Below are 126,458 nucleotides of genomic sequence, written 5' to 3' on the forward strand. Positions count from 1 at the left end.
AGGAAGGAAGGAAGGAAGGAAGGAAGGAAGGAAGGAAGGAAGGAAGGAAGGAAGGAGAGAGACATGGTCAGCTTACAAAAGAAGAAATGAAATGATAAATGAAAAAATGCTGCATGTCAGTATTAATTTTTAAAAATACAAATTAATACAACATTGAAATCCCATTTTCACCCCTCAGGTTGACAAAGGTATTTTAAAAGAGCACGTTGGAAGTGTTCTTAGGGTTATGAGTAAATAGGTGCTCTCATACAGAGTAGGTGGGAGCAAAATTAGTGAAAGCTTCCTAGAAAGTTAATATCAATGTCATCAAAATGTGTGCATCTGTCAGGATAGGTTAGGTTATGCTGCAATAATGAATAACCCCCAAATCTCCATGGCTTTCAATAAGAAAATGTATTTCTCATTCACACTACCTGTCCATCATGGCTCGACTGTACCTCTGCCCACATCATTTTCATTCAGCCTTTGTCAAGAACATTGTCAGTCTTCTGGCAGAGGGAAATGAAACATGGCAAAAGATGGACTGAGTCCTAAAGCTGCTGCCTAGAGGTTTTACCATGTCCACTCACATTTCATTGGACAAAGCAAATCATGTGATCACTCAGTAGGGCAGGAAGAAAAAATCTTCCCACAGGGAGGTGCACCACTGGGAATGAACTGGAAAATTTGGTGAGGAATCGTACAACACACATTTCCCTTGGACTAATGATTCCAGCGTCTAGGACTTTATCCCTCAGAAATAATCAGAAAGTTTATACACATGACATAATTTATAATTGCAAAAATGTTCAAACATGAGTTGTTTGAACTGCAAATGTAGGGGATTAGTTAAATAAATTATGTTACACTTCTATGATTGAAAAGTTTAGGATTCTTCTACAGGTAGAAAAAGAATCACACGGGAATATGTTTAAGATGTTCATTAATGGAAAAAAACTCTGTGAATAATGTGATTCCAGTTTTGTAAAAACTGAGTAATAATGTGTCAAAGTACTCAATAAATATTTGTTAAATTAATAAATTAAAAAATACTGGAAGGATGTTTGCCAAAATATTATCATATCTCAAGATATGAGGGTTATGGGGAATTTTCTTTTTCTTCTTTGTGTTTCTCAATATTTTTCCTTTTTTGCAATCAGCATGTTTTATTTCCATACTATGGTAATATATGCCATAAAATATATACATTATATTTTCTAAAATCATTGTAATAAATTTAAACAAAAACAAAAGAAGTATGGCGGGAAGTGGCTATCATCTTTGCAAGAAACCACAATGACGAGGCCTTCCTGTCTTTTAGGGTCTATGGTGGCCAAGTTTCTAAGTGCCATTTTCTGGGCTGTTCATATTTTGTAGTCTGTAAATTATTTAGGAGCATCTAACTTACCACTCTGTTTCCATCTTTCACTTCTCTCTTTCTCTGGATCTCAGCCACAACTATGTTCGTGGGTCCATTACACTTTTTATCATCAACTTGCATCGATCAAGAAAGAAAATCAAGCTGGCTGGGACTCTCAGAGACAAGCTCGTTCACCAGTACCTGCTGCAGCCCTATGGGCAGGAGGGCCTAAAGTCCAAGTACGTGCCAACCTGAAAATAGCTCGGGAGTAAGTGCAGCAGGAGCTGAGGGGGGGGGGGGAGCTGAAGACACCAAGATTGCTACTAATTCTTTCAAGGGCTCAGTGGGATGGAGTAGGACAAAGAGTGGTCTGGGGTTAGGTGACTGCTGACTCCTTTTGGAAACCTGCTCAAGCCCCTCCCTATCTTAGATCCCTCAATTGTAAAGTCAAATGGTGGAGAAAGTATTTCTCAACAAGGGTGCTCTTGGTATTTGAGCGAGATAACTCTTCTTTATACACGACTATCACATTGTAAGCTGTTTAGCATCCTTGGCTGCTGCTCACCAAATGCCAATAGTGCCCCATGGTCATGTAGCAACCAAACATCCTGGTAGTTGAGAACCATGTCCCTCACAGCTGTAACATTCTGTAATGCTATGACTCCCTTGTTGTTACCATCTATTAACCTCACAGGGCTTACAGGAAGGAGCACTAAGCAGAGAGTTTAGTGCTCGAAAGTTCAGAGGTAAAGAGTCTGTCCTACCCCAAACTTTATAACTTGAACACACCACTGCTCCATCTCAGCTTCTTCATCTGAATAATAAGACAGAGATTTTAGTTTGAGGGCTCTGTGGCCCCTTCTAAACTCTACAAATGTATGATTCTGTGACACTCCCTGCCTCTGTCAGTCTCTATTAGAGACTATTGACACATGGATCTCTACGAACAGAAAAACTCTAGGACAGTGAGCAGGGCCTGGTCAAGGGCAAGGCCACCCCAGCTCCCCCAGTAAGGCCTCTCAGGAAGGGTATGGGATGCTGCACAGACTGGAAGCATTCCTATTCCATTTTTAATGTTTACCAAGTTTAACGAAGCTGTAAACTTGGAGCAGGTGGCTTGCACTCCAACAGCTGCCCACAAATATTTGTGCTATAATTATTCACTGTTTCACTGCAACCTTGGTGGCTTGCATTTGGCTTCCAATTGTATTTGCAATGGGAGCAAAAAACAATCTGGGAAGTCACTTATTGAGTCTCTTTAGCCCACCCTAGATCTTCATTTTCAGTCTCGGTTCACATGCTGGCTCTTTTTTCTGGCTACATGTACATTGCGTCTGCTTTTCTTTCTTCCCAGTCCTACCTATGTCAGCAGGACTCTACTGAGTATTTTATCCCCTTTCTCTCCACTTCTGAGTAGTTCATGATGAGTGTGCTGAATTCCTGGCCTTCATCCTAGGCAGGAGACCTGCTTCTGGTCCCAGCTTTGCCAGTAAATAATCATATGACCTGGGAAAATTATTTTATCCTAATCCTTTGGCCTCAGTTTCCTAATATTCAGATTTCAAGGGTTGTTGTATATTTGGTAAGGTCCTGTGCAGCTTGAAAACTCTCATCCTGGGTGTGATTTTCTGAGGACCATGAGTGCATTAAATCTCCTGCTGCCATTAAATAATGATCTGCAAAGCCATTTCTGACAGAAGGGCTGACTCTGCAGCAATGATTAGGGTCCTCTCATTAGGGTCCTCTGGAACCGAAGAGCTTAGGAGCTGAGCCTGCCCAGTGTCAGGAAGACTGTGTGCACTGTGTGGAGGGGACTGGCCAAATGCTATAGTCTAACAAGCCAAGGTGTCCATCCCTGCTCTGTTACTTGCTGGATGTGGGTCTTTAGGCAAGTTATGTCATCTCTGTGAGCATCAGTTTCCTCATCTGTGAAACCTCTTTTGTGGAGCAAAGTAAATGAGGTAATCTGTGTAAAGTTCCTGACACATAGTAAATGCTCAATGAATGTCCATTACCTTCTTTTTCCTCAACTCAGAAATCTAGCTGGTTGAGAAAGAGGAAGGATACAATTGCTTTCCCTAAGAATGTTCTTCCAAAGAGGAATGTTTTCAGACTTTTAAGATAATGTGTTAACAAGACATGTGTTAGGATTATGGTAAAAAATCATGCTAAGAATTACAAAAAGGCAAAAGGATGAAACAGAAGATGATAGTCAAGGGTAGCACTTTTTTATGAGCTTGTTTTCCCTCCAACCAAGCATGCAGGCAGGCCTCTAAACCTATTTACCCCTCCCCTATGTCCCTGCTTCCAAGATGATTCCCCTGCTGTTTGGAGCTGGCCACACCTTAACCTCTGTCTTTCTATACCTATCCTGAAGAGTGACTGAAGGGACTGACTCCCACTGGCCAGCGATATGCCGTATGTTCAACTTTTGCCATCACCACACTAGTGAGGAGCTGTGTTACAACTTTGTTAAGAATGTAGGAGACCAGCCAGGCACAGTGGCTCACACCTGTAATCCCAACACTTTGGGAGGCTGAGGTGGGGGATTACTTGAGGTCAGGAGTTTGAGACGAGCCTGGCCAACATGGTGAAACCCTTTCTGTACAAAAAAAAATACAAAAATTAGCCAGGTATGGTGGTGAGCACCTGTAATCCCAGCTACTTGGGAGCCCAAGGCAGGAGAATTGCTTGAACCTGGGAGGCAGAGGTTGCAGTGAGCTGAGATCACACCATTGCACTCTAGCCTGGGCAACAGAGCAAGACTCTTGTCTCAAAAAAAAAAATGTAGGAGAGGGACAAGGACAAAGAGAATTTCATTCTACAGGGATCCTTAAGAAAGATTTGGTAATGCCCACTGAGCTCAAATAATAATGTGAGGTAATTGGAAGAACATTGGAACTGGAATTAGAAGGTAAGGGTCTGAATTCAGATGCTACCATTTATCTTTGTGATCAAACCTGAGCTTCCTTAACTGTCAAATGGGATTATTGTGAGACTCAATTTGGAAAATATGGTTGAAATAAAGCCTTCCACAAATCCATGCATATGCATACATCTGTAAATATAAATACAGATACACACATAACGATTTTACATATGTTGGATTAGAGAGTTTTGGATTGGAATTCAAGGGAACTGGATTCCAGCCCCGATCCTGCCACTAATTCACTGTGAAATGTTGGGGCCTTCATTCTTCTGAGTCTGTTCTGCCTATAAATTACTGCCAGTTTAACACCTCTCCTGTTCTGGACCTCATTGGCTCGACCCTGGGCTGTGCCATGGTGGACTGTAAGCTGCCAGACAGGGACTGTCATGTATATGTTCAAGACCACATCTAGTGCTCTGCTTAGCAGCTACTAAAGAGCTGAGAGGTCTGGGATGGGGGTCTCACAGGAAGGGTGTGGTTTCAGTGAAGCAGACTGTGCAGAAAGGGATGAAAGGAAATGCTAGGAAGTGATTTCAGCCTTTGGTGTCTCTTTCTGTCTTTTATAAGCCTCTGGGGCCAGACTCTGTGTTCTATGTCTGCTAGTTCTTGCTACAGCTTGAAGCCGTATTAGCTCAGAAGGGGCTAGAAAGTTCTGGGAGCAGAGGAATGTGTAATTGCTCCTGTCTGGAGGAACCAGGAAGAGGATATAGAGGAAGTCAGTGCCCTCCACCCCAATTCAAGCCACCAGTTGGGTGTTCTGGTCTCGTGTTTCAGGACAGGGAAAGGCCAGGAGACTTCTTTGATTGCTGGAGGACTTGGGGTAATTCTCATTCTCTTAGAATTGCCACTGGGCCTGGGAAGATTTAAAATCTCTGAAAGGGCCTCTCTATGTGAACTCAGAGCTAAGGTATGTCAAGTATCACACAGGAAGCACCCTTGGAGTCACTATTTAGGTATGGTCTAGGCAGCCACATTCACAAGAAGGTTCTTGTTTCCCATCTCAGTGAATGAACCAATTTTAAGACCCCCTACTCCAGTCCCAACTCTTATATAAGAGACTGTTCTTATTCTAGGAACCAGACAAAAAGTGGGTGCTCTCTAGCCCATAGGACAGAAGTTTTAGAAAATTGCAGTGTATACAAATAAGAGTATTCTGCATCTGGAATACACATTCTTCAGGGAATAGCTGAAGGAAATGGGGAAATTTAGTTCAGAGGAGAAAAGTAAGGTAAGTCATGAGGACTTTCTTCAGAGGACTGCCAAGTGAAATTAAACAGTTTTGGCCTAGAACACTCCAAAATGACAGAACACCAAGGAGTGCAATTTAAAAGAGATAGATTTCACTTCAAAATGAGCTCGTTTTCCAAAGGCTTGCCTGGTCTGACCGAGGTCAGGATAGGCTTTCTCAGGAGGTAGCCTATTAATCAGAGTGTGAGCAGCCATCTCAGAGGTGCTCTAGGATTCCTTCCTCAGTTGGGGGTTGGACAAGGGATTATAGCTTCCCTTTGAGCTCTGAAATTCTATTCTTTTCTGGTCCCCATTCCCCCTGCTTCCTCTTCACTTTTGGAGCCTGTGTTCTCAGTGGTCACCGGCAAAGTCAAGCCACTAAAAGGCCACACAAAGAGGCTCTATGACTAGAGGAAGTGGTGGCAGTATCTGGCTAGTTTTCTTTTCCAGAAAAAATCCAGCTGTGGGTCCCTCCCTCGTCATGTTCCCTGGTTTCTCACCTTTCTCGGAAGAAGATGGCCCCATTCACATCCAGAACAATAGTTCCCATTCTGGATAAGTCAGAGGAGACTTTGAGGGCATCTGCAAAACACAGAATCTACCCATTGCCTTGTGTGATCACAAAGCAATAACCACTGTCCTCTAGGGCAGCGGTCCCCAACCTTTTTAGCACCAGGGAGTGGTTTCACGGAAGACAGTTTTTCCACAGACTGTAGGGGTTGGGGGTGATTTGGGGATGAAACTGCTCCACCTCAGATCATTAGGCATTAGATTCTCATAAGGAGTGTGCAACCTAGATCCCTTGCATGTGCAGTTCACAATATGGTTTGCACTCCTATGAGAATCTAGTGATGCTGCTGATCTGACAGGAGTGGAGGTCAGGTGGTAATACTCACCCACCACTCACCTTCTGCTGTGCAGCCCAGTTCCTAACAGGATTGGTCCATGGCCCAGGGGTTAGGAAGCCTTGCTCTAGGGAATCATTTGCACCTGATAAATATCTCCAGTGTCTCTCAACAAACAGAGAAGCAACATGAAGTTTGGCCTTACAAGCCAGCTGACATCTAAAATTAAAAGGACTTACCTTTCCAGAGAAAAAGCAAACCAAGAACAGGTGTTAGGTCAGATCCCAGTGTTCTCCCTTATGTGCCTTGTTCAATTCCATTTGGAGGGAAAATATTCCAAAAATTAGGAAAGAGGGAAGCAACTTTCATCACATTGGCTGTTCTGTTCTGACACATTGACCTGAGGGAACCAGCAGATGCTGAGAATCCTGAGATAGAGTGACACTGGGAGGTGACCTGGCTCTCTCCCCCAGCCTTCAGTCTGTGGCCAAGCCATCTGGACTAGAAGACGCCCCACATTTAAAGACCTCTCAGAAAGGGGTGACCACAATTTCAATCCTGTCTGAACACTTAATTTTGTAAGAGCGCTGGGGGCCACTGTACCTATGGCTGTAACTTTATAGATAATGAAAAACTTTAATAGCCATTATCTCATTTAACCTTCTGACAGAACCATGAAGCATAGAGAATAATTCTTGCCTGCCTTCCATTTTAGAGTTGAAGACACTGAGTCTTAAAGCATTAAGTGACTTATTCAAGAGTCACACAACTAGTAAGTGAAAAAGCTAGAAGTCCCTAGGATCCAGTTCCCCTGACCCTTACTCTAGTGCACTTTTTTCAACAATGTGCTACAACAACAGTCTGGTACTATAAAATTACAATTACATAGGACAAATATACATATGGATAACTGGACTCTGTCATGATATTATCTGGGTTCATTTCATCATAGGCTCCTTATAGAATGAATATATTTGAAGAGTATTAGGTTACCCAGAAGTTTTCTCCTTCAGGCTAATTCACACCAGTTTCATTAACTTTTCTTCACAAGTCCAGAATTCAGACACCCCCCCCTTTTTTTTTTAGACAGATTCCCACCCTGTCACCCAGGCTGGAGTGCAGTGGTGTGATCTCAGCTCACTGCAACCTCTGCCCCCCAAATTCAAGCTATTCTCCCATCTCATCCTCCTGAGCAGCTGAGACTAAGGCATGCACCACCACGCCTGGCTAATTTTTGTATTTTTAGTAGAGATGAGGTTCCACCATGTTAGCCAGGCTGGTCTCAAACTTCTGACCTCAGGTGATCCACCTGCCGCAGCCTCCCAAAGTGCTGGATTACAAGCATGAGCCACCATGCCCGGCCTCAGACCCTTTTAAAAGTTCTTCTCTGAGCTACTTATAAGACTGTCTCCCAATTAGAATTCTAGTAAAAGCACATTTTTTTCTCCAGCAAAACTGGGGAATTCCCTTCTATTTTTATTATGCTGTTCTCAAACAAAGGGATTATTAAAAACCAGCAATGACTCCAGATTTGTTTAATTTGAGGTATACAAAAATCCATATCAATAGATTATATTCCAACCCCCTATACACAGGCATCTCCAACTGCCTCACACCTAATGGAGCCCATTCTCAGAGGTATATTTCTGAGGGAAAGATGCCAACAAGGGAGGCCTCTGAAGGAAACTGGAAAGTATATATCTTCATCTATTCATCAATTTTTATTGATCCTACTTTGTGTCAGACAAAAATTCTTCCTCTTCGGTGATCTAATTTGCAATGACTAACTAAAATTTTAAAAGATTTGCGGTCCCATAGCTATAAGTACTCAAGAGTTCCAAGTAGACAAATTAGGGGGAAATTCTGAATGTAAAGTTCAATGTGAATGTTTCCGATCAGAATGTCCCTTGATCTTTCTGTTGCTAGGCCATATCCTCACCTGGCTTTCAAGAGCTATTTAATATGGGGTGTTTGGGGTTGTTGGGGAGAGGATTCTGAGATGAGTCTCAGAATCTCCTAAAGGAGCTCATCTCTGTTACTAGAAACAAACAACTAACAGGAAGCAGCCTGTGGGTGGTGCCATAAATAGACATGTAAAGTATTTCTGCTTTGGGGCTAATAGGTTCCATATTAATGTTTAAATTTCAGATCTGCATGAGCCTCTCCTTCAACTGAAAAAAATCTCAAGGCTCCTATGAACCAAAAATCTTATTGCCTATTCTGTGAAGAAATGAACATCTTTTTTTTCCTTTTCCACATACTGCTCATTTTTTCCATCTCTCTGGGATATAACTTTTGCTTTGATTTCACCCTCATTAAATCCTATATCAAAGAAAAACATTGGCATCTAACTGCATGCCTTTAGAGAGGTGTCATTTGATGTTAACCAAACAGAATGGTTCTGAAAATACTCAAGTAACTCCCAGGTGCTAAGACTTTAAAAATATCTTCATGTCCCTGTTGGAACAGACCAGATCATATTATGATATTTCATCTCTGGATTCAGAGCTTGGCTAATGTGAAAAATCCTGAGGGGTGAACTGGCCACCACCTGACCTGCCACAATCTCTCACTAATGATACCTGGAAGCACCATGTTTAGTTTCTGGACACAGAGCAGGTAAAAGAAGCTTTCGGAAAAACCTTAACCCCATTAATTCAATACCAAGACTCAGACACTCAAAAACAAAACATGAAGACTTGTTTCTGGGACCAGTAGGCCATTTGTCCATTTATCCCAGCAGATTCGAGACATCTAAGTATTTTAGTTCTGCACTGCTGACATTAGTTGGTACCTAGACTTTTTGAACTCTGGTCAACCAGATGTACTCCCTGCAGGTTTCCATTATCTTCTCTTGTCTGGGATCATTTAAATTAGTTTCTTTTAAAAATAAACCGTTCTATGAAAGTTCTGTAGTTAGTAAAAGATGACTTTATAAAGGAAAAATTTCAAAGAACTCATATGGGTCAAGAGGTTTCTTCTATAATATCCCCGACATAAAGCTTTTCAGCTTCTGTTTGATGGGATGGCTCGTCTCAGGAACTGGCTCATGCTAGGACTAGACAGCTCTGATTGTAGGAAAGAACCTCCATGTATTAGGCCAAAGGTGCTTTCTTGCCCTTTCTACTCTTGCTTTGGAAAAAATAAGAAGAGAAAATCTATACCTTCTTCTTTATCAATTTTTCTATATATCTAACCTAAAAACTCTAGTCTGCAAGTTACACACTCTCAGATCCTTCAACCATTCCTCAAATGACCTGGTGTTCAGATTGCCCACCTTGGAATCCATTGAGTTTTAGAATTTTATCTCACAGGATGAACCTTTTCGATTTTCTTTCTCTATTTCTTTCTTTCTTTCTTTCTTTTTTTCTTTAGACAGTTTCACTCTGTCACCCAGGCTGGAGTGCAGTGGTACAATCTTGGCTCACTGCAACCTCGGCCTCCCTGGTTCAAGGGATTCTCCTGCCTCAGCCTCCTGAGTAGCTGGGATTACAGGTGCATGCCACCACGCCCCCGGCTAATTTTTGTATTTTCAGTAGAGATGGGGTTCCACCATGTTAGCCAGGCTGGTCTCAAACTCCTGATCTCAGGTGATCTGCCCGCCTTGGCCTCCCACAGTGCTCGGACTATAGGCATGAGCCACCGTGCCTGGCCACCTTTCAAATTTCTTACCTCATCCAAACTTAGTTGAAGAGGTCTGAGATGAAGGAGGAAATATGAACATTTTGTTATTACAATTCATCTCACCAACACAATATAGTAACATTTTTTACATCTTTGAAAACTTCATAATAAAAAAATAGTATTGTTATGTTAGTTTCTATTCTTTGAGCATTAATGATCCCGAAGATTTTTCATATGTTAGTATTGTATTGCTTTTATGAACTTTCTACGTCTTTTGCTATTTTTATATTGGGGTGTTAGTCTGTTTTATTAAGTTTGCTCTAATACAGATATAAGGCAACTTCCCCCATTGAAATATTTTCTCTACTATTTTATTTGCTATTTTTCTAACTATATAATATTAGGGTATTATCTTGACATACAGAAGTATTCCCTTTTGTATAGTTAAATATGCTTACCTTGTGCTTTTTTCCATTCTACTTATATGTGTATGAATTTATATTCTTGAAATCAGATCAATATGCATCTTTATTTTCTTCCAGATTCTTTTTTGTTTCACTTGTATTCATTTCTTTGATTCACTTGGAATCTGTTTTGATGCATGGTAAAAGGTAAGGAGCCTCAGTGCCTGTAATGTTCAGGCTGAGAGCATGTGAGGAAAGCCGTTAACCCCTGCAGGGCTTCAGATGTTAAAATATCAGGAAAAAATAGGATAATTTTTTACAAAGCAAGACTTAGAGTGGACATCTTTGACCTGGAGCAAAAGGCCCCACTGGTGCAGATCAACCACATCAGCTGCAGCCCTTTTGAAAGGCCATTCAGAGCCCCTCAGCAGGAAAGACAAGCTGCAAAGGCTGAGAGCACCGAATGGCAAGAAAGTGCCTGGGATCAGGGAGATTTACGAGCTGGCTGTGAGTGAGCAGGAAAGTGGTACTTACTCTAAACACTGACATTTAGGTTACTGCCCCGGTTCAGAAAGGCCGAAATAGACACTGTAAAAAGCAGAAATTTAAATATATATATATGATTTTATATATTTTTATATATATATATTTATAAAAATACTTATACTTAAGGTTCTGAGGCAGTATATAGAAAAAAAGAAAGAAAAGTAAGTAAGTAGAGAAATGAGCCTCACCAATCTTGTTAATGCAAGCTTACTCATTGAAACCCAGAGGAGTTTGGATTCTTTTAGCCCTTGTGCTAATTTGTGGGTGTTTTGTGGCTCATAAAGAGATAGTAGCTATAACCAATGTTAGCTACATAGGTAAGTATATGCATATCTGAAAACTACAGTGAAGATACTGAATGACACATTCTTCATTCCCTAGTTCCTCTTGCCTGAAGAGAACTTGAACCACTCTCTGTCTATAAGGAGCTCTCTGTGACACAGTCCAGAACTTGAGAGAAATCTAAATGATTTTATAGAAACTGACTTTCAAGAAAAGAAAAAAGTTTTTCTTTTCAGTGTTCAAGAAACACAGCGTTGGTTATCAGTGCTGATGCTTCATCTGATATGTTTCCTAAGTCATCCTGTAAAGTGCTACACATGAACCTCCCTGGTACACACCGAGGAGCAGAATCATCCCACCAAGGTACAAGTGGGAGGGGGCAAGACATTCAGTGAAGCCGTTCCACTGAAATAGCAAAAATGCTCCCTTCTGTCTATGAAGCAAAAAACTTGTCTTTGGAAAGTTCACATCTTCCTTTTAGGTTAAAAAAAAGTGTAGCCTCCTGACATGGCACTCAAAAAGTAAGAAAATCTCTTTTTATTCAAAATAAATTCAGAATGTAATGGTTAGAAAGATATCTGAGTCCCCTCCACCCCCACCTACAAACATATCCCCGCCCCTTCGTCTACCCAGGGTGTTCAACCTTGGCTGCACTTCCAATTACCTGGGGAGCTTTAAAAACCCCAATGCCCAAGCCACACCCCAAGCCAATTAAACCAAAATCCTTGGGCTGGGACCCAGGCACCAGTATTTGTTAAAGCTCCCCAGGTGATTCAAATATGTGGTCAAGGTTGAGAACCACTATCCCTCTATAAACTGCTAGAACAAGATCCCAGATGATCTGTATCTTCAGTTTTTCCCAGATTATATTCTTCATTCAGGCGCTATGCCATTTTGCCAAAGGTGTGAACATGCCATGAGCCCCTGGGAGTTCTCTGTGACTGAGTGGAAGGAGGAGTGCTGGCTCCCCAAAGGTTTTATTGTTTGTTTTGTTTTAACTCCCAGATTACTAATGTGGCGATCACTGTGCCGATTAGAGGATTATAAAATGCTTTTATATTTTACAGCAACTTGACATCTTAAACCAAGATGTTTAGGAATCTAGGCTTTTCACTGTTATTTTTTGAGAGTTTTTTGTTTGTTCTCAGATCCAGAATATATTTTCCTCCAGGTCACTCCCAGCAGCTGGAAACTCTCTGCATAGCTGTCCATGAAGGCTGTGGTCTCCCCTCTTCACCTTCACTCACTTAGGGACCCTCATTGTAGGCAGGGATTTCCATTCTGTCCCAGGTGACCTAGACGAAACACCTATAAATGGGCAAGTTAGGGTAGAGCTAACATATTTCTAAACAGTTGATTCTAAAGTGAGAGAGCAGCAGAATATGTGGGCAGTTCTGGCAGACTGAGAAGAAATGGCCCTTGTCGTCTTCTTCCCCTGCACCTTCCAGAGGCTGTGATTTGGTGATGAACAAATGTAAGCCTTGAGGAACTGAAAGTTCTAATCCAGCTTATCCCTACAGTGGGGCCTGGGCCCCAAACTGGTGTTTCTTTGGCTGCTAAGCATCAGGAAGCCCAGGGCACGATGTGGCTCATTCCAGACAAGGGGCCTGGAGCATTAAACTGTGGACCCACTGCCAAAACCAGCAATACCGGTGCAGACTAGCCCTTCCCTGCTTACCCTTGCAACAATGATTCAGAGTCGCCCCACACTTTGCACTTGGATATCTGTGGGATCTGGAACAGAGCCTGTACCACCTGAGACATCTTTTTTTCCCTTTTGAGATTATACCAGTACCCCTGATGTCATGAGGAATACTTTCTCAAAAGTATTCCTAATAAAACAGGTATTTATCTCTTTAACATGTGTGTTAAACATAACTAAGCATGTTATGTTTAAAACATGTTAACATGTATGCACACACACACACACACCTGCCTTCCTACCTGTCTTCACTCCACCTGTAGACTACTATAAAGGGAATACTTTGCACCCCCATATTGTCTCCTCCAGCTCCACACAGTTAAGTCTGGGGAAACCTGGTCCCTCTCCACAGAGGATACCTTAACTCGGAGACAAAACAGACCACATAAGGGTAAAGATAGGAGATGGGATTATGAGAAAGAGAGAGATGAATTCTGACTTGGGACTCTGAAAAGTCCCAGGGCTGAAGGCCATGGAGCTGGAGCTGGAAGGATGTGCCATACTTCTAGGAAACGCTGTAGGAAAGGCAATTTCCAGCACCAGGATGAGCTCACTAAAGGTTTGGAAGTACACAAGTTCAAGGCTCATTTTGTTTGGGAGGTGGCAAATCATCTCATGTGACTGGAATACCGGATGCTTTGTGGGGCAAAGGGAAAGCCCACGAACACATCATCAGGCCAGACTGCAGAAGGCCTTGAAATCCAGACTCAGTCTGATTTTCCTTCCTTCCTGCTCTTTGTGTAATATGTTTATTATGGTGTGTCTGCTCAGGCATTTGCATATTTCAGTGTTTTCTGACTTAGAGGACAAGGAGTAAGTCTGTTGTAATTTAATTGGTACAATGAAAAGAACGATGGAACTACGAATAATGCCCCTTAAACACTACTTGTAAATGTTGATGATGATGGCACCAATTCTTTACGATGGGAGGGGGACATAGTTAACCACATCCTGAAGTCTCCACGGTTTTTACAGCGGGTTCCTATTGCGTCCTGTGGTTTGAGTGTGATATGCCTGTGATATGGAGCTTTGAGATGGTTGCAGGATCAAATTTTCTTTCCAAACTTCCCCCAGATGATTCCCTCATCTGCTGGGAGTTAACAATATCATTATAAATCCAGGTTCCTTAGTCAGGCTCTCATCTTGTCTGCCAAGTGTGCTAAGTTATTTTAAGCCATTAGAAGCACATGGTAGAATCCATTATGGTTTGGATCACTATTACACAGACTTGGATAGAATACAGATCAAATCCTGACCCCCAAACCACACTACATCCAGGAACAGCCTATATCCCTAACAACTTGCCTATAAAACCTCCAGCTCTGCTTGTACAAAGGGGTCCTAGTATTTTCTCTGGTCAGTGATGCAGAAGCTAGATTAAAACTGCTCACCATTTCAATGTGTCCCTCAGAGGGTAGGATGGAGGGCAAATAATCTTCTCAGCCTCAAAATGTCTTAGGGACCAGAAACTTCAAATAGGGTATGGGCTGTTGGAAGGGCAAGGGAACAGGACACTATTTTCCCCACTTTCTCTCTCTATCCCTTACAGTCCTCTCTGTTAACAACAGTAGAGGAAGAGATTGGAACATACAACCAGGCATGACTCCTAGAGCGGTTGATTGCGCAGAACTCAACAAGTATTAACTAAACAGCTATCATGGACAAGAAGGCACTGAGCCGCATACTATTGAAACTTAAGAAATGAAAATAAGTCAGTAGCGGACAAAATGACCCAAGCACACAGATAAAATGAGGCTGAGAGGGACACTAAAAGGGAGATGCAGATAATGTGCCGCCCTCCCTTCCAGCTTGTTAGCAGGCAAGGTCCCAAGCAGGAGGCTACCTCTGACGGGGCCTGGAGGGAAGAACAGGCTTTTGAGAGATTCCACCGGATTCCAGGTAGAGCAAAAAGCACATAGAAGAAAAGTTCAGGACACACTTGAAAGGAAGTAATCCTCCCCGTGACTCCTGAGGAGTGGGAGCAGCCCAGAGAGGGTCATGACGGTCTTAGAGCCTTTCCTCGAGCCGTGCATGGGGAACCAGGCGACACTACCTGCAGGGGCCCCTTCTGAGCAGCCTTTCTCAGCGTGGTAGCCATCACTCAAGGTAATTTCAGAGGAACCTCCTGTCCAAGCTGCCCCAGATGCACCGTCTCCCCACCGAGCAGGAAAGGGAAGCAAAGCCCCTCTATCCTCAAACCTGACTGGGCCTCCTCCGGGCTCTAACCTGCCCCTGACCTGGAGAAGGGCAGGGCAGCTGCACATACCAGCTTCCTCACTCAGCGAGGGGGCCTGGGAGCCTGCAAAGCACAAACAGGTGCAGGGCCGACCCGACTGGCGGCCGGGGACCCGGAGCCCGGGAGAGCCCGGCGCCGAGTCGTGCAGGCGCCGCAGACCCCGCACCTGCGCCGGGACCCCCCTCTTGCACGCTGGCCGGGAGGCCGGCACCCCTGCAGGAATTGCAGCCCGGTTTCGCACGTTTCCTTAATATTAGGCCACATTCCAGGTGGGACCCCTGCCAACGGGACCGCAACGAAGTTCTGGTTGGGATTTGATTGATTCTGTGATTTGTTCCTCCGGGAGGCCAAGCGCCGGGCACATCTCCTGGCCTTCCCGGGACTGGAGTGCAGGATTTGGAGGCAGGCGGACGTATTCCGGCTCCCTGGGAGCCACCGCGAAGGCACTGTCCTGGTACCATTGTGTAGGACAAGAGTGACCTCTAGTGGCCCCTAGGAAAGCACACTGGAGGAAAGAGAGCTGCTAACCCAGGCGCAGTCCCATACACACACACAGCCGGACTTACTCATTCTCTCCCCTGCCCCTCCTCCTTTCTCTCCCCCTTCCCTCTCTCCCTCTCTCTCATCATTTAACAATCCAGAAACTGAGGCCAGAATCGGCTGGTCACATACCTAGACCTGCACACTTCATGTCCTAAGCCTGGACTCAAACGGGTTTCTGGTCGTCCAGTCCAGTGTCTTTCCTTCTAGGTAGTAGTCTTTTGCCCAAGTGTTTATATCCAATGTGTCTTTTATTGACGCCTCCTGTGTGAGTGGGCGGACAGGAGAGTGACGGATGAGTAAGACACGTGGGCTTCCTATCTAGTGGAGAGACTGACAAGCAATCAGCTCAGCGGTCACAATACTGTGTGACAGGAGCTGAGATCCGAGAAGTACTGGGTCCTGTGGGAGCACCCCTGACTTGAAGGACAAGTAAGAGTTAGCCAGGAGAAGGAAGCTGGAAGGGAGGAGGAGGGCATATGGAGAAAGGTCCAGGTAGAAGGAAACCGCGTGCAAAACTCTGCGCTTAGGGCGAGATTAGAGAAATGGCCCGAAAGAATGAAAGGAGGTGGAGGTGGAAGGGATCTGGAAGGGGCAGGAGCTAGAGCGAGCCTCTCGGAGGCTGGAGAAGTAGATAATAGGGCCTGTGCATGGGAACTTCAGACAATGTTCTAAGATCAGCAGGAAGCCACTGAATATTTAGACAGGTGAATGTCATGATCAGATTTCTGTTTATGCAGGATCACTCTGGGTTTGGCATTAAACTTTGCCTCAGGCTAGCTGTTAGTCATAGGCAACCCAACTGAAAAACGGTTAAGCCAGAAGGGATCTTAGGGTTCATCTGACCTCACCCCTCACCTTACAGTTGGAGAAACTAGGCTCAGAGAAGGCAAATGTTCTGAAAGTGGGTGAGACAGAACCGATTTTCTTCACTTTTCTTTTTCTTTTTTTTTTTTTTTTTTTTGAGACAGAGTCTCGCTCTGTTGGAGTGCAGTGGTGCAATCTCAGCTCACTGCAACCTCCACCTCCCTGGTTCAAGCGATTCTCCTGCCTCAGCCTCCTAAGTAGCTGGGATTACAGGCGCACACCACCACACCCGGTTAATTTTGTGTTTTTAGTAGGGACAGGGTTTCACCATGTTGGTCAGGCTGATCTGAAACTCCTGACCTTGTGATCCGCCTGCCTCAGCCTCCCAAAGTGCTGGGATTACAGGTGTGAACCACCGCACCTTGCCAGAACCAATTTTCTTTAAGTCCCTTCACCTCCCAGTCAAGGCCCCAAAATATGCCAGCCTGAACTACACAGCAGCTCCCAAGACTGCTCATGATAAAACACGTAATTCCCCACTAAAGTTCCCCGCTGGCCAGACTGTAGTCCAGAAAATTATCTTCAAGCTTTAAAAAGGACATGCTCGTTAGACTTACTTCCCTGACACCTCAGAACAGTTGAAACCTTGCTTAAATATCCATGGCTATCGAGAACAGTGATAAGACATGAAGACCAGAGACTGTAGTCAGGTAGGCAGAGGGTAGCAGGGAAGTGACTGGGCCAAGGGTCTCCTGGCTCCCATGGAGACCTGGGGAGCAGAAGGCTTGACTCCAAATTGACACATTGAATCCCATTTTAAATAACATTCAAAATTAATAAAACAAGTTTAGAAATTGGAAAGTAACTTAGACTTTGTAAAAACAGATGGTGATAAAATGCAGTTGTCCTAATATTTGGATAATTTAAATACCCTCAGCAGTTCAGGCAAGCTAGGGAATTAAGAGAAATAGTTCAACCCAGGCTGGATCATTCAGCATTTGATTTGAAAAGTCACGGGCCAGTTAGGAGGTCTCAGAATATGATGAAAATATGATAAGGACGGTTTTCAAAGAAAGAAACACAATCCTGGTGAACGCCAGCTGGAACTGGAGAAATAACATGAAATAGTAGCAAGAGGTGGCCAGGAAGCCAGGATGTGAGACCTAGCTTAGCCACTTATTAACCACATGACCTTGTCCAGGCCACTTAACCTCTCTAACCTTGTCCCCATAGTAAAGTTACAATAATAGTAATACTGGCCTGTGTATCTCCTGGGGCTCTTTAGCAATCACATGTGACAAGGGAGGCCAGATAGGGCTATGGTTAAGGGTGTCAGTGCAAATCTCAGCTGTACCACTCATTGGCTGTATGGCTTAGGTGAGTTTTAGACCCCTCTAAACTTTGATTTGCTCATCTGTAATGCGGGAATGCTAACACCTGCCTCAGTTGTTGTAAGGACTAAATGAGATAGTCAAAATAAATCATAGCGTAGTGCCTTTGCATAAATAGTGCTGCATAATTGGTGAATTTTGTCATTAATGTGATTATGTTTACAAGCTTACAAGCTGTTCAGTGTATATAAATGAAAGATTATTGTTATATTTAGCATGATATGACTTTGCTGGGTAAGAAGATAAATATTAAAAGAAAAATATAAGCTGAAAGAATAGAATGGAAATGATAAAGCACATGGCCCATCTTTATAATGAAGGGACTTTGTGGATGAGGACATATGAGGACTCAAGGTCTCACAAAACCTTATTCACAAAACCTTATGCTCATTTAGCTAAGAGATGGTCGCATAGATCTTTTTTAAGGATGGAAAACACTGGCGATGATCAATGGTCTTATGTCAGGTTGGGATAAGGTATCTAGTGAGTGACTGAGAGAATCAGTGATAATTCAGATCTTATCTAACATCTCCACAAGCCACCGAGAGCAAGAGTAATTGGCACATTAATGAAATCTGTAAACACACTCAGCAAACCTCCAGGGAGTCTCTTTAGAGGTGGAGAAACTCAATCCAGGAAGATCAGAAATAATGCAAAAGAACCTCAAACGCCCATTCACTTGCTCAGAAAATATTTCACCCCTACTCTGTGCCAAGCACCTCTTTAGGCACTGAGGATTCATAGCCCAGAGAGGGATCAAACAAGCAACTCACTATAATAAGGGCCACAGTTAGAAGTAACTTTGGAGTGCTAAGAGAGTCCAGAGGTGGGACTCCAAACCCAAACTAGGGGTCAGAGAAGGTTCTCCAGAGGAGGCAACACCTACACAGACTCTGCAAGGATCCACTGCAGTTAGTCTGGCAGAGGAGGACAGCTGGAGGGAGCACCACACACAAGGACACAACGACTCAGAAGCAAAACTGCAAGTCATTTAATTTGGTCATACTAGGGCACGGGGGCTTGGCCTGTTCAAGCATGCGGGTTCCTTTTAAGTGTCAACAAATGTCATGGCCTTCCACATTATAGTAATTGTCCTTTTAAAATCTATTTCTTAAAAAGTATATGATACCCCCTTCTCCCAAAAAAATCTATTGGGAATTGAAGAACAGTTTTAAATGAACTTATGTTTTAATCCCAAAACTGCTGACTAGCATTTACATTTGAAAAATATTTTCTTTTTTTTTTTTTTGAGACAGAGTCTCACATTGTCACCCAGGCTGGAGTGCAGTGGTGCAATCTCGGCTCACTGCAACCTCTGCATTCCGGATTCAAGCAATTCTTCTGCCTCAGCCTTCTGAGTAGCTGGGATTACAGGTGTGTGCCACCACGCCCGGCTAATTTTTGTATTTTTGGTAGAGACAGTTTCACCATGTTGGTCCAGCTGGTCTGAAACTCCTGACCTCGTGATCCACCCACCTTAGCCTCCCAAAATGCTAGGATTACAGGCATGAGTCACTGCACCTGGCCTGAAAAATATATTCCACCTTTTTGTTATTTTGGAGACAGGGTCTCGCTGTGTCACCCAGACTGGTGTGCAGTGGTACAATCTCAGCTCACTGCAGTCTCAACCTCCTGGGTTCAAGCAATCCTCCCACGTGGCTGGGACTACAGGCATGTACCACCACACCCATCTAATTTTGTTTATTTTTTTGTACAGATGGGGTCTCACTATGTTGCCCAGGCTAATCTCAAACTCCTGCACTCAAGTGATCCTCCTGCCTCAGCCTCCCAAAGTGCTGGGATTACAGGCATGAGCCACCACACCAGCCTACTATACTTTTAAATGAACTTGTGTATTTCAGTCCCAACAATATGTACTTATATTTTCATTGAGTAATATTTACCTCATCTCTGTGAAAGACATAATTTTTTCAATCTTCATCTTTGTGTATGCATTTATTAATGAAATTCTTACAATAACTGGCAACTCCCTACCAACACCCACTCCCAGAGGTCTGCGATCCACAGTGAGCATTGGAGAGGGGCCTGGCGGGATCTGAGACTGGAGAGGTAGCTGGAGCTGGGTGTCATTATTCGCAATAAAGTGTAAGGGAAGGGGAGTGTTGGCAAGTTTGAAGCAGTGCAGCGACAACAGATAGCTGTCAGCAATGCGGCCCAGAGATAGGTTAGGAGGCGAGTTCTGAACTAAAAACATAGCAGTGAATGGAGGGAAAGGAGCAGATTTGAAAAACATTATAAGGTCGAATTATTTTGACGTAGTTACCCTACACATGGGCATTGGGGGAGAAGTCTCAGAAGACTCCCAGCTTTCTGGCTAGGGTAATTTAATAAATGGCGATATCATCACAAAGATTAAAAAAAGAAAAAAAGCAGAGATAAGGACAGAGTTTGAGGAGAAGATTTTGAATTTGGACCTAGTGACTTTGAAATTCCTGTGTACAGCCAAGTGGAGATACACAAGTTCATAGAATGTAGGGTAGAGACACAGGCTTGGGGAGCATCAGCATGTGGATAGTAACCGAAGTCATGGGTGGGAGTAGCAGCACTGCGGGAGGAGTGCAGAGTGTGGGGAGGAAAGAGTCCAGGGACAAAACACTGGGAACCCTGGCATCTGAGAAGCAGGCAGAGGGGAACGGCTCCCTCTCAAAAGGAAACAGCATCCAGAAATGGAGGAAAACAGAGAGAAATATCATGGGAGCCAAGGGGACAGAGGGTTTTGAGAATGGAGCCTTGCAAAGTGTCAGTACCACAGAGCAGTCAGGTATGATAAAGACCAAAAAGTGCATCTGTCCACAATGACATTAAAAAGAATAACAACAACAGGTCAGACATGGTGGCTCACACCTGTAATCCCAGCATTTTGGGAGGCCAAGGCGGGTGGATCACTTGAGGTCAGGAGTTTGAGACCAGCCTGGCCAACATGGTGAAACCCAGTCTTTACTAAAAATACGAAAATTAGCCAGGTGTAGTGGCACATGCCTGTAGTCCCAGCTACTCGGGAGGACGAGGCAGGAGAATCGCTTGAACCCAGGAGGCATAAGTTGCAGTGAGCCAAGAATGTGCCACTGCACTCCAGCCTGGGTGACAGATCGAGACTCCGTCTCAAAAAAATAAATAAATAAAAAGAATAAGAATAACAACAACAAAAACATCATATCTTAAGTATGTGGCTCATTATGCTTTCAAAGCACTTTCATATTTCTTATTTCATTTCTTTGGTGTTACAGCCTATATAACGTTCTTACAGATGCAAAAGCAACAGGGCAGGGAGGTTAGGGGATTTGCCAAAGCCATCTAGCTAGTTAGCGACTTGGCTCCTGGAATTACAGATTTCGGTGGAGAATCTTCACCATGCTTCCTGGTTCTACTCTTAGCTTTTTAACCAACCAATAAAGAAACCAGAATAGGGCCTGTCCCAGGATAACTACTCCTTATTAGTATAGATTGTTAAAGGTTTGCTTATCACACATTGTTTTGCACTCCCCAGAACCCAAAGATGTCAATACTCTGGGATCATCTGAACCTAAAAGGGCATTACCTAATTCTTCAGAAGAAAGGTTTGCACCGAATTCTGTGTATGGGAGAAACCACTGAAGGTTTTCGAGCAGAGACTTGATATAAATTTGAGTGTGCCTTAGAAAGATTAATCAGTATTATTGAACTTGTATTTGACTGTGCTTATGTCTGGGTGATAAATATTCACAGCACCTGAAACAAAATAATGAAAATACACTGTGAAGACCCATCTGGGCTTCTTTTGTAACTTAACTGAACCACTCTCCTCACCCTGCCTTCCACTCCAATGAGTAGGCTGTCTTCACTAGAGAGGGTCACTTCTCATATTTGGAAGCAAAAGCTCCTTGCATATCTGATGCAGTCAACACTGACCTTCAGATCTCAATTCTCCCATCCCCACGCCTTCCAGAGGCAGGCCTCGCTCTCCATACAGGAGCCTCCTACACACTTATTCACTCAGTCATTCTAGCAAGAGAAGGGGGCCTGCTCCCTCTGGCCTGTCAGATCTGGACCTAGCCCAAACTTAGCCGTGTGGGGCCAGGCCTGGATCTCTTCTCTGCCTAGCTCTCCAATGGGAGCAATTTACAACACACTTATCTCGGGGAATTCACTGCTCTATTGGGCATGGGTCTGATTATCTCTCTCTAACCTTGTCTATCACTCATACCACAAAGAAACACTAAACAAAGACCTTTATATCAATTTATAACATTTTATTCTCTTTACAGCTCGGATGATATCACAGCAATGTTATCACACTGGAGGCTGGGCAAGGCCCAGAAACAGTCATCACTATGCAATGTTGATTTGCTGAGGGTGACTCACCATCTTATTTCCAGCTGGTGGCCTGTTTCTGGCTTTTCCTATTGACCCATAAAACTAAGCTTCCACCTGGGTGCATGGCTGTCAGAAACAGCTGGAACATTATCAGGATTCTGGTACCAGATGTCAAGGATAGGTGGCATTTCCCTCTCATCCAGCATAAGATGAGTGGTTTCTCTTTTCTCAGTTTGCTATGTATGTGGTCCACCTTTTCAGGGTGAAGGTGGCTGGCTATACAGAAAGAATAAAAGCAAGATAGGCGAATTGTGATCACAAGTGCCTACTTTATCACCTACTTTGCTGTTTTGCTAAATGGAAACATCTGTTAATATTAAATATGAAAACTCTTTTTTTTTTTTTTTTTGAGACAGAGTTTCTCTCTGTCACCCAGAATGGAGTACAGTGGTATAATCTTGGCTCACTGCAGCCTCAACCTCCCAGGCTCAGGTGATCCTCCCTACTTCAAATTCCTAAGTAGCCACCATGCCAGGCTAATTTTGCTTTTATTTTGTTTGTAGAAATGGGGTCTCGCTATGTTGCTTAGGCTGGTTTCAAACTCCTGGACTCAAGCGATCCTCCCTCTTCGGCCTCCCAAAGTGCTGGGATTACAGGCATGAGCCACTGCACCCAGCCAAAACTCATTCTTAAATTAGAAAAAGTAGAGTTTTGCAGTGAGCCGAGATCATGCCACTGCACTCCAGCCTGGGGGACAGAGCGAGACTCTGTCTCAAAAAAAAAAAAAAGAAAAAGAAAAAAAAAAAGAAAAAGTAGAGTTGTTACCTATATCTCTGTCTCCCTTCCGTATAACCCTAGACAAGCAAGGTTATCTCATCTGTCAAGTAAATTAATGAGATATGAATTATATAGATTTCTGAAGTCATCTTAAGCCCATGTATCATTCCACAGGTAAAAACTCTTTAGGTGAAAAAGTCAAACTGTGCTGATATTGTGATTTTAAAAAAATAGGAACGAAACATTACAGTTTCTGCGTCACAGACTTCTCATTTCTCTAAATGTGTCTCTGGAGGTAGACTACCTGGGCTCAAACCCTGGACCTTCAAGCTGTGTGACTTGGGGCAAGTCACCTAGCCACTCTAGATGAAATGGGGATAATGATATTAATAGTTCCTTACCTCGGGGGGCGGGGAATGGGGAGTTGTTGGGATGTTTGAATGAGTTATTAAAGTAAAGCACCTAGGTCAGAATCTAGGGCATAGCCAGTGCCAATAAGTGTTAGCTGTATGTGTGTATCAGACACTGCCAGGCCATCTGGGGCTAGGCTTTGTTGCAATGGCTCCCTTATAATGCAATAATGAGTCCCATACTGTTTTTCCTCACTGTAGGTCAGTGCAACTGAATGGCCAGCCCTTAGTGATGGTGGACGACGGGACCCTCCCAGAATTGAAGCCCCGCCCCCTTCGGGCCGGCCGGACATTGGTCATCCCTCCAGTCACCATGGGCTTTTATGTGGTCAAGAATGTCAATGCTTTGGCCTGCCGCTACCGATAAGCTATCCTAACACTCACGGCTACCAGTGGGCCCGCTGGGCCACTTCCACTCCTCCACTCCAGTAGTATCCTCTGTTTTCAGACATCTTAGCAACCAGCCCCTGCTGCCCCATCCTGCTGGAATCAACACAGACTTGCTCTTCAAAGAGACTAAATGTCATAGCGTGATCTTAGCCTAGGTAGGCCACATTCATCCCAAAGGAAAACGTAGACATCACCTGTACCTATATAAGGATAAAGGCATGTGTATAGAGCAGAATGTTTCCCTTCATGTGCACTATGAAAACGAGCTGACAGCACACTCCCAGGAGAAATGTTTCCAGACAACTCCCCATGATCCTGTCACACAGCTTTTGAACCACAAACCCAAACCTTAGCCTGCTGCTGCTGCTGCCCTCAGAGGAAGATGAGGAAGGAAAAATCCTGGGTGGACCAGCAAAAACCCATCCTCTCCCAACTCCTTCTTCTCTGCCTCTTTCTTGCTGCTGCCCTGAGTTTTTTGACACATCTCTTTCCATAGGGGAACAATGGGTGCGTCAGCCCTGGCCTGCTGGGAGGGCTGTTTATGTGATTTCTCGGCTGATGCATGAGCGTGCGCATCTGGGTTCCTGACAGTGGCATCCATCATGGGCAATTCCTCTGGGAAGTGGGTGCTTCAAAAGTAAAATTACAATCACACCCCAGATTTGGTAAGAAGGTTCTATTGCTCTGTGAATCCAGATTCCCCCAGAGTTGTAATGGGAGTCAAGTAACAATATTCATTGAGTAGAGAGCAGCTTACTAGGCACAACAAAAAGCAATCATCATTCTTCATATTGCTATGAGGGAGAGAGTTTGAGTACAAAGAGAAAGCGTACTGAAACATCAGGTACACAGATGCACACACGCGCGCACACACACACACACCCCAACTGGACAAAGCAAATTAGACCTCCCCAAAATTAAGAGAATATTAGGGGCTCTGTAGGGTAAGCCCTTAATTGTTTGATTAATTCAAATCATTATTTTAAAAAAAGAAGAAAAAGGTGTGAATCAAAGGTCATCACTGGAAGACACAACTGAATCTAACCTTTTTGCCTCTTCCCAGGTAGCCTATTTGAGCTAGAACAAAACTTTGTTAGCCATTTTGGGAGAGAATGGGGAATCTAGAGGATGAAGATCTGGTCAAAACTATGGAATGGTAGGTAGGAGGCTTCTGAGTTGGGCCAGTGTGAAGTGGGGGATGAGGACCTTCTATATGATTCAAGGGGCATGAGAGTCTTTGCCAAAGAGCTACAGCTGAAATGACTTTCTTTTCTGTGGATGTGCTTTTCTCTCTCAGCATAAATGACAGGAATGATGCTTTTGTTAGAAGGAGGAGAGATTTGACACTGTTCCAAGTGAGACGGTGATAGAATTTCTGCTGTTTGTGAAAGGACAGGAATGGGGTGGGGGCAAGGCAGGGTTGCCGAGGGCAGAGGCTAGGGAGGCTGCCTAAGATGCACACGGAGTTAAGGATTTGGGCCAAGTCTGCAAAGTGAGAGATGAAAGGGAAATTAGACCAAAGAGGAGGGAGAGAATTCTGAGCTTGAAGAACTGGGGATTTGGGAGAGGGAAGCTGACTGTCTAATTCCAGGAAGCGAGGGGACATGCTTATCACTAAGCACAGGAAGAACGGCATACAGGAGATGTACTACAGCGAGCAAGAAGGGGAGAGCCCGAGGACCAGGCTGCACCAGGTCAGTGGTTGTGCTCAGCACGGAAGCAACTGGAGAGACAGGGGCCGACCCTGAGACTGCCCTGCAAGGCTGCCCAGAAGGGGCCCCTTTCTCTGGGACCAGGCACCTCCCACTGAGGCTTCAGCTCTGAGAGGGCAGGAAAGTGAGGTGCTGAGACAGGGGGCAGGGCAGGGGATAGAAAACAGGAGAAAGAAGAAACAGATTGACAAGCCAAAGTGAGGGAAAGAGGAAAATAGAAATGAGACTAAAAGGTTGTTCCCCCCAACTGTTAACAATGTGTGCAGATATCAACATCTCTTCTACATACTGGTACAGGTGCAACTGCAGGGCCCCTAATATAACAAGAGTAACCAAAGGTCCCTAAGGACCTGGCCTTGGGGACCTATGGTTTGCTTTGCATCCATAGTAACCCCATGATAAAGGGGCTGCTATTGTTATCCCCATTTTTCCTACCAGGCATGGAGAGGACCCATGGCTTGCCCAGGGGCACCCAGGGGAATGGGTTGCTGAGTGTGAAATAATCCAGAGCCTGCCCACTCAACCACAAGGCTCAGCGGCTCCGCAGGTCCAGACAGCTCCTTCACATCTGTGTAGGTTCTGCTCATTCAGAACAGCCAGAACTCCACTCAGACACTTTCTGTAAATAAGTGTTGATTTTTTTTTTTTTTTTACTAAACCTTGCAGAATATGGGTAATTCCTGCTTCTTTTATCTTTCTCTGTGTATTAAATGCTGCTCCCACGAGGTTTAAGTTTTGTTTATTTTTTAGTTAATAAAAGGAAGAGGGAATTACTGAAATTTATCTCTGGAGTCCTGCCATTCTAACTTTGCAACTGTTTCACAGAGGAAATATGTGCATTGTTCAAAGGATACCAGAGAAACTCACTGTAAAACCACATTCCGTAGAAACACCTGGGTTTTTTCTCTTGGAGGGGCGGCGGTTGCTCCTCACAGGGATTCCCATATCACAGCCACCCGCAAAAGACAGCCTGTGGCAAAACTCAGCATCACAATGCACTTCAAGGGAGCAGGTTGCCAGCTGGGAGCATGGACAAAAGCACAGAAGAGCTCATCCGGCAGCTGCCCCAGATCAGATGTTTCCTTCCTAAAACAAGATGTGGCCATAATAATCTAAGACTTAAAAGCCACTTTCTTCTAAACCTAGCATGGGCTGGCAGAAATGCTCATCTGAAAGAGTAATAATGCGTAATGAAACGTTTCTGCCTTTTGTTGAGACGGTTTTCTGCTTCTGCCTCTAGGAATGATTTTCTTTCTGGTTTCTTATCACAAAGGCTCAGAAGAAATACTCATTGTTATTTGGAGAGAAAGCCCCAATTCTTCTAGTGCCCTGAACAATGCTGCCACTGTGGGATATTAGCATTATCTCTGCTGGAGAAAAGTTTGAAAATACCAGAACTGGGCTACAGTGAGACTAAGGCCTGGGGCTCCCAGAACCTCAATTCCCAAAAGCCCAGTGGCCCTCTGCAGCCCCACCCCTCCCCAGCAGGTAGGCAGTCCCTAGGCAGGTGGCCTCAAAGCCTGGCACTCTCCAGCAGGGCAGAGGCTGCTGGTGGATGCTGCCTGAGAGGCTCCCACCTGCTGTCAGCACTGGGACTTTCTGTGGCCTCCTGGCGGTGAGGACTCGGTGTGCTAACCCCTGAGCCTCCGGTGGTCATGGCGAGGCCCAGCATCTGCAGGTGTTCTCCACAGGCATTCAAAGCCCCAGAGTCTGGGATGGATGCAGCTGCAGGATTCACCTTGGAAATCCATTGAGGGTAGCTTTATATTTGAAAACACAAGGGCAGTGTTGAGCCTCTGCAGAAGCAAAGGTGAACCAGGTGGATCCCTCTGACAATAAAAACACTAGGAGAAGGGAAGACTAACATTTTGAAATGTCAATAGAGCAACCAAAATTAATAGCACTATGGCTTAGAAAAGGCAAGGGAAGAAAGGGCATAAACGCTTACCTAGCACAGCTTCCTCCACTTCTCCTCTCTCCAGCATCGGCACAACTGCCCCAGCCTGGCTCCTGCTGAGTGCTCTTTTCCACTAACTTACTCTCCACGTCCACAGATTCCCCTCTTCCAGCCACTTACTCTGTGCCCAACCAGGAGCCCAGGGAAATCTGCTGTATTGAAGTAGAGTGAAGTTTCCATTGTAGAATTGTTTGTAATCTTTCCTTAGGATATACCAGAATTAAAAAGAAGATAAGAAGTACTCCATAGAGAGATAGTGCTAAAATGAATTTTATTATTATTGTAAGGCCCAGACAACTGGGACCTACAGAACCCTTCCCTCTGAGTTCCACTAACCATGGCACGAAGGCTTCTGTGGCTGCCCTTCCTTGATCGAGTGCCTTCTTCTTATCAGACATGCTATTTCATTGAATGCTTACAGCAGTCCTGGGTGGTATGGTGAGTGTTCAGACCCAATTATAGATGGGGAGAATTAGAGAAAGAACTTGTCCAAGACCACCCAGAAAAACAGTGTGGCAAAACTAGGAGTTGAACCCAGGTCTGTTACATTTCAAAGCCTGCTGTCCTTACACTGTGCTACCTCTCACCTGACTGATTGTGGCCAACTATTTCTCATCTTCGTGTTGCCCACAGCTAGATTCCTTAACATCGCATGTGTGTCCTGCAGAGAACCCTAGCAGTGCCTTACCCCCAGTACAACTGCTCTCTGGTTTGAGGAGGCCAACTAGAAGCTGTCCTGAGTAGTAAGTAGTGTTGTGGACAGCCTTTGCTGTAGAACTCTGAGTCCAGGTTCACCTTGCCCCATCAGTGGTCCTTCTGGTCTGTTCCGCTGTGATTTTCTATACAGAAGTTTTAAGGACCACTCCCACCATCACCACCAATCATAGGTGAGAATCTTTGGTATTCCTAAGGCCTGAGAGGGGAGTGGCAGAGTCAGTCAGCACCCCACACCACACACACACACACACACACAGAGCCTCCTGTGAGTGCTGCTTCCTGGCCCCCATGACCCAAAGGTTAAATCCATTAACCATTGCCCTCGGGGTAGTATTTGCAAATACTACTTTAAAACAAGAAAGTCAAAATCCAGCAAACCAACTGCTTTGGCATCACCTCCTTCCAAACACCAAGGCAGCCCCTGTGAGCGCTGGGAGCATTTTGGAGGAGTTGACCAAGTTCCATGTGACTGGCTCATAAGTAAATCCCAGGGTCTCAGGGTCCTATGCACACAGCAGAGAAAAGGCGCCCTTCCTATGTGAACATTACTCTTCTAATTATTATTCATGAAAATATTCTAGGATTCTTTTTCAAGTTGTAAATGTTATGTGATAATGTATATTTTTGGAAGAAGCAAAAAGAAACTTTAGTTTTGTTCATCTGGAAGTTGGCAAAATGAGTTCAGGAATACCTCCCAGAAAAAGTTGCCTCTCTGTGCAGGGAATTTTAGCAGGTTAATATTTTTTTCCAGAAAGCAGATTATAGTTTATGAAACCTGGTGATTGTAGAGAGTTTGGGTCCAGGGGGTAGTTTACATTTTGGGGTAATGTTTTGTAAGTAACAAGATGCGACTACTCTAACTTCCTATTCTCAGGGTGTTCTGTGGGGAGAGGGAGGCAACTGCTGCCCACGCTACACCCTGACCTTAAGACTGATTGACTGACAAACTAACTCATACTGGGGATCTCTGATTTCATGGTGTGCTGCCCCCTTCCCCTCCTCCACAACCTTTGCTTCAATTACTCTAAGTAGAAATTGAATTTCATAATTCCAGTTAGATGTCATTGACTGTATTAAAGTCATTGTTAACTATAATAACAGTTAAACCCCAGAAACTCAATGGCTTAACACAGTCCAAGTTTATTTCTCGCTTATAATTCATGTAAAGTTGAATTGGTGGTAATGGGGTGGAGGTGGTGGTTCTGTTCCATCGACATGCCCAGAACAGCTGGAGGCCTAACCTGGAACTGGAGTCAGTCCTTTCTACTCGGTTCCATTGGCCAGCAGTCATTTGGTCTCATCTCGAGGCTAGAGGAAATGCAGTCCTTATCTGGGCACCTACTTTCCAACAACAAACGTATTTCATGGAAAAGGAGCACAAAACTATGATGGATGCTAGAAGACCAGAGAATGGGTCAATGCTGTTAGATCCCTCTAGTTGATTTGCCATCAAGTGAATATTACATGCGGTTTGTGTGTGGTGTTATCTAAATCCACAGGACTTCTTTTGCACACTCCATAGTAACCTAAGCTTCCTTCTACATCTCCTCCACTTCTAAAGTCCTGCCTCTCCTAGTACTTGGCTGATTTTTATCAGAAAACAATCTCTGTGTTGCTCCACAGGCATGCAATGTAGATGCACATAGTAGAAGATGCTGCACCCCTACCGGAAACATCAAAAATATAATTTGAAACCTCAAATAGCAAAGTGGGCTAAAAGGTAACTAGAGAATCATAGAGGTCAACTCTAGACCCAATGAACAGTCACACCTGGAGATCAGAACAGGCTATTCCACTGATTTTATCCACCTCAGAAGAAAACTCACTCAGCCTCTCTGGACCTCAGTGTTCTCATCTATAAAATGAGGACTTTGGATTTAAGTAAACTCTAAGTTTACCTGAAACTCCCTGTTGTCCGATGTCATGTCAGATGGTCTCTGGTCCGGCTGCTGTTGTTTTTCTATTTCCTCCTCATGTTAGCTTATGTATTAGATACATCCTTTTGCGAAGTTTCAAAGTTAGCTTTAAATTGTTGCTATTTCTACATAAATGCCTTCTAGAATGCATGCACATGAAATTCAACGCAGATAACACGTTTTGAAGATCCTCTCACCCTCAGGGATAGCGTCCTGATTTTTTTTTTTTTGAGTTAATTACTTGACTCTTGCCACCCCAATTTCTTCCAAGCCGTGATTTAGTGCATAACTAATATAGACTAATAATGCCCCACGGCTTACTCACCTTGTTAGGTTTTTAAAAGGAAAAGATTGACCTCACATTGGAGAAATTAGTTAAACTGAACTTTAAGACAAGTACAAGGGGTTTCTGCAGCAGCAACTGAAATGTATTATAGTAGAATTTCACCATGTGTGCACCTAATGTCTTAGAACCCAACTATGTCTAGGTGTGAGTGGGTGGTGGGAGGGTGAGAAAATTGGAGGACACAGTGAAAGGAAAGATGAAGAGAAAGACAGGGAGAGAAAGAATGAACAACCAAAATAATGCAATGAGAGATGCAGGAAAGAATGAAAAGCAACGTAAAGGGTAATTATGTGGGAAACTCTAAATAAATATAATCTAATAATAACAATGTCTCATGCAATTTAAAATATGTAAGTAATTAAAAATGCATTACAATAATTCCATACATATTGAAAGCTGGTAAATGAAAGATATACTAACATCCTGACATTTTCAAGAAAGAGGTAAAACTACTAATTTACATTAAACTTTGATAAGTCAAAGATACATGTTTTAGTCTCTATGGTAACCACTGAACTAATATTTAAAAGAATATTTTTCTAAGTGAATGGAGAGGCAGTGGAATCATCACAAAAATGCTTCCTGTAACAGAAAGCAAGAAAGAAGACAAAGTTAATGAAGAACAGTTGGGACAAATAGAAAGCAACTAGCAACATAATAGATTTAAAACCAAATTTATCTGTAATGGCACTAAATGTAAATGGAATAAATGCTCCAATTAAAAGACAAAGGTTGTCAGATAAAAGAAAGTCCAACTAAAAGCTATTTCAAAAGAAATATCTAAAATATAAGAAATTAAAAGGAGTAAGAAAAAGATATGCCATGCAACAAAAGGTGATGTCCTTATGTTTATACGAGACAATAAATGTTTTTGTAAAACCAAAAAGCATTGCTAGTGATAGGGACATTTCATAAAGATGAAAGTTTTGATTTAACAGTAAGATATATACTTATAAATCTGCATGTACCTAATGACATCTTCTATATGTGAAGCAAAAAAACTCACAGAAATAAAAGGAGAAATAGACAAATTTGCAATTATAATAGATGTTTAACTCTTATTGCAGAAAATGAGAGAAAAGGCAAAAATCAGAAAGAATAGAAAAGAGTTAAACAATACAATTAACATATTTTATCTAAATGATATATAGAGAACATTACAACAAATGAATAAAGTCCTTTTTCAACAACACATCAAAACATTTATAAAACTTGATTATATACTGTGACATAAAGTTTCAAAAAACTTCAAATAATAATAACATACAATGTATTTCTGACAGCAGTGGAATATAAGTGGAAATTATAGATAGATAGATAGATAGATAGATAGATAGATAGATAGATAGATAGATATGAAACTAGAAAATCTCCCCGTGCTTGAAAATTAAGAAATACACTTCTAAATATTCCATGAGAAAAAAATCAGAAATCACAATAAAAATTAGAAAATATTTTAAACTAAATGGAAAATACTGCATATATAAATGTGCAGAAAAACTTCCAATTTCTGATAATGTTAAAGTTATATCAGACTAACCCTTTTGCCAATAACACTTACGAACCTTAGACAAAATTTCAAAAAACAATTCTTTGAAGGCAATGCAAAACAGCTAAGAGCAGGCAGAAACTGCAGGAGATATAGCTCTTGAATGAAGAAAATCACACTCGGTGATATCTACATTTATTTGGCTTTTCTCCTGAAGGAATTCCCCTAGTTCACAACAGAGAGCAAGGTCCATCAGCAAGCAGCTATTATATTAGGCCGTGGAGTGACATTGGTGTTCAAGACTACCAGAGCAGCTGAAAATTGAATTGAGAGGGAAGGGGAACAGGTAAAAATACAAAAAAGCTGGTACAAAGTACACTCAAATATCTGGCTGACCTCTGAACTATACTCTAAATAAATCAAAAGAAAAATTAGCATTTTTAAGTAATTGAAAATGAAAACACAGCAGATAAAAAGTTGTGGGATGCTGATAAAGCAGTACCTTGGGGAAGATCTACAGCACTAAACTCCATTAGAAAAGACAAAAGCTCTCAAATCAATGGCCTTTGTTTCTACCCTAACAAACTATTAAAAAGAAGAAAAAAAAATAAACTCAAAGTAAACAGAAGATAGGAAATAGTAACTATCAGAACAAATTGATGAATTAAAAAACAGAGAATCAATAAAAATTGATTAAACCAAAAACTGCCTCTAAGAAAATCAATAAAATCCTTTTAAATTTATTGAACAACATAGACTCCAAAAATAGATTCACACACAGATGGTCAATTGATTTGAGACAACTGTGCCATGGTAATTAATTCAATGGAGAAAAGATTTATTTATTTATTTATTTATTTGAGACAGAGTTTCACTCTTGTTGCCCAAGCTGGAGTGCAATGGCATGATCTCAGCTCACTGCAACCTCTGCCTCCCAGGTTCAAGCAATTCTCCTGCCTCAGCCTCCTGAGTAGCTGGGATTACAGGTGCATGCCACCAAGCCCGGCTAATTTTTTTTGTATTTTTACTAGAAACGGGGTTTCACCATATTGGCCAGGCTAGTCTCGAACTCCTGACCTCAGATGATCTGCCTTCCTCGGCCTCCCAAAGTGCTGGGATTACAGGCATGAGCCACCGTGCCCAGCCAAGAAAATGTTTTTTTTTTTTTCAACAAATGGTGCTAGAAAAATTGGACATCTATATGCAAAACAAAAAAAAACAAAAAACTAAAACCTCAACCTTCTCTCACATCATACACAAAAATTAACTCAAAATGGATTGTGAACCTAAAGACAGAATCTACAACTATTAAATTTCTGCAAAAAAGAAGAAACAGGAGAAAATCTCTGTGACCCTGGCTAAGCAGAGACTACATAGGACACAAAATGCACAAAGATTTCTGCTCTTCAAAAATCACTGTAAAGAAAAGGAAAAGACAAAGCTACAGACTGGGGAAAAAAGATCTAATAAAGGGCTTGAATCCAAACACATAAATCAAATAAATAATAAGACAAACAATCCAATTTTACAATAGGCAAAAGATTTGAACACTTGACATACTACCACATACCTACTAGGACAGTATCAAGTGCTAACAAGACTACAGAGCAATAACAACTCTCAGTGTTGCTAGGAGGAATGTAAAATGGTACATCCACTTTGGAAAATGGTTCAGCAGTTTAATAGAAATTTAAACATAGACTTACCATACAGCCCAGCAATCCCATGCCTACATATTTACCTAAGAGAAATATAAACTTACGTTGAACTACCTCACACCCATTAGGATGGCCACTATAAAAATTTTAAAGAAAATAGCAAGTGTTGACAAAGATGTGGATAAACTGGAACCCTTGTACACTGTGGGTAGGAATGTAAAATGATGCAGCTGCTGTGGAAAACAGTATGGTAGTTCCTTAAAAAATTAAAAATAGAATTACCATATGATCTAGCAGTTTCACTTCTGGGTATATGCCCAAAATAATTGAAAGCAGAGTCTCAAAGAGATATTTGTACACTCATGTTCATAACGACCTTATACACAATGGAAGTAACCCAACTGTCCATCAACGGATAAATGGATAAGCAAAATATAGTATATACAGACAACAGAATATTATTCAGGCTTAAAAATAAAGAAAAAAGGAAAGAATTCTCATATGTGCTACAACATGAATGCACCTTGAGAATATTATGCTAAGTGAAATAAGCCAGTCATAAAAAGACAAACACTGTATGATTCTACTTACATGAGGTACTTAGAGTAGTCAAATTCATACAGACAGAAGGTAGCATTGTGGTTGCTATGAAGAGGAATGAAGAATTGTTGTTGTTGTTGTTGTTGTTGTTGTTGTTGTTGTTGAGATGGGAGCCTCGCTCCGTTGCCCAGGTTGGAGTTCAGTGGCACGATCTTGGCTCACTGCAACCTCTGCCTCCCAGGTACAAGCGATTCTCCTGCCTCAGCCTCCTAAGTTGCTGGGACTACAGCTGTGTGCCACCACACCCTGCTAATTTTGTATTTTTAGTAGAGATGGGGTTTCACCATGTTGGCCAGGCTGGTCTCGAACTCCTGACTTCGTGATCCACCCGCCTCAGCCTCCTGAAGTGTTGGGATTACAGGCGTGAGCCACCGCGCCTGGCCAGAATTATTGCTTACTGGATATAGTTTCAGTTTTAAAAGATGAAAAGAGCTGTGGAGATGGATGGTGGTGATGGCTGCACAGCATTAGGAATGCAGTTAATACTACTGAACAGTACACTTAAAATGCTTAATGATCAATTTTACATTATATGTATTTTACCACAAACAAATTTGAAAAAAAAAGAAACATATTGACACAAAAAGCCTGCACATAACTAAAAAATAGATTATACTGGATTACATAAAAATTTAAAACTTTGATGCTACAAATGATACCACTAAGAAAGTGAAAAGACAGGCCACATAATGGGAAAAAAAAATTTTTTTGCAAATCATGTATCTGATAAGGGGCTTGTATCCAGAGCATATAAAGAACTTTTACAACTCAATAATAAAGACAATTTAAAAATGCATAAGGGATTTGAATAGACATTTCTCCAAAGAAGGTACACAAATGGGCAAAAAGCACATGAAAAGATGCTGAACGTCAGGGAAGTGAAAATGAAAATCACAAGATACTACTCCACACTGGGTTACAATACTTAAAAAAAAAATTAACAATAACAAGCATTGATGAGGATGTGGAGAAATCAGAATCCTCACATATTGCTGTTGGGAAATGGAAACTACCAGTAGGGGAATGAATAAGTAAATAATAGCATATCCATTTAATGGAATTCATTCAACCATTGAAAGCATATTGAGTGAAGGATCTCAATGGTGGGCTGGGGAGAGAGATGCCTGCCGCAGGGCTATGTGCTGTGGATGGGGAGTTGGAAGAATTTGCCCTAAGGTGGGCTGGAAGGGGTGGGTAGTGGGTTGTGGGGAGTGATGCACTCTTTGATCTGCAGGTGGTGGAGGTATTGATTCTTAGACTCTGCCTTTCCCCCAAGGGATGCTCAATCTACTATATCCCCAGCCAGATCCTACAACCCATACCCCGCTGGGCTGGGCTCAGAGCTCCTAGGTGGCACCCAGGCACTGAGGGGTGGATTGTTCGGGAATTTAGCCCCTTCCATTATTAACAGAATGCCCCCTCCACTTCCAGCCACCCCCAATACACATACCATTTTTTAAAATTAATCTTGCAAACATAGGTTCAACACAAAACTCCTAATGTACACTCTGTTCCCAAAATAGATTGAAAACTTCTATAAAGAAATTCCAGCGTTGGGACTCTGGGGGCAACTGAGCCCTTCTGTGCGCTGTGTCACCTCCCCAAAGGTCAGGAAGAGCAGTCACAAAAGGACAGCTCTAACCCCAGAACTTCAGTTCATTAAGCAAAGCCTGGGGTTCCGGGCAAGGGGAGGAGAGAAGGAATCAGCTGAGGAGCCAGGAAACCTGGGTTCTGAGCCTGGTTCGGCCCCTCAGAAAGTTATTTTTTCTCTCTGAGCCTCCGTTTCCTCGTCTGTAAAACGGGGCATGGGCAAGGCCTGGCAGGGGCGGGGCTCGAACCTGCGGAAAGCGACGGCGGCTCCGGCCCCTCCCGGGGCGGGGCGGTCACGTGCGCGATCACGCGGTCCTACCCGGAAGCGCGCCCGGGCTCCTGCAGGCGGGGCGCTGTGCGCGCCGCGATCCGGTACGTGGGTCTCCGGGCAGTCCCCTCCCGGGGCGGCGATCCTTCCTCAGAGCCCCTCGCAACCCTCCCGGAATTGGGGGAGGGGCCCTAGGGGTCCCGGAGCGGGCCCACCCCTAGCCTCACCCACTGCGGGCGTGTGGTCGTGGGCCGGTCGCTTCCTCGCTCGGAGCCAAAGTTCCTCAGCCGTGAAGAGGGGCGGATGTCACAAGTCAAGCCTCCTTCCCAGGATGGCCGTGAGGTTCAGGGGTGGGGAGAGGTGGGGATTTGGGGGTGAAACTGGACAGAAACTGGCGTGCTAGGCAAACGGGAGCCGCTGACTCGCTCTCTGCAGAGACTCGGGGACAGGGCCGGGCTCCGAAGGTGTGGGACCCCAGAAGGAGCTGCTGAAGGCGGGACCAAGGGCTACAGGGAGGTTTGCTGGAGTCCAGATGGTGGAAGTGCGCTCTGGGGGTCGCCCCAGCTTGGCCCTCCCCCCGCCATCTGGAGCACCCTTCGCCAGTGAGTCCCCTCCGAGTTCCCTTTCTAGGGCAAGATAGCAAGGTGAAGCCGAAGTCACAACGTTTCACCGGCGAGGTTCTCTTCCCAGCAGCCTTTGGGAAGCATCCCCCTGTTTCGGGAATGTGGCATTCGGGCCAATCATGTGGGTGATGGAGGCCGTCTCAGGGTTAGGTTGCTAAAGGCCGAACTCCTAACAGCAGTCTCTGTGGCGGGTAGTCACTTGCCTCTTACTCGCTCACAGTGCTTGACTTCCTAATTAAGTTTTCTGTTGTGTCTGCCTTCTATCCAAATATGAAAGATTCTGGAACCAGATTGGTTAATCCTGTTATTTGAAGAAGGGAAGCTGGGAAATAGGAATAATGATCCCCACACCCATATAAGAAAGCAGTTTGCTAAGGTTACTTTGCAGCTTGCCTGGTCACTCCCGTGATCTAACCCTGTAGGGAGGTAGAGTAGGGGATGTTGCTCTATTTCTCCGTGGGAGTTTGAGGCTCAAAGAGGTTTATGCGACTTGGCAAAGCCAAAACTAGAACCTGGTCCCAGACGCCTTTCCTGTTTGTTTCCTTCCACTCATCGCATCATCCCAGGATCCCCACTCCCTTCACTGGGACTGCATCCTCGCCGCCTGGGGTGTGCTATGCTGTCTCCGGTCAGTCACTGCTAGCGAGCTCCCTGGGGCTGCTTGGGGAGCTCTGAGTGACCCACAGAAGTGAGAGCGCTTCGTAGGAACAAAGGAGGAAGGAACAAAAGTGGGCACCTGCTCTGTACAAAGGGCTGTGCTGGCCGGGTTCCTATTCTCCATTATGGGAGGTGAGGGGCAGGATCCCGGATATGTTCTTAGCAGACTGCCTCAGGGCCTGGAGAGACCAGGGACCACGCAGCCCTTCTCCAGCTTGTCCTTTCCCAACGGGCAGCAGTCAGGACCAGGGCATCTGTCTGCCCTCATGTTCTCTCTGTTTTAAGCATTTGCAGGACCAGGGATGCTGTGCTGCTCTCCCATGAACCAGTCCCCAAGTCTCTGCTGCAGCCCTTTCTGAACCTCTGACTGTCTGGATGCTCCACTGTGCTCCTTGCCAAGGTAGATGATTTTGCCCCACCTGGGGAGGACAGGGAGGCAGGCAGCATCCACCCTGGGGCACTGGGAGGCAGATGGAATGAGGTAGGCAGTGGACTGAGTGCTCCTGAGCTCTGCAGACCTGCTCATCCCCTCCCCAGCCCTGCATCCTGAGGCCACCCCCATCCTGCTGCCTCATCTCTCCTTCACCCCTCGCATCCAGGTGGGTCATCACAGCCTGCTGAGTCTTTAAAGCTCCTCCCGGCCCCCACCAAGAGGTGAGCACTCATTACCCGACACCCGCACCTAGATGACCGCCTTCATGACCTCGACCTGCCCATCTCCAGCCAGCCGGTCACTTTTCTGCTCACAACCACAGCCTCCATTCCATAGCCCACTGCTGCCTAACCCATACACTCTGGTCAGCTTTGTCACATGTACCTGGGAGTCCCAGAGAAGCCTCTTCAGGTCCACCTGCCTCTCCCAGCAACCTCCTCTTCACACCTGTTGCACTGTCAGTGTCTGCCTTGGCATTGAGTAATTCTGTGGGAATAGCCTGCATTCCTCCTTCACTGTGCTGTTGTCTCCTGGCATTCGCCATAAACACCTTGGGACCAGTTGCACTGAGTTAGTTTGGGAGGAATTCAGTAAGGACCACTAAGCTGGACCTGGGGATGACAGAACACAAGACCTGGAGATGCTATGATCCTCCCAAAAAAACTGGAAATCCGCATGTGTGAGAGTTACAGCAGAGCTTCCTAGTCATTGTTATGGCTTAGCACACATACCACATGATTATATCTGCATGACACCCTGAGGCACATAAGAGGATTTGAAACCACTGCCTGAGGCCTCTCAGCTGCAGCAAGCAGCCTGGAGCACTGTCCTCACCAGCCTGGTCAGGCTGCCCCAAGAGTTAGAAGAGGGCCACGGCACACAGTGTGGGGAGCTGTATGAAAGATCTTCCAGTGGGTGAATAGTTAAGACGTTCCTTACACAATTAAGCACAGAGTGTGTGGTGTGTGTGTGGCAGGGGGTGGGGGAGGAAATTTGGGAGGGCTGAAGACACTGGTAGCTGTGGCCCTAGAAGCTGCAGCCTACTAGGTACAGGGTCTTTAGGCAGCCTCTGTTCTCACCATGAGCAGGGAGAGCAGCATTTGAATGAAATTCTGTGGTGCTGAAATAAATTCAGGGCCTTTGAGGCTCGTCTTCTGGAGCTGTTTTTTGTTTGTTTGTTTGTTTCTTCAGACAGAGTCTCTCTCTGTCCCCCAGGCTGGAGTGCGGTGGCACAATATCGGCTCACTGCAACCTCTGCCTCCCAGGTTCAAGTGATTCTCCTGCCTCAGCGTCCCGAGTAGCTGAGATTACAGGCACTTGCCACCACGCCTGGCTAAGTTTTGTATTTTTAGTAGAGACGAGGTTTCACCATGTTGGCCAGGCTGGTCTCAAACTCCTGACTTCAGGTGATCCACCCACCTCAGCCTCCCAAAGTGCTGGGATTACAGGCGTGAGCCACCGCACCTGGCCCTGGAACTGTTTTTATCTGAGGGAGAGATATCTCTGGACTGCGCAGAGATGGAGGTGCAGCAGCGCCCTCCAATCCACACCAGGCACTAACTGTCTGCTGTGAGCATGGCCTCCCTGGGCATTCGGCTCCATGTCCAGGCCAAGACCTGGGTCCCTTCCTGTTCCAGTCTGGTTCCGGTAGGCCCTGTGGTGGGTCTGATGCTGTGCTGAGAGGGACTAGATACCACAGAGGAAAGAGCCCCAGCCTTGGCATCAAACAGATTTGGGTCTGGATTCCAGCTTTGCCACTTCAGGCTGTGCCTGTGTCCTGCTCTCTAAAATGGGAGTACCTAAAGAGTCCTACTTTGTCCAGTTGTGAGGGTGCAACAAAAATGGAAGGCCTTTGTGATGTCTGGTGTGCAGAAAGGGCTCACTGAATGTTTGCTGGGGTTGGGATCCTCTTCGTTACTCAGGCTGTGCGCATGGATGTTGGGGCTAGGGGCTGACTTTGACCTTGCCTTTCCCTGGCAGATGAAGTGCGTCTTGGTGGCCACTGAGGGTGCAGAGGTCCTCTTCTACTGGACAGATGACGAGTTTGAAGAGAGTCTCCGGCTGAAGTTCGGGCAGTCAGAGAATGAGGAAGAAGAGGTGAGTGCAGGGTAGGCAGTCCCAGGAGGGGTGGATAGGAAGGAACCATACAAAACTACCAGCAGGCAGAGAGGCAGGAAAACCTGTGTTCACCCTGTCCTGGGCAGCATGAGCAGCGTGTTGTGTGGGGTCCAGCATCCTTCACAGCTAGACCCTCATCCTCAAGGTCTGCCTCTTGATGCTCTGAGCTCAATGACCCCACCCCCACACCCCACCAGGGCTCTCCGGGCTAAGTGAGGGCAAGAAGATGTCGAATTTGAATCACATAACAGAGGAACTTGGAGCCATCAGTTTCTGTACCCTAAAAAGTTTAACAAGGCTGTGCATGGTGGCTCACGCCTGTAATCACAACACTTTGGGAAGCCAAGGTGGGTCAATTGCTTGAGCTCAGGAGTTTGAGACCAGCCCGGGCAGCATGGCGAAACCCTGTCTCTACCAAAAAAAAACCCACAAAAATTAGCCAGGTGTGGTCCCAGCTACTTGGGAGGTTGAGGTGGGAGGATCACTTGAGTCCAGATGGTAGAGGTTGCAGTGAGCCAAGATTGTGCCTGTGCATTCCAACCTGGGCGACAGAGCAAAAAAAAAAATGAAAAAGTTTAATGTAAGCTGAACACATTAATTTTTTAATAGCTGTATTAAGGTATGATTAACATACCATAAATTGCACATATTTAAAGTATACAACTTGATAAGCTTTGATATGTATATATACCTATGATTCTATCACAATCAATAAAAGAAATATATCTACCACCTCAAACATTTGTAATCCTTTCTTTCCCATCCCCATCCCGTAGGAACTGCTGATCTGCTTTCTGTCACGATAGGTTAGTTTGTATTATATGGGCTTATATAAATGGAGCCATACAGTATGTGCTTGGATTTAGTTTGGTTTTGGTTTGACTGCTTTCACTCAGCATGATTATTTTGTGATTCATCTGTGTTGTGGCATGTATCAATAGTTCATTCCTTTTCATTGAGCAGTAATCTGTTGTATCAGGATGCCACCATTTGTTCATTCATTTACTTGTTGATGGACATCTGTGTTATTTTCAGTTTTTGACTATTACAAGTAAAGCAACTATGAACATGCACGTACAAGTCCATGTATACATGGATGCTTTCACGTCCAAGGACAGATACTTAGGGTAGAACGGCTAGATCATGTACGTGCATGTGCAACTTTTTAATAAACTGCCAAACTTTTCCAAAGTGGTTGTATAATTTTTGATTCCAGCTGTAGTGTTTGAGAGTTCAGTTCCTCCATATCCTCACCAACGCTATGGTCCGTCTTTTTAATTGTAGCCATTCTAATAGATGTCCACTAGAATCTCACTGTGTTTTAAATTTCATTTCCTTAATGACTAATGATTTTGAGCATCTTTTCATGTGCTTATTTGCCATATCTTTTGCCCAGTTTTTATTTGAGTTGATTGTTTCTTCTTACTATTCTTACTGAGTTTTGAGAGCTTGTGATATATTTTGGATGAAGTCCTTTATCAGATACATGTTTTGCAAATACTTTCTTCCAGTTTGTGGCTTGTGTTTATATTCTCAATGGTATCTTTCAAAGAGCAGAAGTATTAGAACTCGAGTTTGTCCATTTTGCATTTATGGATTATGCTTTTAGTGTTACATCTAAGAAATCTTCGCCCAACTCACAAAGAGTTTTCTCTACATATTCTTTTCAAAGTTTTATAGTTTTAGGTTTTATATCAGGTCTGATGATCTACTTTGAATTTTTGTGTGTGGTGCGAGCTATGGATTGAAGTTAATTTTTTTTTTTTTTTGCATGTGGACATCCAGTTTAACACTTTAACGTTACAACTCAGAAATACTTGTCATTTTCACTTACATAATTTCTACTGTATATTTTAAAGGAGTAATTTATTTTGAAAATGTTTTCCCGATTAATTTTGAGTTAAAAATGTTTTTTACTGGGGATGCAGTGGAAGGTGTTCTTAGGTTTCTGCAGCAGCATGGACTGGTTGCCTATCTTGCCCTTTCTGCTCTAAGGGGTCTCATCATCCAGCCAATGAGTGAGCCAACTTCACTTCAGGGGGTCCATTTATCATCAATGTCACCCATGTTCTCATCACAGTCTTTACGCAAACACAAGATATCAGAGATCATAGACATTCAAGTGGTTTTATTTAAGCTAACTGTTAGACTTTATTTTTTAACAGTCAATACATACAATATTTAAATTAAGACTTTTTAAGTATTTCAGTTTTTAAACTATTGTTACAACTATGTCAGCTTAAGAAGCAAACTATTTGGTGGCCTTTCTCTTCCTCTTTATTGAAAACCTGGCAAAGGAATGAACTCCTGAATTTTCAGTTCCTAAAAATGAGTAGTGTAAAGGAAAGGTGGTCTTTAAAGTTTTTTTTTTTTTTTTTGTTAATGTGCAACACATTCTTTTCTTGTCATATAAATAACATGAGTTAATTGTAGGAAATTTGGCAATACAAAGAGATGGTTTTTCAGTGACCTGTAATTCCATTACCCAGAGCTATTAGCTTTTTAATATACTTTCTTTGGGTCTTTATTTTTTCTATATAATTGGGATTATGCCACATTTACAGTTTTACTGCTTGTTTTTTTTTTTCACTTGCCATTATATCAAGATATTTCTTCTCTTTTCTTAAATAGTCTCAGAAGCATAATTCTTAATGGAAACATTATACTCCAGTACATGAATCAGTGTATCATCCTTTAACCATTTTCCTCATATGGACATATATATTGCTCCTAATTTGCTATATCACTCTTGCTTTAAGGAACATTTGTGCTTAAATGTTATCTCATGTCGGATTATTTCCTTAGGATAAATTCCTAAAAATAAAAATATTGAGTCAAAAGCCATTCAAAGATATTGTACTACTTTATAATTCCACCAAGTAATATATGAGTATGCTCCTTTATACTCTATATACACCAAACATTTTTATCTCCCCTGTGTTAGTCCATTTTCATACCACTATAAAGAAATGCCCAAGACTGGGTACTTTGTAAGGGAAAGAAGTTTAATTGACTCACAGTTGAGCACGGCTGTGGAGGCGTCAGGAAACTTACAATCATGTCAAAAGGCGAAGGGAAGCAAGACACCTTCTTCACAAGGCAGCAGGAAGGAGAAGTGCTGAGTGAAGGGGAAAGAGCCTCTTATAAAACCATTAGATCTCATGAGAACTCAGTATCACAAGAACAGCATGGGGGAACCTGCCCCCGTGATTCATTTACCTCCACCTGGTTTCTCTGTTGACATATGAGGAGTATGGGAATTATGGGGATTGCAATTCAAGATGAGATTTGGATGGGGACACAAAGCCTAATCATATAATTCTGCCCAGGCCCCTCCCAAATCTCATGTCCCTTTCACATTTAAAAACCAATCATGCCTTCCCAACAGTTCCCCAAAGTCTTAATTCATTCCAGCATTAACCAAAAAGTCCAAAACCAAAGTCTCACCTGAGACAAGGCAAGTCCCTTCCACCTATGACCCTGTAAAATAAAAAACAAGTTACTTCCCAGACACAATGGGGGTATAGGCATTGGGTAAATGTTCCCATTCCAAATGGGAGAAATTGGATGAAACTAAGGGGCTACAGGCCCCATGCAAGTCCGAAATTCAGTGGGGCAGTCAAATCTTAAAGCTTTGAAATGATCTCCTTTGACTCTACGTCTCACATCCAGGTCACACTGATACAAGAGGTGCTCCCAAGGCCTTGGGCAACTCTACCCCTGTGCTTTTGCAGGGTACAGTCCTCTTCCCGGCTGTTTTCACAGGCTGATGTTGAGTGTCTGCAGCTTTTCCAGGTGCATGGTGCAGGCTGTCGGTGTATCTACCATTCTGGGGGCTAAAGGATGGTGGCCCTATTCTCACAGCTCCACTATGCAGTGCCCCAATGGGGACTCTGTGTGGAGGCGTCTGACCCCACAATTCCCTTACTCACCACTCTAGCAGAGGTTCTCCATGAGGGCTCTGCCCCTGCAGCAAACTTCTGCCTGGACATCCTGGCATTTCCATACATCCTCTGAAATCTAGGTGGAGGTTCCCTAACCTCAATTTTTGATTTATGTGCACCCGCAGGCCCAACACCACATGTAAGCCACCAAAGCTTGGGGCTTGCACTCTGAAACAACAGCCAGAGCTGTATGTTGGCACCTTTTAGCCATGGCTAGGATGCAGGGCACCATGCCCCCAGACTGCACAAAGCAGCAAGGCCCTGGGCCCAACCCCTGAAACAGTTTTTCCTTCCTAGGCCTCCAGGCCTGTGGCAAGTGGGGCTGCTGTGAAGACCTCTGACATGCCCTGGAGACATTTTTCCCATTGTCTTGGTGATTAACGTTTGGCTCTTCATTACTTTTGCAAATTTCTGCAAAATTCAGGCTTGAATTTCTCCTCAGAAAATGGGCTTTTCTTTTCTATTGCATCATCAGGTTGCAAATTTTCCAAACTTTTATGTTCTGCTTCCCTTTTAAAGGTAAGTCCCAATCCAAACCATCTATTAGTGAATGCATAAAGCTGAGTGTTTTTAAGAGCACCCAAGTCACTTCCTGAATGCTTTGCTACTTAGAAATTTCTTCTACCAGATACCCTAAATCATCTCTCTCAAGTTCAAAGTTGCATAGATCTCTAGGGCAGGGGCAAAATGCTGCCAGTCTCTTTGCTAAAGCATTAACAAAAGTCACCTTTGTTCCAGTTCCAAATAAGTTCCTCGTTGCCATCTGAGACCACCTTAGCCTGGACTTCATTGTCCATATCACTATCAGAATTTTGTTCAAAAGCATTCAACAAGTCTCTGGGAAGTTCCAAACTTTCCCACATCTTCCTGTTTTCTTCTGAGCCCTCCATACTGTTCCAACCTCTGCCTGTTATGCAGTTCCAAAGTCACTTTCACATTTTCAGGTAGCACCTCACACCTGCAGTACCAATTTACTGTGTCAGTCCGTTTTCATACCACTATAAAGAACTGCCTGAGACTGGGTAATTTATAAAGAGATTTAATTGACTCACAGTTCAGCATGGCTGGGGAGAACTCAGGAAACTTACATTCATGGTGGAAGGCAAAGAGGAAACAAGGCACCTTCTTCCCAAGGCAGCAGGAAGAAGTGTCCAGCAAAGTGGGGAGGAGCCCCTTATAAAACCGTCGGATGTCATGAGAACGAGTTGAGAACAGCCTAGGGAAAACCACCTCATGATTCGGTTATCTCTACCTGGTCTTCCTTGACACGTGGGGATTATGGGGATTACAAGTCAAGATGAGATTTGGGGGGGACACAAAGCCTGACCATGTCATCCCCTCACCAAAAAAAAAGTTCTATTCCTGCAGAAAAAGCTACAGTCATGCCTTGCTTAATGATGGTGATACATTCTATTAATAACAAATTCATCATTAGGTGATTTCCTTGTCATGTGAACATCAGAGTGTGTACTTACACAAACCTAGATGGTGTAGCCAACTACACACCTAGGCTGTACAGTATGGCCTGTTGCTTCTAGGCTGCAAACCTGTACAGCATGTGACTGTACTGAATACTGGAGACAGTCGTCACACAGTGGTAAATGTTTGTGTATCTGAATGAACATAGAGAAGGTATAGCAAAAATCTTTGTGTAATCTTACGGGGCCACTATCGTGCGTGGTCTGTTGCTGACCAAAACATTGCTCTTCAGTACGTGACTATACTGCTTTTAAGATGAGTTTCTATCAAAATCTAGATTCATAAGTGACTTCTGTATTAATAAAATTTGTTCAAGAAAATCGTGGTATATGAATAATTCAGCAAATATTTGAATTCTTGCCTGTTTATTGAATTCTTGCCTGTTTATTGAATTCTTGCCTATCTGTGGGGGTATTCATTAACCAAATATTAATTGAGAACCTATCATGTGCCGGTCTCTTGGGGTAAAGCAGTGAACATAGCAACATGATCCCTGCTTTCATGGAACTTAGAGTCTAAAGAAGGACGTTGTACAGTGAACCAGATGGCAAATAAGTACCATGAGTTCAGGTGGTGACAAATAGTCTGGAGAGGGTATGGGATGGGAGTGACAGAGGGAGGGGTTGGTGGCCTGAGGTGGCCAGAAAAAAAAACAATCTGAGCTGGAGCCAGAACGATGAGTAGGAGCCACTGTGAAAGCTTGACAGACAGACTGTGGGAGCTGGGCACAGTCCTTGGTTCCTGAATGTTGGCAGGAAAACTTACTCCATAGTGCTGTGTCCCGCTTGTACTTCAATGCTGCACCTTCCCGCTGGCCAGTTGCCCGTCTTTTCAAGGCAAGGTCTTACTCAGCTCCTTGTAGATTTCCCTAGCTCCAAGTTAGTACTGTGCCTCCCTCATATTTCATTCACGTCTCCTGAAATCCTCTTGGGAAATCTGCTGTTTTCTTCCTTTCTTTTTTTTCCACTATGGAAAATTTGATTTGTAACTGTTCCACTGGCTTTATCCCATTTTATTCACACATTTGCAACAAACTTGTCCAGTTCCTTTTTGTTCTTACTTGTTTTGTTCCTTGTTTCGGCGAGCTGAGAGAATGGATGGAGGAAGAACTTATCAAAGTCAATGCAGGCTTGTTATGGAAAATAGGGAAAGTACAGAAATATACTTAAAAATAGAGGGAAAAAAATCACTCCTAATTCCTCTATCCAGAAGTAACTTTAATAAAATAGCTTTCTCAGTATTTTATCAATACTTCTTTTTTCTATGCATTCACATTCTTGTTTTATTTTTAACTACAACATTGTGTCAGAGGAATTTTCCCTGTCATTGAAACACTCATATATATATATGTGTGTGTGTGTGTGTGTGTGTGTGTGTATTTTACTTTAAGTTCTAGGGTATATGTGCACAAAGTGTAGGTTTGTTACATATGTATACATGTGCTATGTTGCTGTGCTACACCCATTGACTCATCATTTACATTAGGTGTATCTCCTAATGCTATCCCTCCCCCCACCCCACAACAGGCCCCGGTGTGTGATGTTCCCCTTCCTATGTCCAAGTGTTCTCATTGTTCAGTTCCCACCTATGAGTGAGAACATGTGGGAAACGCTCTAATATTTTAAGTGGCTATAGACTTTTCCATAATTTTGATGTACTGCTATTTATTTAACTATTTCCCTGATCCTGGATGTTTATATTTTTTTCCAGTTGTTTGCTATTATAAATTATGCAGTAGTGAACATCTTTGTGCATGTGTCTTTGTCCTAATCTCTGATCATTTTCCTTAGGACAAATTTTCCAAAGTAAACTTATTGCAAAAAACAGCATAGACTTTGGTACATGCTGCAAACTTCCTTCCAGCTCCCTGTTCAGTGCTCCCCACATTCCACTATTGTAATGAGGCCCAATTCCTTAATGTTTCTTTCCAGATTCAGAGCCTAAACAGCACCATTACCCAGCTGGCCCTCCCCATTCTTCCTAACCACTACCCAAAGTGTTGGGGGCAGTCTCTTTTTGCCCCCCTCCCTACCAGGACAGTGATACCCTCCCAGGAGGGTCTAACACCATGGAACCCTTGATATCAAGGCCTTGTCTTGTCCTTTCCTTTGTTCTTGTTGTCTGGCCCACTCTAAGCAGTGATATTTTCCCCCATTTTTGCAGCTCCCTGCCCTGGAGGACCAGCTCAGCACCCTCCTAGCCCCGGTCATCATCTCCTCCATGACGATGCTGGAGAAGCTCTCAGACACCTACACCTGCTTCTCCACAGAAAACGGCAACTCCCTGTATGTCCTTCACCTGGTGAGTCTGTAGCTCTGGGTCCCATGTTCCTCTTCCCTCCGCTCGATGGGGAGTCCACAGGCCTCTCTTATCTGGAGCTTTAGACTCCTTTAGAAGGCAGAAACGGTATCTTATCAAACCCCCCTGGCACCCGAGCCTTCCCTGGCTTGTCCGCAGAGACTAGGGCAGGTGAAGGGAGTGCCTGGGGGCTGGCTGACACTGGCCTGCCTGTGCCTGCAGTTTGGAGAATGCCTGTTCATTGCCATCAATGGCGACCACACTGAGAGCGAGGGCGACCTGCGGCGGAAGCTATACGTGCTCAAGTACCTGTTCGAAGTGCACTTCGGGCTGGTGACTGTGGACGGTCAGCTTATCCGAAAGGAGTGAGTCCTCAAAGCTGGTCCCCTCTGTCCTTTGCCGAGCACCCTCGCTGGACCAGGCAATGTGTGCCCAGCCCCTGTGAAGCTGCCATTTTTCACACACTGCCCCCAGCTGGGTCCCTAGTTCAGACAAACAGAGCTCAAATGAACCTTGGAGATCATCTGGTCCAACCCTCTGACTTTGTATCTGGTGAAACAGAGCAGGGAATGGAACTCACTTGCCTGGGGTCATCCAGCTGGTGGTTGGCCACATCCAAACCGGAAATCTGAGCTCAAGACTCTTAGTCCAGTGCTCTTTCCATTCTCCCAACATCGTCGCCCTGCATTACAAATCTGGTCTGAGCTAGTCCTCTCTGGCTTCTCAAGCTTCAGACTGCCTCTCCAGAAAAACACAAGCCCGTGCACTCTCATACAGTCTCGTGAAGGTTTTCTCAGGAGACAGACCCTAAAACCTGTCTCTGGGCCCACAGTAAAGAACTTGGGGAAAGGGAATGATGGTTCAAAGTATACACTGAGGTGGGAGGGACCCCAGAAAAGGCTTGTAGTTGAAATGTAGACCTAGAAAAGAGAAGTTCATGGTATCACCACCCCTTGATTCTCTAAGATGGATTGGGAAACTGCAGAGCATGAAACTCTGGGACTTTAGAGTTTTGTATCAATGTGAGCAACTACCCATATCGAGGCATTTCTCAAATGCACAAACATTGTTTCATGAGTCATTTTAGCCCAGATAGGTCATGGTTTCAGTGGCAAATACTACAGGTGGTGGATGCCTGTTACATGAACCACATTGGCTAGTGCAGACCTTGCCAGCATCCGAGATGGCTGCGACCCTGTGTAGGACCCTGATGATGGACCAGACCTTTCTGTGTTCAGTGGCCTCTGTGTGAGAAGCTTAAGCATCACCCTGGCTCTCTCTAGCTGGCTTTGTATGACATGTGTTTGTGTGACAGAGGTTGAGGAGTGAGGTGATTTGCTTAGCTGCCTGCCTTCTGACTCTGTGCCTATCCCACCCCACTCCACACCTAGAGCTCAGCCAGAAGCCTGGCCCCCTTTCCCAGCTGTGTGGGCAGATCACACGGGCTCACCAGGCTCTGATGCTGAGCTGGGACTGTGGCCCTTCGGTTGAGTATTGGGGAGACCAGCTTTCTTGTGATCTCTCCCGCCCTCTCTGGCTCTGCCCCCAGGCTGCGGCCCCCAGACCTGGGGCAGCGTGTCCAGCTGTGGGAGCACTTCCAGAGCCTGCTGTGGACCTACAGCCGCCTGCGGGAGCAGGAGCAGTGCTTCGCCGTGGAGGTGACTACTGGGCGCGGGAGTCCTCAGGACTTGGAGCTGTCAGGTCAGAGGGGGCATCCAGCTTTAAGACCATGTTTTAACCCTAATGAGTGAAGGCACAAGCAGCCCCTGAAACTCACGTATTCAGAGAAAGTTGTTCTTTGTGGCCATATGGAGGGTTGCGTACTCTGATGGGCTTTCCCATGGTAAAACAGCTCGATCCTGAATAATACAGACTTTTAATGTAATTTTTGGGTTCACTGTAAATTACAGAAATCTTTGAAGACAGTTCCTTCAACTCTTCCCTCCTCCTCCCACAAAATTATATTGAGCTGGAACTGGAGGGGAAAGCAGTGGAGAAAAACACAGCACTAAAGGCAAGATTGCCCTGAGTGCAAATGATATCAGCACTACAGCCAGTAAACAGCCTTGGGCCAGCAGCAGCGTAGGAGAGCTGAGCCTGCAACTCTAGGTTAAGCCCAGCCCCAAAAAGTTAAAGTGGCTACTGGTGCTTTTATAAAGCCTAGTAAATAAAAAACTAAAAAATTAAAAATAAAAGCTAAAGTGGCTGCTGGTCAGTAGCACTCCTTGGCTTCCTAAAGAGGTAAACCAAATTCTCTTGCAGGCAGTGGTTTTCATACTCCAGCGTGTGTCAGAATCCTCTGCAGGGCTTGTCAAATACAGGTTACTGGGCCTCACTTTCAGCATTTCTCATTTAGCAAGTCTGGGATGGGGGCTCTGGAACTTGCATTTCTTTTTCTTTTTCTTTTTTTTTTTTGAGATGGAGTCTGATCTGTTGCCCAGGGTAGAGTGCAGTGGAGCGATCTTGGCTCACTGTGACCTCCGCCTCCCAGGTTCAAGCGATTCTCCTGCCTTAGCCTCCTGAGTAGCTGGGATTACAGGCACGTGCCACCACACCTGGCTAATTTTTGTGTTTTTAGTAGAGATGGGGTTTCACTATGTTGGTCAGGCTGGTCTGGAACTCCTGACCTCATGATCTGCCCACTTCGGCCTCCCAAAGTGCTGGGATTACAGGTGTGAGCCACCATGCCTGGCCCTAGAACTTGCATTTCTAAAAAATTCCCAGGTGCTGTTTGTTTATTGTGCTGGTCCAGGAACCACACTTTGAAAACCACTGCTAAAGCAGGAAAGGTACCAATCAAACAAATGTGAACTCACAACTGAAGAAAATCAGATATAGAAGAAAATAAGCCACCATGAGGGAGAGTCAGGAAAATCAATTACCAGCAGATTTATATCCCAAGGCACTTGATGCATTGAAACTATTAAGTATAGAATATAAAATAACTATGAAATGTTTAAAGATATGAAGTGTAGAATCACAAAATGAGATAAGAAGAAACTCTAAATTGGCCAGACAAATTTGAAAAAGAACCCATACAAATATTTTAGAAATAAAAATGTAGTTGTTAAAATGAAAAACTCAAGGGATGTGTTAAATAGCAGATGAGACATAGCTAGAGGGAGAATGAGCTGGAAAATAGATCTGAAGGAATTGATTCTCACACCCCCACTCATTCACTTTTCCAATAAACATATAGTACCTATTATATGCTAAGAAGTGTGCCAGGCCATGGGAATAAAGAGGTGAATAAAGACACATTCACTGCCCTTGAGGGGAAATCAGCCATGTGTATACTAAAAGATATAATAAAGAATCCTGGGTGCCATATTAGGTTTTTCATCAAAAGCCATGGTGGCACAAGAGATGGAATGGTTAACTCTTTCTGGGACATTAGGAAAGACTTCTTGTAGGAGGTTACCTAATGCCATTAGTATAAAATCCAAACTCCTTCCCAAGCCTACCAGGCCCTGTGTGATCTATCGCTGCCTATCTCACTCCAGCTTCATCTCATGCCTCTCTTGTCCACACTTACTGAGTGCTAGTCACATGAAACTTCTTTAAGTTTCAGGAAAACTCTGTATTTATATCTGTCCAGTATGATAGTCATTAGCTACATGTGGCTGTTGAACATTTGAAATACAGCTAGTGCAAATTGAGTTACGCTATGCATGTGAAATATATTCCAGATTTTGGTAACTTAGCACAAAAAAGAATCTAAAACATTCCATTAATAAGGCTTTTGTATCATGTGGTGATAGTATTTTGGATATATTGAGTAAAATGAAATATGTCATTAAAATTAATGTCAACTGTTTCTTTTTACTTTTTTAATGTGGTCACTGGAAAAATTTAAATTATGCATAGGGCCTACCTTTTATTTCTGTTGGACAGCACCATTCCAAACTCTCTCCCCTCCTCAGAGCCTCTGAATATGCCGTTTCCTTGACTTGCAGTGTTCTCTCTCTCCCTCTTTCTCTGGTGGGCCATCCGGTTGTTTAGATATTAGTTTAAAGGTGACCTAATTCAGGGACATTTCTTTGGACACCCTACCCAAGGAGGTCGCTGCTATTTCTCTCTAGCCCAGTGCTGTGTATTTTGTACTTGGTACTTATTTACAAATGGCACTTAACTTTATTTCCTTGTATATTGCCTTGCCTCATCCACTAGAGTCTAGTGACCAGACGGTAAGCCTCAGGAAGGCTGGGACCTGGTGGGTCTTAGTCCCCCTGTTTCCAAGTATCTGGTGCAGAGTCCAAGCTCAGTGTGGACAGTGAATGTCCCCACTAGCCCAGGGCCTGGAGTGGAGCAAGGTGGTTGGTGATACGGCTTTCTCTCCCTGCCTGCCCTGGCCAGGCCCTGGAGCGGCTGATTCACCCTCAGCTCTGTGAGCTGTGCATAGAGGCACTGGAGCGGCACGTCATCCAGGCTGTCAACACCAGCCCAGAGCGGGGCGGCGAGGAGGCCCTGCATGCCTTCCTGCTGGTGCATTCCAAGCTGCTGGCATTCTACTCTAGGTGAGCTCAAGGTCCGGCGTGTGGTGGCTAAAGTCTCCCTGGCCTCCCCACTCCCCTTATTCCCTCTGCCTGAAAAGCACCACCTGCCCAGCCAAGAATCACCTCCTCCATGAAGCGTGAAACCTTCGCAGATTTGATTCTTCAACCCTTTTCAGCTCACTCATTTCTCTGTGTCATTCCTTCCTGGAAAACTGTCTTATAGTCTCAACCTAGAACTTCCTTTTATGTTGTTCTTAGTCCCTGGTGCTTTCCCACTGCTAAATCATTTTCTTTTCTTTGTTCTATACAACCAAGTTTTACTTTAAAATTTGATGAGTTAATTAATTGTGTTTGTGCCTTGCCTGTCTCCAGAAAGGATTAAGTACATTGCTCCTTGAGGGCAGGGGCCGGGCTCCACGCTCCTTTAACCTGCCTGCCCCGTCTCCTGCTGGGCACGTGCTGATGGGTGGCTGTGCTCCTATGTCTGCAGCCACAGTGCCAGCTCCCTGCGCCCGGCCGACCTGCTCGTCCTCATCCTCCTGGTTCAGGACCTCTACCCCAGCGAGAGCACAGTGGAGGATGACACTCAGGTCTCAGGGCAGCTCTCTGGGCAGAGGGAGGCCTTGGGGAGGTGGTTCAGAAAACCTGCCTGGAGAGTGGTGCGGGGCTCCCCCTGGGGACTCCATGTTATCTAAGTCGCAATTCTGGGTGTGTGGTTGGGCGTGACTTCTTTCCCACTGCTTTCAGATGTAAGGGGAATTCTGGAGTGCACATGGTCCAGTGGGTTCAAAGTGCAGATTTTTCAAGTCAGCCATGGTTTGAAACCCAGCTTCACCACCTGGCTGTGTGAGCTGAGCTCGTACTTGCACCCCCAGAGCCTCAATGCCCTTATCTGTGCAATGGGAATAACAAAGCATCTACCTCTCAGGAGTTTTTGGAGGGGACAAAAGGCGCGGTTCCCACGGAACCGGCACCGCCTGGGGCATAGTGAATGCTCAGTGAGTGTTAGCCACCACCATCGCTGTTGACCTCATCACCAGGGGAAGTGGTGGGTTGGATACCAGTGTGTTGGAATTTCTGGAATTTCCACAGAACAGACCGCCTAGAATCAAATCCCTGGGAAGTCTGAGGACCGCACACCCAGGACAGCACCTGGAACGGGTGGAGGGGTGGGGGCTCCTCTGTGAAGCGCTGGGAGGCAGAAGGGGTGGAGGGAGCCAGGTCAGATAGGAGCTAACCAGCCTCTCCCCTGCCCTGCACAGCCTTCCCCACGGAGGGCCCGGAGCAGCCTGAACATCCCCGTGCAGCAGGCCTGGAGCCCTCACTCCACAGGCCCAACCAGGGGGAGCTCTGCAGAGACGGTGTGTGCTGTGCACTTTGTGGAGTCAGGGGCAGGAGGGCATTGGCCTCTGCAGGCGACCAGGCCTTTCCTGCCCCTCCCGGGAGAGCAGGGACAGGGTTGAGCCAGCTGGGAGAGCCTCTCAACCTGAGCCACCTTCTCCATTCCAGGAGACAGACAGCTTCTCCCTCCCTGAGGAGTACTTCACACCAGCTCCTTCCCCTGGTGATCAGAGCTCAGGTGAGGCCTGGAGGAAAGCAGGAGGAAACAATAGCTAGCTGCCTGCGGCAGTAGCAATCAGCAGCCCAGGACGTTTGTCTTAGGCTTCAGGGGACCCCGTGTCTCCTAAGACATGAGTGCAGGTACCCGTGTTCCTAGAACACAGGGCGCTGTCTGCGGCTCCCCATCTTCCCTGCCAGCTCCAGCCTGAACTCAAGGACTGTTAAGACCACTCCACTGATCCCTAATGCTGTTGGTGACAAGTTGATTGTCATCGTTTAAAACTTTTGCACATGCATTCTCAGACTCATCTTTCTTTTTTGTAATTAAAAATTAAGTTAAATTAAGTAATAATCACCTCATTTCAATACATTCTAAAATATAAATATTCAGCCTCTGTAGTTTATACTTTACCTGTTTCTCCAAAGTATGTGGGTAAACAATAAAAAAAAACTATAAATATTCAAAATGGGTCAGGTGTGGTGGCTCACGCCTGTAATCCCAGCACTTTGGGAGGCCAAGGCAGGTAGATCACTTGAGGTCAGGAGTTCGAGACCAGCCTGGCCCACATGGCGAAACCCCGTGTCTACTAAAAGTACAAAAATTAGCCAGGCACAGTGACAGGTGCCTGTAATCCCAGCTATTCAGGAGGCTGAGGCAGGAGAATCACTTGAACCCGGGAGGTGGAGATTGCGGTGAGCCGAGATCATGCCACTGCACTCCAGCCTGGGCGACAGAGCAAGACTCTGTCTCAAAAAAAAAACAAAAACAAAACTACAAATATTCAAAATGTTACAAAAAAAATAGACAACCTTGCTTAGAGAAGTAGATAAACCAAAATCCAGATTGTTGTGGTCACTATGAATGAGCATTACATTTATTTCTGAAGTTCTTAGGTAAAAAAAAAGGATCCTGTGGTCCATCCACATCATCTGATGGAAGAAAGAAGGCCAGGGTTTCAGGAGGAGAAACTTGTTGGGGACTAGGATTTGAAAGGAATTTATTATGTGGCTTCTTTTAACCAGTGGCTCCCAACCCTGGTACATTGGAATCACCGGGCAGCTTCAACCAGCCCAATTAAGTTACAGTCTGTGGGCCTGGGACCCAGGTGTGAATACCTCTAGGAAATTTTCCCAGGTGAGTCCAATGTGCCTCAGGTGCAAACCACTACTGTGCACAGATTTAGGTTACAGCATGCTTTGCCCCCTGGCTGCATATTGAACTCACCTTTGGATCTTTAACAATCATTCAAGCTGAGCCTATACCCAGAGATGCTGACTCAGTTGACCTGGGCGTCAGGATTTTGTAAAGGTCCCCAAATGATTGTCATGTGTAGCCAAGGTCGACAACTACTGGGTTAGATGCTCTTAACTTTAGGTCCTTGGACTGGCTAGAAGCCGAGGACCCCCTGAGACTGTGTGCAAACTCGTCTATGCCTGTGCAGTTCCTGGGGTGAGGGTTCCTAGCTATCTTCAGATTCCCTGAGCTCTCGATGAGCCTGAGACCTGTTGAGAAGCAGTGCTTCTGAGTAATCTCCGAAGTTCCTCTTCGTCATTCATAACCATCCTCCTCCCAGTCCCTCTCTCTCGACAGTGGTTTTTTATGCCTCAGAACTGTAAAAAATAATGTTGTTCTACCATGCACAGAACTCACAACTTACAAATGGCTTGGGTTGCACTCATCCATTTGTAAATCAGGTGTTTAAGACTAGGAACACACTTCCCCCAGAGGAACATGATTATAAATGAGGGTTGTTTGCAATGAAATATAAGAGGTAACAGTATTATTACAGACACATAATATTTCAGATATGTGGTGGGTTCAGTAGGTTTTTGTGCGCTATATTCGGAAGGAAATCCACCTCAATTCCCAGCACACAGTAGGCGCTCAGTAAGAGCTTGCTGGTTGACTAATGAGTGCACAAAGGTGGACTGCGTGTGCTGACTCCTGAGGGGCGGGTTGAGGTCTGAAGGAATACAGGGGACGGAACAAGGAGGGGATTAGGGAGCAAGAGAGGGTCAGCTTCTCTGCCAGGCCCGGGCTGCCTCAGCCCTGGTACTGCAGAGTTCACCTTGTGCCTGCCAACTTAGGATGAAGGGGTGTTGCCCAGCCACATTACCACCCCTACGTGGAGCTGGCAGCCAAGGGCGGAGGTTGTGGGGGACACCTGGGCCCCCTACCCCGTGCTGTTGAGCCGTTGCTTACATCTCATGATACTTACATCGTTATGTTATTACCTGTGGCCTGCAGGTAGCACCATCTGGCTGGAGGGGGGCACCCCACCCATGGAAGCCCTTCAGGTGAGTTTCTCCGGTGTCTGCCTGGGCGCCAGCTGATCTGAGATGCCGCAGTAAGTGTTGGGGGCTCTGAGGGTTCCGCCTCCAGGGTCACTCTACCCATGGCAGCCCTCCTCCGGCCCCCCCCAGGGCTGGTCAGTACAGGTGCCTGTCCTGGTGCCAGAGCTCAGTGCAGAGGCAGGGTCCGGGGACAGGCTGTGAGGGCTGGTGAACTTGCCCCTCCCCTCCCCCAGGTGCTGTCCCTCAGCTCCACTGTTCTTGGGAGTGAAAGTCCAATAGAATGTTTGATTTTTTTTTTAAGTGAGCATGTATATTTATTGTAGAAAGATTGGGAAATACAAAAGTAAACTATAAAAAAGGGAATGAAAATTACTCTGAATTCTGTCCTCAAAATGAGATTAACATCTTTGGGTATTTCTTTCTAGTTTTTTTTCCTGTGACTTTACACACACACACACACACACACACGCACACACACACTACATATGTACATGTGTGTATTTTTAAAATCAGATTTGGATGCTAACATGCTTCATTATACTTTTGTATTTAAAATTCTTCCGTTTCCTAAGCAGTCTCACAGTGTGGTTTGTAATGATTGGGAGTCCATCACATGCATATGTTATTTATCTAACAAATGCCCAGGACAATCGCATCATTGTGTCCAGTGGTTGCTGTTATACGTAATACTAAAGGGGAATTTTTGTGGCATCTCTCGTGATTTCCTTAATTCTATAATTTTTAGAACTAAAGGCTTTCTTACTCAAATCCGTCTGTAAGGCTGGAGCCTTGCTCATTTGGTCACTTTATGCCTCAGTTTCCCCAATTTGAGTGGCTGTTGGGATGTTCTGAGGATGATTGAAATGATACAATGTTGAACGTTAGTACCTCCGTCTGTTGAAAATGTGCACTCCCCATCCACAAGTGTGTTTCCCTGCCTTCTCGGTCCTCTCTGTGCCACCACCCAGACCCTCTGCCCCTGCCCACTGCCCTACTTGGCATCCGGGCCGGACTCTGGGCAGAAAGGCCCAGAAGCAGCTGAGAGGGGCAACAGCGGAACTGGAGCTGCGAGGACAGGTTCAGCAGAGTGCAGGGATTTAAAAACCGGAGTTTCTTAGAGCTAAAAATGTTTATTTCTTATGGTTCACAGATAGGGCAGCAATGGGTGGGTCCGACTTAGGGATCCCACCTCTCACTGCAATTCTTCTTCCTCTGTAGATAGCGGAGGACACCCTCCAAACGCTGGTTCCCCACTGCCCTGCACCTTCCAGCCCCAGAAGGATCTTCCTGGATGCCAACGTGAAGGAAAGCTACTGCCCCCTAGTGCCCCACACCATGTACTGCCTGCCCCTGTGGCCAGGCATCAACCTGGTGCTCCTGACCAGGGTAGGACAGCCCCTCACCCTGCCCTGGTGACGCTTGGGGCTGGCACGGCTTCCCCAGGGGCAGCCCCGTTCACTCGCCTCTCGGCCCTTTCCCTCAGAGCCCCAGCGCGCCCCTGGCCCTGGTCCTGTCCCAGCTGATGGATGGCTTCGCCATGCTGGAGAAGAAGCTGAAGGAAGGGCCGGAGGCTGGAGCCTCCCTGCGCTCCCAGCCCCTTGTGGGAGACCTGCGCCAGAGGATGGACAAGTTTGTCAAGAATCGAGGGGCACAGGAGATTCAGGTGAGACCCAAGTTCCAGTCCTCCCCACCTGAGGAAGGGGCAGGGCTGGCAGCAGGGTCCATCGGGTCCACCGCAGCTGAGGGACCAGCAGGCCTGGGTTCCTGTCCAGGCTGCACCTCCACCGGGCCTACGATCCTTGTTTTCCCTATTATGAAATGATAATGAAAACTTAGCTGCTTTTTAGGTTTTCAGAATCTTTTTATGTGTGTTTGGCAGAACATGAATTATAATTCCCCTTTTTTAGGTGTGGAAACTAAGGCTTAGATAAGTTTTAGCTTGGCCAAGATTATGTGGCTCGTGAGCAGTGGAGCCAGAGCCTGCATGCAGTGAGCAAGTGCAGGCCAGGGATCTGCCCGTCACGGGCTTCCTCCTGCAGCGGGGCCATGCACCCGGGCTTGCAGGGCAACACGGGGATGTGCAGGTCATGGCCCCACCCTACCTGCAGCAAGCTTAGGGCCCAGGTGGGGAGCTGAGACCAGGAGACACGCGAGAACGTGTAGAAACAGGCAGTAGAAACAGTAGAAACGGCAGTAGAAACAGGCCGTCACCCCATGCTCTGACAAAGCCCAGATCAGGGCCTGGACAGCAGTGGGGTGGGTGGGGGTTGACACTGGATTTAAGCAGTGGCGGTGCCTGGGTGTTTGAGGAGCTGGGACCCATTGTGGCTGGAGTGCCTGTCAGTCTGAAGGCTGCAGGATTGGCTGGAGGAGGCAGAGCAAGCAGCTGATGCCCCAGACCCAGGTTCCTCTTCACGGAGGCAGAGGCAGTGCCGCATCCCGCAGTGCCTCAGGGGCACTCATTAGAACACCAAGTTCTTCTGCTTTATAGAGATCCTGTGAGGCCGCCCCCTGCATGGCTACCCCATGCCCACCCCATGCCCTCCCAGCTCCTGCAGCAGCACCTTCTCTGCACACCCCAGCCCCTGCCCTATGTGTGCCCCCCGACCCTGAGGGGCTGGCCTGGTCACTGTGAGGGCGCTACTGTATGTGCCTGTGCCCATCAGACAGTGAGCCCCTGGAAACTGCCCTTTAAATAAACGCTGCTGAGTGACCAGAACATGGCACACTGAAGTCTGCAGGGGGCTGGTGGGGCCTGCCAGGGTAGCCTGCATTGGCCAGATGGGCAGATTTGTCTGGGGGCCCTGTGCCCTCTCAGAGCCTGATCTGGGAAGGACTTTGGCCTGGACCTCACTGGAAACATGGTGGGGACGCAAACCTGCCACCTGTCTTCCTTACAGAGCACCTGGCTGGAGTTTAAGGCCAAGGCTTTCTCCAAAAGTGAGCCCGGATCCTCCTCCGAGTAAGTGGTGGGCCTCAGGACAAGGGGTGGGTCATGTGCCCAGGCAGACTGTTCCCTGGGAGACCGCATCTCCTCCACCACTGCACATCGTTTATCATCAAAATAATTTCAAGAAAGGAGATTTCTTCCCACATATGTGGCACACCATGTAGAGAAGCTGGGAAGCTCCTTCCTATTGCCTGATCAGCTGTGGCTGCTCCCTTAGGTCTTTCCATCTGTCTGTCCCAGGTGCAGGAGCAGGGTGGTCCGCCTAGGAATGAGGGGCTTCCCAGGTCGGTCCGTCCTGAGTGCAGGAGTGGGGTGGTCCACACGGGGCAAGGGGCTCCCCTAGGTCTGTCTGTCCTCGGTGCAGGAACAGGGAGGTCCACATGGGGTGAGGGGTTCCCTAGGTCTGTCTGACCATCCTGGGTTCAGGAGTCAGTTGGTCCACATGGGGTGAGGGGTTCTCCTAAGTCTGTCCCGGGTACAGGAGTGGGGTGGTCCACATGGGGTGAGGGGCTCCCCTAGGTCTGTCTGTCTGTCCTGCAGGAATGGCGTGGTCCACATAGGGGCAAGAGGTTCTCCAGGTCTGTCTGTCCTGGGTGTAGGAGTGCGGTGGTCCACACGGGGCGAGGGGTTTTCCTAGGTCTGTGTCTGTCCTGGGTGTAGGAGTGCGGTGGTCCACACAGGGCGAGGGGCTCCCCTAGGTCTTTCTGTCCTGGGTGCAGGAAAAGGGAGGTCCACATGGGGCGAGGGGTTCTCCTAGGTCTGTCTGTCTGTCTCTCCTGGGTACAAGAGCAGGTTGATCTACACGGGGCGAGGGGGTCCCCAGGTCTCTGTCCTGGGTGCAGGAACGAGGTGGTCCACATGGGGCGAGGGGCTCCCCTACATCCCTTCTGCTGTGATGCTCTCCTCTCTCATGCCCAGGCTGCTCCAGGCATGTGGGAAGCTGAAGCGGCAGCTCTGCGCCATCTACCGGCTGAACTTCCTGACCACAGCCCCCAACAGGGGAGGCCCACACCTGCCTCAGCACCTGCAGGACCAAGTGCAGAGGCTCATGCGGTAAGTGCGGTGCGGCCCCCTGGGTGGCAAGGGCAGGGTCTGGGGCCCGTACTTCCTCCATGCAGCCCGAGCTTCCCTCGGCAGGGAGAAGCTGACGGACTGGAAGGACTTCTTGCTGGTGAAGAGCAGGAGGAACATCACCATGGTGTCATATCCTGACGCCGGGGCTCCAGCCAGCCCAACAAGCCTCTCGGGTCTTCTGCCTCCACACCTGCTCCCTAGAAGGACTGTGGGCCCCAGGGAAGGGGAATGTATTTTCCACCCCTCAGCTGCTCACCACCTCTCTGAAGGAAAACAATAGGACATAGTGACCCGTGTGCCTTGTCTATAGGAACATTCCAAGCTGAAATTACAGGAATTCCTCCTGTCCCAAAGTTAATTCACAAAAGCCATAAAGACTCTTTGTGTCAGTGTTGCCAGCTGGCAAAATAGTAATAGGTATTCCACAAGGGGTGGAGACGGGGTGGGTTCCTGTGGTCTAGTTGGGTTGAAAGGGCCATGTCCTTCTTAGATCATCACAGTGGACAGTGGCATGTAAAAGCTCCGAGAAGGCCTACAGTAAATGTTTATCCCTGTTTCAAAAACCATTTCTAAGATTGTTTGACCCTTTTATTATGGAACACTAATTTCATTGAATACTGATTTTCCATGGAACTTGATGTAAAACAGCTTTTCCCATATCATCTCTGAAGTGTCCAGCCCTCAGTCTCCTGAGGCAGGTCCTCAGTGGGCAGGTGAAAGGATGCCAGAGGGCCTCTTTAGCCACCAGCTGCTGCCCTTCCATGGATATCTCTTCCCCTCCCAAATGGGAGCCTTCCAGACTCTCATGATGAAGTGTAAGGGTTTAGCAAGGTCACAGTGAGGTGCATAGGTTGGGCGGTCAGCTAGGCTCACTCATGAACCAAGTGGCTGTGCTCACATTCCAGCCTCACGTATGTCTGACTTAAATTCATCCCTTATGAAAGCGATGAACTGTGAGCAAACCATGTTCCTATAGGGCCAGAACTGCCCATGTCAACTGTGCAAGCGTTGAGGATCTTACAGCTTTTCAAGGCCTGGGGACCTGGGAGGTAGTGGGGATCTGAGAAAGCAAGGATACAGGGGGCTTGGCTGAAATGGAAGCTGCTGGAGAGAAGCAGTCCTGGCCCTCCTGCCACCATGACTGGGCACAGCTGGAAGCCCAGGGCGAGGACAGAGGCAGGTCATCCCTAGCTCCTGGCTTGGTAAGCACCTTAACTCAGACCTTCACATACCTAGAAGACTTCCCAGGCTTGGTGCACTTCATCTACGTGGACCGCACAACCGGGCAGATGGTGGCGCCTTCCCTCAACTGCAGTGAAAAGACCTCGTCCGAGTTAGGCAAGGGGCCGCTGGCTGCCTTTGTCAAAACCAAGGTAACCATTCGGGCCCAGGGTGGGGATGGGTGGGCCTTAGCCAATATTGGGCAGTCCCTCCTGGTGTGATCCACATACCTGGGGCTAGCAGAGTGCACTGGGCAGCAGGCCAGAAGAGGCAACGGCCAGTGCCAGCATAAATAAGTGCTCAACAAGTATTTGTTGAATGAACTAGAATGGAGAGAACGGCAAGGTACATCAATTGGGCATCAGAACTTAAAACAAGGTGATTTCTGTTAGGGAAGCGTTCTCTGGAAATTCTTTTATTCTCCTTATTTAACTGACGGGTTTTCATGGCAAAGTTATATTTTTGGTAGGGGGAGGACCCCTGCCACTGTCCAAAAAAACTATACGTGTGTGTATGTGTGTGCGCTTTCTTTTTTTGGGGGGGGGGGGCCGTGGGGGGCAAGTGAAGTCTATTCTAATGTTTAAAACAAGATAGGAAGATGGGAAGTTGGGTGGCAGAGGCATGTGTTGGAAGCCCAGCCCCATCTCCCACCAGTTATGTGGTTTTGGGCAGTACTTAGCCCAAGTGTCAGTTTCCTCATCTGTAGAAGGAAAAAATACTGCTATTTATGTCACAGAGTTATGAAGATTACATGAGAGGATACGTGTCAAATATTTAGCATAGCACGTGGTACAAAATGCAGATACAGTTCATTCAGTACTTACTGGCAGCATCGTCATCACCATCTTCGTCCTTGCCCCTCATTCTGGAGACAGTCGGGGTTATCTTGGTACGTTTCTTTTTGTTGGTTTTCTGTGCAGTTTGTTGTAGTTGAGATCACTCTGTATGTGCAACTTTGTTACCATGTTTTCACTTCACATTATATCAGATGCATTTCCTCATGCCATTAATTCTTTATAGACATGATTTTTAGCAGCTCCGTAATAGTCCATCATGTGAATGTAACATAATTTATTGAATCATTTCCCTGATGTTTAGACATACAGATTATTTCTAGGCTTTTGCTGTTATAAATAATTCTGCAGTATACACCTTACATACATCTGTGTCCCCATCTCTGATTATGTCCCCAGTATGGATTCCTAGAAATGGAATTACTAAGTCAGATGGGAGGAATGTTTTTAAGGTTATTAATGGATGTTGTCAAATTACTTTCCTGAAAAGTATAATCAATCCATGGCAGATTTAATTAGTAATTGCACAGTGATGCAGTTTGGAGCAGATTGCCTGTCCCTCCCGCTAAGGGTGGAGGAGCGGGCTCCTCGAGTCTCTTCCCAGCCCTGAGAGGTGGGAGAGAGCCCACTGTCCCTACGGCCTTCCCTGGGGCACTTCGCTGGCAGCATTGGGTGACGGTCCCTGCGTCAGGCAGGAGGACATTCCCAGGGGAGCTAAGGCATGTGGTTTCTCAGGCCCTGGGTTTCCATCTGACCCCTTGGTGAGCTCTGATTTGGACTTCACCCCTGGCTCAGGACATCCTACAGGGTCACTCACCTGGACCATCATCAGTTCCCAGCCTGAAGGGCACTAGGATGGATTCAGGAGACCACACCTTGTTCTCCTGTGTTAATTAATGATGTCCCTGGCTATTTTCTAATTTCACTAATTTATTTATTTTAATATTATTATTTTTTGAGACAGGGTCTCACTTTGTCACCCAGGCTAGAGTGCAGTGGCACAAACACAGCTCACTGCAGCCTCAATCTCCTGGGCTCAAGCGATCCTCTCGCCTCAGCCCCCCAAGTAGCTGGGACTACAGGTGTGTGCTACCACACCCAGCTAATTGTTGTGTGTTTTTTGTAGACATGAGGTTTTGCTGTGTTACCCAGGATGGTCTTGAACTCCTGAGCTCAAGCAATCCACCTACCTCAGCCTCCAAAGTGCTAGGATTATAGGCATAAGCCACCACACCAGCCCAGTTCACTAATGTATGGCTTATGTGTAGAGTAAAGTTACACAAAGCGTTTTTACATATATTTGGCCCCCACGCTAACTGGAGGGTAGTCCATCCATCCAATAATAATTTATTGTTGAGCCTTCTGCTCTGGGCCAAGGCAGTGCCCAGGTGCTAGGAGAGGCCCCTGGCACTCACGGGTTTCTCATCTGTGCACTTTCCTTCCTTCAGAGGTGAAAGCTGCCCGGGCAGACCAACGCTGAGAGAGTGGTGCTCCTCACTCTCCTCTTTTCCCCAGGTCTGGTCTCTGATCCAGCTGGCGCGCAGATACCTGCAGAAGGGCTACACCACACTGCTGTTCCAGGAGGGCGATTTCTACTGCTCCTACTTCCTGTGGTTCGAGAATGACATGGTAGGTGAGGCCGAGTCCCTGGGCCAGGACAGTCCGCACACACTTCCCGCTCTGTCACTCTTGGATTCATTTCTTCTGAATTGTTGTCTGTCTGTCTCATCTTCTCTTCTTGTTGCTGGTAAGCCCAGCAGGTTGGGACCCAGAGCTCAGAGGTCACAATTTCACGTGGGCATTTAACTGCTTTGTGAGCCCTCTGCCCAGCTGTCTGGCAAACTCTTGCCATTGTCCACGTGGCATCCAGGCACACATGTGAGCAGATAGGCACACGCCCCACTGTGGGAAACGTGACTCAGATCATACACTTTGTCACTGGTGCTTCCATGTCGCCAGCATCACATGCCAAGCATGGCACACGGTCATCCCTGTGGCATAGGCCCCTGAACTCAAGAGCATAGGCCCTGCTTGAAGCAGTGAGCCAGGCCACCCAAGGAGACACTGGTGGTGTGGCTCGGGGCCCTGGCCTCCTGGCCCTATACTGCTTCCTCTGGGCCTCACAGTTACTGCAGAGTAGGCTCCGGTGAGGGGAACTTACTGTCTGTGGCCACCTGCCCCTCTCCTCCTGTCTCTCCCTCCTCTCTGTCTCTTCCCTTTCTTTGCTTTCCTCTTGTTTCTTTTATTTCCATCTCGTTTGTCACCAGGAATGGTGGTTCCAGCTCTCAGGAGCGTTCCTCCTCCCTCGCAGCCCTTGGTCTCTGGGTCCCTGAACTACTGTGCCTTCCCCTGCACCCACCCTGCACTCTCTTTGTTCACTGAGGGTGACAGCCATCCCTTTCCATAGGGCAGGGTGGTTACTGGGGCCCTCCGCCGCTGTTCTCTCAGTCATCCCTCGCAGCCTTGTGCGGTGGCTGGGGCAGGGATCCCTGACCCCATTGTATGGATGGAGACACGACGATCTAGAGATCAGACGCCATGGCCAGGGCCACCGAGGTTGTTAAGTGAGGAAGCCGGAGCCCAAGCTCTCCTCCCCCAGCCTGCAGGCTCCCTGCTTTCCTCTGTGCCCCTGGAAGTGCCCAGGACTTGTGTACAACAGAAGTGCTAGAAAATTCCTGTGACCTTTACCTTCACTTCTAGGGAGGGACAGGAGTCTGTGTGCTTGGGTGGCCCCGTGGGGTGATACAGTGAGGCAGAGCTGTGAGCTGGAGAGGCCAGGTTTGAATGTCAGCCACACAGCCCAGCTGGTGCCACGGGGGCAGCCCTGCACGCTGCGGAGTCCACTCCCCCTGCATGGCAGGCCACGGTGCCCACACAAGCATCAGCTAATCGCCATGTTCGTGCCTGGCACACAGGGCACATCCAGCAGATCTTAATTCCCTTCCCACCTTATCCCACCCTGGCAATTCCCAGTTCTTTCAAAGCAGAGGCTTAGGCCTTTTGTGAATGTTCTGCTCTTCAAGACCGTGAATGACAGCCCTGCAGGTTGCCCTCCTGAGCGTGTGTGTGTGGCCTGTGCAGGTCCAGGTATTGATGGGAATGAGAGCTACCCTGCCGGCCCTTGGAACTTTGTATACTTTGTCTCTGATGTTCATAAGGCGACTGTTGTTATTCCGACTTCAAAGATGAAAAACCAAGGTCCAGGCATTTTCCCAAGCACCCAGCGCACAAGGCAGAGCCAAGCCAAGCTGCGAGCCCGGTGCGTCTGACTCGGGCCCGTGTGCTCCCCTGACACCCACTGCCTCCCTGTCCTCCCTCCTCAGGGGTACAAACTCCAGATGATCGAGGTGCCCGTCCTCTCCGATGACTCGGTGCCTATTGGCATGCTGGGAGGAGACTACTACAGGTGACGGCGCATCGGGAGCCGCTGGGGACGGACGCTCCTGTGTGGGTGATAAGTACTTGCCTCTGCCGGGAGCGGCTTCTGCTTCAGCAGTGCCCTACCCCGGACCCAGAAATCCACACTGGGAACACCTTCCCAGGTGGGCCTGTGTGCAGTGAGGGAGGATGGGTGTGGAGGGCACGTCTGTGTTCCTACCACCTTCCTGCTGGCATGGTCTCGGCAGCACGGGAAACGTCTGCACCCGGCCCAGAACATCCCCACTGCTGCCTCGTAGCCAGGATGGCACTGTTAGGTCAGTGAGGAACAGGAGCAGGTGTCAAGGCCCACGTGCAGGGGCCTAGTGAGATGACCAAGGACATGGGCATTTGCTCGCGAGGGCCCCGAGAGGCCTCTGGCACTGGAGGAGGGCAACAGCCTCGCTCCTGAATCCCATCCTCCCTTTCCTCCCCAGGAAGCTCCTGCGCTACTACAGCAAGAACCGCCCGGCCGAGGCTGTCAGGTGCTACGAGCTGCTGGCCCTGCACCTGTCTGTCATCCCCACTGACCTGCTGGTGCAGCAGGCCGGCCAGCTGGCCCGGCGCCTCTGGGAGGCCTCCCGTATCCCCCTGCTCTAGGCCAAGGTGGCTGCAGTCTGCCTTTGCACCCCGTCCTCCAGCTGCTCTTGCTTGCCACTGTTCCCCATGGCAAGAGCCTGCTGTCTGCAGTGGCCGTCCTGAGGATGGGGCAGAGTGCCCAGGGTGGCCCCAGGGTTTCTAAAACCCCACCTAGACCACCCTCCATGTGGGGTATGTGCAAGGCCCCAGATCCTTCTCTGGAGGAAGAGGGAAGCCCAGAGGTCCAGTTTGTCTTCGTAAAACAAAAGTGGCAGCAGCTCCTCTTCCAGAGCTGCCTCTGCCTTATCCTGGGAGATGGGGAGGGAGCCCACCCGGCAAGCTCTCTCCTACCCCAGGTAAAAGGTGCTCCTTTGCCTGGGTCTGAATTCCAGCCCTGCCACTTCCTCTCTGCATCTCCCAGAAAGTTTCTTCTATTTCTCACATTTAAAGCGATGGCACCGCCCTCCCAGGGTGGTGTGAGGATTACCCAATGCGGTAGGTGCTCAATAAATGTTGGTCGTTGTTATCACTGAAGCTCAACACGCTTGTGCTTCTAGACCCTTCTGTCGTGCCGATAAGCCCTTGCTAAATCGCAGCCCCTTCACGCTCGGCTGGCGTCTGCCCTGGGGCTGGGGTTCTCAAGCCCCTGGCCCTGGCCCAGAGATATGGATTCGCTTGGCGGCCGTGGACCCCAGGCTTTGATGTCTTTCAAAGCTTCTGTGGTGCGCCCTGGATTGAGAACCACCACCCAAGGGGTACAGCCCCTCTCTTCCAACCGAGAAGTTCCTGTCCCAGAATGGACCCAAGGACAAGAGATCCTGAGAGCCCTGGAACTGGGAGCATCTGCTCCTCTGAGGCCAGGAGGCTGATGCTGGGCCAGAGAGGGCGGCGTGGCAGAAATCAGCGTCTACCGCAGCACAGGAACAGATGGCCCTGTGCTGTGCATGCAGGAGCCGCGCCTTCTGTGTCTTCAGTCTTGGGCCAAAATTCACGCAGACTGGTCTCTCCCTTGCAGGGGACAGCTTTGGGGAGGCGTTGGGGGAGCTCGAACCCACACGTTGGTCTAAACCCAGAGAAGGAGGCAGTGAGGAAGTGTCCCCTCAGGTGACTGGATCTGTGTTCCTCCTTATCATCATCTGATGGAATGGCAGTGAAAAGCATGGATTGTGGAAAATACAGAAAAGCATAAAGGAAAAAACTCCAATCCTCTGAACCCACCAGTGTTCAGGACACCTGCTTTTGTCGCCTACTATTTCCCTTTAGTTTTTAGCAGTGGCTGAATGTGATATGTCTAGTTTAACCAGTCCCCTTGATCTTTCTATATAATAAATAACACAGGGGTGGACATCCTGAATCAGATCTTAGCAGATCTGGGAACACTCTGCTAAGTAATGGGCAGAGAACAAAGGGGCTCCTCATTCAAGGCAGGCCTAAGGGAGGGTCAGAAAGAACTTTAGCTGGAGGTATCTACCGATGTGACCTCCAATCCTTGGGGATTCTGGGAAAATGGGCAAAGTGCCAAAAGAAGAGAATTGGCCGGGCCTTCAAAAGAAGAAAACCCAGAGAATTACAGACAGTGAACTTGCCCCTAAGCCCTCGTTGAGGGGTGTGTTTGAGCATTTAGGAGAGGACTCCAGTGCTCCTCAGTGACAAACACAGCTGCCTTTGCGGTGTCTGAAGGCCCTGGTCGTGGTGACACTAGATGGCTGCCCTGGGTGCCTCCTGTGGGTGTAGAGGCATCACCACTCTGCACTGGCAGACTCAGCATGGAGTCAGAGCAGAGTCTGACACGAGCACTTGCCATCCCAGGCATTTCAGTTCAGTTCTGACTGAGAAGGGAGCCGCACAGGGGAGGAGAGGGCCCTTTGGAGCTCCGCTCTGCCTCCACCACTCCCTAACCCCGCAGCCTCAGTGCCCTCATCTGTAAAATGGGGAGTTTTGCCTACAGAGTTCAGCACAGTGCCAGCCTGACATGGGAACCCCAGTGGATTATCAGTTTTGTCATTATTCCCCTGCATCCTGGAGGTGACACCGCCTGGTTAATAGGCAACCCCTCCCGATGGCCCAGCACAGCCGCACAGCAGCAGGAGGCTGGCCTGTGGCCAAGAATGCACGGTGGAGGAGGGCTAGAGGGGGACTGCAGCTCCTCCTCTTCCTGCTTCCTCCCTGCTCCACCCCCTGCCTAGGGGAGCACAAAAGCAAATCTCTAGCTGACTCCCTGCCTAGCAAGGCCCAGCCTGGGGCAGAAATGGCTGCAAGTGGCCGAGGTCTCTGCAGGGCTGTGGCTGCCTCTCCCTTCCCAGCTTGGAGACGAGCTCACACAGAAGCCGGGGGAGGTCTGAAGCCTGAGTATGATGCGGTGGTGATAGGAGCAGGTAAAGTGGTAAAGCAGGCTGGGCCAGAGCTGAGGGGCGGGAAGGCAGCCCTGCTCAGAGCTTGGTAGGGAGGGGGAGGCCTTGCCAAGCCCCACTGCTCTCTCCTCGGGCATAACCCGCCAGAAGTTTATACACTAGCAGGGGCTGCAACGGAAAGCCCTTCCATCTGGCAGGCAGGCACCTGGGATTCTGGGGCTGGCTCTGCTGTGTGGCCTGGGGCAAATGCTTGCCTTCTCTGGGCTTGGATCTTCCATGGAGAATGACAAGAAGACTAGGTGAGCTCAGGGGTTTCCCTCTATCTCCTGCAAAATGACCTAGTTTCCACCACATTCTCAGCCTGTGGTTTTAAGGGTTGGAACGAGCTCTGGGCCAACAGACAAGTGAAATCCAGCACCCTCCCCCCACCTCCCCCACAGTGCCGTGAGTTCTGGTCACCACTGCCTTACCACTGAGGCCACCCATCCTCCCAAGAAACTGCAGTCATTTCATAAAGGCCAGTTAGGATAAAACAGAACTGAGTTCCAGAGTTCCTACTGCGTGTCTGCAGAGGGCAGTGGCCCCCATTGCCTTGCAGCTCTGGGACATTTGTGAATCTGCAGTGATCCTGCCATACTTTGCCAACCCCTGGGCTCAAGAGTATCAAAGTCTACTACTGGGTGCTAGGGGAAGAAGCAGGCCCAGGACCAGGTGGTTCTTCCTTAGTGCCTTCCATTCACACTTGCAGAGGGCCCCAAATGCATGATTGCTAGCTAGGGCTTACAGAGATAATGACAGGGACCGAAAGCAGACGGCACTCATTATGCAGCTTTGAAGGCATGTCTTCATTTTCCTATGTACTAGAGCAGTTGCGAGCTGGTAGATACTCAACAGTCACCTCTCCAGGGAAAAATGTGTGATTTTGTGTGTGTGTGTGTGTGTGTGTGTATATATATATACACACATACATATATACACACACACGTATATACACACACGTATGCATATATGTATACATATATGTGTATACATACATATATAGACACACACATGCTTATTTTAAATATTGAAATAAAAGATACACTGCACACAATTTTACAAATAAAAATACAATACTCTTAATTTAAATGCAGTCTAGGCAAGTGATTCTTACCAAAGGCTTTCTTTGATTTTTGCCAAACTCAGTAGCCAACCTATAGTTGCATCTGACAAATGAGGGTAGCTCCGAAGAGAATGGTGCTCCATATTTTCTGTAAAGAGTAGGACGATCGTGAAACAGCAAAGATTTATATCCCAGCCTTACTCCTTATTTTTTTAATTAATTTTTATTTAATTAATTAATTTTTTTTTTTTTTTTTTTTTTTTGAGACAGAGTCTCACTCTGTCACCCAGGCTGGAGTGCAGTGACACAATCTCAGCTTACTGCAACCTCTGCCTCCTGGGTTCAAGTGATTCTCCTGCCTCAGCCTCCTGAGTAGCTGGGATTACAGGCACCCACCACCACACCCAGCTAATTTTTGTATTTTCAGTAGAGTCCGGGTTTCACCATGTTGGCCAGGCTGGTCTCAAACTCCTGACCTTGTGATCCACCCGCCTCAGCCTCCCAAAGTGCTGGGATTACAGGCGTGAGCCACCGCTCCCAGTCTGCTTCTTTAAATGACAGGAATGATGTTACTCAAATAAGATAATTTTTTTTAATACTAGATTTCCTTCAATGTTTATGCTATTCACGCTATAACAGCTAATGCTGTTAGGTTTAATTTGCATTATTAGCATTTTCCCATCGCTTTCTTAAGCCTGACCACAGCAATAAATTCAGCCCTGCTGTGTAATATTTGCTGATGACGGTGGTGGGAATACTCCCACCATGGCCTTTTTTGTCACCAAGATGAGGTTGCTGAATGTGATTTGGGAGTGATACCCAGTGGCACATCATTGTATAGCATGTCCACCATGCAGATATGTACCTAGAGGCCAATGACGGCAAAGGCATGGGGAACAGACAAATGTAGTAAAACAAATAGGAAGTAGTGTGTTTGGAGTATTTATTACCTTTGTTTTTAATATCATTTATTTAATTGTAAGTTATATAATTTAGTTTCTAACAATGGCTATTTGACATCCGGCTCACAAACTCCCTGGGCTGGTGGGAGACAGCTCCAGCGCCTCGCTTAGCCTTAGAGGAGCCCCCGCTTTCTTCCGTGCTTGGCCACAGCTCACCCTGCTGTCTCCCAATGGGGAAGGTTGACTCTAGGTCACCAGCTGCCTTGGTGACTTGCCTACAAGTGCGAGTGAGTCTCAGTGTGTGAGCTTTTCCTTGACATGATTTCTTTAGTTGCTAAACATACCATGAAGCCTGGTTTAAAGGCATCTTGGGCCTGAGTAAGGAACAGAGTGGCATATTCTGAGACAAGGGTTACCTCTTGAGTCCCTGAAGGCACACTGGCACCTGGCCGCCACCTTGAAGATGACTCTGATTTAGTGATTTGACTAAATGTGCCTGAGAGTGACTGAGGAGCTTGTTAAAATGGACATTCCTGGCCCCGTACCTGGTGATGAGCATTCTGAGGGCAGGAGGTGACTCCCGGAGGTCAGCACATCCACCCAACCCTGCCTGATGCAGGCAGCTGCAGAGCCCACGCCCAGAGCAGCTTCTCAAGGGCCCAGGCGGCTGCTGTGGGGCCCCTGAGGCAGGTCTGGGGATTAGCAGAGCCCGCAGCTGAAGTCCTCTTCAAGGAAACAGAGGTGTCACCAGAAGCCAAGGAGGGCTCAGCCAGACCTGGGGGTGGCCACTGGGAGGGGGTCTTGTGCTTTGGATCCTTTACCTTACTCATTTGAGGTCTGCCGTGATTGAACTAGACCCAGTTGCCTGGAAAACTGAGTTTTCCAAGACTGACCATCAGCACCAATTAAAAGACAAATAGCTCCCATTTATCTCATCCTTGCTGCGCTGCAGGGTCCCTGGCACCCTCTGTTCCCCACGTGAAGAAGCTCAAGGCTCAGGGCAGCTGACAACTCTCTGAGGTCACACCCTGGCAAACAGCAGAGGCTGGGCTGAGCCCAGGACTGTCTGCCTTTAGTTTGTTGCATGTCTTTGAGACAGGTTCCATCTGCTCATGAGTCCCAACTGGCAGACTGTTTAAACTTTCTTATGAACGTTTTCAAAAGCCCATACAAATAAAGAGTATGTCAAGCAGCACTTTTTAAGATGAACTATAACCAACTAGCTTCTCACATGCTTCTCATGTGGTCAGAGTTAATTTTAGCTCATGAAACTCTTGGTTCTGTGAAACACTTGCTGAATAGACTCCTGGGAGGGGGTCTGGGAGTCGACATTTACACAGCCTCCCAGGTGATTCTGAGTTTATCAGAGCTGGAGAGGCACTTGCTACCCAGCGGCTTGGTGTGGAACATGAGATGCCAAGGCCAAAGACAGGCCTCTCAGCTCAAGGCACCCTGAAGCACAGCCAGTCACTCCAGCACATGTTGAAACTGTACATGTTTACTTCCTGTCGAACTGTTCACATTTTATTTTTGGAACACTGGGGACTGGCAAAAACAAACCCATGTGAATGAAGCCTCCTAGGGCACCGTTGTGCCGATTGTGAACCGCATGTGGGCAAAACAAGCCACACTTGACAGCAGCTACCCACATGACCAGCACTCCCCTGGATGCTGATGCTGCCATGCGAGACGGGACGTTGGCGCACCAGCATGCAGCCACCCATTGCTTCTCCTGCTTGCCAAGTCAGCCGTGCTGCTCCCCCAGATACCATCACCTGCACCTCCCAAGCATCAGCCCCTCACTCCAGCAGAGCCCCTGACCAAGCCAGGGGAGCAGGACTTTTCCAGCCAGGGCAAGGACCAGGCTTTTCTGACTCCTTGAAGATCTGGTGTTTCATGGAGTTGAGCTAGCTGCTGTTCCAACATCTGAATGCGGGAAGGGGAGGGGAGGGTCACTGGATCTTCATGGCATGGGGACAGGGAGCAGTGAGCACATTGCTTAAGGACTGTCCGTCTGCCCGCCGGCTGACTAGTGATGCTTTCCTTCCCTCTCCCCTGTCTTGTTGCAGGACACAACGGACTAGTGGCTGTGAGTACCTCCCCAATTGATCCCACTTCACTGGCCCCTGGGCGGTTGGCTCTCAGCAGCCTGGGAAGGAGTGTGAAGAAGCAGGTGGGATAAGGGCCTCGAGAGAGAAGGAAAAGGCAGCCTAGTCGGCACTCTCTGCTCTCCCGCGCTGACCGGGGGCTGGGTCGAATGCACGTCTGCAGCCAGCTGAGGACATCACAGGCTGCTTTCCTCCCTTCCCCTAATGGGGAAAGGTGGTTTCCCCATGGCCTGGGAGGGAGTCAGGGAGCTTCCAGAAACAAGCTGACAAGGCGGGGAAGCATGTAACCAACATAGCATGGGAGCAGGTGGGAAGCAGGGGATTGGGCACCCAGGGCAGGGTGGGGGCCCTTGACTCCAGATCATAGGCAGCCCTTGTGTCTAGAGCCCTGTGCTCCCAGCCAGGTCCAGGCCACGTACCACCTTGGAGTACATAGCCGCTATGTGGCCAAAGTGTGCCCTGGATACATTGAGGAGCTCAGCCTAGCAGAAGGGCCAGCGCCCCCGTCCCCAGCACAACTGACTTCAAGATCCCAAGCTGAGTTGGGTGGCCCAGAGCTATCCTTAGCCTATGCTTCTGTAACCCGAGTCTAGATACCTCCAGGAGGCCACAGAAGGTATTCAAGCCACAAAACAAACATGGAACAGCTTCTTGAAGCAGCGGCAGCTCTAGAATATCAATATGGGGGTAACTGTGGATGTGCTAACGGACTGATGTTAAACCTTAATACTTTGCCTGGTGTCTAAGTTTTACCTGAACATTTTATGTGGGGCATTTTGTAACTCAATGGATCAGTAATTTAAAACATTTATTTTATTTTATTTTATTTTAATTTTTTTTGAGATGGTGTTTTGCTTTGTCACCCAGGCTGGAGTGCGATGGCACGATCTCAGCTCACTGCAACCTCCACCTCTCGGGTTCAAGCAATTCTCCTGCCTCAGCCTCCTGAGTAGCTAGGATTTGAGGCACCCACCACTAAACCCGGCTAATTTTTGTATTTTTAGTAGAGATGGGGTTTCGCCATGTTGGCCAGGCTGATCTCGAACTCCTGACCTCAGGTGGCCCGCCTGCCTCAGCCTCTGAAAGTACTGAGATTACAGGCATGAACCACCATGCCCGGCCTAATTTTATATTAATATAGGCCTGATTTTATATTAATATAAACAAAGATTCATCTTCCAGCTCTGCCACTTTGTGAAGGTTAAGGTGAGTCACTTAGCCTCTCCAAGTCACTGTAAAATGGAACAATGGCACCTGCCCTCACAGAGCTGCTGTGAAGGTGATGGATCATTTGCTGCTAGAACCCGTCACATGCAAGTGGTGGCTGTTATTATTGGAAGTTTCCAGGCCAAGGAAGGCTGGCATCCATCCCCTTCACCCAGAGCCCACCAGGAACACACGTGTAGTTAGTCTAGTTGGGTTTCTTGCTCCTTGCAGCGAGGGGACTCACATCAGGGGAACCTCGGGTTGCCTCAGTAGGAAGGTGTTAGAAAGAACCTAGCACAGGATTTGAGCTTTGGTTGATTCAAGGGAAGGCCTAAGGAAATAGGGCTTGCCATAGATTAGATACTCTCAGGAAGGAGGGGCAGCCCTGCAACTGGGCAGCTCAAGAAATCCGATCTGTAGGGAGGAGAGATGTGTGCGGAGAGCAGTAATTGATACAGAAGTAGCAGTCACTCATTTCAGCCAAGAGGGGTGTTGGGTATTTTCTCGATGGCACTGAGACATTGCTTTTGTTTGTGCTTGCCTCATTTTATCATAGTCTTATAGAAACCTCGTTTGGGGTTGTCCATCTGTGAGATCGTTCCTGTGTAATAGGAGATGCAGCTTACCTTGCGTGCCAGGCCTCAGCCACTGAGTGACGGCTGCTGTTTCTTTCTCAGTAGGATATGTTAGGAGGATAGACGCTGGTTTCACACTGTCTCGTTTCAATTCCGAAGACCTCTGCTCATCAGCTCTGTGAGCCTGAGGCAAGCTGTTAACCTTATTGAGCCTCAGTTTTCTCATCTGTAAAACGGGAGAATCATAGTACCTGCCTCTTGGCTGGTGGGAAAAATTAAATAAGACAATGTACTCACTGTTTCTGGCACATAATAGTTGCCAAGGGAGCTTTTTGAAAAGTCTGACTTTTGCATGGCACCATTCCTGTGGTCACAGGGCCAGCATTTTAGATTGGTAGATTCATGACCAGTTTGGTTCAACAGATATTTATTGATTTTTCCACTAAGTGCTAGACAAAAATTGATAGAAATCCTTGCATCATTTGTTCTCCCAAAATAAAGCGCTGCTATGAACAGCTTCATTGACTGAGCACATTCTCTGTGCCAGGGACCACTTAAAGTCCTGTCTAGGGACCAGCTCAGTTCATCTTCACAGCAGCCTTATGAAGTGGGTAAAGCCAGGACTATATTCATCAGCCCCATTATTGCAAGTGAACAAACAGGCCAGGCGGATCAGGTACTGGGGCTGCAGCAGCAGAGAGAGAACGAGGGGCTGAACCTGGGCAGAAGAGTCAGCGTTCACAAGTTTCACCTCACTGTGCTGCGCTTGTAGGAGGAATGAGGCTTGTGCTCTGCCTGAAGGAGAGGAACATCCCAGGGCAGGGTGGCAGGAAGCAGCGTGAGACCCCGAGGCACCAGGCCTCTGAGGAGGGAAGACCACCTTCAGTTGGGAAGTGCAGGGGCGGGAGCAGGCCTGTCCGATCTTAGAGGACATCTAGGAAAGGCAAGAGTGGAAGGGGAAGCACAGGGAAGGGCATTCCCAGAGCGGGGAACAGCATGAGCAGGGTGGGGAGGCCGTGGGGTGTGGGGCATACTGGCCTATAGTGAGGACCTTAGTCTGCGGGTCAGCCCGAGGGAGCCCTGACATTTCAGAGGGATAAAGGGAGGGCCCTGTGTGCTGCCCCACTTCCCAGGCAGCGTACCTGCAGAGACTGGGGGTGAACACCGCGGTCTTCGAGAGGCGCCATGTGATCGGGGGTGCAGCTGTCACTGAGGAGATCATCCCAGGTGAGCTCTGATGTGGCATGGGGGAGTGGAGGGCAGTGACCCGGGGACAGTCTTCATCCTCTTCATCCCCGCTGACCCCCAGGTGACAGTCCTTATCCCCGCTGACCCCCGGTGACGGTCCTCATCCCCGCTGACCCCCGGTGACGGACCTCATCCCCGCTGACCCCCGGTGACGGACCTCATCCCCGCTGACCCCCCGGTGACGGACCTCATCCCCGCTGACCCCCCGTGACGGACTTCATCCCCGCTGACCCCCAGTGATGGTCTTCATCCCTGCTGACCCCCAGTGATGGTCTTCATCCCTGCTGACCCCTGGTAACCATCTTCATTGGATTCGGTTTCAGGGTTTAAGTTCTCCCGCGCGTCCTACCTGCTCAGCCTGCTGAGGCCGCAGATTTACACTGATCTGGAGCTGAAGGTAGGGCCTCCCCGGCCTGATTGCAGGGAGGGAGGAGGCAGTTCCATCTTCCCAACCTGGGCAGAGGCTCCCTGTTCCACGCCCGAGGTGATGCCCGCCCCTGAGGGCTCCCTCTTCTACCCAAGTCTTGTGTATCCCACGTGGTCTCCCTGCTGCGTTCCCATGGATGAGTTTTGTCTTGTCCATATAGTGTCTTGAAAAGTGGGAAATTTCATCCAAGAATCAGACTTCTTTTGAAGAATGAGCTTTGTCACCATCAGGCCCCGTGGGACACCTATCTGAAGCCTTGGGCGCCTGAGTTTACAGCTGCCTTGGGACACGAGCCCCATTTCTGCCCTCATGAACTTGAGAGCTGATTCCCTCTCTTGGCAGCTGGAGCAGGAAGTGGGGCCTGGGGACTTTTCTGGCTCCCAGGCTGTTTGGAAGGTTCCTGGGAGTCTCATCTGGTGCTGTTTGCCTCTCAGTCCACTGACCTTTGTCGACAACCTTGCCCAACCCTGCCGCCAACCCTTTCACCTTCCTTCACCCCCACTGTCTTATAAACTGCGTCACCACATTCCTGAGGCTGATTGGCTTCTACCTGCTTGGTACCACTGTCACTCACCACTCAGAGAAAAGGGGTCTTAGTGCCATCTGCACAAGCAGCTGCCACTCATGTTGGTGCCATCTTTTTTTTTTTTTTTTTTTTTTTGAGACCAGGTCTCACTCTGTCGCCTAGGCTGGAGTGCAGTGGCATGATCTTGGCTCACTGCAAGCTCTGCCTCCCGGGTTCACGCCATTCTCCTGCCTCAGCCTCCCGAGTAGCTGGGACTACAGGTGCCCACCACCACGCCTGGATAATTTTTTGTATTTTTAGTAGAGACGGGGTTTCACCATGTTAGCCAGGATGGTCTCGATCTCCTGACCTTGTGATCCACCCACCTTGGCCTCCCAAAGTGCTAGGATTACAGGCGTCAGTCATCACGCCCAGCCATGTTGGTGACATCTTTGCTCTAAATTCAAAATTTTAAGCTAGTGTGATGTCCAGCTGCTGTTCACAGCTCTTTGGCTGCTCTAACTGGTTCATGTAGAGACTTCTTCAAGCCACTGAGACAGAGTATGTGCATCCTGGTACCAGGACTGGATGAAATCTAGCCAGGGCTGGGGGTGAGTTGCTGGTCTCCAGTCCAGACCAGACCATAGCAGCAGGCAGTTTGTAAATGCACCACTTATTCATAGTAGCAGATGTTGGGGAACAGGGACCCTCCTTTTGGCAAACCTGATCTATGAGACTAAGAATCACAGAATAGACATTTTCACTTGATTATTCTCTTTACTTAAAAAATGTTACTCATTTGAAATGGTATTTGTCATAGTGTTCCTGGAACTAGAAGCTCCCAAGTGAATTGAGTAGATGCTTTAACTTCTGCCTTGGGCTGCATTCATAGGAGTACGGTGCTCAGATCAGGGAGAAAGCAGTTCTGCTGTGTGATGTGCAGGACTCACCCCATCTGGAGCACCTTGTTTTAACAGGACATTGAGGGCCTGGAGGGCATTGACAGGAGGGCAACTAAACTCTTTCCAGGAATATACTCTTTCCAAAACTATAATGGAGAGCATTTACTTTACCAGCATCACATATTGGGCTATGACCTTTAATGTTCTATCTCAATTGTTCCTCACCTGTAAGTCAAGAGCCATGTTAGAATCAGGGAACTTAAACTTCAGGGGTTAAATTCACAGAGCTAAAAAGTGATGGAGAATTTGAGCCAAGGTCGGACTGTCTCCTACTCCTTGTTCTTGAGCTATGATGCACTCAGGCCTCTTGGTACTGATACCACCCAGACTCACATGCCTCTAGCTCTTTGTAGTTTGTGGTGAACGTGGTCATAGATGGAGTGTCCCTGGCAGCTCCAGCGGGATGTACACAGAGGCTGAGACTGGAGCTGCTGGAAACTGGCCGGCTGCATCTGCCTCCCTGCTCCACAGCTCACCAGCTGTGTGATTTCGCCATGTGATGCCTTCTCTTCCTCATCTGTAAGATGGGAATGGCAACAACACCTGCCTCCCAAGGCTACATCAGCACAGTCCCTGGTGCACAGCGGGCTCAGTACTTGTTGCTATTATTATTACCCCCATTTGGCACTTGAGAAAACTGAGGCTCCAGAAAGACCAATGGCCAGAGACTACTCAATCACCCTGCCACTTATAAGGCTATATCCAATTAGACTGAGCCGCCAACTAAAGTGTGAGGCTTAGCTTTGGCACCGCTGCCCTCCTCCCCTTCTTGAGCCAAAGCACCCTCCACTGACCCTCTGTGGTCCCCACCAGGGCCTGCCTGCCCATCCTGGGTGTTAGTTTCCACAGCTGTCAATGCGAGCACTGACTTGGATCACCTCCCGGTTCCATCCACCTAGAAAATGAGTTTGCTTTTGCAGCAGTCTCACGCTGGGTGATGGAATCCAGGCTGGAAGGGCAGAGCCTTTGCACTGGCAGAGAAGGGGATGTGGAGGGGGGCTTTTCATCCCCTTCAGCCATAAGCCACCTTCCCCACCTCCCCCTGGGCCAGCCTTGACCTCATTGCCAGAGGCAACCCCATCCTCCCTCCCCCCCTCACTGACCTTCTGTGTCTCACTCAGTCTTATTCATTTTGCTCCTGCTTTTCTCCTGGAAATCTCTCTAAGGTAGGGCTCTAACTTGCAGGGCCACAGAGTATGACCTGGGAAACTGCTGGGGAAGCGGAGATTTCCCTGGGGTTCTTGCTCACAGGTCTGATTCGGTGGCAGTGGTGGGGCCCAGAAACAGTCTTTTTGATGGCATTCTCATGTCATTCTGAGAGAGAAGGCCCCCAGAACACAACTTTGAGAAGAACACCCTTTAAATCTCTCGTACTGGCCAGACCCTGCTCTTAGAGAGAGTGACTCATACCTGTAATCCCAGCACTTTGGGAGGCCGAGACGGGCGGATCACGAGGTCAAGAGATCGAGACCATCCTGGCTAACACGGTGAAACCCCGTCTCTACTAAAAATACAAAAAAAAATTAGCCAGGCATGGTGGCGGGTTCCTGTAGTCCCAGCTACTCAGGAGGCTGAGGCAGGAGAATGGCGTGAACCTGGGAGGTGGAGCTTGCAGTGAGCCGAGATCGTGCCACTGCACTCCAGCCTGGGTGAAAGAGCGAGACTCTATCTCACAAAAAAAAAAAAAAAAATCTCTTGTATCTCTGGTCATTTAGACACACATCCTTCACACACACGCGCTTTCCAACAGTTTCCACCCGTGATGGTTGTGCATGCTGAGAACTCTCATGGGGTAAATAAAAGAAGGGTTTTGCTTTCTTTTTTTTTTTTAAGAAAAAAACTTCATAATCCGAACAAATCTCATGGATATAATCTGATGGTTACTTAACATTCCCCTTCTCATTCGAACTCCACATAATTAAAACCATTGTTAAAAGAAAAACCTTCACCAAATTAAATTTAACGGAGTTTAATTGAGCAAACAATGATTCATAAATGGATCGGCCTCCCGAGCCAGAGTATGCTCAAAGTCTCCAGCACAGCCCCGTGGGAGAAGAAGATTTATAGACAGAAAGTGAAAAGTGATGTACAGAAAATGGAAGTGAGGTACAGAAATAGCTGGATTGGATACAGCTCAGCATTTGTCTTATTTGAACACAGTTTAAACACTTGGTCCCCTTTGATTGGCCAAAACTCGGCGATTGACACAGGAGTAGGTTATAGCCTGTTTACACCTCCTTCTAGCTTAGAGTTCACTATGAACAGAGAAACCTTTAGGCTGAGCTTAAAGTATTCAAGGAGGCAGCTTTAAACTAAGTTTGATTTAACACCATTAAGAATGACAGAGCCTCCATTTAGAAGAGAAAGTCCTGGAATCAAATGAAAAGTGATTCATAGTCAATTAGTTATACTTGGAATAACTTCTGGATTCCTCTTAGGTCCCTGATTTGGGGGGTTATTCATTCATTCAGTCCATGTTTCTGAGTACCTGCTGTGTGCCAGGCACTGAGAGAAGCCCTTGGGTGTACAGCAGTGAACTGGAAAGGCAAGGACCCTGCTCTGAGGGAGAGAACTTCAGGTAGAGGTAAGTGCCAAGAAGAAAAGAAAAGAAGGCAGCATTAGAGAGAGAGTGGAGATTCCAGCCTAGATGGCGACCAGGAAGGACATGTTCCTCAAGGAGGTGACATTTGAGCAGGTTTTCAAATACCAAGAGGTCACCAGCAGCAGCCGTGTGGACATCTAAGCAGACGGTCTCCAGTCAGAGGGAAGAGGAGATGGACCCACCCAGGCAGGCATGAGCAGAGGGCAGGTCAGTGTGGCCAGAGCAGAGGAGTGACAGGCAGAGGGCAGCAGATTGGGGTGGGAGGGGCAGGGGCCAACTCGGGGACTGCATTTTATCCAGGTGCAGCGAGAAGCCGGTGAGGTGTGCGATCAGGAAGTTCACTGCTAGGATTTGTGACTTTACCAAGGTCAGCCCGCCTGCTGGCTGGTGAGGACTCGGCAGAAACAGGAGGGGTCGCATGTGGATCATGAGGCCGCGCTGCAGCGGTTCCCGAAATGGTGGCTTAGAGAGAAGCGCACAGGTTCTGGAGGCAGCGTACGGGATGTCAAGAATGACAAGGAGAGAAACTAAGGATGCTTCCTGGGTATGAGAGAGTTCACTACATTAAGAGGAATGAAGCTGGAAGTTTCTCCAGCTTAGAATAAAGAATGTCTCCATCTTAGGGTTAGGAGGGACCCCAGCCGTCTCCTGGCCCCGGCCCCCCACCAGTGTCAGGAACCTCCTCCAGGCACAGAGTGTCCAGAGCTGCGGCGAGCCTGCCCGCCTGGAGCGTCTCCAGTGTGGAGCAACTCCAGCGGTAACTGTTGGAAAAGCCTGTTTTTGGTTTCCTCGTGCTTTCCTAAAACCTCTACTCTCAGATCTCATTTCCCTCCTCTGCGGCCGTACCTTGTCTGCAACGTAGCATTCATTTATTCAGAGTCGATGGAATGCTTATTAACTGCACTGTGTCTGCATGCGGGGGATACAGCAGTGAACAAAATAGACAATGCCCCTGACTTCACAGGGCTCACATTCTACTTGGGGAGACAATGAAAACACTAAATATGTGATTAGCCATGTGGTGACAAGTACTTTGGGGAAAAATATTGCAGGGAGAGGGCGCAGGGAGTGCAGGAGAGGCCTGGCTGATAAGGTGGCGTTCCAGCCAAGACCTGGAGTCGTTGAGGGAGCAGGCCACGGATCTGGAGAAGGAAGCCTCTGGACAGCAGAAACTGGAGGCAGCACAGGCCCCTTTTGCTTTATCTGTGCCTCCTTTGAGGAAGTAGATGTGCTCTTGGAAAGTTCTGTGTGCTAATCAAATATTTGTAAATCAAATCATATTTTAAATGCATCAAGGGGACTTCCACTTAAAGTGACCCTGGAGTAAATGAGTCTGCAAAGTAAATAAAATGTTCTGATGTGAATAATTTATCTACCTTGTAAGTATAGATTTTCACATAACCATTGCTTGATTGTGTCTTTCTAAATTTAATTATTTATTTCTGAAGTGGGGCAGTTACAGACTGGTGCTGAGAGCTGGGGCTTTGCAGTTACACAGTTGTGGTTTTGAAACCCAGACCTACCTCCTAAAGTGACCTGGGACAAATTATGTAACTCCTATGAGCCTCTCGTGTTGCTTTTGTACAATGAGGATAGTAAGACAGCCACGTGCCACGTGACAACATGTTGGTCAACGATAGACTATATACAATGGTGGTCCCATAAGCTTACAATGGAGCTGAAAAAAATTCCTGTCCCCTAGCGATGTCATAGTTGCAGTGCAGCATATTATTCATGTGTTTGTGGCGATAAGCCTACTGTGCGGCCAGTTGTCAAAAAGTCTAGTACATATAATTATATACAGTACACAATACTTGATAGTAAATGACTTTGTCACTGGTTAATGTATTTATTATACTATACTTTTTATTACTATTTTAGAATGTATTCCTTTTCCTTATTTAAAAAATTCACTGTCAAACAGCCTGAGGCAGGTCTGTCAGGAGGGATCCAGCAGAAGGCATTGCTCTCTAGAGATGACAGCGCCACGTGTTACTGTCCCTGAAGACCCTGCAGTGGGGCAGGATGTGGAGGTGGAAGGCAGTGACACTGATGATCTTGACCCCGTGTAGCCCTAGGCTGATAAAGAAAAAAGCTTATATAGCTATACAATGTTTGTGTTTGTAGCCAAGTGTCTTTTTCAAAGAATCAAAAAGGTTTTAAAAATTAAAACGTTTATAAAGTTTAAAAGTTGCAGTAAGCTAACTTGCTGAAGAAAATGTTTTAATCAATGTAGTGTAGCCTAAGTGTACTGTATTTATAAAGCGTGCAGTAGTGCACAGCAATGTGCTGGGCCTTCAGTCACTCACCACTCACCCACAGCAACTTCCGATCCCGCAGGCTCCATTCATCATGAGGGCTCTATACGTATCATTTTTCTTACTTTTTATGCCATATTCTTAATGTACCTTTTCTACGTTTGGGTTTTTTGTTGTTGTTTTTGTTTTTGTTTTTGTTTTTTGAGACAGAATCTCGCTTTGTCACCGAGGCTGGAGTGCAGTGGTGAAGTCTCACCTCACTGCAACCTCCGCCTTCCAGGTTCAAGCGATTCTCCTGCCTCAGCCTTCCGAGTAGTTGGGACTACAGGTGTGTGCCACCATGCCCGGCTAATTTTTGTATTCTAAATAGAGATGGGGTTTCACCATATTGGCCAGGCTGGTCTCGAACTCCTGACCTCAGCTGATCTGTGCACCTTGGACTCCCAAAATGCTGAGATTACAGGCATGAGCCACTGCTCCCAGCCTAGGTATGTTTAGATACCCAAATACCATTGTATTACAGTTGTCTCCGGGATTCAGTGTAGTAACATTCTATGCAGGTTTGCAGCAATAGGCTACACCACACAGCCTATGTGTGGTAGGCTATCAGATGTAGGTTTGTGTAGGTACACCTGTGATGCTCAAACTACAACAAAATTGCCTAACAATGCATTTCTCAGAACATATCCCCATCGTTAAGTGATGCAAGACTGTACTTACAAAGTTGTTGTGAGGTAACCATTGTAAACCCTAGTACAGTCCCTGGCATGGAATGAGTGTGCCATGGTGTGGTGTGGTATGATGTGGCATGGCGTAGTGTGGTGTGATATGACATGGTATAGTATCGTATGGTGTGGTAGGGTGTGGTATGGCATGGTGTGTATGGTGTGATGTGATGTAGTGTGGTATGGTATGATGTGGCATGGTGTGGTGCTGTATGGCATGGTATGGTATGTATGGTATGGTATAGAATGGTATAGTGTACTGTGCTATGATACAGTATTGTCTACCATAGGGTACTTGGGCAAGAGGGCTTTCTTTAAACTATATTTAAAAAACAGAAACCAGGACCATACACTTGGGAATCTATACACAGGTACCTATATGGTCACACAAACACAATTGGAGAAAAAGATGACAGGCAGAGACCACAGAGCCATTAATTTGTTGCCGTGCTGTTTGTGTTCTGCAGAAACATGGGCTGAGGCTTCATCTTCGAAACCCCTACTCCTTCACCCCCATGCTGGAAGACGGTGTGGGCAGCAAGGTGCCCAGGTCCCTTCTGCTGGGCACAGACATGGCAGAAAACCAGAAGCAGATTGCCCAGTTCTCCCGGAAGGATGCCCAGGTAGGGAAGGCGACCAGTGACTGAGCTCCTACTCCCTCAGCAGCCTAAAGATGGGCCTGGTAGGATTGTCCTAGAACAATTGTCCAAAGGTCATGGGCACTGGGCCAGGCCACCCCACATTCCTAGGAGGGTTCCAGTTGGTGGCAGCTCTTGATCTCAGGCACTGCGAAGAGAAGTGGGTGGAGGATGCTGATTAAGACTAGTGGACTGGAAGACACGCACACCTGCGTGTATTCAATATGGGGCCACTGTCAGAGGGGCTGTGCATGCTGAGTTCAAGAGGAAATGCACCGGCGTGTTCCTACACCAGGAAGTGCTTCATGCCCCTCCAGCTTTCAGACAGAGTTCCGGGTGTTTGTCCACATTAAAGCACATGAAAGCCAGGAGGATGAGGGATGATCAGAGAAAATTAAGGATAAAATCAACTGAATCAGGAACTTAGGACAAGAGAGTTCTAAATATTCATTCAATGTGGCATCCCAAGGCTCCCTCCTGACTGCCCAAAGCAACAAAGTGTCCATGATGGTGTGCAGCTCTGGTGATGGGATGAGCACATGTTGGATGGAGAATGCACTTTCTTTCCCTTGGAACTGCATTCTAGGAACCTGCTGGGTGGCCTTGTCTAGATGAGCCACTGAGTTCTGTAAGGGCCCTGCCACAGTTGGTTCTGTGGACTTAGGAAGATTATTTGAATGGCCGTTTTGTACCAAGCGTGGACACAAGCTGAGGTGTAGCATTAAATCATATCTCAGTGGAGACATTTTCATAAGAAGAACCTAGGTTAATAGAACCCATGTACACTGCTTTTCTTGTGTTAATCTATTACTGGGTAAAACTTAGAGAACCACAGATGCACAGCCTACATGTCTCTTCCACCAGTAGTTTTCAAACCTGGCTGATGATCAGAATCACCTGAGAAGCTTAGCCTTTTATTTTGTTATTTTATTTCATTTGTTTTTAAGACAAGGTCTCACTCTGTCACCCAGGCTGGAGTGCAGCGGTGCGATCTTGGCTCACTGCAACCTCTGCCTCCCGTGCTCAAGCAATCCTCCTGCCTCAGCCACCTGAGTAGCTGGGATTACAGGCATTCACCACCATGCCCGGCTAAGTTATTTTTAATTCTTTTGTAGAGACAAAAGTCTCACTATGTTGCCCAGGCTGGTCTGGAACTCTTGAGCTCAAGCAATCCTCCCACCTCCGCCTCCCAAAGTGCTAGGATTACAGGCATGAACCACCACACCCGGCCTGAGGAGCTTAGCTTTTTAAAAGTGCTTCTTTGATGGTTCTTTTGTGTGGCAGATTGGAGACCACCACCTGCATCCTGTTGTCCAAATCCTGCCCATCTCAGATGCACTTGAGGGGATTTGGCACAAGGCCAGGTCCCCGGGCCTGCAGGACACTAGCTGTGGCCCTACACTCTAGCAACCACATACGCCAGAGGCAAGGGCCCATTTCCCATCGTGGAAAGTAAGGAGCTTGATTCCTGGTTTTGTCTTTCCATGCTGTCATATTAAAGTCCTGCTTAGAGAAAGCTGTTTAACTTCGTTTTTACCAAGACTTCTCAAATGTATTTTAACATGGAACTTTTCTTCATGTAACACTTATTAAAATGTCATGGGTCTATCCATGGGTAGAGATAGACCAAAATGCAAAGTCCAGGGCTAAGAGGAATCAGGTAGGGCCTCCAGTAGTACAGGCTTCTATCACTGCTCCTGTGCCCACCAGGGAAGCGAAGGTGAGTGTCAGAAACCAGGCTTTCGAAAGTGGATTCTGACGTGGGAGCTTGTGGGGTGAGAAGAGGCAGTCTTCTGTGACTGTGGGTGATGAGACGGCGTGGGAGACCTACAGACTGGAAAAGAATACAGGCAAAGGTCTAACTTCTACCAGTAATATGTGAGAGGACAGAAGGACAGGCTAGGTGCAGCGGCTCACGCCTATAATCCCAGCACTTTGGGAGGCCGAGGCAGGTGGATCACTTGAGGTCAGAAGTTCGTGACCAGCCTGGCCAACATGGTGAGACTCCGTCTCTACTAAAACTACAAAAATTAGCTGGGCATGGTGGCACATGCCTATAATCCGAGCTACTCAGGAGGCTGAGGCAGGAGAATCGCTTGAACCTGGGAGGCAGCGGTTGCAGTGAGCCGAGATCGCGTCACTGTACTCCAGCCTGGGTGACAGAGCAAGACTCCATCTTGGAAAAAAAAAAAAGAAGAAATGACAGAAGGAAGAAACTTCTAAGTGGTTTCATGGTTTATCACAGAGACCACACCCTAAGATTCTTGCCAGTTTTCTGTGGGTGACACTTTGTGGTGGCCAGCATTAGCTCCTTGTCCCTGTTGCCACTGCTGGTGGCTCTCCTATCGCCCAGGGTCTCCTGAGCACCCCCACCTCCACCCCATGTACTGTTCTTGGTGTTGATGTTAACCCAGAGACCTGGAACTGGGGGAGCTCAACAGAGCCAAGCCGAGCCACAGCGGGGAATGAGGCCTGAGGAACCATCAAGCTGTGGGGGTGACAGGCCATATGGGGACAGCATGGAGGGGAGGGATATGGATGGTGGGGCCTTGATGCAGAGCTTTGTTCCAGGTCTTTCCCAGATACGAGGAGTTCATGCATCGCTTAGCATTAGCCATTGACCCTCTGCTGGATGCGGCCCCCGTGGACATGGCGGCCTTCCAGCGTGGCTCTCTGCTGCAAAGGATCAAGTCGCTGTCCACCCTCAAGCCCCTGCTGAAGGCAGGTAAGTCCAAGTGCGGGCACCGGGGCATGATGAGTGACCTTCAAGGAGGTGAGCGCATTGTCTCAATGCCTAGACACAAGCCTGAACCTCCATGGCAACCTGCCACCTGGGATCAGTTAACATGCTGCGATCAATTACGGGCAGCCGGGAGCACTTTGTTGAGAGCATCTTAGGCTGATGCGCTTTAAAATAGAGCTTGAGACCAAGGCTTGTGCATGGGTAGTTCATTGGAAGGGTGACCCCAAGGCACAAAAATAGGAGAAAGTGGGGGTGAGAGTGGACAGAGAAAGAGTCAATACCAGAGTGTGTGATCACACTAGCCACACTGTGGGTGACAAGATGCTGGACCTGTGTGGGCCCTCTGGGAAACCTTATGAAATGCATTTGAAGAACCTTCTCGGGAGATGGAAAGGGAAATATTTATTCCTTGGGTTCTAGCTAGCTCCCATTGGTCAAGGGTTGCCTCACAGGGCATTGACTCCCACACTTCTGGGCTGTGCATCTGTGGGTGCCAAGTAGGTTCCCGTGAGTGCCCTAGGGAAGAAGTAGAGAGGCTTACTTTTCAGGACTGAAGTGAGATGCTGTGGAGGTGCCTTTGTGAAGCTGATCAAAGCCTGCAAGGAGTTCGGCATCATGGCCGTAGCTAGAATAAGATATAGGGGCCAAGAGATTTGAAGTGCTGCTCCCATACAGGAAGAATGCTAGATTTGGGCTCAGCAAGGAGAAGTTCTGTGATCAGTTAGTAATGTCTGTCATGAGTATGAGAAGGGAAGGCACATCAAGTGTGCTATTATTTTCTACCCTCCTTGAGGATATACAGACCAGTTTAGCCTCTATATCCTAGAAAAAACAAACAAACAAACAAATCACTTGTTTCCCATATGTCTTCGTGGCTCAGCTGATCTGGTCTGGTCTCAGGCATGTGTTTGTGTCTGCAGCAGCTCAGTGGAGGCAGCTCTGCTGCAGGTACCTCCCGTCCTCGTTGTAGAAGCACATGCTGATCTGGGCGTGGACTTTTCACATCAGTGGCACAAGCACAGAGGGCATGCCCCAATGTACAGGCCTGTTTCAGGTCTGGGTTTGTGTCACATCTGCAAACATTCCACTGGCTGGCCAAGTCACATGGATGAGCCCAGAGCCAAGGAGCCAGGCAGGTTAACCAAGCTGTGGTGGGTTGGGAGGCACTGCAGACTTTACATTGCAAAGAGTGTGGAGCCAGTGGAATCTATTACAAATGCAAAAAGTAGACACTGCCTCTCAGATAACCAGTCCAGGGAGCTTTGTGTGAAAAACGGCAAAAAACATTTATCGAGCAACTACTACGTGCCAGACACTAAGCTAGGCTTGGGTGCTATAAGGCTAGAGACCATGATTTCTATCCTGAAGGTCTTAAAGCCTAGTTACTCTGAAATGGTCTGAATCAGGGTTGTAGGAATGGATCAGCCAGGCCAGCTACCTCCCAGGATATGGGCCTTCCGGGGTTCAAAATAAGGAAATAAGGTACAAATTTAAAATTTTCCAAACATAATGCTAACTGATTAAACATATTAAATGCCTATGAACTTGCAAATGCTTTACCTAGCTCATTTAATGCTCACCTTAGCCCTTGGTGTGTAAAACAGGATTCCCGTGTTACAGGTAAAGAATCAGGTTCAGAGATGTTAAAAATGTGTCCCAGGCGCTGCTAGTGAGAGGTGTGGCCGGGACTCAGGCTGGGTCTGTCTCTGCATTGGCTGTGCTATACCATCTCCCCGCAGGAAGTCTCGGCCTCCTCCAATCTTTTATCCCACAGGCCAGGTCGGAGGGTTTCCCTGTCACCTGTCTCAACTTCTGTTTTGTGGATCTTCTGTTATAGGCCGCATCCTGGGAGCCCAGCTTCCCCAATATTATGAGGTCCTCACAGCTCCCATTACCAAGGTGAGCGGTTCCCCAGCATCAGGCCCAACCAGGGAGCAAGGGACCCTCCTCCCGTCGAGGCCCCTAAGCCCTTCTCTCTGCTGTTGTGCTGTCCAGGTGCTGGATCAGTGGTTTGAGTCTGAGCCTCTAAAAGCCACTCTGGCCACAGATGCTGTGATTGGAGCCATGACAAGTCCCCGCACTCCGGGGAGTGGGTGAGTGAGGGGGGTGAGGCGGGACGCAGGAATGGGGCATGTTCCCCAACAGGAGTGAGGACAACAGTGGCAGTGGCCGCAGCAACAGCTGCCACTTAACAGAGCTCACCCAGTGAGCCAGGAACCGAGCCAGGCACGTCACACACGATCCATTTAACCCTCAGAGCAATGTCTGAGAACTGCGGTTCAGAGAAGGGAGTGTCTTGCCCAAAGCCACTCAAGTGGCCAGGCTGATTTTCAGCTCGAGATGTCTGACTCCCCAAAATCTTCCTTCTTAGTGACTGTGCCCTACTGCTTCACTAAGAAAAGCCTCTCTCCCACCTCCCACTTGGTATCTCAACAATATCTTCTTTTCTCTCCTCTTCCCTTCCCTCTTCCACCTCTCCACTCCCGCAAACACCCATTCTCCCTTGCCTGCCGCCGGTCCTTTCCCTGGGCTCCGGGACACTCACACAGGCACCTCAGGATGGGCAGTGAGCTGCCTTTCTCTTGCTGAGTGCGGGTGTGCGCTGACAGCCCAGTCCGAGAGGTGGCAGTCAGGCACAGCGAAGCCTGCAGTGTGGTCTGACTTAATGAGCCCCCACAGAAGCAGGAATGGAGGGGTGTGTGTGTGTGTGTGTGTGTGTGTGTGTGTGTGTGTGTGTGTGTTGGGATGGAGAATGCCGCCAAGGGTTGGGCCGTTTCCAGTGCACCAGAAGATACAGCTAGAAGCTAGAAGCTGTTGACGTGGCTTTTCTCTCAAGGGATGAGCACACCCTCGGAAGTGGTTTTTCAACACATATTAAACCGGCCCCAAATTCCCCCAGGATCATAGAGACGGGGGCTTGGCAGCAGTTGCTACACGTTGGCCAAGCTGTGATCTACCAGCCAATCTGGATCTTCCAGCTGGGGCCTCTGCCCTTTTCTCTTGGGATCTCTGGGAGGCTTAGCCAGTGCTCAGTTTGTGAAATATGCCTTTAAGTAATTTGTTCCTTCATTAATTCTTCCAACAAATAGGGATGAGCGCTCGCTAGGTGCTGGGGATACGGTAGTGAGTGGAGCAGACGTCCCGATGGGTGAGAGACACAGAGCGAGTGATGATGATGAAGTGGTGTGAGTGTGATGCTAGGAGGAGCAGCCGGGACACAGCCTGGCCTAGGGTCAGAGAAGCCTCCACACGGAAGAGGTGTTTGATCTGAGACCCACAGGACAAAGAGGAGTTAGCGAAACACACGATGAGGGAGGAAGGGGCTTCAGGCTGACAGAACAGCAGGGGAAATGCTGGGGTTAGAGAATGTATGATCCACCCAGGAATCTAGAGGTTCTGTTAGTTAGGAGGATGGGGTACAGAGAGGGACAGGATGAGGGGTGAGGCTGGAGCGCCTGCTAGGAGACTGGCCATTCCCTAAGAGCAGCGCCAAGCCAGGGAGGTTTGGAATGGTGATAAGTGAGTGGCAGGAGCACAGCCGGGCTTTAAGATAAGGCTCCAGGATATATGTGGACAAAGACCTGCAGGGGAGAAAGTGTGGGAGAGGGGGTCCAATGAGGGGCACTACTGCAGCAGCATAAGAAAAGGAAGAGAGGCTGAGAGGTGGGGTGGCCTTGCAAGCCCTTTGGAGGCTGAGTTGGCGTTGCTGTGTGGACGTAGATGGGGAAGGATGGTAGCGGTCAAGGCTGACACCTGGTTTCTGTTGGAAACAGAACCTTCTATGGAAAGGTGTCGTTCACTGGAATGGGAAAGATTGAAGGGGACGCAGCTGGAGAATGGGGAAAAGGTGGTGGGTTTAAGATGCCTACCAAGAAAGCGTCCAAATGGAGATATCTGTGGGTAGTTAGACATAGGAGCTGGAGTTCAGGAGAGTGCTGGAGCTGCAGGTTTGGGCATATGCCTTCTTTTTGGTAATAAAGCTATGCACATAGACACACTTGCTGGGGAGTCAGTGTAGAGAAGGCAAAGGGCTCTTACAAGAACTTGGCTCATTAAAGGCGACTGGGAAAGGGCTGGATGGTGGCAGGGAGGGGCTGAAGATCAAGATGGAAAGGAATAGTTGCACCTACAACTCTGGGCAGATGAGATCCCACCTCCAGGATCTGAGTCAGATGGTCTGTCCTCAGGTATGTGCTGCTGCATCATGTGATGGGGGGCCTGGAGGGGATGCAGGGGGCCTGGGGCTATGTCCAGGGGGGCATGGGTGCCCTCTCTGATGCCATCGCAAGCTCAGCCACCACCCATGGAGCAAGCATCTTCACTGAAAAGGTGAATGGTCCCTCTACCCCACCCCAATTATTGACAAGGATCCCAGGACAGAACCAAGTCTCAGATTTGGAAGGTCCCTTGTTTTACCAATGAACAGAGGGGCTGTGAGGGGGTGGGTTGCAGAATTAAGAGACTAAGGTCACGCAGCCTGTTAGTGGCTAACCACCCCCTTTGAATTCCCTGGTCACTGAACCGAGGCTGAGTGTTTCATGGAGAAGCTGCAGAACTTGATGGGGTGGGTTTGGGATGAAGAAGTTGTGAATGCCTAGGACCATCACAGACCATGGGAATCCCACAAGATCTAACCTGGGTTTCCCTTCCTGGGGGTTTCTGGTGGGCGCTAGACAGTGGCGAAGGTACAGGTGAACAGTGAAGGCTGTGTTCAAGGAGTTGTGCTGGAAGATGGCACAGAAGTGAGAAGCAAGGTGGTGCTGTCCAACACATCACCGCAGATCACCTTCCTGAAGCTGACGCCACAGGTGAGGCTGCGGGCAGGAGGGTGGAGCTTAGATGTCTGCCAAAACAGGGGTTGGAATCTGTGAGGATTGAGGGAGCCAGGATTGCATCAGGGTGTGAGATGCAAAAGCCAAGTCTCTGCATTTGGGAAACAGGCAGGTAAGGGCAGGTAGCAAACAGGGAAGGAGCCTCACAGGTGAGGAGAAGGGGCCAGAGAGGTGAAGTGACCAAGATTCTGGCCACTGGCAGAGCCAGAGCTAGAACCCAGGTCTGACTTTCCATCTAGAGTTATTTCCACAACTTTCCTACTTTCCTGATTTCTCCCCTTTCACCAGCTCTAATTCCATTGTATGTTTCAACTATCTGTTGTATTATCCATGATTATTAATTAATTTTTGAAAAGAGCCACAAAACTTCTGGGCACACAAGAAATACTGGCACCCAGAACTGGAGACTTCAGTTGATCTTGGTGGATTTCAACTGCTCACGGCTGGCTCATGCATCTGCAGTCAGCTGCAGGTCAGCTTGCCGGCTCTGCTGATCTTGGCAGGACTCCTTCATGTTCCTGGGAGCTAGCCGGTGGTGGCTGGTCCAGGACTGTTTCTGCTGGGATGACCAGGGGAACTCAGCTCTGCGCCGTGTGTCTGTCCTCCCCCAGCACAGTAGTCCAGGCATGTTCTCAGGGTCTGGCAAGGGGCAAAAGCAGGCAAGCTCAAGCATGTATGCAAGTATCATGTGGTTTGATCTCTTTGCATCCTGTTTGCTAGCATTGGCCAAAGCAAGTCTCATGGCCAAGCCCAGAGTCAGAGTGTGAGGGCACTGCAAGATTACACAGAAACAGGTGTGCAAACAGGGAGGGGTGAGCTTTGGGGGGCAGTTTTTGCAATTGACTTTCCCTGTGCCCAAAAGATACGATAACATGTATATGTGCACGAAGCTCCCAACCATTCTTGGGGGTAATTCTTAGGGGCAAAGCACTACTTTTTCTGAGTGATTCCATTAATAAAATTCAACAAACATCAGTAAAAAGAAACTTGTTAAGGCAATTCTGAGATCATCGAGGCTTCCAAGAGCTTACACACCAGTAGTGAAAAGAGACCTGCAAACCACTGTCCCCTTTGCAAGCAGGGAGAGGTGTGGACTATTTCACAGTCAGAACTGCTGGCCAAGCACAGAGGAGGAAGTGGTTAGAGCTGAGTGGGAGGGGATCTAGGAAGGCTTCACAGAGGAGGTGGTTTTGGCTGAGCTTTGAAGGATGAAGAGGATTTCCGGAGGGAGCGACTGAGGGATCTTCCTGAGCAAAGAAAGAAGGCAGCTTCCTTGGGGCCTTGGATGTCTGGGGGCTTTCATGGAGGCTTCTCCTTCCAGGAGTGGCTTCCTGAGGAGTTCCTGGAGAAAATCTCTCAGCTGGACACCCGGTCGCCTGTCACCAAGATCAATGGTAAGAGGCACACCACATTGCAGCACTGTCTCCTTTGACCCATCCGAGTGAGAACCTCCAGGCGGGGGGCAGCTGAACTCTGTCATCACCTCCATTCCCTGACCTCCAGCCTGTGTCCCCCTGCAGCCTGGTCAGAAGGTGAAACACTTGCTAATACTTTCCTACTCCCGTCTGCCACTCAGGGTAGCAGGGTGCTGGCTGTAGAGGGAGGACCTTGGGGGGCTAAGACCTGACCCTCCTCTTTGGTCCCTCAGTGGCTGTAGACAGGCTGCCCAGCTTCCTGGCGGCCCCCAATGCTCCCAGGGGCCACCCACTGCCCCATCACCAGTGCTCCATCCACCTGAACTGTGAAGACACCCTCCTCCTTCATCAGGCCTTTGAAGACGCCATGGATGGCCTGCCTTCCCACAGGTAGGGGTCCTGGACAGCACATCCCCTGATGTTCTTCCACATGGGCCTGGGAGGCAGGGCTGTCCGTGTCACACACAGCAGGGATCAGGCCTGGCGTTCAACCTTCACAGTGACTTAGGATCTGCCAAAATCCATACTTAACTTCCAAGGACAGGAAGTGCATCCCAGGTGAAAAATCTGAGGACCAGGGCAGGTAAGGGTGAAGAGCAGCTCAGGTTAGCGGAAGGGGCAGGGGGCAGAGCGCTGCCCAGGAAAGTGCTGGGGCTGGGGAAGAAGAGAAAATGTGTTCTGGGAAAGCAAAGGAGGTTCTCTCATTCAGAGCCTGTCAGGGGGCACGCACTCACTGAGTCCCCTGCTCCGTAGCCTTTCTTTTTCTGATAAGCTGCCTTCTTGCAAAACTTCTAAAAGCATTTCCCACCTCCCACTGCAGCTGTATTTCCATCCTTCCAGAAAAGGCAGGGGCGCTATAGGAGCAAGAGCCTTTCCTTCCTGTCCACTGTCCAGCACACACTGTTGAAAACCTACTCAGTGCCGGGCTCTGTACTAGGTACAGGCTGGGAGAACTAGCGGGGCAGGGGCATGAAACCGACACGAAGCTTATGATAAGACAGGTACACAAATATTTACAGCATGTGGTAAAGAAGATGTGCGCCTGGAGAGAAGGGTATAGGGCAAAGTTCATTCATCCATTTATAAATATTCTGGGGTCTCTACTCTGTGCCAGGCTTGGTTCAGTGACTGGGCACAGATCAGCAAGCAAAGCCAACAAGGTCTCAGGTCGCTGACTTTCTATCCATGAGAGGAAGACAATCAACAAGTAAGCACTGATGATGAGCACTGCGGAGAAAAATAGGCAGAGAAGGGGAGGAAAACCTTCTCTGATAACGCGGCACTTGAGCAGAGACCGGAAGGAAGTGAGGCTACAGATCTTGTGGGTACCTGGGAAAGAACGTCCAGACAGAGGGAAGGTCAGGTGCAAAGGCCCTGGGGCAGGAGCGTGCTGCTGTGTAGGAGGCACAGGGACGAGGCCAGAGTGGCTGGAGAGAGAGCACCTGGGAGTGAAGGGTGTCAGATCGTGCTGGGTCTTGTCAACTGCCCTGGCTCTTACTCCAGGAAAGTTTGTGCAGAGCCTGCCTTATACTTTAGAAAGACCAACCTGGACACGGTGTGGAGAAAACGTTAAGGCATCTGTTGCAATGGGTTACTGTTGCAGAATCCAAGTTAGAGTGGACAGTGGCTTGGACAAGGGTGGGGCAGTGGAAGTGATGAGAAGGGACGGAAGACTGGGTATATTTTGAAGGTGAAGCCAACAGGACTTGCTGTTGGACAGGGAGTGGGATGTGGGTAATAAAAAGGAGCGACTGTGAAAAGATGCCTCCATTTACCGAAGAGAGGAAGAAGTGGCGGGGGTGGAGCAGGTTTTAGAGGCTAATCAGGCATTGGGGTTTGAACGGAGGACGTTTGAGATCCCTGGTGGACATCCAAGTTCAGCAAAAACATTGTGGCTGAGGGACGCAGGGAGAAGGGGCGTTTCCCGTGGCCTTGAAGGAGACTCATATTTGGAGATCAGAGGGAGAATGTGCTCCAGGTAGAAAAGGTGTGGCAGGCAAAGGTGGTGGGGTGGGAAGCAGTTCACAGCTCTGCTGGGGCTCGGGGCAGCCCTAGCAACTCTGTCTTCCATTGGTCTGCTCTGGAAAAGGCAGTCAGGCCGCTAAAGCCTGGCTGAAATCTGGCTGCCTGGGCGCCTGCTGTCTTAGGCCTGGCCTCTTTCCACACTCCCACTGTCTGTGTGGACCTTGGAGACATTTGCGTTTGGGAGCTGTGGTTAGAGCACAGCGTGTGATGAAGGCAGGCAAGGACAGGCCATGCATTCGGGGGTCTGGGCCAGGCCAGCTCCTCACGGGTGCTCTGGATCACACTGGAGGCCACTGTGGACCTGTACTGTGGACAACCACTGTGGCTGTACAGCGACAGTCGCCCAGGATTGGTGTCATCTCAGGGTCTCCACTGTGTCCCAAGTCATCTCAGAGGCCCTTCGCACCACACTGCTGCTCTTAGATCTGCCGTCTCTCCTCCCTGCCTGCACAGGCCTATGATTGAGCTCTGCATACCTTCTGCGCTGGACCCCACCCTGGCTCCCTCCGGCTGCCACGTAGTCTCTCTCTTCACTCAGTACACGCCCTACACACTGGCTGGAGGCAAGGCCTGGGACGAGCAGGAGAGAGACGCTTATGCAGACAGAGGTAAAGAGAGCTGCATGTTCTGCCTCCAGAGCCACAGCCGGGCTTGCGACCTGACTGGGCCTGCTCCTCCTCACTGCCCCATTCAGGATTGACAGCTGCAGATGACATCCCAAAGGGAGGAAATAGTCGAGGGAACCTCAAGTCAGCATAGTGAATGACTGCTGGAGTCAGGAACTGGGCTAAGAAAGCCAAGAAAACACAGTTCCTGCCCTCCAGTCGCTCGCAGCCTAGCAAGGGATGGAGGAGACAAATTAAGAAATCTGTCATTACAGCACAGCTGACTGCATGAACCAAAGGAGAAGCATGAGCCAGAGGGACAAGGAAGGCTTTCAAAGGAAGGGACGGTCAAGCTGGGTTTCCAAGGATGACTAGGAGCTGGCCAGGCAGCAAAGGGCATTCCAAGCAAAAGAAACAGCTTGAGCAGGCCGGGCATGGGGGCTCATGCCTATAATTCCAGCACTTCAGGAGGCCGAGGCAGGTGGATCACCTGAGGTCAAGAGTTCGAGACAGGCCTGACCAACATGGTGAAACTCCGTCACTACGAAAAACACAAAAAAAACTAGCCGGGGGTGGTGGCACATGCCTGTAATCTCAGCTGCCCCGGAGGCTGAGGCAGGAGAATCGTTTGAACCTGGAGGCGGAGGTTGCAGCAAGCCGAGATCGCACCACTGCACTCCAGCCTAGGTGACAGAGTGAGACTCCGTCTGAAAGAGAGAGAGAGAGAGAGAGAGAGAGAGAGAGAGAGAGAGAAAGAGAGAAAGAAAGAAAGAGAGAAAGAAAGAAAGAAAGAAAGAAAGAAAGAAAGAAAGAAAGAAAGAAAGAAAGAAAGAAAGAAAGAAAGAAAGAAAGAAAGAGAAAGAAAGAAAGCAAGCTCGAGGAAAGTGATGAGGTGAAAAAAGCTGCATATGCAAGAGGAGACAAGCAGCTTTGTGTTTAGGGTTGGGGTAGGGAAGTGGGGAAAACTGGGGACTGGACCGGCCTGCCCATGCATCTTTGGGATGAATTATTCATTTGCTTGTGGGCTGATTTTTGTTTTTCACCTATTGAGGTATAATTTGCATATGATAAAATAAACCCATGTCTGTGTGTAATTTAATGACTGTTAGTAAATTTGCCAAGTTGTATCCCCTTAGCGTCTCCTCTTCTTCCTAACACCATCTCATTTCTGTTTTTGGCACCCCAGTGTTTGATTGCATTGAGGTCTATGCCCCTGGCTTCAAAGACTCTGTGGTTGGCAGAGACATCCTCACACCACCAGATTTGGAGAGAATCTTCGGGCTTCCTGGAGGGGTGCGTATAAGCCTAGGGGGTCTCTCACCATAGCATTCCCTCTGCACCCTCACTTCCTGGCTGTGACCTCTCTGCTTTATCTTGTCCCTCCATACTCAGCTTTCATCAGGAAGGGAGCACAGGGGCAGGGACCCTGGCTGAGAGAGGGCAGAGAAGTGGTCAAATTGAGGGAATGGGGGATCCCTAGTAGGGACTCAGAAACACAGTCAGGACAGCCCCCACTGAGAAGGTCACCAGGATTGTGACCCTCTGCCTTGACAACCATGCTGGCTCTGCCATCTGACTTTCTTCAGAGAGAGCACCCCCTTCTCAAGGCAGCAGCACATCCTCAGACTTCAGTTTATCAAAAACTAGAGATTGGAGACAGGGAGACCAGTTAGGAGGCCAGGCTCAATCGCCTCATTGCAGCTACTGAGCACTTGCAAGGCCAGAGACCAGCCTAGGGAACATAGTGAGACCCCATCTCTACAAAAACAAAAAACCAAAAACATTGCCAGGAGTGGTGGTGTGTACCTGTGGTCCCAGCTACCCAGGAAGCTGAAGCAGGAGGATCGCTTGAGCCCGGGAGTTCGAGACTACAGTGAGCTGTGATGTGCCATTACACTTCAGCCTGGGTAACAGAATGAGACCCTATCTCTAAAAAGAAAATTAAAAAAGAAAAGCAAAAGAAAAATCTGAGGCCAAAGTGAGATGTGCTGCAAGTGTAGAATGCACACAGTATAGAAAAATATATAAAATATCTCATCAATAATTTATATATTGATTACATGTTGAAATTATAATATTTTGGGTATATTATATGTATATAGCTAATAAATATATAGATATATATAGCTAAATAAAATATGTTATTGACATTAAATTCATCAACTTGTCCTTCCTTCCTTCCTTCCTTCCTTCCTTCCTCCCTTCTTTACTTCCTCCCTCCCTCCTTCCCTTCCTCCTTCCCTCCTTCCCTTCCTCCTTCCCTCCTTCCCTCCTTCCCTCCTTCCCTCCCTCCCTCTCTTCCTCCCTTTCTTCCTTCTAGAGATAGGGTCTTGTTCTATCACCCAGGCTGGAGTACAGTAGTGCAATCACAGCTCACTGCAGCCTCGACCTCTGGGGCTCAAGCCATCCATCCTCCCACCTCAGCCTCCTGAGTAAATAGGACCACAGGCATGCACCACCATACCAGGCTAATTTTTTTAAATTGTAGAGATGGAGTCTCCCTGTGTTGCCTAGGCTGGTCTCAAACTCTGGGGCTCAAGTGATCCTCCCACCTTGGCCTCCCAAAGTGCTGGGATTACAGGCATGAGCCACAACAGGCTCTGCTTTTACTTTTTAAATGTAGTTACTAATAAATCAAAAACTGCATATTAGCTCCCATTACATGTTCACTGAACAGCACTGGTCCGGGTAGAGGAAAGAAGGCCAGGCAGCAGGAAGGAAGGGAATGGCTGGGTAGAGCAGGCATGGGGCGGGCAGACTTGAGAAGCCTTGGTGACAGTGTGCACATGGGGGTCAGGGTGGAGGTGATGTGAAGGGTAGGTGCAGAGGCCAGCGGGAGGAAGGTGGTGTCATTCACTGACGCAGGAGGATGGGGAGGAGCAGACTTGAGGGAAGAGGATGACCTCAGTTTGGGGCAATGTGAGGAAGGCAGTGGGGGGACACTCCTGTGGTGACGCCCAGCAGACGTCGGGCTTCTTGTCCAGACCTGCCCCCTGAGTCTGACCTTCGCTTGTCCCATGCTGCCTCCCTTCTCAGCCTGGGGCTGGTCTCACCCAAGCCAGGGGGACAGAACCGTGCTCGGCTCCGTTGCCCCTTGTCTGCCATTCACAGTGATCCTGCTGGAACCTGGACGCCGGGGTCCGGGCTCAGGTGGATGCCTTGGCCACAGAAGGAAGTTCTCGCAGAGACACATGCCAGCAGCCACAATAAGTCGGACGATTGTGTTTTTCCAGCAGAGCGAGAGGGATGCAGAGTAGATAGCAAAACCCTCTTTTCTTTCCTGTTCAGTTCCTGTTCCCTACCCTGCTTTCTTCCTCAAAAGGCCTCTGGAAAACTTCGCTCCCAGCCCCAGGGCGTGTGCCCGTTCCATCTCATCTCCTTCCCTTTCTGCATTTTAAGAACCCAAGAAAATATCCCGGAAGGAGAAGAACTTTTGCTGGAGAACAGGGGAGGGGAAGAAACCCTGCCAGGACAGGAAAGGCTGTAACGCTCCCGTGCTAATGACTGTGGCCCTGCCTCTGCAGAACATATTCCACTGTGCCATGTCCCTGGACCAGCTCTACTTTGCCCGCCCTGTGCCCCTGCATTCTGGCTACCGCTGCCCTCTCCAGGGCCTGTATCTCTGTGGAAGTGGGGCTCATCCTGGTGAGTGACCTGGAGTCCCACTACCCTGTGGGGACTGGGAGGGCTCACTGGAGGCCAGAGACTTGGAGAAGGAGGAAGAAGATAAACAATGAAGGCGGCAGAGAGGGAGGGGAGCAGGGAACTCCCACCATAAGAAGCTGCCTTGTGTTCAGAATTCTCCATGCACAGGTGAGCACCCAGCCGCTGCCTCCACCAGGCTGACCACAGCCCACAGTTGAGCTCACACCTCCCCTTCAGGAGGCCTGGGGATGCGTCCTGGTGGAGGCATCTCACCACATTCCAATGCGGGCTTGTGAGAGACCCATGTCCCTAAATTCCCCATCCATGTATATATTTAGACGGTGTTTCACTCTATTGCCCAGGCTGGAGTGCAGTGGTATGATCACAGCTCACTGCAGCCTCAACCTCCTGGGCTCAAGTGATCCTCCTGCCTCGGCCTCTGGCGTAGCTGGGACTACAGGTGTGTGCCACCATGCCTGGCTAATTTTTTATTCTTTTGTAAAGATGGGTTTTGTTACGTTGCCCAGGCTGGTCTCGAACTCCCGAGCTGAAGTGATCCTCCCCACTCAGCTTCCCAAAGTGCTGGGATTAGAGGCCTCCGTCCATATTTTAGACCAGAAAGGATGGATAAAGTTAACTTCTTCAACTTTACAATTCTTTCTTGTGCGCATTCCAAGCCTAAGGAGCTGGCTGAGGCTGTCATTTGCTATGCACACCTTCTCTGAGCTGTGTGGACTTGGTCCCCCTGGAAAGAGTCTGTGCTTCCACATCTCCCCCCTCCCCCCAGCCCCTTATTCTGAAATTTTAACTTTGCTTACTAAGCATCTGCCCATCCAGCAGGTCCACCCTCAGCCATTGAGGCTGTGGGCTGTGGACCTGGCCCCTTCCCAGACCTTTGGTGCAGGAAGCCTGGAGGGAGCCAGGATCTATTGAATGTCTGTCCTAGGCGATTCCAGTGCCCACACCCCCGCACCCCTCTAAGCAGCCCCACTCTGCTTTGTTGCTGGATCTCAGTAAGCCCCGCCCCCTCCCCCACCCTGGCGGTTTTTTGAGCGGAGCTTTGGTTCATAGGAGATTCCCTTCCAGGAGGAGGTGTGATGGGAGCTGCTGGGCGAAATGCAGCGCATGCGGCCTTTAGGGACCTCAAGAGCAAGTGACCCCGAATCAGCTCTGACCCAGGAAGAAGACTTCACCCCTCAATTCCAAGCGCTCCATTGGGTCAGCTTCCCAGGAAACTCAGCTTCGGGTTAGTACTTAAGGCCACCAAGTCCTCAATGCTCAAGCTATTATTTTAGAAAAAATGTACGAGTTACATTTAGTGCAAGTTAACCTTATGCCCGTGCCTCCATACATGGACTGGTTCTGTTTTATTAAAACTAATATTTCATACAGATTACTTGCTCATGTTTTTTCTCTGTGTTAGTTGGTGGGATAGACTTGTCTGGTGTACTCATAATTCTTACATCAGCTAAGAAGCAGTCCATTTAAAGGCCAGGCATGGTGACTCGTGCCTGTAATCCCAGCACTTCAGGAAGTTGAGGCAGGCAAATCACTTTGAGATCAGAAATTCAAGACCAGCCTGGCCAACATGGTGAAACCTCATCTCTACTAAAAATACAAAAATTAGCCAGGCGTGGTGGCAGGTGCCTGTAATCCCAGCTACTTGGAAGGCTGAGGCAAGAGAATCACTTGAACCCAGGAGGTAGAGGTTGCAATGAGCCGAGATTGCACCACTGCACTCCAGCCTGGGCGACAGAGACTCCATCTCAAAACAAAAACAAAAACAAAACAAAAAACAAAAACAAAACAAAAAGAACAGTCCATCTAACCAGTGGAAGAGTCTGAGCTAAGCATCCCCCTGTCCTTGGCTGGGACCCCCACCACCACCAACTGGAGGACTGCCCAGGTGGAGCCCAGTCGACTGCTGTCACATTCCTGGCAAACGATAAGAATGGACCTGATTTCCCCATGATCCATAGAGTCACCCACAGGGGCCATGGGCCTGAACAAAGCTTGGCATCTCAAGCCACAGAATCTTCCAGTCAGGCAAAAAGCAGTCAAGGGTGACTGCAAGGTAGATTCCACTGAGGCTGTCTGGGAGCCCACTCTTCCTGATTCCAGAGCATTCAGCCTTCTGCCTCCCATGAGCTAAGTCTGTTGTGTCACCAACATCTTTCAATATAAACCTCTATAATTCTAAAGTGAGTTGAATTGTCACTCTTGTCCAGGAAAATCCATCCAAAGTTCCCGTGGTAATGCAGCCCTCCCAGCCAGCTTCTCCAGTTCCGGCAGCCAAGGCCACAGTCCAAGCCGTCCCGTCTGCAGATGAGGCAGGATCTTCCCTGGGAAAGCTTCCCTTCCTCCGTTTCCTGGGCAAATTTATACAGATTCAAATAGATCCACCTCATTACTTAATGTTGGTAAACTCAGATTTCTCAGCCGTAAAAGAGTTGTTTTAAAGCTCACATCAGACAACAGGTCATGTTTCCCTCCAGGATCTGGCACACGATAAGCATCCGGTACACGGTGGAGCTGCTGCTGTGGCTTTTGTTGGTGAAGATATTTTTGTCATTTTTGTATTCTGCAGAAGGTGGTTTTCTCTATATACTTTTTAACCTGGCACCCAGAATTGAAACTAGCCCCCTAGAAGCATTGTGCAGGACAGTGCAGAACCATGTTTGGGTCCCCAAGCTTTTTCCAAAGTAGCCAAGCCCCCTCCCTCATTCAGCATCAGTACCATCAACTTCTTGAGCTTGTTGAAAATTTGTTGGCCGGGCGTGGTGGCTCACGCCTGTAATCCCAGCACTTTGGGAGGCCGAGGCAGGCAGATCAGGGGGTCAGGAGATCGAGACCATCCTGGCTAACACAGTGAAACCCCGTCTCTACTAAAAATACAAAAAATTAGCCCGGTGTGGTGGCGGGCGCCTGTAGTCCCAGCTACTTGGGAGGCTGAGGCAGGAGAATGTCATGAACCCGGGACGCGGAGGTTGCAATGAGCCGAGATCGTGCCACTGCACTCCAGCCTGGGCAACAAAGCGAGACTCTGTCTCAAAAAAAAAAGAAAATTTGTTTTTGGTCAATATTGCTGGTTTTCTGGAAGGAAAGAAGGAAGGCAGGGAGAGAGGGAGAAAGAATTAGAGAAAAAATGAAAGAGAAAAAGGGAGAGAGGAAGAAAGAAACGAAAATGAAAGAGAAGAAGGAAGAAAGTGAGAGAAGAAGGAAGGAGAAAGGGAGGGAGGGAGGGAGAAATGAACATAGAAAATCTTCAAAGGCCTGGGGAAGCTCACATCAGACTTAGTCTTTAAAAGTAATAACTATTTTTGGCCAAGTGCAGTGGGTCACATCTGTAATCCCAGCACTTTGGGAGGCTGAGGTGGGCGGATCACAAGGTCAGGGGCTCGAGACCATCCTGGCTTACACGGTGAAACCCTGTCTCTACTAAAAATACAAAAAAAAATTAGCTGGATGTAGTGGCACACACCTGTAATCTCAGCTGCTCTGGAGGCTGAGGCAGGAGAATTGCTTGAACCCAGGAGGCGGAGGTGGCAGTGAGCCGAGATCACACCACTGCACTCCAGCCTGGGTGACAGAAAGAGACTCTGTCTCAAAAAAAAAAAAAAAAAAAAAAAAAAAAACACTTTATTTATTTTATTTTATTTTTGATAAACAAAAGCCACGAGTGCCTAATGTAGGAAATGTTTAAAATATAATAAGAGAAAAACATGAAATGCACACATAATTTTTCCGGCAGAGATAATCACAGTTCCTGTTTAATAATATTTTCAGGTAGTCTTTCAGGTCATTGGTATTCCGTGTTCTATATGTGGGCTTTACATCTTTCCTTCATTTCACTTCATGTCATAAGCAGTTTTCGGTGCCATAAAAATTCTTTGAAAACATTATTTTTAATAGCTGCCTAATATTCTCTTGTAAGGATGTGTCATAATTTATTATGGGACATTGGGTTCAGCTTTGGCCTTGATTGCTAATTAGTACAAGCCAAAGGCCTGAAAGCTTCTTTTATCGCCGCTGTTCCTGTTTTAATGGTTCCCTATCATTTCTGGGATCACAAGGGTGCAGCTGTTCTCCAGGCAAATGTTCCCTCTAAAGGAGGAGGAACGTGGAGGAGGCCAGGGAGAGAGGGGAAAAAGCACTTTTAGCACCAAGAGGAAGAATTTCCCACTGTTTGGTGACTTCCCATTCTGTGTCTCATGTCTCTGAAAGATGGCATTTGGTCCAGACCAAGAGACAAGATAAGGTCTCAGCACCACAGGGTGCGTTGGTTCCTCAAAGCCCCCAGCACATGCCGTCCTGCTGAGCAAGGCGGGCTGGTCTTACCTAAAGTGTTGACTCTGCAAATCAGCCATGAGCTGGGCAAATGTGTCCCTTGCTGGCCCTAGTATGTAAAACCTGTAGAAGGATAAATAAGTCAGGGCCTCATTGTTACCTGATTTACAATTGCCCGTTTTCCCAAAGCAGCAGGGAACACTTCCTTCGAGGCACAGTCCTGTAAACCCCTGAAGCGCACTGGAACCTGGTTAAGTCGTTACCAGCGGGCTCTCCTGATCTCACAGCGCCTGGGTGATGGTGTCCAGAGATTCAGTGAGATGTGAGGTTTATAGCTCTGGGAGGAATTTGGCTTTCCTGGTGGGAGGAATGACAGATGTGGCTGACCAAGCTGGCTGTGGGCCTTGTGAGCGTGCATCTTTCTAACATATGTTCGATTTGCAAGGCAGGTGACAGTCGCCAAGTTCTTCTGTGGGACCTCCGTAATACTCCTACCCTGATGTCTGGAATGAGGGGGAAGAGACCTGCTGAGCACAGGATGTCATTCTGCGGGGGAGTGGAGACACATGACATGAGAAAAAGGAATGCAAAATGCAAAGCAAGGAGAAACGCAAATGGACAGCAAACCTGAAAAAATATTTAAGCTCACCAGGAATCCATTACCTGCAATGAAAACCAAACGATCATGCTTTACCTATAAAATTGAGAAAAAATATTTGTACAGAAAATTACTGGTGTGGGTAAAAAAGACACTCTTCTCTGCCGTTGACAGCAGCAGACATTTGTATTTGATAACGAGCCTCGAAAGCCAACATCTGTGTGCTTTGTGGGTGATTCTGCATCTTATCACTGCGCCGAAGGAAAATGTCAGAAATGTCCCTAAGGATTTAGGTAGAAGGATAGTCATGCAGTATTGTCTGCAATGGCAAAATACTGGAAACAGGCTAAATGTCCCAAAATACAGAATTACTTAAATTAATCATGGTAACTGCACGTGATAGAATGTCAGGCAATAACTTTAAAAGTTACATTTTTGAACCTACTTGTATCACATGGAAAAATATGCTAATAAAAAGTACGATGTAATGGGACCTGAGTTTTTTGATAGGTGATAGATGGATAGATGGATCTCTCATATATATATGTAAATATACATTATATATACTAACTATATAAAACATACCCACACAGAGAAAGACAGAGACAGAGAGAAAGACAGAGAGGGAGAGACAGAAACAGAGAGACAAATGGGAAAGAACAAGGTATACCCCAAAGTACAGGCTACTAGCAGAAGGCTGAATTCTTTCTGAGCACTTGGCAGCAGCTTGGAAAATGTTCCTCACTACCTTCATAGAACCTATCTTAGCATAAGAGCCAGCCCAAAGTAAATGGATGGGACTTTGAATCTTTGTTTAAAAATGATGGCCTGGGCCTGGTCCAAATGGTGTGTGAATGGCTTATGCATTGATAGATATTGATTGGCCATAAGTCAGAGCGCTTCAGACCTGGTCTGGGTCTAAGAGATCCTCAGTGGAGGCATGGGGTCTTCAGTCACCTAAAGTCCCTGCAACATCACAAAGGGAAAGAGTGGCATCTTCTCCGTGTTTCCACAGCCCAACAGAAATCCTGTGTTCTTGTAAGGAGGTGACCGAGGTGAACCTGAACCTGAACTTTCTCTGGTTTTATCTGGAATTAGTCAATGCTGTTATGTAGGTTGTCAGACCAGCAGCTCTGCAGCTGGCTAGCTGTGTCTTTGACTAATAAGAGAATCACGAGAGGAATTAAATGAGACTAAGCAAAGGCCATTTGATTGGTATGCAGAAGTCTTCAAGACAATGTGTCTCTTAAGAAAAAAAAAAAAAAAGAAGGTTGTCAACAGTGAAAAGATAGGTGAAACCTACACTTTCTGCACTGCAGCTATCGGCCTTCCCTTCTGTCTGATCTTTCAGGACCCATGGAGAAAGTGTAGGTCTGACCCAGAAGGCTGTCGTGTATAAAGGGGATGATGATGCCTCCCACAGAGGGATGTGAGGATTGTATATACATAAACACAGCTCACCAAAATATGCACACTGTGTGACCCAACACACCCACTCCCAGGTATACTCAGCAGAAATGCTTACTGGCGTTCACCAAAAGATACATACTAGGCTGCTCCTGGCAGCACTACTTGTAATACCTCCAACCAGAAAGCTACCCCAATGCCCATTGACAGAGGAATGGAATAAGTAAATTGTGGTACCTTCATATGATGGACTACTATTCAGCAATGAGAATGAATAATCTATAGAACCACATGCAACAAAACTATGTTGAGTCAAAGAAACCAGACATGAAATAATACATGTTGTAGGATTCTGCTTATAAATTGTACAGAATCAGGCTAAATTAATAGTTCCTATACTGTTAAAAGTTCACCTTTGGCTGGGCAGAGTGGCTCATGCTTGTAATCCCAGCACTTTGGGAGGCTGAGGTGGGAGGATTGCTTAAGGCAAGGAGTTCAAGACCAGCCTGGGCAATGTAGCAAGACCTCATTTCTAAAATAAAACAAAAAAAATAGCCAGGCATCATAGTGCATGCATGTAGTCCTAGCTACTTGGGAGGCAGAGGAGGGAGGATCACTTGAGCCCAGGAGTTGGAGGCTACAGTGAGCTATGATTATACCACTGCATTCCAGCCTGGGCAACAGAATAAGACACTATATTGAAAAAAAAAAAAGTTCACCATTGAGGGTGTTCCTTCCTAGAAGGAAGCCTGAGAAGGGCTTCAGGCTGCTAGCAGTAGATCCACCTGTTTGATCTGTGTGATGGTTACATAGGCATGTTCAGTTTCTGAAGAATTCATTGATTTCTACACTTAGGATGTTGCAGCTTTCTGTATGTATATTATGCTTCAATAGAAAGTTAAAAAAACTAGTGCCTGGAACATGGTGATGTCACTTATCAACATTATTGCTCTAAAGCTCATATTTATTGGCAAAGCCCTATGTCTGAGGCTAGGCTTGGAAGGGAAAATGAAGAAAGAGGTAAGGAAGGAGAAGAGGAGAAAGGGAAAGAAGAATGTGATGGACAGACCTGTAGGAACCCCCACCCAGGACCCCTGCTTACTGGTGCCCATGCCCTTGTGTGCTCCCCTCCCCTCAAGGGTGGGGGAGGTCTGTGAATTGCTTCTAACCAACAGAATGTGACAAAGGTGAAAGGATGTATGTGATTATACCACACGTAGCATCATCATGCAAGAATCTCAGTTCCTGGCTGGCTGTGAGTAGGCAGGTAGCCGTGTTGAAAACCCCATGTGGCAAGTAACTTCAGTAACCTCCAGCTGACTGAAGCTCTCAGACCTTCTGCCTCAGAGAACGGATGCTGCCAACAACATGTGAGCAAGGAAATGGATGCTTCCCCAGTTGAGCTTCCAGATGAGAACACAGCCTGGCCAGCACTATGAGTATAGCTTTGTGACACCTTGAGCAGGGAGTCCAGCTGTACCTGGATTCCTGAACAATGGAAACTGTGAGGTAATAAATGTGTGTTGTTCAAAGCCACCAAGTTTGGACTAATTTGTCACACAGCAGTCAATAATACAAGGGAGAAGGCCACATAGCCAAGTACATGATGGATGCAAAATACGATGATATGAATTGAAATTATGCCCTAGATTTCAAAGTATTCCCATTCAAAATGACCCTATGAGTTGGACTTCACTCCCATAGTGGGCATCCATCTCCCAGCAGGGCCAAGCCTGGAGTCACCATGACAGAGGGCATCAAGTCAGACACACCTGTGTTTGGATCCTGGCTCTACCAGCAATGGATTTTAGGCATGTTCCTGATGCTTCTGAGTCTCAGTTTCTTATGTGACTCATGGAGATGGTGATTTCTTTTTGTCTGGCACAAGGCACACAACAAAAACTAGTTTCCTTCCTTCCTTATACAATGACATGCTACTACATACACTCAGAAGCGCAGGAATCAGACACAGTGAGAGGCATTCTGGAACATTCTATGCCCACCTGAAGCAGGGGGATGAAATTAAAGCTATCACAAAAAGAAATGGAGCAAGGTTTCCCTCAATTAAGGCTTTGGACACCATTCAACGAGAGGGCTCCCAATCTGGGAGCTTCCATCCTGGGACCACGGCACACACAAACGCACACACACAACCCTACACAATAAACTACACCAACTCACACATACAGATCAATACGCCAGGGCAAGAGAGAAGGAAGCAGGCAGGGCAGTTTGCCAAAGGCAGAAATCTGTGTGTGGGATGTTGAGCTGTATTTCTGGTCGGATAAATCAATCTACCTTGAAAGGGCTCCTACAACTTCATGACTGTAATTGGAGCTACCTTCCTCAGGGGTTGTTTGTTACGTTCAAGGTCAGGTGACAAGCACTGTTTTTCAGAGTTCGCATAGTCACTGTGCGTCTGCCTCTGGGAAAAGTTCTAGCAATATCTGGAGAATCCGCTAAAAATGAGTTTGCCTGAAGGCTGTTGAAAAGTTGGGAGAAATGCAATTGGGTTAACTTCTGATTTCTCTCCTTGTTGGATTTCCAAAACTCACTTCAACATTCTCTCTAGGATGCCTCCCCTAAAACCAGGATCTATCTCCATTAATTTGATGTTTGTTAAGACTCACTGTAACAGAGGCACCAGCCCCAAAACTAACCCGATAATAATAATGGCTGCTATTTAGTGAGCCCTGATTTCATGCCAGGCACTGCACTGAGCAAGAATTTCCCATGCGTTACTTCATTTAAATCTACAATAAACCCCGGGCGCCCATCACTGTACATCTCTGCTTTTACAGATGAGGAAACAAACACAGTTAGGTTAAATAGTTTCCTGAGGTCACAGGGCTGGTAGCTGATACAGTCAAGATTTGAACTGAGGTCCTTCTGACAGCAAAAATCATGCTCTAAGCAAGAAACAACACTCTGGACACACCTAGTGGACAACAAGTTGTAGGTTCATCAAGTTCCATCAGTTGTTGGCCACCTGTGTAGAGCTAGACACAAATGTTAAGGAACAGTTCCTTGTTGCAAAGCATTTACAGTCTAGTGGAGGACGACAAAGAACACTCATATAAGAATTATTAACAACCCCAGGGCTGCATGAATCTGTGTGAGCACACTAGAGGAATTTGGAGAGACAAGCTGCTGTTGATTGGAAGGGTTAGGAAGTACTTCTCACAGCAGAGGGGACTGAGCTGGAGTGGGATCAAGGATGCACTAGACATGACGAGTGAAAAGAATAAGGTAGACATCCAGGGTCTTCTGGGCACCATGTGACAAAGGTGGGATGGAGGGATGGGCAGAGATTTCAGAGCCACAGTTGGACGGGATGAGGATTGTGAAGAGCAAAGGCGAGAATAAGGCCGGGTAAGAGGGTCAAGCTGCAGACGCCATGCCGGGCAGAAGGTGGCCTTCATTCTACAGCCAATGTGAAGTTTGCTGGAGGAGGTATTGGGGATTTTACACACATGGGAGGACGTCCAGTCTGTTAGCCTGTGTAAGTGGCCACATTTGCAGTGTCGGCAGAGACCAGGGGACAAACTCTTGGGTTTCCTCCTCCCCACTTCCCCACCTCCCCTCGCCCTCTCCCAAGGACTCAAATGAGCAGTTGAGAAATGGACGTGAGTTGGGGGTGGGAGTTTCTCACTTGGAGGCTAGAGTCAGATCTTCAGACTACCCCACCCCTCTGTCTGCCCAGCCCAGGTGCTCAGTGGAGGGCCATGAACAGAGGCCAGCGTGCCTCCTTCTCATCTCCATAATAGTGCCGTGTTCCCTGCAGCCTCAATGCAAACAGCTCCTCATTCACCTCTGCCATAGACAGAAGAGGGATCCTGGCCATGGAACCTGGATCTGGGAGGCTTTAGTGGCAGCCCCTGTTTTTGGCTGGAGGTGTTTGTAACACCTTGTCGGTATTGTCCCCTGGGGCAGCATGGACACCTCTACCATGAGCGCCTGCTTTGGGACTGTGGATGACCTGCACCTCATCAAGGACCGAGGCAGATGGGGACCTGGGCCTGGGTTTCTACTACAGAAGCCAGAGACTCATCTGCACGCTGCAGAAACTGGAGCAGCCCATATTTGGAGTTGGGAAGAAGTTTAATAATAGTACACAAACTTCCTCGGAAAGGGCTAGCCTAAAGGGGAACTGGTTATTAGAAGAAAAAAACACCACTGTTGTTTTTGCAGTAACCCTCCTCACTCTATAATGAGCAAACCTCTCTTCTGTATAGAGCAGCCTCCTAATGTGAGTCACTCCAAGACTTGGCTTCCAACCGCTGCCCCTTAGCCCAGGAAGCAGGAGCACAATGGAGCAGCCAGGTGTCAATTACAGGAGCTGGTCAGGGCAGGAAGCAAGGTGAGTTATAATGGGAGAGCAAATTAATTTCACGTAAGTGGGATTAGTAGTTAAATAAATAGAAGTCCCACCACTAACCCTGTCTGGAATGCTGAGTGTCTGTCCCCCGCCAGGGGACAGAAAAAGCTTACAGCTGAGCAGGAATCAGGTCACCACAGGGTTACCTACCAACTGTTAAGGACGACCCCCTGGAAATGTAAAGCAAGGACATTCTTAGGTTAGAAAAGACACTCCGAGCTGAGAAAAAGAGACGGTATGTAGGGAGAGAGGCCTCCCACTGATGGCTTAGTCATCTATTACAGGCCCACAGTGCCCTGTGAAGCAGCTATACCTGAGAGCAGTCCGAGCAGTGGAGGAGGGGTCACCCAGGATTTGGGGCAAATTGGGGGCGATGAATTCTAAGGATGACTCCGTCAGGAGCTTCCATTCCAGGCTGAGTTTGTGTTGGTTTTATTTTTAAATTGTCAACCTCTTGTTTGTTTGTTTGGGCTTTTTAAAGCTTCTGTCCCTTTCCCAGTTTTCAAGTGACCTTTGTTCAGGTGAGTGGAGTCCTGGTTTCCTTGGGACTTCAGGGGCTGAGGGAGTGTGGAGGGGAGACCAGGGCTCGAGGTGAGCCAGGTCAGGGCAGCCGGGTTCCAGATCTGCAAGGTAGGGTCAGTCATCCATCACAGCCTTGCTGTGAGGACTAAGGTAAATTAAGCCCAAAGCAAAAAGCGCCTAATGGGAGTTCTGACAGCTGGAGATAAGCATGAAAATAAATAGCAGCTTTCTGTCCTCCTCTCCTGCCTTCCTGTTATGCAATGGAGCCAGATAAGAGAATTCACAGTGGACACTATGCAAAGGAGGCTATACTCAAAATCTTCCTAGGGCAGGAGGAACTGCCTGCCTGTTAGGGAATTCTCAGGAAGGACCTCCAGGGAAGTTTCTGAGCTGCTTCTGACTCTGCATTTGCTTAGAATCTTGAGCAAGGTCAGGGTGGATCTGCAGCCCCAAGCTGTAAGGGGTAGGGCAGTCTAGGAGTCCTTAACCCAGGGGTTCCTAAACTTCTTTGACTATACTCACTTGAGTGGGGCCAAAGGACACCAATGTCTCACCAGCTCCCCCTCTCTCCTGAGTTTGGTAATTACAGGGGTGGGGCCTATGGGAAGGAGAAGAGGATTGCAGAGGAAACAAACAGACATGTTGCATTAAACCTGCTGAGCAGGCAATATACAAGGTTCACTTCCTGTTTATGTTAAAGAAAAATCTGCCATTGTACACTTGATTTTATATTATAACTGAGTGCCCCGTGATCTCAAAATAACCCTACTAATTTTATTATGCTAACCTTGATTGCAAGATGAAAGTGACGAAAATAGCACAAATTCACAGGCAAGGAAGCCACCAATGAAGTGTCCTTCTGTAATAGGGTGACCAACCGTGCGAGTTTGCTCAGGATTCTCCCAGTTTTAGCACTGAAAATTCTACCTTCTGGCAAACCTTTCATTTCTGGGCAAACCACCATATAAGAAAAATATAAAGGAATCATGTGTATACCTCCCTTAGCAGTAGGGGTACATGAGTGATGAATTACTCAACTGCAATTCATTTACACATAATGTCTAGAAATTGGACAATTTTATAAGCCAAAAATTATCAAAGTAAATACTTATTACTACCCATTCTAGGACAACCCAAAACTCTCACCAAACTCGATGGCTAATGAGGGCACAAAACCAATAGTAATTTATAAATATAAAGTATGAGTAACAGCAGTTGAAAACCATGACAGCTCAAAACAACTGAAGAGCTAATGAAATAGCATTCTTCCAAAACTTGGGGAAATTCCAACTATGTAAAGTATAGTGTAGAATAACAAATTGGAGTCCTCAGTAAACTCCAAGAACACTAATTTTAGCTTATGAATACCAAATTTTTGTGGGTTAAAGCCTTTACTTGTACATAAGAAGTAAAGTGTGGGGGCCACCTCTGTGACCCACCTGGAGGAACCACAGGAAAGGTTTGCAAGCTTGGGTCACTTCATAGTCATCAGAATGATGCTCGGGTCCCTCTTTGAGAGTCACTGCATTAGCTCAATTAATAAATGAGAAAACAGAGGTCCCAAGAAGTCAAGTGACTTTTCCAAGGCTACAGGTGCCATGGATCCTCCAAGGAAAGTTCTCTGAGGGCTGCAGAGGTGTGTTAGGGGGGCAGAGGTAGGATTTTAAAATAGTTTCTTATGTAGTCACTCCCTCCACATACATCTGACATAGTGAAAGAGCATTGGTCCTCTTGGCCCCTCAGAGGGCTTGTTAGGGTCTAATTTTGTCCCCCAAAAAGAAATGTTGAAGTTTTAACCCTCAGTACCAATCGAAGTGACCTTGTTGGGAAACAGGGTCTTTGCACATGGAGTCAAGATGAAGTCCTAAGGGTGAGCCCTAATCCTATATGATCATGTCCTTATAAAATGAGGGAAATTGGGATGCGCGCACACACACACTTACACAGTGCCTTATGAAGACACAGACACAGGGAGAAGACAGCCGTGTGAAGTGGAGATGGAGATGGGCGGGATGCTGCCACAAGCCAAGGGTGTCTGGAGCGACCATGGAAGAGGCAAGAAAAGATCCCCTTGACACCCCCAAAGAGGTTTCAGAGGAAGTGTGGCTCCCCTAAAACCTTGATTGTGGTCCTCTGGCCTCCAGAACTGTGGGAGAATAAATTTAAACCACCCAGTTTGTGGTTCTTTGTCATAAAAGCCCAGGAAACAAATACAGAGCCTCTCAGTGGCTCCCTGTGCCTGGCCTGGGTACTCTCCTTCTCACACTCTCTCTGCAGCTGGTTGGGAGCAAAAGCCTCAGGGAAAAGTGCAGATCCTCTGGTTTCTCTTTGCCATGTCTCCCCCATGCCTGCCATAGTTGCATCAGAGAGTGTGCCCCTGGGAGGGGACACAGCTTGGGCATGGAGCGGGTGACCCGGTATCAGAGACCGTGTCATGCAACAGGAGGGCAGGGGAGCCCGGCTGGCACCCCTTGTCCCTGAGGGTGCTGGGAGGATGATTGCCTGTTCCTGGTCAAGTGCTTCCAGCAGAGCCACTTGACATTTTGCTGTCCACACACCATCTGGCAAGGGCAAGAACTCCAATGGGCTGTCCTGACCTTTGCTGTATCTTTAAGCAAAATACAGCAAAAGATAAAAGCAAAGAGCTCATCAGATTACAAGGGAAGGGGCCTGCCTCTGCAGAAACTGAGCAGGTTATACCTTCCCTTGCTCTACCTTTAACATCTTATAGAGGCAACATATAGACTCGGTTGGGCTGCAGCTCTGTGATTTGCCTGCCTGTCAACTTCCACCCAGAGGCGAGCACAAGTCCCCAGGGACCAGGATGGCACCAGCCAGGGCAGGTCGAATGGTTATAAATATTCACCAGATGCAGAGTCTGATCCCAGTTTTATAAAATAAATGCACTTATGTGTCTATCTGCTTATTGAATTGTCTGGAAAGAAAGCGCCAAATGTTATCTATCCAGGGGAGAATTATAAATGTTATTTTACTTTACTTCTGTTTATCTCTTTTCTAATATTGCTACTATAAACAGGAAGGAATGATGTAATAAAAACTGCCAAAAGACAAAAATTATCCATGGTTACGGCTCCTGAGTGCAAATTTTGTTCATATTTCTGAGCGCCTGATAGATAAACAAAAACACCAAAAGAGAGAGACATAATGATATAGCTGCATATAATACACAATATTAACCCTTTCTTACTCAAGAAAGGGTAAAGATGCTTTTTCTAGTGAAACACTTTTTTCCTTTAGTTTGATCATCCTGTATTTATAGTACTGTGATTTCACTTAACATCCTAGCAAGCATTTCCCCATGTTGTTCTAAACCTTTCCATTCATAATAATTATGTTATTTACTTAAAGTCCTTATAATTGAACATTTTAGTTTTAAGCTTGGAATTTTTAAATTAGAAATGTTATATTTTACATCTAGCAGCAAAACTTAGAGAGTCAGGCAATTTACAAGTTGCATTATCATTTTTTACTCCACTGGTTTATTTTGATTAATGCACAATAATTTACATTGTAACTCTTTGTGGTCACGTATGTATTTATTTATGGTTAAACAGTGTTCTCTCCTTTTCTTTGAATTTCAATTTTTTTATTTTTTATTTTATTTTATTTTTTGAGATGGAGTCTCTCTCTGTCGCCCAGGCTGGAGTGCAGTGGTGCAATCGCGGCTCGCTGCAACCTCCACCTCCCAGGTTCAAGTGATTCTCCTGCCTCAGGCTCCCAAGTAGCTGTGACTACAGGCGTGTGCCACCACGCCTGGCTAAATTTAGTATTTTTAGTAAAGACAGCGTTTCACCATGTTGGTGAGGCTGGTCTCAAACTCCTGACCTCAAGTGATCCGCCTTCGGCCTCCCAAAGTGCTGGGATTATAGGCCTGAGCCACTGTGGCTGGCCTAACTTTCAGTGTTTTCAATTATAATTTTTTAAACGTCTCCAACATTTTGTGTCCCAAGATCCAGTTTGATTTGCTGTCAGGGAGTGGCAACTTCCCTCCTGCTGGGGTTGAGAGAGGGCTTGCGGAAATCTGTTTAGAGCCAGATTCTTGTAACATGTCTGGTCCATAAAGTTCACCGCACCTGGTCCAAGGCAGGAGGAGGCCAGATGGTTTCTCCCCAGCCCCCCACCGTTGTACCTGCTGACACTGGCAGGCTGGAAATCAGCTTGAGTCGCAGTTGATTGTTTCACTGACATTTGGATCTACCCCTGTTTTGCCCCACACCGTTCATGTCTGGGCCAGGCATTCTCACTTCTGTTTTTCAGTTTGCTACTAGCCTTGTTGGTTTGAAAGTGATTTTGAATGTCAGTTGATAGTAATTTCTGACTATTTCAACAGTAATTCTGACTAGTAATTTCTGACCATTTCAAATAGTAATTCAACACTATTTCTGCCACTAAGTTTCCATTTTCCTAAAAAACTTTCAACCCAAAGGCTGCCCTCCCTTCATCCATGGGACATCCCTGCCTTTCTGCAAGGAGGGCAGGTGTGTGGTTCAGGCTACGCCACCTCTCCTCCCTTGCTTGTGGCCAACGTCACCAGATGATCACTGCATTCTCACAGGCAAGGCCTAGACACGGTGTTGATAGGGCTGGCAGGTAGGATAGAAAACTATTTGCTGTTCCTGGACTTGATCGTGTTAAATATCTCCTTATAACTCTGATATTCTGTGAACGTTTTTCCAAATTATTCCATTTTTACCTTTTTAATTTAAAATCTGAGTGATGTATGATTGCAAACAGAGCCTGATGAAGTCTCTGCAATTACTAACACAAATCCTGACAGAGAAATCCTGGCATGAAAAACTGAACATCTCTGCAGTAACCGATGTGGAGCAGCAGCAGCTGGAAGGTGGGATATGAGACCAGCAACGAACGCACAGACAATACCTCCTAACCAGGCAGAAACAGAGACACTTCCTTCACCACACTTGGCTGGGATTTTCACCAATCCGTGGTGAGGAGTGATTGGAAATTAATCTCAGAATCCCACTGTGCATTTGTAGTTCACAACATACAATTATGCCTGAGTTTACTTTACAGTAAACCATATATAATTCTCATTCCACAGTGCAGATTCTGCCACAGACAGTCTTTTTATTGTTTTTAGAAGCCCTGTGGTAAAAGCCTTACTGGATGATATCATTTTAATTATAAATCTCTACTGGAAGGTCCCCCAAGCGACTGCAGTAGACAAAATTCCAATTCCCAAAGTCAAGGGCCAGGTAATTTAAACCCTGTTCAAAATGCTACTTTAATAATGCTTAGTTTTGAAGGGGGAACTACATGTTATAGCAGCATCATAGAGCTTATATGTGCAGGCCCTGGTACACACACATCTGTGCTAGATGCTGGGGATACAGCAGAAAATAAAACAATGTTCATAGCCTCAAAAATCCTCCAGGTAGTAAATAAACCATGATGATATGAGCCACATTAGGACCTTTTTTTTCTTTCTTTTACTCACCACTATACCAAAGAGGAGAGTACGAGGATAAGAAGAGAAGGTCTGGAACAATCACTAAAGGACAAGGATGAGGGAGATGATGAGAAATTAGTAAAAGGATTGATGTAAGACCACGCTCATATTATTATGGACCAAGTCCATGGAATCTGTATTAAACATTTAGAAAAAAAAGACAAGAAGACTGGCCTTTCTGTTTCATGCTCCAGGGGCATCAGTGGTGTGAATAGTGAGATTCCAGCAGAGGATTTGGATGGGGTTGCACATCAGGACGTCAGGAGGCAAGTTCCCTGTAGAGTGTGCAGATGGCTTGAAGTGGGGCATGTGAGCAAGGAGAGGAATGTGCGTCCTCCCAAATTCGGGGAGATGGGGCTATTAGGGAGCGATGACTGAAAGGCTCATCTCGGAGCACAGCTGCAGGAAGCAGAGCCAACATGATACAGCAGGCACTCAAATGGGGCCGTTTCATCAGGTTCCATCTCTGTGCAGTGCCAACCTGTGGGAGGAAAAGAAGGGAAACTTGGAAGCAACCCAGCTTTGTGAAGGCTCAGCCTCAAGAAGCCTAATTGCCAGGAAAGGCTTAGCAGTTGGGTTCTCAGTAAAGAAAACAGAGCTTAGATGAAGCTACTCAGGGCTTTTAAAATTACCAGTTGAATGTATAACTCTGCCCTCAGGCCATTTGGGACGTGGTGGAGCTTCATCTATTCACGGTGCTTGAAGTAGAGAGCAAGCTGGAAGCACAGAGGACCCCATTCTCCGGACTTTCACCTTCAACTCCTCCAACCTCTGCTCTTGTTACCGCAGTGTGCAGCTGCCTTCAGCCTCCAGTCACACTCCCAGAGCAGCCCGATCTCACTTGGTAACAGCGAAAAGGACGCCAATGCCTCTTCGTATCCGTGTGGATCTCACCGTTTACAAGCTGATGACAGTTTTTATTTCATTTGATAGAACAACATACAGATGGGGGCGGAGTACACGTTATCTCCCTACCGTGCAGCAGAACAGACTGAGGCTCAGAGAGTAGGTGGGCGTTTTCTCTCTCACAGCTGGTAACGGTGTTAGAATTCCAACTCAAGAAGTTTCACTCCGAAGACCACTGCACTAGGAGGAATCTTTATAAAACAGTGTGTCCAAAGTGTTGATTGTAAGCTGCTCATTGTTCTGCAACCTTACTGCATGGAGTTTTTGAACGAGGACTAATTCCTGAGAGAAGGAGAAACACTTCCTCCCAGAAGCCAGGCTTGGAAGAGGTGGGGGCCCAGCCCATCTCTGCCAGATGGGATTGGTGGTGACAATGGTGGCCATTCCAATGTCATGAGAAAGACTCAACCTGCTGGGCTCAGCCCTAATGCAGTTTGGGGCAGATAGAATCAGCCCCTGATACCTGCAGGCAGCACCTAAAAATTCTGGCGTGGTTGTCATCTGTTTGGTTGCTCTGTGTCCGTGTCCCCTTCGTTTGATAACATCACTGGGAGTTGGAGCTCTCTCCTCCATCATATGACAGCTTGGTGTTCTTAGCTCCCTTGACTTAAGGGTAGGCAAGTGACCCCAATACAACAAATCAGACTCTTTCCTGGGATTCTCTCCTGCATAGAGAGAGGGGGAAATGGTTGGAGTATATTTATTTCAGGGGCAGAATCCCAAGTAAGCTGTCTCCTGCCCAGACCCCAGAACACTCTGGTTCTTGCCCCTGCTCTCCTATAGTCCACTGGATTCTGAAAGCCCCTCGGCCTCCCTCCAGCCAAACCCTTTCCCATCTAAGATAGCTAGAATCAGTTTCTGTTGCTTGCAACCAGAGAATAATTGGCGGTCTCCACTTCCCTTCTATTTCCCTTCATTTCCTCTGTTCTCTAGTCCCCTCTTAGCGGGAGCAGAAGATTAGAAAGGAAAAAGTCCTGAAATCAAAGCCAGAAATCTGAGTTTGAATCTAGTCCCTGCCACCTCATAGCTGAGTGATCTCAGACCAACTAACCTTTCTGAAAACTCAGTCTTCTCACGAAAAATATGAGTGCTGATGTGAATGTCATCTGTGTGTTGTAAGGGTTACATGAGGTAATATATACAGGCCCCAGGGTAGGACCCAGCTCGTAGTCACACCTTCCTTCCTTCCTACTTTTCAGCTCTGCTCCTCGTCCTCCCCATCCTGGTCATTTCCATCTCTCCACCTCTCTCTCCTCTCCTCTTTCATCTCCCTCTCTCTTGTAGCGCCTTCATCTCCTGTCTCAGTAAGTAACCAGCAAGCTGATGACATTCGGGGCAAGGCCTCAGCTTAACAGCGAGTTCACAGTGAGCTACACACATACGGGACATGTGGAATGGTGCTTTCGTCAACAGGTCAGGAGACATCAGGTCAATGAGAAACAGCTTCTGAGAAAAGTAAGAATAGGAAGGAATTCATAAAGCTGAGGGTGAAGCTGTTTGCCCCGGGGGAAGAGCACAGAATGAGAGCAGGATCTATACTCCTTCCCTGACCTATAAAGGGAGCATTGTCTTAGGGACTTTGGGAGAAAAAGAGGACAGGCCCAGAAATATGCCCTATGAAGAAGAGTAAACAAGCTGGCACTCTGGGCACCAAGCGAGACAACTACCCCTTTTCATTTGGGGATGAAGAGGGCAGTGAGTCTGTGGCCAGGTGGGTGGCGGGTGGGTTCAGGTGAAGTGGGAAGTTCCGGCTTCATCAGGCTGGCTCCGGGTCAGACGGTGTGTGCGGCTGAGCAGGTCTTTCCTGCTGAGCTTCTATTTCAGGCTGCGTGTAAGATGAGGGGTCACCAAGGCTGTGCACAGGCCTCTGCGCATTTTCCAGCAGGGTATGTGGGCTCCTGGCTGTAGCCAGGCCTCAGGAGGTCGGCCGGCCACTGAGACACCAGGGCTGCCTGGCACTGGAGGCCTGGGCTGTGCAGATCCCATCCTGCTGTTTCAGCTGCTGTGAGTAGCTCCTGCTCTTCTCTCCCACCTGCTTTCCTCTGAGTTCCTGTCCACTGAACTTGCAAACTGCATTTTTTTTTGCCTTAGCGATTGACTTGGCTCCACGCAGCCACCAACAACCCAGGAGGCATGATCCTTTTATGCAGAAAGGCAGACGGAAGTTCTGACAGGGGGCCTGACTTGCACTTCCTTTGTTCTGAGCCAGAATTCAGCTCAGATGACGCCTCCATCAGGGGACCATGTGAATACTCAGATGCACCTGCCCAAGTGAGCACCACCGTTTGGGCCACGTCAGTGGGCATTCTGAGGCTTTGTATCAGATGAGAGCTGTCTGAATGGGGCCTTTCATGTGGCCCATCTAAAACTGTGTCTCTACCTAAGCACTTTCAAAATTGTTTAAAAAAAAACAAAAAACGAAACAAAACAAACATAAAAAACCACAACTGTGTCTGAAAGTGTGGAAAGGGTTTGGGTGGCCTGTGAGCCCTCAGAGGGCAAAGGCTGACATTGGAAAGGGAAAAAGGAAAAGGTCTTTTTCACACACCCCCATCGCTGAGGCCATCAGCATCTGGGACTCTGGTCCCAAGCATCACATTGCTTCCCCTTATCCCTCCTTTTTATCTTCATCCCCGGTGGTGAGGAGTAGAGAACCTGGTGTACCAGAGGATGTCATCGCTGGTGACACATGTCGGCCTGGAGAAAGGCCATGTCCTCTTAAGTAAGGAGCAGGATCCACCTGGTAGCTTCATTCACAGGCTTCTGTTTGATCTCCTGCGGTTCTCACTGTGACTCACTTATGTCACACTCAGAGTCACTCTCAGAGGGGCAGGCTCCATCCCACGCCCCAACTCAGCAGGTACCAATCCCTGCTCCAGCACTTGCTAACCACATGGGCAAGTGGCCCACATCTCTGAGTGATGCTTCTTCATCCGGGGACAGGGATGCCAGCACTGAAGAGAATTGTTGTGAAGCTTAAATAAGATGAGAAGTAAAGCATTTGGCACACAGCAGGTGCTTAATAAATATCAGTTCCCTTACTGTGGTTGACTGATGATAGGAAAGGCCACAGTTTTCTCCCTCTCCCCACACCCTTTGGTGGTGCCTCCCACACTGGTGTCTTGGGCTTGGCCTCCCACACTGATGTTTTGGCCAGTGGGACAGTAGCGAAAGGGAAAATCAGGAACACGTGGGAAGTGGAGAGCCCAGCAGAGCGCAGTAAATTATTTTAGGACAAGAGCTATAGCTTTTGGGAGTGCATCGGAGGCTTCTCTCTATGTGGCACCACTGCTTGGTCCTGGGGCAATGGATCCTTGGCTTTCCAATCACTAGAGACTCCTCCAGTGATTAGTCAACCGATGGGGAGTGCCCAGTTGGGCACCTCTGCCCAAGGCTGGGCTAAGGGTTAAAGAGCAGGCTGAGACCCCTGTCTCAAGTGGTTTATATGCTACCTCCTGGAAACCATGCCAACCAGATCCAGAAACGTGAGTTCAGGGCAATACATGGAGAAATAAGTGGGAGCCGAATAGTTCAGTACACATGTCGGGAGGAGAAAGCCTTGAGTCAGACCAGGAGAAGTGATTAGAATTTAATAACAGAAAAAAGCTTTTGGCTTAGGATCAAGACAGTTGGCACAAAAGGAGGCCATCCACGATGGACAGCATCTGCACACATGGATGACAACAGCAGGCCCTCTGTGTGCCCTCTCTGACCTGGATGGCAAAGTCCCTTTGATCTTAACAGTCCCTGTTGGCATTTGCTTTTAGATACGGCCATGGCACCCACAGTCCATGTGACCTGGAGTGATAAAGGGAGGGGAGAGGCAGGTATGATACTTTTCTGGGTTTCTCACCCCGAAAACTGAGGCATGTGTTAGACTGGTGAAGAATCCTCCCACTGCAAACACGCTGGCCACCATGGGCAAACAAATGAACAACCGGAAACCTTAGAGAACAATAGATGGAAATAACAAAATTAACATAAAATTCACACTTACTTTTGGGAAGAGGAAGGAGAATTCCACTAGGGAGGGCTTACAAGAGTACCTGTTACTGGTGATAATTCTGCTTCTTAAGCTTTCTGGTAAGTGCTTGGGTATTTATTATGATTTGTATGGATTTCATATATACTTCTAAAAATATATTTTGCATATACATATAAACACACAGTCACATGCTTAAGTCAAGTAAGAGAAATAACAGACTGGGCACAATGTCTGACATCAGCCTTGTCTCAGCTGGGCGTTTTCCTCCAGAGCCGCCTCCTATCTGGTGACGAGTTGAAGTCATGAAGCCGTTCATGACTTCCAGTGCCGTGTGGCAGTAGCGACCCAGGACCTGGAGTTGGAAGACCTGTTCTGCCACTAATTAGCTGTCCACATTTTACTTTTGTTGATGTTATTGTTCCTGGACCAAACTGAGGTTCGGGCTGCTATTTCTCATGGCCCAATAACGAGATGCAGATGAACTGGGGTGGAAGAGAATTTTTATTTCTGCAATCTGTTACAGGGAGAAGACCTGGAAATTATCGCCAAACCAACTCAAAATTACAAAGTTTTCCAGAGCTTCTGTACGTTCTAAGCTACATGTCTATGTGTAGGTGTGCGTTCATCTAAAGACATAAATGATTAACTTCTTTTAATCTATAACTAAGGTCTGAGTCTTGACGACCTTCCTCTGGAGGCTCAGTAAGCTTACTTACTCTTGCTTTTTTTTTTGAGACGGAGTCTCGATCTGTCGCCCAGGCTGGAGTGCAGTGGCGCAATCCTGGCTCACTGCAAGCTCTGCCTCCTGGGTTCATGCCATTCTCCTGCCTCAGCCTCTCGAGTAGCTGGGACTACAGGTGCCCACGACCACGCCTGGCTAACTTTTTTTTTTTTTTTTTTTTTTGTATTTTTAGTAGAAACGGGCTTTCACCATGTTAGCCAGGATGGTCTCGATCTCCTGACCTCGTGATCCGCCCATCTTGGCCTCCCAAAGTGCTGGGATTACAGATGTGAGCCACTGCGCCCGGCCAGCTTACTTAGGCTTAATGGGTCCAGTTGCTGGGGTGATTACCCTTGTCTTGTCTCCTGCTAAATCACAGGTTTAGGGAGTTCCTCCAGACCTCCAATAAACTTGTTTAATCCTAAGCGGGTCCTGTTAAGAATTCCTTCATTATTCTGTCACGCTTTAAGGCCCAGGAAAGGCCTAGATGAAACTCTTGGTGGGCTTTTGTTACATCCCAGTGTTCGTATAAAGACCCTGGCTTTTAGTATTTAACCTAACCACTCAGTCAGCACTGAAGCAGTTGTTATGGAGGCCTGTGTTAGTGAGACCTGGCCTGCCATGATATCACATTCTCCTCAGTAAAATAGGGATAGCAATTGCCTGCATTAAAGTGTTAACAGGGCTGGGTGCTATGGTTCACGCTTGTAATTTCAGCACTTTGGGGGGCTGAGGCAGGCAGATCACTTGAGCCTAGGAGTTTGGGACCAGCCTGGGCAACATGGCGAAGCCCCGTCTCTATAGAAAACACAACAATTAGCTGGTCATAGTGGTGCATGCCTGTGGCCCTAGCTGCTGTGGAGGCTGAGGTGGCAGAATCGCTTGAGCCCAGGAGGTCAAGGCTGCAGTGAGCTGTGGTTGTGCCACTGCACTCTATCCTGAGCAATAGAGGCCCTATCTTAAATAAATAAATAAATATATAAATAAATAAATAGTGTTGACATGAGGGTAAGAGATGATGATGATGAATACCAATGTTCCAGAAAGTTCCATGTTTTATTAATGGCTTCTATGACCACCATCTCCAAGGCTCTAGTAATGTGTCTCTGTGCTTCTGGAGCCTTCTTCAATCTTCCTATGTCCCAGTTTGCCTCAGAGGCTCTGGTATTGCAGTCCTTTGAAGCTGACTGACATTCCTCTTCTGATCAAGTCAGGGAACTAACTGCCTCTCAACAAAAGCTTTGCCTCCTGTGACCCCAGGCTGTCAGAGAAGGGACCTCCTCCTCTGGACATTGCCTCTAGTCCTTTATCCCTAGATGACACCTGCCCCTGGGGCCCAGAGCCCTAGAAACCAGGTGCCTGTGACTCTCCCAGGTGACACAGTCCCTCCCTCCAGAAAATGCTAATCTCAGGCTCTCTCTACTTTCACTCACCTTAAGAAAGCACATGGTGACCTTACCCCAGCTCTCTGAGCACTGCCTGGCCATCCCAGTTGGCCTCATTCACTTTCAGGAGGCACTAGGGCACAGTAGGCAAAATCCTACTCAATCCACATATCTTTGTTATCCCTTGCTGTGTCACGAGTGACTCCAAAACGTTTGTTATCTCGCAGCACTGTGAGTCAGGACTTGAGAAGTGGCTTAGCTGGTGGTGCTGGCTCAGGGTGTCTCATGAGGTTGCAGTCTGGTTGTCAGCCAGGACCACATCATCAAGAAACTTGCCTGGGGCTGAAGGATCTGTCTGCAAGCTCACTCCAGGGGCTGGTCACAGAAGGCTCTTATTCCTTGCCGGCTATTGGCTGGAGGCCTCAGCTCCTCACCATGTGGGCATCCTGCTATGACATGGCAGCTTGCTTCCCAGAGGGAGTGATCTGAGAGCACGAGCAACGCCAAAGCCATGATATCTTTTTAAATATTTTCAGATTCCTCATTATCTTTTATTTGGTATTTAAAAAACCATACATAGTAATACTGACAAACTCGATTTTAACGTTTGACATTAGAGTTCAGACCAGATCACAGAGATCTGCTGTACTTTGCAATGTGATTTTTGTTAATTTATTTATAATTTTTAATTTTAAAAAAATATTTTGCAATGTGATTTTAAAAAATAACAGCTTCCAGCCAGGCATGATAGCTCCCACTTATAATCCTAGCAGTGGATTGGGAGGCTGAGGCAGGTGGATTACCTGAGTTCAGGAGTTCGAGACCAGCCTGGCCAACATGGTGAAACTCTGTCTCCACTAAAAATGCAAAAAATTAGCCAGGTGTGGTGGCAAATGCCTGTGGTCTCAGCTACTCAGGAGGCTGAGGCATGAGAATCGCTTGAACCTGGGAGGTAGATGTTGCAGTGAGCCAAGATCACTCCACTGCACTCCAGCCTGGGCAACAGAGAGAATCTCTGTCTCCAAAATAAATAAATAAATAAATCAAAATAAAAATAGCAGCTTAATTGATATGTCATTTATGTACCATATGATTCACCCATTTAAAGTATACGATTCAGTTTTTAGTATATTCACAGAGTTGTGCACCATCACTATGATTAATTTTAGAACATTTTCATCACCCCAAAAAGAAACCCCGTAACCATTAGCAATCACTCCTCATTTCTCCCTAAGCCTCCCAGCCCTCACTAACCAGTAAGCCATTTTCTCTCTATATGGATTTGCCTATTCCGGACATTTAATATAAATAGAATCATACAAAATACGTGGTGTTTTATAATTCTTTCTTTTAGCATAATGTTTTCAAAGGTCATCCTTGTAGTATGTATCAGTGCTTCATTCCTTCTTATTGCTGAATCATATTCCATTGTATGGATATACCACAATTTATTTACCCATTCATTGATTGATAGACATTTGGGTTGTTTCCTCTTTTTGGCTATTACAAATGATGCTGCTATGAACATTTATGTACAACTTTTTGTGTGGACATGTGTTTTTACTTCTTTGGGTATTTACCTGGGAGTGGAATTGCACAGTCATATGATAACTCTATGTTTAACATTTTCAGGAACTGCCAGGCTATTTCTCAAAGTGGCTGCACCATTTCACAGTCCCATCAGCAATGTATAAGGGTGTCAATTTTTCTACATACTTGTCAGCACTTGTTATTATCTATCTTTTCTAGTATAGCCATCTGCATGGGTATGAAGTGGTATGTGCCAGGTTTTGATTTGCATTTCACTGATGGTCAATAATGTTAAACAACTTTTTGTGTGTTGGCTATGTGTATATTTTCTTTGGAGAAATGTCTATTCAGATCCTCTGTTCGCTTTTTAGTTATTGGCATTTTATTATTGAGTTGTTAGAGATCTTTATATACTCTGGATATGAGATCCTTATTAGATATAATTCGCTGACTTTTTCTCCCATTCTTTAGATTTTCTTTTCATCTTCTTGACCAAGACTTTTGCGTTGAAGCACAAAAGTTTTAATTTTGGTGATGTATAGTTTGCTTGTCTTTTGTTCTTTGTACTTTTGATGTCATATCTAAGAAACTATTGACTAATCCAGAATCATGAAGATTTTCTCTGTTGTCTTCTAAGAGTTTATAGCTTTAGCTCTTAAAATAGGTCTTTGATACACTTTGAGTTAATTCTTGTATATGGTGTGAGATAAGGATCCAACTTTATTCTTTTCCATGGGAACACAATGTATTTTATAACCGAATCTCAGAAGGCACTTATCATTATTTCTGCCATATTCCATTGGCCACATAGGCCAAGTCTGTTATAAGGATGAGAACCACATGTCTCTTTCTGGTCATGAAGACCAAGAGGATAATTGGGCACCATCTTTGAAGCTGGTTACCATACCACAGACTTTCAATATTCATTAATCAGGGAAAATTGATGATATTACCTTTACTGAATAACAAAATGAGATTAAAATATTCCCTCAGCTATAAGGGCTAGCTAATTTATTCCTCTATTATTGATTTACTTTCTTATGTGTCCTGATAATAACAAGATCTATCATTTCTTGAGCAACAGCTTAGTTCCTAACACACAGCCAATTTTCCTATATGTTCTTTTTAAGCCCCACTTACTGGGTATTAAAACAAGGAGTTTTTAATCTTCCATTTATTGATTAAAAAACCACAGAAGAGGTTACATGACATATCCAACATCACTCAGCCAGGAAGTGGTAGTCACGTTATAAAACATTAAATTGGTTCATCAGACTTTAGAGTCTACTTTTCCCCCATCGACTGCTGCCCAACAGTCTCCCAAACAAGTAGGTTGGGGCTGAGCCTCACCTGCTTCTCTGTCCTCTCCATGCCACACAAAGCTGGTTGTTCTTAAAATCAGCTTCCTCAAAACACTCAGAAACATAGACCATGGAGCCATCAAGCTGTGAGATGCACTAGATCAAGCTGCAGGATTTGAGCAGTGATGCCATGACAGCAGATAGGTCCAGTGGGATCGGTTTCATTCAGTTACCATTCTTGTAGCTTCAACAGATTTCTAAGGTATTGCACCAAACTTCAAAATATAACCCAAGTACATTTTTATTTGCATTTTATAGTTTATTTTGAATAGCTGAGTTACTTAATGGTTATCCAAAATATTATTTTCCTTTAAAAACACACTTTAAAATGTTTCACAGCATTAAATATGATTTTATTACATCTTAGAATCAGAATGCTTTCTAAAATTAAGGTATAATTTTATGACTCAAGACTATCAGAAAATAAGCCTAGTTACACATTCAAAAATTACATTACTGGACACTTTTATGTGTACCTACTCTAAAAGGAAATATAATACATCTCTCTCTTTCACCCCACTGCCCACCCCTCTCAGATTTCAAGGAGAGTCAGAGACTAGCTCATGGGCATTAGAAACAAGAGGAATAGTTTTGGTCCTCAAAGAAATGTAAAACCATTTTCAAACATTAAATTTCTTGTTCCTCTTGGGGAGGGTAAGATTTTGCAATCTGGGGCTTTTTCACTGTTTAAGCACTTCCCATTAAAATACAGTTGTTATCTTTCTCCTTTACAACACACAGATGAAACCACACAGGCCAGGAGTTCCCCTTGTGCTTCAGTCATTTCCATTCACTTCCTATCCCCTGGGGATTTCATGTTTCTAGGGAGGGGCAACACATTGGAAAACTAATTCACCTAGCAAAGCTTCAGGCAGATACAGAAAAAGCAAATATGTTCGTAAAAGTGCCTCATTTATTTGAGGGTCCTCATGTGGCTGTTAAGTTTCCCCAGGTCAGGTCACAGAAACAAGTGTCTAGTGCCAGAGTGCTGCCTGCAGCTCCAGGGTGCGTTCTACACATACAAGCACACAGGCACCCCTCATTTATACAGGCTCATTT

At 47.1% G+C, this 126,458-nt stretch overlaps 3 protein-coding genes across 26 annotated transcripts in view; all 3 read left to right on the forward strand.

Moving 5' to 3' along the window:
- HPSE2 (heparanase 2 (inactive)) overlaps positions 1-29,269 on the forward strand; it is a 777,655-nt gene extending 748,386 nt beyond the window's left edge. Inside the window, exons 11-12 of the mRNA XM_017944184.3 lie at positions 1,432-1,578; positions 23,575-29,269. Of these exons, the coding sequence (XP_017799673.1) occupies positions 1,432-1,578; positions 23,575-23,740 (313 nt within the window). The 3' untranslated portion in view covers positions 23,741-29,269. The remainder of the gene's footprint in view (positions 1-1,431; positions 1,579-23,574) is intronic.
- A 6,747-nt stretch (positions 29,270-36,016) lies between these two features.
- HPS1 (HPS1 biogenesis of lysosomal organelles complex 3 subunit 1) lies at positions 36,017-67,167 on the forward strand. 12 transcript variants are annotated; one of them, XM_009215114.4, is made up of 20 exons: positions 36,017-36,120; positions 37,582-37,696; positions 39,710-39,826; positions 47,434-47,571; positions 47,791-47,933; positions 49,118-49,226; positions 51,925-52,085; positions 52,555-52,654; positions 53,327-53,425; positions 53,574-53,643; positions 55,873-55,922; positions 57,138-57,305; positions 57,403-57,582; positions 58,820-58,881; positions 59,788-59,922; positions 60,007-60,072; positions 61,172-61,316; positions 63,474-63,587; positions 65,282-65,364; positions 65,813-67,167. In XM_009215114.4, the coding sequence occupies exons 3-20, from the start codon at positions 39,710-39,712 to the stop codon at positions 65,973-65,975; spliced, it is 2,103 nt and encodes a 700-aa protein (XP_009213378.1). In that variant the 5' UTR covers positions 36,017-36,120; positions 37,582-37,696; the 3' UTR covers positions 65,976-67,167. The 12 variants fall into 12 exon arrangements, 11 of the variants coding, with proteins under 11 accessions (XP_009213378.1, XP_017799668.1, XP_009213381.1 ...); XM_009215117.3 differs by lacking the exon at positions 36,017-36,120 and adding an exon at positions 36,127-36,358; XM_009215116.4 differs by lacking the exon at positions 36,017-36,120 and adding an exon at positions 37,834-37,950 and having other exon boundaries at positions 36,376-37,696.
- Positions 67,168-67,312: 145 nt separating this feature from the next.
- Positions 67,313-104,201, forward strand: PYROXD2 (pyridine nucleotide-disulphide oxidoreductase domain 2). Of its 13 annotated transcripts, none has more exons than XR_001891496.3 (18): positions 67,313-68,329; positions 72,379-72,398; positions 75,332-75,425; positions 75,770-75,843; positions 83,393-83,548; positions 86,135-86,288; positions 88,144-88,205; positions 88,302-88,399; positions 90,494-90,635; positions 90,980-91,114; positions 92,346-92,532; positions 92,787-92,943; positions 95,032-95,186; positions 96,370-96,476; positions 98,708-98,828; positions 99,915-100,074; positions 103,305-103,437; positions 103,565-104,201. XR_001891496.3 is itself a non-coding variant. In XM_017944180.2 (16 exons), exons 1-16 carry the CDS (start codon positions 68,014-68,016, stop codon positions 99,983-99,985), a joined length of 2,049 nt encoding a protein of 682 aa, XP_017799669.2. In that variant the 5' UTR covers positions 67,313-68,013; the 3' UTR covers positions 99,986-100,221. The 13 variants fall into 13 exon arrangements, 5 of the variants coding, with proteins under 5 accessions (XP_017799669.2, XP_003904149.3, XP_017799670.2 ...); XR_001891495.3 differs by having other exon boundaries at positions 103,308-103,437; positions 103,561-104,201; XR_001891494.3 differs by having other exon boundaries at positions 103,308-103,437.
- The last annotated feature ends 22,257 nt before the right edge of the window (positions 104,202-126,458 follow it).

This window comes from Papio anubis, chromosome 11, assembly GCF_008728515.1.
Source record: "Papio anubis isolate 15944 chromosome 11, Panubis1.0, whole genome shotgun sequence".
In the NCBI taxonomy this organism is placed as follows: Eukaryota; Metazoa; Chordata; class Mammalia; order Primates; family Cercopithecidae; genus Papio; species Papio anubis.

Bases quoted from the DNA above. Each gene is read 5' to 3' on its own strand.
- HPS1 (XM_009215114.4), top strand. From the start codon at position 39,710: ATGAAGTGCGTCTTGGTGGCCACTGAGGGTGCAGAGGTCCTCTTCTAC. The intron at 47,934-49,117 runs GTGAGTCCTCAA...CTCTGCCCCCAG, and splicing joins GGTCAGCTTATCCGAAAGGA to GCTGCGGCCCCCAGACCTGG. The intron at 55,923-57,137 runs GTGAGTTTCTCC...CTTCCTCTGTAG, and splicing joins CACCCATGGAAGCCCTTCAG to ATAGCGGAGGACACCCTCCA.
- PYROXD2 (XM_017944180.2), top strand. From the start codon at position 68,014: ATGGCCCAGCACAGCCGCACAGCAGCAGGAGGCTGGCCTGTGGCCAAG. The intron at 72,399-75,331 runs GTGAGTACCTCC...CCCACTTCCCAG, and splicing joins GACACAACGGACTAGTGGCT to GCAGCGTACCTGCAGAGACT. The intron at 86,289-88,143 runs GTAAGTCCAAGT...CTTCTGTTATAG, and splicing joins CAAGCCCCTGCTGAAGGCAG to GCCGCATCCTGGGAGCCCAG.